Source organism: Electrona antarctica (genome assembly GCF_951216825.1).
Source record: "Electrona antarctica genome assembly, chromosome: 17".
Classification (NCBI taxonomy): domain Eukaryota; kingdom Metazoa; phylum Chordata; class Actinopteri; order Myctophiformes; family Myctophidae; genus Electrona; species Electrona antarctica.
In genome coordinates, this window is record NC_136798.1 from 23,162,473 (window position 1) to 23,287,206 (window position 124,734).

A 124,734-nucleotide genomic window follows, 5' to 3' on the forward strand; every position below is an offset into this window, starting at 1 on the left:
ACATAATTCTTTTGATACTCCGCTATCAGCCAGGATTTCAAACAGAAGCAGGACGCCTGTTTCTTCACTAAACAGATGTAAGTCCAGACACACACACACACACACACACACACACACACACACACACACACACACACACACACACACACACACACACACACACACACACACACACATACACATACAGACACATACTGTGTGGTATACATCATCCTGATACGGGCAGACATGTGTCAAACTTAAATGACGTTCCCCCACAGCCACTCACTGATGTCATGAGTAGGAACCTTTGTGAAAACCTAGTTGCTCTAAAAGTAGTAGTCTAGTCCTTCCATTCATATAGCGGTCCCCTGTGTACCTGCTGGTATGTATGGCCCACACAGGGTCAAACATTTTCCTTGGAATGGAATGATATCACTGATTATTATGTCGTTAATCAGTGCTCGCCTGTCTGGTGCTGTTTTAAAGCTAGAGGCTTCCAGAAACCTTGGCCTCCCCCATATCATCACCCCTTGTCCTCATGTGCCACCCCGCATGCCAGTCTGCTCCACTGCGCAATGAAGTCATGAGAGAGACTCGCTGTAGGAGGTCTGAGCTCTCGCAACACTGAAGCGAGCACTTGGCAAACTGTCAAAACAACAAGCTTGTGTTTGAAGAGGATCGACGACAGGCATGTTGTGTATCTGAGTCGGTGTGTGTCCATTCTAGTCAAAACAAATAAAAACATAAATATGTGTAAGTGAAAAATTCCTTTCACCCAAAGGCTAGACTTTGAACAAATATAGAAAACCATTGAACCAATCACATGTGAAAACCACTGTGAATATAATAAACACCATCAACAACAACAGCATTTTTTTCACAAGCTCACTGACTTGGTTAAACTTGCATTCTGTTATTCAATACCAGTGTTTATTAATGGTTAGATGAAGGCTCAGCGTGGGAGATGTCTGGGCTTGTGCAGAAGACATTAACAACAACTTTGTAGAGGATGACGCTGACCATTTAGCCATTTAGAGAGGAACCGCAGGGCTAGAATGGAGGACTTTATAGAGTGGCCTGAAAATGTGCCTACTGCAGTCAAATATGCACAACTTGATACAGACTGTGAACCAATTTCATTTATATTGCAAGATCGCCCACAGACTCGGCACACTGGACCCCTCCATAATACCTGACCAAAATGGCATTGTTGTGTGTCTGTGTAACGCCCGGGATTCGGACTCGGGTCTCCCACGTGAATGTCTCACATGCAGTTATTTCATCCTTGAGCCATTGGCATAGTGACTGGTTTGTGACATCTTAAATGAGCACATCATTCAGAAATGACTGTTGTGTTCTAGATCTGAAGTGGCCCATGTAGAGGCAGAACAACTAAATGACTGTTGTGTTCTAGATCTGAAGTGGCCCATGTAGAGGCAGAACAACTAAATGACTGTTGTGTTCTAGATCTGAAGTGGCCCATGTAGAGGCAGAACAATTAAAACATTCACAACTGTAGCCTCATTAACGAGGCATCCTTCCGGAACCATAAGCAGTGTAATAACCGGTGGGTTTCTGTTTTGAAGGAGGATTTCATTTCTGTCTCCAACTAACTCATCAAATGTGCAGCACTGAATGGAGAGTGCTTGCGGTAAGCAATACACATCCATACCACTCATGGTATGACCTAACCTGACTCCGCCAGATGGGGCAGCAGAGAGTACACTGGGTTCCCCCCTCCTGCTCCCATCTGGGAACTCTCAGGCAGACTTGATGCCCGGCCACAAAACGGCCTGGCCAATCAGCAGCAGCTATCCCGCCTCTAGCTGCTGCTGATTGGCCAGGCCGTTTTGTGGCCGGGCATCAAGTCTGCCTGAGAGTTCCCAGATGGGAGCAGGAGGGGGGACTCTCTGCTGCCCCATCTGGCGGAGTCAGGTTAGGTATGACCCATTCCTTTAGCAAACAACTTAACTAAACAACAATAAGACAATAAAGGCATGCTACCTGGGCCGTCCCTCCATTATCCAATGCACACCCTGGGACCCTACAGTAGTAAAGACTTGTTTTAGACTCTGGTATTGTGGACCATGGCCCACTGACCTGGCTATGAGGACACTGTGCCAGCAGCTAATCAGTCTTGGCCAGAACAGTCTTTAGCCACCACAGCCAGCACACCAACACCAATGGGAAGCGAGAAGTTTCCACCACACTTCATCTAAATGCTTTCAAATGAAAGGTACTCTTACATCGGCAGGCAGCTCTCTGACACGCACACATCAATTTCGAACACACGCACTGGTCTGAAATCGTTTTCCATCTTGCTGCAGCGGCCCAGTCTAATTATGACACAATAGTTTAATTCTTAGTTTTTTATTTGAGCCTTTCAGAAAATAAATTCCCACCCACAGTGGTGCTTGCCGAGTGTTTGGTTGACATGAAACAGAGCCTTTTTTTACCAACCGGGATGGGGATTTGTTTTTTTAACCCGGGAATCGGGATGGGTATGATGAAATTGTGAAAATTCCATGGCCCTTCACTTTCCATACACAAATCATGGTGAGTTATTGCTTTGTGCCACTCATGTGAAAGCCCTGCTTGTTTTCCTTTGACCCTTTAGTAAGCTCCATCGATATTAACCCCAGCTATGGCAGATTCTTGCATGAGTGTGGCAAGAAGTTTGAGACAGCTTGGACCGATTACCTGCATGCTTTCTCTGCATCAGCATTATGTTCATCGTCTTAATGATTCACACACATTGTCTGGTTTCTCAGGCATGCACAAAAAGTAAAAAATAAAATAAAAATGGAATGTTAATAATTAGCACTTAACATGGTATAAGTGGGGCAAGTGTTGTGTGGACACACTAGGATGTTTCAGCTGGCTCGAATTATGGGAAAAGACAAACTGAACTTGTTGGCAGTGTGTTAGTATCATACCCGGCCTCCGGTTAGGGGACAATAGGTTTTTGTCCGCCCGCTGTAGCTGGACAGTCACACTATGTTCCTCTGGCCACCTCCCGCAGCTTTGCTCTGTGAGCATTCCAGGCATTGTCCAAGACATTCTCCATTCTGACAAGAAGATAGCAGCATGGGCTCACACACGCACATGACACGACACGCATGCACAGTATAGGACACACACACACACACACACACACACACGCACACACACACACACACACACACACACACACACACACACACACACACACACACACACAGATCATGGCATGCAGTATTTGCTCTCTCTTGCACGCACGCACGCACGCACGCACGCACGCACGCACGCACGCACGCACGCACGCACGCACGCACGCACTGATGGCATGCAGTACTTGCTCTCTCTCTCTCTCACATACACACACACACACACACACACACACACACACACACACACACACACACACACACACACACACACACACACACACACACACACGCACGCGCGCAAACACCCACATACCCAGATAGAGCCATCACGTTGCCAAGTCATTATGTAATTGATGTCTTCCTCTCTGTTCTGCAGCCCGCCTCCAGTTTGATGCAACTAACGCTCTTCTCATACCACAGCCACCCCCCCACATCCTCCCCACCACCCCATCCCCTCCATATAAGGACAAGGCACACGGCCCTGCCAAAGAGAAGCTGTCGTTTCCCACGGAGGTCACTGAGCTGAGACGGCGTATACTCAGAGGACCTTGATCAAGGCCTGACATTCTCTCTCTCTCTCTCTCTCTCTCTCTCTCTCTCTCTCTCTCTCTCTCTCTCTCTCTCTCTCTCTCTCTCTCTCTCTCTCTCTCTCTCTCTCTCTCTACACCCTTCCAGTGAGGGGTCTCTCTAAGTCCTCGTCATTTCAGTCAAATCAAGCATTGCTTGACTACACCAAACACCCCCGCCTCTTCCTTCTAGCCTTCATTCATTTGTTTCTCTTTCTTGCGCTCTGCCTTGCTGTCTCTCCGCTGCTTTCTGTCTCTGCCTCTCTGCGTTTGATGAGGTCATCAAATAAAAATGTCTCATAAACAAGTTTTCATCAGTTCCCTTTGAAGACGTTGACTTGACTGATTACCATGAAAAATTATTAAATAAATTAAAGAGAGCTTCTTGATCTGGTACATCCCTGCCTCCCTTTTTCATCATCTTTCTGTTTGTGCTTTTCCAGGATCCTTCAAAAGAACCCAGCGATGCAGGCTCACATGCACATTCATTCACGCTGTCCTCTAGTCCACTTGCTCCATCTCTGTGTCCGCTGTGGCACTTCCAATAACTCAGTGTCTAACCATTAACCTGAGTCTCTTGGCGTTTCTGTTATTGTCGCCATGTTTGAGATGGAAATGGCGGTGTCTTCGATGGAAACTTATTTCACCTGTGATTGACATGTAAGAGCATTTTGTTTAGGTCAGGGGTTTTCAACTGATTGTGAACCAGGGACCACCACCCTGACTAAGAATCAACCTGGGGACCACTGTTGTGTTGGGAGGGGATATGGGCTAAGATTAGTGCTTTTAGCCCTATGTTATTAAACTTAAGTTAACTGGTATATTGATTTGTATCTTCTGTATGCGTAAGCAGACACGTCACGGCACATTTCCTAATAATGATGACCCAATGAGGCAATCTGGTACACTTCCCCTTCTTGAGATTCGATATCCCTTTTCTGTGGAATGTCTTGACCTCCAACTTTCCAGCAACTGACAACATTGACGCATCATCATAGTTCACCAGGCCATTAGTGCACTTTTCTGTGAAAGAAAATCTTCATTCCCTACATTACTAAATGCATGCATGGTCAGGGACTACATACCTTCACGGACCACCAGTGGTCCACGGACTACCTGGTGAAAACCCCTGGTTTAGGTCAATGGGCCTACAGTGATTTTTTTTGCCAAAGTCCTAACTAGATAAAGGTTAATAAAAATGTAATTTACACTACAGTGTAGAGGAGAGGAAACCACCTAAAGTTTGTGTAGTTGATCAGTCATAGTTAATAACTTAAGGTCTCACATTCCTGACAGTTGGTTCACAAACTATCAAGGACGTGGACAATTTACAATTTACAATTTACAATTTAGGCATTTAGCAGACGCTCTTAATCCAGAGCGACTTACATTAGGCAGGAACAAAAGTATGGGAATACATCACATATATAAAATGCATTTATCAAGAAACATGCGTAAGCTAAGAACGTAACTAGAACATATCTATATAATGACACTATACATATTAACTATACATATATACTATACTATGCTATACATATGTAGGCTACTATGATGTGCTATGACTATATACAATGCAATTATTGTGCTGTCTACATGACATGCTATAAGTCTGTTTCAAATGGGGTAGGATAAGTGCTATGGGCCATGATGGAGTCTGAAAAGGTGGGTCTTCAGACTACGGCGGAAGATTGGGAGTGATGCCGCAGTTCTGACTGCAACGGGGGGTGCATTCCACAGTTTTGGGGCCAGAAGGGAGAAGAGTTTGGGACGTGTGGAGCGTTGGCCCGGCGTTTTTAGTGAGGGTACTTCCAGGTTTCCTGCGTTGGCTGATCTGAGTGCGCGGGAGGGTTTGTAGGGTTCAATCATGCTTGCAAGATATGGGGGAGCCATACCTTTGGTTGCTTTGAATGCCAGCATCAGAGTTTTGTATTCTGTGCGGGCAGCGACTGGGAGCCAGTGCAGGGAGCGGAGCAGGGGGGAGACATGTGAGAATTTTGGCTGGTTGAAGACCAGACGAGCTGCGGCATTTTGGATCATTTGGAGAGGCTTAAGTGCACATGCCGGTAGGCCAGTAAGGAGCGAATTACAATAGTCAAGTTTTGACAAGACTGTTGTCTGGATTAGGAGCTGGGCTGATTCCTGGGTGGACGCATAGCAGTGGTCCCCACACTGGCAACATTATAACATAGACTATTTTGGCATCTGCAGTATTTTCAACAATCAAACAATGCTATAGCCTCAGGCATATCTGTCACATCTGGTGAGAAATTTAACTCTTGATAGTTTCCATGGAAACATTTTTTTGGGCGGACAATGTTTTTGCTTTGATTTCTCTGAAAGTTAATAAGCCAAGTGAGGCATAACAATGATAGCATCTAAATCCACCCACTTACATGCCTGGAGAGAGGGAACAAATTCAATATATAACCAAATCCAATGTAAACCCTCACGACACAGTTTAAATTTGTGAATCGTGTGTGTGTGTGTGTGTGCGTGCGTGCGTGCGTGCGTGCGTGCGTGCGTGCGTGAGTGCCCACACACGTGTGCCTGAGTACATTTCTCTGCATTTCTTCTAGGTACCTGGAAGAAATGCACTTGGTACTGTGGTCATGCAGTCATATTACACACATTTCATATATCAAATCCAATTTGCTCTCCAATAAAACGTTTGTATGATTTATTAAGATTTTGACAAGAAAATGTTGAAACATATGTCACAGTAGCGGCTCTTATTAGTATTAATGCCTATAGAAAAACAGGAAGTATTTCCTGTATAAATGGCTCACAACTTGAGCCACGAACCCTCTACAGTAAATGAATACTTAGTGTAGTTTTTCAATTCTTTGATGAATTGAAAATGGTGGGCCCTATTGTAAACAAGTGTAATGCTTGATGGTGTCGTCCACTCACAGTTAACAGTTTTTTGTATTGAGTTGTACTTGAAATGTACTGTAATTCTGCAAACTGTTAATCAATCAATCAATCAAAGTTGACCGGGGTCAGCTCCCCATCTTGATCCAGGTGTTTTTCCCCTCTACACCAAAGCTCTTCACAGGCGATTTCTGACCTAAGCTCACAAGGTGTTGTAATTTGATCCATTGTGAGCTTGTAGATCGACTGTTCCCCCCAAAAGTTGTTGAGGAAAAAACGAGGTACTGCATGATCCAACATTCTCCCATACTGTTGGTTAGAAGATCATACTGTATGTTGTTTACAGTCATCCTGATGCTGTCACAGGGCCAGTGGACGCCCCAGAGTTCCTTCTACTGCAGGTACATTCCACGAACTGAGAGCCTCTAGCTCCATATCGTTTTTTTAAATTATTATCAGTAAAGCCTTTACAGTTCTCCGAGAGACAACCGTGCTTCAGCAGGAGTCTCTCTACTTTAATCAAGAAATAAAACATTAGCCTGGCAACAGGGATATGGGGTGTGTGTTCGTCGTTATATGCCATAATCGACATCAGTGAGGAGGTTGAGGGGTTCATAAAGGAGTCTGAGCTGGCACAATACTGATCTGTCCTGTAGTTGTAGGATATACAGTACAGTATACTGTATCAGATTATGCAGACATCCGGACAAATACACTATATTACATGCCTATGCGATGTAATTATGCTCATTAGTAATAATAAGCAATCTTCCCTATGTGACCTTATTTTGAATGATGTCAGAAACGTTTAAATTATATGAATTATGATTTTAAAAAGTGGTTTTGGGTTGCCTTGGAAAGGCATTGACTTGCTGGAGAGGAACAGCCAGGCTTTTTAAATTTGTCATAAATACCACAATGTACCACCGGACCTGTTACGTCGCATGCCAACTGCATGGCTTGGTAACCTTAATGGTACCTCACTAAATGTGCACGTTTTATTCGAGGCTGAATGGGGAACCAGTTGGCCACGACTAGGTTCAAGCCTGTGATCATTACACTCCACGGGCCTCGGATCAGCAGTTTCAGCCTGGCATTCTGAGAAGTGTCTCACCACTCCTAAGTAGTTCCTCCACTTTTATAAGTCAAAGCCTGTGTTTTGGCCATCAAGGGACACACTGTGCTGTGTGAGTGCCTGCCCTCGCTTGGCTCAATCTGCTCTCTAACACCTTTTTTCCCTCCCTGTGAGGGAAGGGTCACCTACAGTGCCTCTCGTGTTCCTTTGCCCTTTGATGCACCACTATTTTGACGAGGAGACTTCAGGAGGAATGGTTCTTTCCGCATGTTAAGAACATTTCAAAGCGAGGGCGGCAAGGGAGTGATCAAAGTGAGTTTGTGGGCACATCACGGACCCCGCCGCACCCTGTGTCCTCCCCTCCCCTCCCTGGCCCCTCCCAGCACTATAAACCAGAGAGGAAGAAAGATGTTTTGGTGGTTCTTTCTCTTTTAGAACTTTCTCTCCTCTGTTTTGTTTTTCAGTGGCCCATGCCTCCTGCACTTCAACGACGCAGCACCGTCACCGTGTGACCATCTTCACACAATGGACATTTTGCTTTGGTTTTATCTTAGTCACACACTGAAAATAGCCAACCTACAAGCTCACAACATGCGTATAAATCAGAGATTACATCATACTCTGAGGATGGCTAAGATTAAGAGCAAAATGGCCGCTGTGTTAACATGGTCATTTATGACACCTGCTCACTGCCCTGGCTCCTCTCTATTGATAATAAAGTCAGGGGGCTTTCCTTGGGAATCTGCCCAGGATCGCTCTCCAACCCTGCCTTTTGAACACACAGCAGGATTCCATTAGGAAGCCTGCAACATTATGAAGCCCCCCCACCCCATTCCTATTGTCTTAAGAGGAAAATGAAGAGGGAGCAGGGGCTGTTATCCAGGAGCTGTAGAGTAGGACAGAACAGATGCATGGGAATCCTCTGGCCTAAAGATGTTTGAACTCTGACACGTGGGGAAGCTTGGAGATGATGGGAAGAATTTAGGAACGTTAAAGCCAGAGAGATTGCTTGAGAGCGGTTAGAGACGGTTGCGCCGATAGTCATGCAAAGCTTTTCCCTTGGATAATATTAGACTTGTCTACGTTTCAAACTTTGGCTGGCCTGATGATGGAAACCATTCATCTCCATCTTAAGTACTTGAACCCCATATACTTTGTTGTATGTCAAACTGCGAAAATAGCCTATGATCTGCACTTTTCGCTGAATGTTCATCTGTTTTTGCCAAATGTTCAATTGTTCATTTATTATGACATGCCAAGAATGGCAATGGTGGGGTTTCATGTGGTTAGGGTAGAAGTGGGCTTTTCTGTCTGGGTCCCACACTTCAAGTGAATGATTCATTCATTTGCCCAATGAATTTCAAGGTCACACTATAGGGCTAAAGTTGTGTATAGCGAAATGCATGAACGGTTCTATATAACTTTTTTGACAATTGTAACATTCAGCCTTCTCATTATGCTATATTATTAGCTTTAACATAATATTGGGTGTGACAGCTGTACAGGTCAGTTTCCTGTAGCCTATAACAAGTAACAACTACTACAGGGAGTTTTGTGATTTTGGAGCAAACTATGATTTATAACCCACCCATGCCGAATGGTTTCCTTTTCCTAAAGCTACATGTTCATGTTACCTAGTTTTTCTTCAAATCCATTCACTCTTATTATAGGTTGCTTATTATTCTTCCCAGTTTGCACATTACCTTTTGACTTTCAGACTTTCAGATCAAATGATTAAAGACAAGATAAGTGCTAATAAGACCTTTATTGATCCCAGTGTAGATTCAGAACAGAGTGTAAAACACAGGATAGCTACAGGTAATAAAAGAGAGATAAGAATAAGATGTAATGCACACGCAGATTAGACACACCAACAAACCGACATGCGGAAACAACGGTCGGACATGCACTGCTCCGTGCTTGCAGTTAGGGTTAGGTTAGGAACTTAAAATATAATAATATAAATAGACTTAGCAGACTCAATGGCCAAGTCCAGTCAGTAGCCAAGTCAATGGCAAATGCCGTAAGTGTGCCCCTCGGGACTTCCTCATCATACATGTTCATCATGATAAAAGGTGCCCCTCACTTCACATGAGTGTGATTTTTATTTAATAGTAAAGGTATCAAGTACATGATGTTTCAGTGTCACTGCAGGGATGATTGATTTTGGCATAAATCCACACAAATCTTTGTGACCACCAGGTTTGAGATCCACAGTGCTATACATATACAGTATTGGCTCGATGATGCCCTCTTCCAGTAGGAAAGAAAAAGCGACACAAAAGTAGGACCCGGAAGTATCTCTGGAGGGGGCGCTCACGTCACAGCTAAAATACTGAATAGGGCCTGGGCTATCAAACAGGGCCGGCCACATTATAGCCCTTCCACTACTGTTCCTTATATAGAAAAGCCTTGCAGGTCCTCATCTATAGGAAGATGCCTCCCTGCCGTGGCCCATTAAAGGGGAAGGAGGCTAGGTATCAGACAGGCATTTAGAAGTTGGCATATACCCCCGCAGGCTTGTGGAAGGAGGTCTTAATGGCGAAATCATTTCTTGTATGTGGCCAGATTGAGGAGTGATGCTGCAGCTGCAGTATTCATGGTGAGTGGCATACTAACCTCCTCCCACTGTACCGTGCATGTTTTAAATGATACTTGTGTGGAGCGAACATTACTAATTTATGTGCTGTCAGAACTGGATTGGGGGAGCCGTGTTGTGGAGGTGTGGAGGCACATTGGTTGGGGATGAATGGCATAATTTAGCAAAATGATTCAAATTAGTATTGAAGTATTGTACCTTTTTTCAGTTTCAGATCATCCGTAGTTGCAGGCCGGAGTAAGCTTGTACAGATCGGCCACAAACCCGTAGCAGGACTCGTTGTTTGCCCAAGAAATAGTCCGTCAGCAACGTGACTGCAGCATCGAACATCCATGTGCACATGTGGCACATATGGAGCTAGTAATCCATGGACAGAACATATGGGGACTTGGTTGTAGAGCCTGATGGCTACTGGCACAAAGGACTGTCCAAGTTGCTTTCTGGTGTGCAAAGCACGGATGAGTCTGTGGCTGAATGTGCTCCTCATCCCCGCTAGCTCATCATAGAGAGGATGAGAGGGATTCATCAGGATAATGTCCAGCTTCCTCCTCATCCTCCCCCCTGGAACCACCTCCAGATTGTCCAGTTTAACTGTAAAAGTTTTTTTTAAAGATACTAAAAGTACATTCCTTTCCCTATAGGCCAGTCTATTTAACATCTTTCACCAACAAGAATCCCTCCAAAGTGGATCAATTCAAGAATGTATTTCAGTAAATAGCCTTTGCTTTTACCAGGGGATGAAAGAAAACACACTGGTGACAACGGCATGTGTTGTGTTAGCCTGGCTGCATGTGATAAAGGTTAGCCATTGTTCCCCCAACAGCAATAATTACCATCAATAAGAAATTGATGAACAGATTCCAGATGTTGAATTAAACACTCCCAGCCTTTCCGTGCTGTTTGATTCACATGTTGGGTCTGCCATTTTGCAACACCACATTGTCATCCCTGCTCAGCATCTCCTGCGCACAGGGGACCGTGGCATTCCTGCACAGACATAACAGGGGATGTGTGTACATTCGACTGATAACAGATGCTCAGATGTGGAAGGGCTGAGAGAGTCTCAAGATTTCAGAAATTAGATGCTGCGATGAAATGTACAGTACACGTCGTTCCCGCTTGCTTCCGTCTGAATTGCCTCAGCTGCATAAGTAGCGGGTGGGAAGGAAATGCCTAGCAATTTTGGCACATTTCTAAGGTACTTGTGTCAGAACGTATAAACGCTCATCGTGTCTGATTCTACGTGGCACCCTTAACCCTATGTGTCTGTGGTGTCCTTGTGTTGACTCCTCGCTGAACATTTGGCATCGAGGGCTGTCATCATTAAACATCAGCGCCCTGTCAGTTCAGTCAGACACGCTCGTCAAGATTGGAATAATTTATTGCCATGACATTGCATTGTCTTTGGTGCAGGGCTCTGCTCCTGTGTTGCTCCAGAACAATCTGTGCAAGCATGACACAGAACAAGCAGAGGCCTTTTTGCGGCGGTTCTGGAAAACCGCGGGTCCGACCGACTCGACACCGTGCACTGCATGTAAATTAATTGGAAATTGTCTTCCGGGGCGCTCTTCGTCATGAAAGGGGGCAGGACTGCAACGTTCTATTCTTCTTCCCATCTACATATATTTATTCACTCCTTTTGTTTCTTCTCTTCTTCCCCTTTTTCTCTGATATTCACTTCTTTGTGTACACCCAGTGTGTGCACTCTCTCTGCAAGAACTGCATTCTGTGTACTGCTGTCGGTATGAACGATATATATATATATATATATATATATATATATATATATATATATATATAGCCTATCTTTTTTTAACTTTTTTTTTTTACAAATTTAGCATTTGTTACTATACTATAATAACCTTGCTTGCCGCACCCAAGCCGCCCGCACTACTTTATGCTGAGGTGATGGTGCCCGGGATCGAACCCATGACCTTGTGGACCAAAAGCGATAGCTCTACCGACGGAGCTGTACCATAAGTTGTGTGGAACTCTCCATTAAAGGTAGTGTAAGTGCATTTTCAGAAACTGAAACTGAAACGTGGATACCAATTTATTTTATCCAATCAGGACAGAGAACACAGTCAGGACACAGATTAACCAAGTGGAATTGTAAGTGATGACACAAAGAAATGAGCCGACTATAAATTAGAACTGGAACACTATGAAAATTAAGCTCATAAATAGCTACTTTCTCCTGATTGGCTGGAAAGTTGTCACCTACCTGAATATGTATTTTCTGTTTATTAACATATCTCTATCCAATAAGTGTGTTTATGGACATACCCTATGGAACACATATCTCTGTGTGTACATCTGTACGTCTGTAATCCACGTAACTCGAGAACCGTTAGCCCCACACCCCCACAGGGAGTGCAGTGCCCAGTCCCACGGTTGCCCGGGCTCTGGACCGGGCCCCTGCCCAGGGTCCATATATGGAGCTGGCCTGTTCTGACCTCACAACACTCCATATTTGGGCATGCCTGACACAGAACTCCATATGCTGGCCTGTTCTGACATCCCAACACTCCATATTTGGGCATGGCTGACACAGAACTCCATAGGAATAAAGGGACACAGACACATACAGAAATGAGAAATCTCATCATCAGTATGATGTCGGGCATAAAAGGGACACAGACATAATATCTGGGTGGGGCATTCATTTCCAACTTGCATCATTCCATATAGGCCAGTGCCCAACGGGCACCGTCGTAGAGGCCCCGGACCCACGGGCACCTCTCTAGTATTACAAATGTGCAGAGAGTGTGCTTTCCACAAGATTATACAAACCGTTGTGGGAATACGTTGAGTACTTCAACAGAGTACTTTCTCAATATACTGAATATTTTCTGGCAGTAGCCCCTCCTACAGGTTTAATGTTTGTTTTTCCTTAAACAAACATTAAAAACGCCATTGACATGGACAGAGTTTAATGTTTGTTTTGTCTGATAATTACGTCTTAAAAGATGTATATAGCACCCCTCACTTCACACGGGGGTGTTTTTTACGCTTCACAGCTGGCTCCCATGAAGTTGAAATCACCTGTGCCCACACCATCTATACTGCATTTACATTTACATTTACAGTAGGCCTACCGGCCCTGAGATGGGGCCCTCAACACACACAGCAAAGTGGATACCCTGTATCCACTTTGCTTACATATTTTCATTCAGCTGCACCGGTCCAGACAGGCCATATACAGTTTAATTGCTCCCGAGCACCTGAGTGAAATCTACTAGTCTGAAATGTGGCTTTACTTTATTTAGCATCCCGTCGATAAGGACAGAGCGATCATTGTGAGAGTGAAATCCTGCTTTGCAATCTCGACTGGAAATAGGTGTTTACTTAAAATAGTTGCAGAAGGTTAGCAAAATACCTTCCATGACCAGCAAAGGGAGGGCCTGTGCAATCTGGCTGGAAAAGCTGCTGAGTCTGTGAGAGAGAGTTTAACCACGTACTGTAGCATTAGACAGAGCTGATAGTGTATGATTCCTGCTGAAAAACATCTCTCTATGCCGGCGTTGGGTTTGGGTGACCCTAGCCATACTGGGACATAGTCATAAAATCTGTGCAACAAACTTGGTTTGTAACTTCAAGGGTCTTGAAATTACTTAAACATATAAACCATGAATATTAAATGATGACATCTTTTCAAGGCCAAGCTACCATGAATGTGCTCAGAGTGATGCTACAGTAAATGCTATAATGTACAGGGCTAAACTGGGCGTTGGTGTAACTCGATTATGGCATTTTCCCCATGGATTCAATGCATGGCACTGACTAAACTGGACTGAGGTGAGCTGAAGAGACCATTTAAACCATGGATTAAATTATTCTTTAATACAGTACAACCTTCCACAAATCCACACCTTTTCACACACTTGAGATGACACCCCTTTTATTTGTATCTGCCACATTATCCACTCTCAATCTATCCCCAGGCACATTATCCTCGTTATAATTAGACTCTTTCAACCTTTCATCCCCAATTTGGGCATGTCCTTAATGTATCATTCATCATGTCATGTCCTTACTGGGGGGTGAGGGGGTGGGGGGGCTAGAGGTACAGGCAGGGAGGGGGGATTGGGGGCGAGGTTAAAGAAGGGTGGATGTAGGGATGGAGACTGCCGGCTTCCTGGTGTTAACTGGGGTTCCCTGTGCAGTCACGCAAGAGCAGCCCTTTCTCACACGTGAGCCACTCCCCCTCTGTCACAAGATTGCAGATCATTACATTCTCTATTCAGAGAAGGGGTGTACAGAGAGAGAGAGAGAAAAACCAAGAGAAATAATTTGTTACACAGCAAGAAGAGGTGAATAGACAGTTATAAATAGGCTGTGTGGCCATATTTGAGAAATAAACCTTGAAAGGGTGATTAGACTGTGTGGGATTGCCCGTGCAACGCAGTGGTATATTCGTATCGCAACGCAAGGCTAGATAATAGACCCTGACATGAAGTGGAGGTGTCTGGTGATAGTTCACCCCCCAAATTACTTTTTTTCTATTGATTACTTACCCACATGATGACCAGCAGTGGTTTCCTATGAAGACACAAAGAGTCTCCTTTGTGTCTCCATAGGGAACCACTGCTGGTCATCAAATTATTGGCTTAGGAATGCGACCAAAAAAAAGAAGTGAACTATCCCTTTAAGGCCTGGCAGATAGATAGATAGATATTCGCTCAGAGAAGCACATTTTTCTAGTTTGATCCCTGTAGCTAATAATGCAGTAGCCTTATTTCTAACCTATAATGTTTTCAGATACATATTTTAGCGTTCTGATTAAGTTTAAAATGAGTAATAAACAGCTTTGTTTGGAGGAACATGCAAATGGTGCAGCAATGGGACCGGGCCGCTGCACGCTTTCATTCAAAGGAAGAAATTAAAATTGGACTTTTATGGACTTTTGATATAAAGTATAAAAGATATAAAGAAATTGTCCTATTGTTTTGGCATCTATTGTTAGGTATGGCCATATGATGACCATGGGTATGCTCTAAAAGTGTGAAAAACATATTTTTCATTTCACTAGACCTTTAAGATCGCTCAGTGTCGTATCCAACTCTCGGTCAAGTGTCCTGTGAGGACTTTCTGTTAACCCAACACGCCCTTCATGCTACCTCAACGCAGTGTGTTTTGGCTACATAGTCTTGACTCGTTGCCCACATCCGGTGCAGGCAGTTCCTACAGTGTGGTGCCAACATCCAATGGTCAGAGCTGTGATCCGAATGGAGGTCCGGACCTCCGGTTCCAGCCTAAGTAGACTTGGCCCTGCCAGGTATGGCTTGATAGAAATGGGTGACTGTGTCTTTCAGAACCTGGTCAGAATCTCCAGTATTTTCTCCATCCTGGATATTGAAAACAAGTTACCTGTGGGCGGTCTGCCTGGGTTTGGATCCAGCACTGGGAAAAGCAAAGTATGAATTGAGTTTCCACACAGATGTGTGGAGTTTTTGACGGTTTGATATGTAAAACAGGAAAACATTTTCTTAACCACTTTTACAATGTAAAAAAATCACACCCGTGTGAACTGAGTGGTGTAAGGTCTTATATAGACTGATCAGCTGTGGTCTGACGTATTGTCTGACGTAATGAAATCACACCTGTGTGAACTGGGTGACCATAGCAACCGTGCTCATTTTTTGAGAACAGACAGACAGACTAACAAAGCCAGTTGTAGGAGTGGTTTACACCACTCAAAAAGGGGAAAATAACCGATCCACAAGCATGCTATCTGCATGCTATTTACATTTTGATAACACATTTGAAAGATTTTCCCCAAATAGTGGTTAACATGTATTTTAATGAAATGGTCAAACATACCAGTCTTCATTTCCCAATGAAATGCATGTATTTGAGTCTGACTAGAAACGGGGTATATCAAAAGCAGAGGCATATTGATCCCCATCATGCCCTGAGAAAATCAAACCCTGGCTGCATATACCTCCGGCTGGGAAGCTATTATTCAGTGTTGTGTAAGCTTCATGTGATGTCACACTGTTGTAAACAAACCTTTGCCTGACACAAACAGAGCCATTCGACAAGACTTATTCCTTCTTGTGTCTCCTCCAGCCATTATCACGCCGACAAAATTCCCAGTATCCCATTGGCGTTTTTATTGGTTGCGATGTCTTTTACTGTCTGCTACGTTTAGAGACACTGCCAGTCGTCTCCATTGAGCGTCGTATTTTTCCTTTCTCTACTTTCTCCCTTCCTGTCTTCTCCTCTTAACTCCCTTTGCCTTTTTCTTTTAGGGGTAGCAATCACTTGTTGGCCAGCTTTTTATTTATATTTCACCACCATGAAAGCAAGGGCTAAATTCATAGATAAGGGATACGTTCTGTGTTCACAGCTGCACCATGCTGAAGCTATTGTCTTAAGTACTTTTCCTGTCAGGAAAATGGGTAAAAGATGATAATGTAACAGCAGTACTATTGATGCAGCCTTGAAGAGACAGTCACATGCTGTGACACGTTGAGGGGTATGCAGACTTTTACCTTTACTAGAGGTTCAGCCTGCCACATGCCCTCACACCTACTTCACACTTCGCACCACCGATCCGACTGATATGCACACTCCATATTTGGGCGTAGGTGCATTGGGAACTCCTTATATGGTTATGGCTGAGTCATGGTGACATGAGTGGGACGGCATGCAGATGCCTGCCCACCCTTCCTTAAACCAATTTTAATATAGGATAGTCACAAATCAACTCAATTCAATTGTTAACAAATATACAATATATCATGAACTGCATGAAACATATTCTCTCAGAGACATGGGTTGAATGAGTTAACTTCCTATTGTATTCCTGAAAAGATTGTATACAATGTAAGGAGGAATCCAGCAACATTTGAGAAGATATGGGGTTCCTTTATGTCTTTATTACCATCATTGTGCCCATGGTAACTAAATTGGATGTTGTATCATGTTTTAATTCATGCAAATGTAAATATGGAACTTGTACTGTAGGGTGGGTGGGGTGTTTTTGTTTTTGTTTTGTTTTTTGCTTTTGTTGTTATCCTGTCTTTGTTTTTTGTATCATTGTGGAAAAAAAGAAAAGATGTATGACACATTTGCCTAAATTAAAATATATTTGAATAGATATGTATGAGTGCAAAATACATGCAAAGTTACAAAAGGTACATCAGCACTGTATTGTGTGTCGATTCAAAAATAAATATAGCAGAGGTGAATAGATGAGAGTAAATTGACATGATCAATAGGCATTGCTGTGATAGATCATCACTCATAGTACTAACTTCAACCCTTTATGAAATCCCAGTTTGAGTTAGTAAATTCAGATTGAAGTACTACCTTCTTTAAAATATTTGTGCAATTTATGTATGTTTAGACCGATTTATTTTTCTTTCTGACCATCCACCAACAACAACATAAATATGATTTGTAGACATTCAAAATCGCTGGCATAAGTGTTGGAAGTGGGGCATTGTCAGTTCAAATAAGTCATGATTCTCTCATATTTGTTCTTTTGACATTGCTCAGCAGATGGAGATGCATTGATCTCTAGTGTCTAATTCTGGGAAGAAAGACAGATCTGTCTCTTCGCTGATGAAAGATTTTCTGACACTCAGGGAGGATCTTCATTTGGCCAAATTACTGAAAATAACAACTTGTATTGGCAGTCCATTTCGGCACAAACAATGGACTAAATTAATTTCGCTCCTATGCCACCAAAATGTGGAACGCCCTACCAACAGTCATTAAGACATGCAAATCCCTTGACTCCTTCAAAACTGCTCTCAAAGGGCACCTACGGGCGTCTGCAATTTGAAACTGGCTCCCGTAAAATCTGAATCCCCCACCCACCCCTTATCCCCCTCACTGTATATGTTTCTTTTCCCTTTTTACCTCCTCAAAGATGATTTCCTGTTTTGACTATATAGAAGTGTATATTCGTACTTCTCTAAATGTTTTGATGAATTGAAAATGGTGGGCCCTATTGTAAACAAGTGTAATGCTTTATGGTGTCGTCCACTCACAGTTAACAGTTTTATATTGAGTTGTACTTGAAATGTACTGTAATTCTGTACTGTTAATCAATCAATCAATCAATCAATCATTGGTGTTATTTTTATTTACTTATTCTCTAGCTATTTAACAAATTCCCCTCATGAACTGGTTGAGTGTTCTCCAGCAACTGAGTGGCAACTAACCCTATACATTACATAGTTGGCCCTATGTGCTGCAGTCTGGGGAATACAGGTCCACTGTAGCAAGCTGTTGACCCCGCGGTCTCTCTCCTTCCCCCTGACGGACAGTGCGGCTCCCCTGCAGGTGTGCATCAGCCTCATAAAGGGATGTCTGTACGGACGTCATGTTTGCCCTCTGCCCGTTTCATCATTAAGGGCCTCGGGATGAGAAAATAAGCGATGTGGGGGAAAGCGGCCAGGCTTCTAGGTTTACCAAATTATGAAGCACCTTTCATGATTGAGGGATACCCACCCCCTCCTCCTCTCTCTCCCTCCCTCTCCATTTCCTGCCAAACACACACCTATCTGTTTGAGACAGAGAGCACTCGTGGTCGCTGCCCGCCCTGGCTCACTGCCCTGTGTCCGTGCACTCCTCCTGGACATCCTGATATGTGCCACTAACGGTAAACATACTCGTTTTCTGTCTTCAACACCTCCCCATACACATGGCTTGGCATCCCTTTAACAGTCAGTCTTAACCCCCCCCCCCCCCTGGAATGTTTTTCCACTGGGCTTGGTTCAGAGGCAAAATAAACCATCTACCAGTGCACAGTGCCCACTTCCTCTTCCGTTTTGGGTATGATTCCCGGGGAGCGAGAGTGAGGAAGAGGAGGGGACCCGAGGAAGAGTGCCGTGCCCCCTCTACGAGCGATTTTAAGCCAAAGGAAATGCCGTGGAGACAGTTTTTTTTCTTTTCTGTTCAGATGTCTCATACCTTTCCTTCGGTGTTGCTGTTCCCCTCCCTGCACTCACAGAATGGTGTCTTTGTCAGGGAGGGTTAACTCTCCTTGAGCGAGAAACGCTTCAGCTGGGAATCAGTCAAATGGCTTTTTGCTTTTTGGTCACCTCAACCGCTGTTTTGCTGTTTTGCTTTTGAACATCCTACTAATTATCCCCTCCATGCATGTGTTTTCCTATGTTAAACAGAAAGGAAGTCTATGTCGATTGCATTTACCTGCTCAGATCACTCTTGCTGATTTCAAACTCAAAGGGAATTCATTTTTGAGATATCTTTGTAGAAATTGTAATAACACACAAAGAGGTGAAAGAATGGTTAGAAATGTATTTACTTGAAGACCCAGATGTTTCCAGAGGTTTTTTCAGTATTTCTTTGGTTACTGGATACATCTCACCTCTGTTCTTTCTCCAGGCTTGGAGCAGGTTCACTGCAGTGTATGAAAAAAGGGGTTCACAATTTCCATTTTATTTCTATTGCTGCCATTATCAAAATTAGTTTTTATAAATGTATTTATGCCTTCATGGTTCAGGTAGAGGACATGACAAACTATATAGAGACACTGCGTGGGGGGTTTTCCTCTGATAACTTTTTGTTGTTTACCTTTCCCCCAGTGCTGGGAAAACATTTTTACAAGCAGCATCAGTTTGGTTTTACACCAGTGTCCAAACAAAATAGGAAAGAGACGCTGCTGTGTGAAATGTTGAGCGATCAAATGAAATGTGTTTTCTGCTAGTACTAGTTGCTTAAAGGACCACTTCACCACTTTTCAACTTATTATCATATAATTGGTCCTCACTAATGTTCATGATAAAATACCACAGTTTTTTTTCTACTCAGTCTGTGTCTCATGTGGGAGGGCTCTGGGCACTTCAGAAACCCGTCCACCAGTGACATCATCATTAGCCAGATTTTTTTTTTGAAACAAGATTTCTTTTCAAAAGATATTTGGATTTTCATTATGGTGAAAAAGATGGCTTCCATTATCGCATTTTCAGGAATAGAAAGCCTGCAGTTTCTATTCGCTTTGTGGACGGGTTTCTGAACTGCCCACAGCTCTCCCATGAGACACAGACCGAGTAGAAAAAAATTGTGGCGTTTTATCATGAAGTGATCCTTTAACAACTCTTTCCTGAGCGGAACATGTGCATTAAAAGAATATTATTGGTAATGTTTTGGATATATATCTTTTCTACAAGTACCTACTATAACGTACAGTAAGGATCTACATTGTAAACTCCTGAGAAGGATATACACTGACACCACGGCGCGTAATCTGGCCCCCGTAAAATCTGAATCCCCCCCCCCCTTTTCCCCTCACTGTATATGTTTCTTTTCCCTTTTTACCTCCATTATGATGAATTCCTGTACTGTTCTTTGTCTATATAGAAGTGTCTATTTGTACGTCTCTAAATGTTTTGATGAATTGAACATGGTGGACCCTGTTGTAAACAAGTGTAATGCTTAATTGGGTCGTCCACTCACAGTTAACAGCCTTTGTATTGAGTTTGTGCTTGAAATCTACTGTAATTCTGCAAACTGTTAATACAATTTTCAATCAATCAATCAATCAATCAGCGCCTCAAACTGTGACTCCGCCCACCCCCGGGGGAAGTTGTGATTTGCGCTCGTTCACTGCAATGCAATTTGCGGCATTTTCAAAACAATATTGAGCAGAGTAGCGATTATCAAACGTATTTGCAATGCCATACGTTGAAAGATCTGTTGCCCGTGGACAAGGCACGCTACCTCCGCAAGTTAGATAGCATCGGCATAGATGTTTGTCCGTATGTGATTAAGGATTGGACCAAGTTGCATTGGCAGCCATAGAAAATTCTTACCCCAGGCTAAAACCGGATGTGACGTTGTTGGGCGTTCCTGTCTAGCGTGGTGTCAGTGTATAAGGTTCTACATAAGGAATTGTAAACTGCTCAGAAAGTGTACAAATGAAAAACATGTAGAACCTGTGTAGAGCCAAGCTTATCTTATCTGTGTCCACTGTATCCCTAAGGAATATTGGCCATATGAAAAATGCCATCTTCAGTTTAGTTGTTTTCCCAACGGCTTATGTTCAGTAAATGTGCTTTCTATTTGGTGAATGCCCCAAACTGGTTTAAATGACCTGCAATCAATAACATAGCTGCGGTCCTTTCTTACTTAGCTGCACCAATTAAATGCACAGCAAGGATAATTCATTAGCATGTAGGCTAATATCTGCTGACAGGCTTTACGGCTGACTTTCCAGCAGGGCTGCATCTAGCACTCCTGCACTCCTGAAAGCCTTCCCAGCAGACAGGGTTCACATGGACAGGTGGGAATGCTGTGTGAATCATTACGTTTCTAGACGTCCCGAGATAGTCATCAAAAAAGCTATGACGCTGGGGCCACAAGCCTTGGGGCCTGGGTGTCTCAGAGGGCCTCAAGGGGCACATCATATCCCTGAACTACGGCTAGCTGGGGTCAATTTACCAGCCAGTATAGTACTACAGTATAGACGAGAGCCCATCAGATAAGATGTCCCAGGACATTCCTGAGTTGCTGCCCCTCTCCTCCAGGGCTTCTGTGAGGATTCATCCGTAACGTCGGGGAAACGTCTCCTTCGGAATTCAATTTTCAATGCGATCCGGATCATCCAGGACACTGGCTAAACCTGGAAGAGTTCAGGTGGTTATGAGAAGGTTCCCAGGTTGATCCCTGCATGGCTACCCATGGCTTTATGTCGAAGTGTCCTTGAGCAAGACACACCAAACCCATAACTGCTCTCGGGTTGGTGCCTTACATGGTTTCTTCCTCCATGGCGTCTGAATGTGTGTGTCGTCAACAAGTAGAAACCCTGTGAATTTGGATTTACATATCAAGCGCAAAATTAGTTGTTTGAAACAACTTACCAAAAGAGCTGTGCTATAACCCCTTTCCCTTTTTTCCTTTATCGTTTTCCTGTAACACTCTTGGATGTAAGTGGCACGTTGGCAGGAGTCTTCCTCCGCGTCTGGATCAGCGGGTTCATGGCATGTCTGCTGTCTGGCCTCTCCCCGTCCCCTGAGCCCCACCGCTACGGGCTGCATAAGAGTATCTTTGTGATATGTGCATGCACGGAACAGGCTGATACTGTGCTGCACTAACAGCTCACGTCTAGTCTGGTACCCATCTCTCAACCCTGTGTGGGTGCGTGGGTGCGTGCGTGCATGCATACTTGCATGAGGGTATGTGTCTGTCTGTCTGTCTGTCTGTCTGTCTGTCTGTCTGTCTGTCTGTCTGTCTGTCTGTCTCACTCTTCCTCTCCTCCTGGAGGAGAGAAGGGAGAGGACATTCTTGAAAAAAAATCCTCTGCACTGATGATGAGTCATATACTGGAAACTGGACAGTCTTATTTAGAATTAATTTCACAAAGTGGACAAATGTCAACATTTGTGCTCCAACCGGGCAATGCCATGTGCTTTCATCTCGGTTCCAGCTGTCCACTGCGTGTCAGTGGCTCAGCATCTGCCAAGCACCAGCGTTTGCTGTCTGTTATTCCCCAACACACAGAAAAAGAAAGCTCTGTAACAGCTGCATTCCAGTGTTGGTTGAAAACAAAGGGGCGCAGATGTCTGAACAGATCTTGGTCATTTTCGCCTTTTCTGCGGTTCAATCCCCAGACAATGGTTCCGGGGGTTCCAGGGGTTGCAGGGGCATGGTCTGTGGTTGGTGTCAGAAATTGGTCTTGAAGTGATTTGTTTTCAGAGCTATATCCTGCGTTTTGTGTTCTGGACGTCATTAACGAACTTCCTGTCAGTGACAGATTATGTTAATGGATTGAGATATTGAGTGTTGTCTGGAAAAAGTAGACGGAGATCAGAGACACATTCCATTTCATCACCCCTTTGTCCAAAGGCTAGGGAATGTCACTCGTAATTAAGGCAGCACTCACATTTCTGAAGAGAAGTTGACAGTCAAAATAAGTTGGTTGTACTGTGTGTGTTCCTGGGACTACTGTAACACAACTATTCTTTGCGGTGTAACGTAACTAGTTACCTTTTCTCAGAACGCGTTATAGTTACTGACATTTTAATGACCACGTTACTACTTTTACTAGTCGGAAGAAACTCACCATGAGAAAGTTTAAGGTATTGTATTGACATGAATTAATTAAAGAAATGGGGGGGGGTTTGACCCTGAAGTCTTTGGGGAGTAGGTGGTATGACGGTCGTCTTGCGGTGCACATGGACTGTCACCCCCAGCAGGAACCTGGCAAATGAGATAGAGTAGGAGAGAAAATAGTGTTTTGTTTGATTGCTTTGTTCTGCTTTAGCGATGTATACGTTTTCTCCTGCCGATACGGCTCCTTTGAGGGGAGCAGGGAAATCAAGCTAAGTCAGGGCTTGCAATCATGGTAATTGTTCACGTGATAGTGGCACTGCTTGCACAAAACATAACTAGGATGGCCAGCATGTCCAGGTTATGAAAGAATGACTGGCATGTTCTTTCCTGATGAGAAGTCGATTGATGTAGAATTCCTTTTGATGCCTGCGTTAGGAATGTTGTCTTTTAGTGAAGCTGTAAGGACAAAGGACTTATTTCTACATTCCGACACAGAACTTGTATCTCAGTGCACAAGGTCATACTTAATGCCACACGTGGGTCTTTGAAAACCGTGGTGAATTGTTCCATCTGTCCATCACCATGCCTAAAAGAGATGTTGAAATATCACTTCAATCTTTGTGTGTGAGGATTTAAATGCTTACAGGAGGCAGCCTTTTTCAATACCAAATTATTTTAAAAGTGGTATTGTTTAGTTGTTCAACAGAGATATTACAGATGCTTGTAATATTTTTGTCAGAGGAGCACACTAAACCGAAACAGCCCTGATCAGCTTGCTGAAAAGCAATGGTTTAAGATGGGAAGCTTGAATAAGCGAATGCCTCACCACCACATATGAACTTTAACATGGAATTTCAATCATACCCGCATAGGCACATCTAAGGCCTAACGTTTACACAAACATACTGTACAACAACATAAACTAAACTTTCCTCACAATCGCCCCCTTAGTGATATTGTTCATTGACTACAAATGTATGAGACCAAATGTCTGCTACCTGTTCTGTTACACAGTAGGTAAACCCTTCTTGTCCCCTCTCTATGCCCTTCATTTGCACATATGTCCCTTCAGTTCTCTCCCCCTCTGGCATTCAGGCATGGCCTCAACCCGTGAGTGTCAGGCCATGTGTTCATCAGCAACTCCTGGAAGCGAGGAGACTGATCCCTGTTGACACGTGAGGTAGTCAGCGGATGAGAGACGGCCGTCTAATGTGTTGCTGAGACACGGGTTGCAGGCCCTGGCTGATATTCACTCCTTCCGGTGCCACGCTACCCGGCGAGAGCTGTGCCATGGACTGTGTTTGAAGGTTTAGGTCGGACAACAAAGGTAGTACAGGGGTGGATCCTGGGTGCTACGAAGAGCCAGGATCCTTTGTGTTGTAAGCAGATTAACGCATTGTCATGTCATTGCTATGCTATACGGCATACGCTTCCATCCAGCTGAGGATTTAAGCAGGTGTTTCTTAAGGCGCAGGTCAGCTATACTGTGAGTGACACATAACAGATTAGATATCTTTTAGTTTTTCAATCATATTACTTGTAATATCACCATGATTTCCCAATCATGATTTTCTATCCTATGTGTTACAGTGGACAGACAAATACATCTTCACACAAATGTCACTATGGTTCATATTCAGTCTAATTTCCATGAATAATTGCTCAGTGGATAATGGATATACTGTAGGTAAGTCCTATGCAAACTCAAAATGACTGGATCAGTCAATTGATTGGGTCAATGCCCAAAATAGCTTCCGAAATGAAAGAAATTTGCATTAGTATCCCAGGAGGGGAACTTCTCACACTTTGCTCCTTGGCTGAAAACGCAGCAGAATCCCTGCCCATAAAGGCAGCAGCTGTGTGAGGGAAAGTATGATCTTCTTTGTGACCTGAACTGAAATGATCCTATGTTTAACGCATAAAACAAGATGGAATGGATTATGAAACACTGTGCCCTCCAACACCGTCTCAAGTCCATTCAAATATGATGAGAACAAAGTATAAAGTGCCAAAGCATGGATGTAGCCAAGAAGCTTCTATGTCATCACAGGGTCTCCTATACTCCTCCTATGTGTTGGATCAGTATTTTTTTTGATCTAATTCACCGAAAGTAAAAAAAGAAAAAAGGAAAAAAATAAGAAAAAAAACAACATTATCCAATAGGGTTGTGGGAAAGTAGTCATGCATTGCAGGCAATTATTTTGATGGAGCGACTGCGTTTTCCACAGTAAGTCCAACGATACAGTGACTCGGTAATGTAATCTGAACACAGAGACCTTTCACTTTCTCTTTTGGATGCCTCTGAAAGAACACATATATATATATTTTACCCCAGCACCTGGAAAGCCCTACAGTAAAATATGAATGTATAAGTCAAAGAAATTGGAGAAACAGAGCTCAGCTCTCTTCAGGCCAAACCCCTGCTTCCATTTGCCAATGGTCTGGGCCCCCGACAACGCATCAACAGCATCTTTGTAGGAGAGCAATGCAGTTGAATCAACTCTTTGATTTGGCCCATTTCATGTGCAGCATGTTGTACGTACGGTATGCTAGGTGTTCCTACCGTACACGTCGGTGCTCGGCCGTCCTGCATATAACAGGAGGACCTCACGAGCTGTCTGCGAGGTCAGAGTGCCTGTGAACAAGTTGAGCCACTGTCAAACGTGGCGACTCCTTGCCTCGTGTTGCATCGTGACACGCCAGCATTCCGACTAGGCCAAGTATTAGAGGGGGCCAGATATTTCTGGGGGGGGGGGGGGGGGGGGGGGGGGGGGGTTGGGGCATTCAGAATGGTTCAGAAGAGGGAGCTCGGATGGGCTTGCATAGGAGTGTGTCTCAGCCAAGTGAACCATCCCCTCCAAAAACAATATTGAACAAGAAGGTCAGGTTTGACATGCTACTGGCCTGGGTACAGACTGGGGGAGCAGCTCGGACCCAGGCAGGGAGCACAAGTTTAATGTAATTAAAATTAACCTTTGCTAAGAGACGCCAGGGCTCTCCAACTCCCACTCCTGGTTAAATCATCAGCTAAGTGTTACCAGATTGTTAAAGAATAAAGAGTGTTAGTGTAATACACTATACAGTGTACTCTCACTTAGACAGGTTGTGTGTGTGGACCTCTTTGTGATGTAATCTCTCGCCCCAAATCAACCAGCATTAAATAATAACACATGACAAGGCACACTTGAGCAGTGGTTCGAGGCACGCTGGTGTGCTGTGATACAGTATATGTCCAGATGTGGCTTAGGATTTTATGACAACCACACATTACATATGAATGTATACTGTATGTGTCTTGTTCAAAATCAGGTTTTACTATGAGTTACCTTGGCTGGGTACTGGTAATTCCTGATAATCCCATGTGGGACGGAAATGAAATATTTATTCATTGATTCATTCATTCACTATAGCAATATCCAACTGTACAAGAAGTTATGAATGATGTTTTAATTTACTTTATCAGTACTTTGTGCCCCCCCCCCCCCCCCCCCCCACCCCTTTTGGTTATGTTATTATTGATAGATTTTAGAAAGCCACTAGGGACACGTAGAGGAACTCCCTGCGTGCTTGGCCAAATACGTATACATTTAGTCAGTGGTTTCACAAATTAAATATTTATAGCATTATGTCAGCATGCCTCCTGTTTGTGAAGGTTGGTGGTTGGTGGCCATTGCTATGTGTTGTTGCATTTATTTAGTTATTTCAACCACATCTTTGAGATCCCTGTGAAACTGAGAGAAAGGAAAATAGTCAGAGGAGACAGGCACAGAAAGGTTTCCTTTTAATCTGTAACTGGGTGCACTCATGTATTTATGAGGCTGATGACAATTTGTGAGGGGCCCCTCCTATGTCCAGCTTGGATGAATGAATTGAATGAATGGACAATTTTGAGTGTTTGTGTAAACACAAACATTGCGTAACACAAACATTGAAGACGAAGGTGAGGACTCAAATTCTGATTGGCCGGAATGAGATCATGTATGATGATGTACGAAGATAAGAGCGCCCCTCACTTCACACGGGTGTGATTTTTGTTTGAGTACATGTTATTGCAATTGCAGCCAATGTTATAGGGATGATGCCATCATCAGCTTACACATTATGATCTTTATTGTTATTAAGGGGGGCTAGCCCCTTCTATAAACAGCTTTTGGCCCCACATGTCTCAAGATTTGCCATTGACCACGGTAAGAGAATTCCAGTCAAATGTCCACAAAATGTTGTCCCTGCCCGTCTCAGGTTTTGCCATTGATGTTGAACGGAGAAATTACGTCAGAATTCCACTAAATATGACGTCAATTAAACATCAAAACATTAAACGCCATTGACGTTGAAGGGAAAATTTACGTCATATGTAAGCGAGCAAATCAGCTAACTAATCACAGGCAACAGGCATTCTGATTGGCCAATGGCCAGTATGAGATGATGCATGATGATGTATGATGATAAGAGCTGATAATTCCGTTAAATACTTATGTTATGTTATATGTATACGAGCAAGAGTACGATGACATGTAAATATACTTTAAATATAATTTATATAATATAAATATATTGAATGTTTTTTTCAAAACATTGTATCATGGTTAAATGATAATAACATAAATTGATGTACGATAACAAGAGCGCCCCTCATTTCACACGGGTGTGATTTTTATAACTACTGATAACTGGATATTGAGTCTGAATATTGAGTCCAGGGGGAACGTGCCGTGTTCATGGTTGTCTGTTATGTGTTCTATGGTGGGAGATCGCTCGTATAATCTTCTTTGGAGGACAGAATCGCATTTGAAGTTCTTGAGGCTACCTGTACATCTTAGACTTAAGTCGGCTATGCAAGCAAGCAGTTAGTCACTCCATATATGGGCATAAAAGTGACAAAGACACACAAACGGGTACAACAGGTATTGCATAAACCGGGTGGGTCTTGCATTTCCAATTAGCATCGTCCCGACTATTTTATTTTACAAATAGATTTGTTCAGAATGGTACAGATCAAAAATACTTGCGTATTCATAATGTGCAGGAGGGGTAGGAAAACAAAATGGGTTCACTGAAAAGTGATACAAAATTATGAGAATCGCACTTTTCAATGACACATTTCCAGATAATTTATATTTACAGTAAACCCCCAAATTAATATTATATATTATTCTAATCAGTGTTGGCATCTTGTTACCCTAGTCCAGAGAGAATGAAGATTAAAATGAAATAGAATTCCACGACCAGGTGGTTTACCAGGCTCGCAGAGTCCCAGTCCTTCACAGTTCACTTCCTGCTAACGCCATGAACATCACATACAGTTTTTCAACACGTACTGTACAGCACATGAGGCCTTGCAGTCTTCAGATCTGGGTCAGTGCTGTCTGCAGGGGCTCGTCATATCTCACTCTCACATATTTACTAACTGCTGTAAAACGCTGTGGCACGTGTGGGTCTGCGAGCACACACTGCCACACTGCCCTCCTCTACAGAGGTCGTTGTGATGTCTGGACGGGCCGTTGAGAGGAAATGCCTCCAAAACTGGCCTCTTTTCCTTGCTGGCATCTGCCAAAGATCACCTGGGTCTGTTTGGGTCTTCTGTTATCGAGGCCGGGGGGGTGGGGGGGGGGTCACCGGTTGAGTGAGGGAGTGCGCAGCCTCCGCCTCCAATACACTCATACAATAACAAAAGGACCTGATGTCTGCTCCACAGTCACACAACCACACTCACTCACGTCCTCGCTTGCACGCTCAGTTGTAGCAGCTTGGCAAGGGCCCCGTTTTGCCCTACCTGACAATCACGGGCCTGTCTTACAGTAGCCACAGCCTCCATATGGGTCATTCTACGAAAACGTGCCATTTTCCATTTTCAGTGTTTGATTTTAAAAATACAAATTTTAAAGCAGTAGATTGGTACCTATCAGAAACATGAGGCGTGCCATCTCAGGCTATTTTATTTTTTGTATTTTCTTTTCACACATTTAATGAGCATGCATGTGCATTTTGTCAACCCTGTTACCAACATTTAAATTACTTTTTGAAAATGTTTTAAAAACATATTTTGAACAAATGTCATACTATATGAAAGATTAATTCCTCTTGTTACACCCAGTGTATTTGTCAAGTGAAAATATTGATGAGTTTTACTGTTTTCACGCAGATCAACCTGCATTTTTGCAATTAATAACCCTACAGCACCTTATCTTTTAAGAAAAAGTTGTCAAAACAAAATGTTTTATATTACAAAAAATTGTGTGGATAACTGGTCACTTTGAATTAACATATGAGATGAATTGATTTTACATTTGCTTTTTAATGTATTAAATTATATTAGAATACAAGTTATAACAGTAACAGGGTTGACATCTCAGTAACAGGGTTGACACCAGGATAGTAACAGGGTTGACAGTAACATGGTTGACTTAACATAGGATTGTCAGCCCTGTTACTCCTTAGTATACACTGACACCACATAAGACAGGAACGCCCAAAAACGTCACATCCGGTTTTAGCCTGGGGTAAGAATTTTCTATGGCTGCCAATGCAACTTGGTCCAATCCTTAATCACATACGGACAAACATCTATGCCGATGCTATCTAACTTGCGGAGGTAGCGTGCCTTGTCCACGGGCAACAGATCTTTCAACGTATGGCATTGCAAATACGTTTGATAATCGCTACTCTGCTCAATATTGTTTTGAAAATGCCGCAAATTGCATTGCAGTGAACGAGCGCAAATCACAACTTCCCCCGGTGGTGGGCGGAGTCACAGTTTGAGGCGCTGTTTACGCGGTGTATCAGGGTGTGTCAGTGTATCAGGGCTGACAACAGGATTGTCAGTAACATGGTTGACAAAAAAAAGTTTGCCATTGCTAGCTATGTGGTGCACTGGACGTAAACAGGGGGACACAACTAAAATATAGCTTTTAACTCAAACAAATTAAAAATAACATTCCAGGAGTCTTGAAAAGACACTTGAGGGATTATATGAGATATTGATTATCATGAACATTTCTTGGGATCAATATCTAGTCAAAGTTGAACAATCATGCAGAGACCTAGCAGAACATGTCTGTGTGTGTGTCTGTCTGTCTGTCTGTGTGTGTCACGCTGTAACACCACCCGCCCGCCACCAGAGGGCGCAGCTGTATCACACACAAAAAAACACACACACGCACACACACACACGCACACACACACACACACACACACACACACACACACACACACACACACACACACACATACACACATACACACAAAGCTTAACTTAAAAAAAACTTTAAAAAAAAACTTAAAAAAAAAAAACACACACACACACACACGCACGCACACATACACACACTAAAAAAAAAATTTAAACTTAAAAATAAATCTTAAAAAAACACTTAAAAAATAAAATAATACTTAGAACTTAAAAAACCCTTAAAAAACGACGTAATTTATTCTAATTGTTGTTATTGCAATTTACGAGCTGCGTTCGCTTCCCGCGTTCGCGCGTCTTACTTGTATAAATAGAATCATGTTCAGGTGAATTTTTGTTTTTTGCAAGCTCTGGTGATTGTCTCTATTCTGTCTCTATTCAAACATTCAGTGAAAATATCAGCCAGGATATTTGGGTGAAGAGATATGGTGTTGAGGGAAAAAAGGATTGGACCAAGTACAAACCCCTGGGAGACCTGGGTCAATGACGTATAATAGGGTTTAAGTTATTTTAATTGTTATAGATTCATGCCAGTTCAGCTGTCCAGATCCTAAACAGTCCAGAATGGAAAGTAATTATATACTTGAACAATGTTGGTGGTTCAGTAATTCAGCCATGAGTCCTTCAGTATTTCCAGGATCAACCCCTGATTGTGTACAGGTTTGTTTATGAATATCTTGTATGCCCCCAGATGGCTCCCATACTGTCCTCACTTGGCACCTCCCTGCATGTTCTGTTCTCACTCTCACTCCCTGCTCTGTTTTTATGGAGGTGTAAATGAGGAGAGTAGTGAGACTGTGGGTGTCTATAAGGGACCAGCTGGCATTTGTTTTTTTGGGGGGGATGGAGGGGTTTGTGTGTGGAACCTCATTCGGCAGCTTACCACACACTGGTGTGAGTTATTCCTGTACGTGATCGACCGCAGATGTAAACAATGAACATGCGTGATTCCTGCCCACACACTTTCAGCACACCGACATAAGCATGCACCACCACAGTGAGGGGCATGATCCTACACCGGCACACGTCACTTACAGCCTCTTCCTGCAAAAGTATGTCACATTTCACACGTTCTTGAGATCTGAAAGCCCCCGTCATGTGTTTATATGTTGACCAAGAAAGCTTTCAGTCATTATTTTTTATTTTGTTATTTCCTGTTATTTTGCACCACATACCAATAAAACAGCAGGGAAACCAATTGTATCTTGTGATCTCTGTGGCAGTAGTAGTTTTCTTTTTTTAATCAGGAAAATCCCAGCCCTCTGAATTGATAAATGTGGAACTATACAGTGGATTTTGAATTGTTTTTCATTTTTCATTTGGAGTCACACCATTAACAAAAAATGTTATGCATCATTCATCCCAGTGTTTTTTCTTAGAATTGTCAACACCTTCTGGGTCTTTCTTTGACTTTGTCATGGATTCTCTCACACTGTCAGCTACTCATGTGCTTTTACCAGTCACTATCTTAGACATGTGGAGTTGGGGGTCTCCTCCTGTGACATCCAGCGATGACAGAACCCCATGGATCAGACATGGCGTTATTAGTCCCTCTCTATGGACCACACTGTCCTCAACAGGACTTTCAACAGGACTAATCTGTCAACATGAGAGAACAGAGATGGGTGGGGAGGACAGGACAGCAGAGGAAGAAGTGATAAAAGTGAGCACTTTGTACAGTAAGAGAGAGAGCATGTAGCATATAGCCATTGTTTATGTTACAGCAGCCTATCTTGTTATGATTCAGTTGTCCTTGGAGCAGCCATAGTATATCTATGATTTTTGCCCTGCGCTTTTGGCAGAATTACCATACCACCGAATGAGTGTTGTATTTGTCCCCATGATGTTACATAAGCATAACCATCACCACCTAGAATATTGCCTCGACTCCTATTTGCCTCATCGATTGCTGATTGATCCAGAATTCCACGACAGTTGCTATATGATGAGACCGATCCTCGCACACAATGACCAACTGCGACGAGGTCAGGTAATGGTTGTGGCCTGGCTGGAGGAACGGGAGGAGCTCTCGCAGAGCTGTAGTTTCAGTTAGGCTTCTGGAACTCTGCTCCACCTTGTTTGACCAAGATACGCCAGTTGGAGAAGACGGCATCCCAGGTCTCTGTATCCGGACCACAGATTTTGATAGTGGCCTTTACAGTGTCCTTATTAGTGTGGTTGCCCAACGGGTATTATACAATTATACAACTGCTAATAACCATTAAAGAATGTTGCCACTTTACTTAAAGGTCTCAAAGTCCTGCTATAGCATATTATTGATGTTTATAAGACATTATTCCATTTAATACAGATTGGTTATAATGCATTATGACACAGACATTACAGCAGTTCTCTATGTGCCTTTATAACCACCTAAGTTATTATAGTTATAATGTGCTGTTCCACTGAGCATAATAATGCATTATGACCAGCACTTATAATATGTTATAAACGTGTGTGTTGTGTGTGTTGCGTTCAACACAGAAAGAGCTAGATGAAGTGAACGTGTCAACAGACAGACAGGCAGCCAGTACAGTTCCTCGGCATTCCTCCCGTAGCTCTCGGCACAGCACTGTTCTGTCAGAAGCCAGACTCCAAACCACAGCCTCATTAAATCTTATATAACGGCTCAACAGATGCTCCACTGTGACAGTCCCTGGAGCTGCTGGTTCAGAAGATACCAATAGGTGCTGCTGCACCCATTTGTACACTCAAATGAACACTCAGGGGGACGATCACGTGCTCAGCGGACCGATCACATGTACACCTGAAGCCTTCCTTCAGCACATGTGTGGATCTCATGCAGATCTGGTCCCAGCCTACTTTGACCACCTCATGTTTCCCCGCCCTGCTGTCTTTAATGGAGCAGAACTAAAGAATCAATGGCTTCGGGCGCCTTGAAAACGAGATAGTCTTTATTTGTTCATGCTGTGCTAGACAGGGTTTCGTTACCTGATACTGAGAGAGTATAGCCATGGCAGCTTCAGGCTTTGCCATAATGAGGCAAATTAGGAGCCTTAAAAAGCAGGCTGGTGGCTTTAGTCACTTAAACCATACAGTATTGACCAGGATCCCCCCCAGGCGTCTACAGTTGGCCCCCCAAATTATTTTTCTAAAATAGCCGATCTGTCACGGAATATAGTCAATCTACATGCGTTTTCACAGAATGTTCGCCTATTATGACAGAATAGGGGCGGGAGGGTTCAGATGGTTAAGTGAAATCCTGAGGCATAGCTAGTTTAGCTACAATAACATTGTGACTGTTACAGTATAGGGTCCATGGTGGTGTGTGCGTAAGTGTGCGTGCGCGTGTGTGTCGTTCTGTGCAGGTGGATAATGTTCACGCTGGGAAGGACATACATTCTAATTTGTCAGAACAAATTAGAATGTACTCTATAGCAAGGTCACCAGGCATATCTCTCTCTCTCTCTCTCTCTCTCTCTAACCTCTCTCTCTCTTTATTTCCCTTTCTCTGTCTCTGAAGAAGCTGAGTTTGGTGGATTCAAAGAGAAATATACATTGGCCCCGGTCCCCCCCGTTCCTCTGGCCCCGGAGCGTATCTTGTGGTAAGAGGGGAGGTACAGTAAGTGAGGGAGTATCGGACCATAGTTAGCCCGAACCAGGCAGACAGAGAGGGGCATTGTGTGGGGCCCTTGCTGTGGAATCACACAGACACACACCACCCGACACTCAAACACCCCCCATCCCCCTCTCACCTCCACGTCTGGCTCGCCCTCATTACCCAAGATAACATTAATTCAATATAAAATAAACTTTGAAAGGGGCCTCTTTTGAAGTGCTTTTTCACTCTCTCCAATGTCGTACCGTACGTGTTCCCCCTGTCTGAACATTTCTGTCTCACTTTTCAGTATGCAGTCCGTCTTGTCTTTACGTTTCCTACTTCTGTCTCATTCCTGCCAACAGAGCTGTGCTGTGTGTCCTTTTCCCTCAGCTCACCTTTCTCCCATCGATAAAAACAAACGGTAATGTTCCTGAGACTGCCCACCTGGGTGACAATTTCCCTGTAACTGATACTGACACCTTTTTTTTTATCAGTCTTGAGAATACTTCCGTTCCTGTTTTGGAACACCTGAGCAGAGAGTAAAAGAGTGGACCATTTTAATCGCACTTCAGTTGGGTTCGTATTCACAGGCCAGTGGAAGGAAACCAAAGACTGTTACCGTTTGTTCACTTTAACCACATAGACAAACATTCCGTGAAAATAGCAGATCTACGGCTTCACAATGAGTCGCAAGCTTGAAGATTGGCTATATTTTTGCTACTTTACGTACCATAACGTATAAGTAGGAAAAGCGTTGCTCCTTAAAATTGTGAGTGTTAACATTGTGATTCTTTGAATTTCAACTTTGACAATCAATGCGGCCCTTGAGGACACTTAAGTTGAGAAGAGCCGGGCGGGAAGCTTGAGGCCTGCTGTTATTTTATGTTGTTTTTTTATAGAAGCACAGTTGCCAGATGATGCAACTATGGCGGACAGAGCTCAGCATCTGGCCGCTTTCAACAGAATTACATCATGTTGGCTGGTGACCTCCAAACCAGCTTCAGGAGATGAGGGACTCAAAAAGGCAACTACGGCACCATGAACAATCTCATCGCAAAGCTCTGAGGCATTGCCTTGGCTTGTGTGTGTGGATGAACAGTCATTTAATTCGACCAATATTGCAATTATCACTTGATGTTGGCCTGTCACTGTCTGTTTAAAACAAGAACAGCTGTTAGTTAAAAATCCATCACTACTCGCTCTGTGGATTGAATGAACTCTGTCTAGCCTCATGATTTAAAAAAATTACATCAAATTAAAAGAACATTAGCTTGCACACAAAGGATTTGCATCTGCCTGCACGTTTCAATGTCTTCAACATCTCAGAGCAAATCTACAAACTGTGCCAAGCTTCTGGCTTACGTGCCTGGCCGACCTCGACCTGAAAGATTTGTGTTGGTCAAAGGGCATTAGGCTAATGACATGGCTTTCACCTTAGAAACGATGAATGATCCTTTTAACTCTTCCCCCAAATTACTCAACTGTCTCCATCTCTCTCGTTCATTCTCTGTCAGTCCCTTTGCTGTAAAACAATCTTAATTCCATCTCTCTCTTGCTGTGCCTCTCTCCGTGTCTCGCTCTGTGTCTCTCTTGTGGCCAGTCGTAAATTACGTCAGTCATCCATGACATATCTCTGAGGTATGACTACACATTTGTGCAAGATGTCAGTCCGATAAGGGCCCTGTTAAACTTTGATTACTACATAGCAGGGCCGGATTTAGCCAGCCCCACTCAGGGGCAGACAGAATTGTAAGGGGGGGGCGACTCCTCCGGCGCGGGTGGCCCTGCTACATAGAATGTTTTATATATTTTTTTATATTTAATTTTCATTTTATGTGACCTGACCATTGCATTTCTTGTGCAAAAGAAATGTGGAACTGATCAGTCCAGCACACATGCAAACATACACACATGCATGCACGCACACTTGTATCTCCTTTTCTGTCTCTCTCTTTCTTCCCCCCGATACGGTTCGAAGCAGATGGTCACCCACCCTAGAGTCTGAGTCTGCTTGACGTTTATTCCGTTACCACTGTCGCAAAATTGCTTGCTCAGGGTTGGACTTTCGGGTTTCGAGACAACTTATTGTCATTTGACACTTTAATGAAGCCGGTGCTGATCCATTGTGAAGATCAACTATTACACTCTCCTAAGCACGCTTTTATAACCTTTCTAATAATAACATAATGACAATAATTATGATAATTTGTCCTTTACCCATCCTAACTACCGGTATTAGGAGCAGAGAGTGCTATTAGTACAGCTCTCAGGGGTTAAAATGCCTTGCTCAGGTACACTTCAACACATACTGTATGGTGTGGGCGCAAACCGTGGACATTCTGTGTGGGGGCGAAAACCAAGGACCGCCCCAGTGAGTTTTGAGTTGTGCCATTAACATTTTGTGCAAAGACACATGCTCAATTTAGGGTCTGAATTGTTTTCAGGCTAATCCTTCCTGTGATCACAGAACAGAACATTTAAAAGTTTGAATTGTACTGATTTCAAATTCAATTTCATACCCCTGCCCCTGCTGAGTCCCTATACTGGGCATGTCATATAGTCAAACATTCGCCAAAAATTGCCATTGTACACACTCATAACATGTTGTTGCGATGCGTTGTGATGTGAACTTTACTATTTTGGGGCAAAGGCATTTTGGTGTAAATGGGGAAAAATATAAGCCCTTGGGGAACCCTGATCAACAAAGTGTATATTTCTGTGGTCAATTACACATTCAGGTCACACTGACTATGTATAGCACTGATAATCCATATTCATATTTTTTGGGGTATGTATGTGAGAGTGATCTTGTAAACATTGCGGCCTAACCAACATTACTCAGCCTGGATGGCAACCACTTGCATTTTCTCATAAATAAACTTTAAATACCTCTCTCAACTTTGGAGTGGTTTGTGTCAGCACATTTGGAATAGACATATTTAAGTTTTTCCAACATATTTTCTATCACAGTCTTGTCTCGTATGGTATCGGTGTAGATGTATTCATAAAATAAACTTTCGATTAAAATAAGAGTGAATGATCAATGAAACATTGTAAATTCACAATAAAATATCTTCAAAAGAGATTTTGACTTAGTTATGAACCACTGGCTTTTCCATTTTTCATTTTATTTGGGAATTGGCTTAACGACTATAAGGGTCATCCACATCAACCACTGTAACTATAAAAACTAAAAGGCATGGGCACCGAGGCTACTGTCTATAAATATAAAGATATTTTATTTAAATCGACCTCAAGTGGATGGCAGAGTCCACACCACAACTATAACGACAAACAATATAGTATAGTGCTTGGTGTGGACGGCACTTAAACTGGGATAAAAAATACAAAAAATATGGCTGCATATACAGGGGCCAAGCTATAAAAAGGGGGGGGGGGGGGGGGGGGAGAAAAAAGGCCATGCCACACTATGTAGTCCAACGTAAAAAAACCCATTAAAACACACAATGCTACACTATGTAGTCCAATGTAAAAACAGACAAAAGACATGCTATGCTAGTATACACTATAGTGTCGTTGGTGTCCAATGTAAACACCAACTAGATAAAGTGCCCCTCGGTTGCACAGGTCTCCACCAGGGCAGGTCAGGTTGTGGCCTCCTGGTGGTGCTATAATAGGCCAATGTGAAAAGGGTGCCATTTCTTCTTACGCCTTGGATGGCAATTGGATGATTTGAGCCATTTTGAATACATGAATACAATACAACTCATAAACAGATGATGGCGCCTACTATCACATCATGCATTCATCTAATTCGCTTTATCAAACCATTCAAACCATTACGCTATATTTCTGGCACATTTGAAGTTTACTGTACACAGAACGCCTCTGTGCTAAAATGCTTAGCCTAGAAGATAAAACTAGATCATACTTGCAAATGTGCATGATGTTTGAAGTGAATTCACCGCTGCACACCTAGAAGCTTAAAGTGGCCCTTTGTACAATATCTGACCTTTGAGCATTGATTCTGTGAGCTGATATGGGCTTATGGGACGGTCAGTAAACAGCACAAGAAGCCAAATAAGCAAGGCTTTGAGTTAAGACGGGCACAGACAGAGAAGATTAGACCTGCAGACAGTGAAAGGCTTCTTTGCTCAGACCATTTTAGAACCATTGACCTACCTTTTCTAGACTGCAGAACATCAACTGACTTTTTTTTACATAATACGTAGTTAAACAACTAGTCGACTAGTAAACTAGTCAACTAGTCAACTAGTCAACTAGTAAAAATTACTAGGAGTGAATGCCCTAGTTCACACCACAACTATGGTATAACGAAAAAAATCGTGATATGTTGTGAGGTTGTAGATCGGCTTGTAGCCGTAGTTAACAAACATAAGTTTAAGTATACAAAATGTAATCAAGTGGACCGGTAACCATAAGTGTCCATTTGATTACATTTCTCTGAATTCAAATTTGATAAATTAACATTTTAACATCACGATTTCACTGTCAGGATTTCACTGTGCCAGACTGTCATCATTGTCACTTACATCATTATTTAATCATCAAAAAAGGTCGACCTTTCAACAGCTCCTGGGCAGGAGTTGATAACTTGTATATGCCACATTCCTCTGGGCCTTACCTGGGTAATGTGATCCCCGACCCCAAAGGTCCAAAGCTCCCTGAATATCACTGATTAAGTCATGTGTGTGTTTTCACCACAAACCCGTGGCGGAGTGCAACATGAGATCTGTCTCGCTGATCGATGCAGCGATAACATGCTCACAGAGTCCATTTCACTGTCCATTTCACCGGAGTATCCCTGAGGGTGTGTGTGTGTGTGTGTGTGTGTGTGTGTGTGTGTGTGTGTGTGTGTGTGTGTGTGTGTGTGTGCGTGTGCGTGTGCGTGTGCGTGTGCGTGCGCGTGCGTGTGTGCCCGGGAAAATATAAGCCTAGAGTAGTGCAATCGGCAGAGCGCAAAATTGGGAGGCTAGCTCCCAGTGCTCCAGGCACTGTACAAAAAGCGGTGTGTAGTCAAAGCTAGATCAGCGCATCATCAAGGACAAGCACCACCCAAGTCACAAACTGTTTAACCCCCTACATTACAACAACCGCGGCCGGGCAAGGAGGCCTACCACTAGTACCACAGTATCAAGAGCTGCACCAGGTTCATGAACAGCTGTCACCCGGCTGCCATCAGACTGCTGACAGGCGGTGTCGTCAGACTGTTCTCAGACCTTTGCTCTTCCTTGGACCTACCTGTGGATTATACCAGGCAGAGTAATCTAGTAAGAGAATGGCGACACGCTTTGATCTCGCCACAAAGCGGGGTGCTATGGGCTATAGTTCCAAACATTGGAACTATCCCATTGAGATAGAATGAGCACTTCCGCATTCCAGTGTTACAATGGGAGTCAATGTCGCCACTCTCTTAAGGTGCGTTCAGACTTGGATGGTTAGAGTGGCGTGATTACATACAAAGTCAATGCAAAGATGAGAAGTTGCGCGGGCGAAGCGAACGGGCGCGGCGCGACCTGGCGCAGCACAAACGGGTCGAACCGAGGCGAATATTTAAATTCACGTCTGAACGCACCTTTACTAGATTACTCTGATACCAGGGACAAGGGACTTGACTTTTCTTTCTTTGCTCTATCTCATGGACCTTTACCAGTGTTAGTCTATTATGCGGTTGACACGCACTAACACCTTAATAACTTTTATTTTTTTGTTAATAACTAACATGTAACTTCCATTAGTATATCATGCACAGTATACATCTGCTGCTATGCTCACACAGCTTTATATCTTATCTCAGGTGCGTGTAAATAATCATGTAGACATTTTTGTTTTCCTGTTTGATCAGGACAGATAGTAGAGTAGAGAGATGCAGCTAAGCTTCTAGACTAGTAACTGGAAATTATGTGGATGTCAGGATCAATATACAGTCATTTAGAAGCGGCATGGCTCCAATGTGGATCTCGGAATTCACGTGGCCAGTCTGTGACATCAGTCATCTGTAATCTTGGACAAGGTTTCAGCATGATCACAGATTCACAGCCCCTTGATTTCCATTATAAGTCAAATATTTCAAAAAGTATAAAAAAGGCCAACTGGCAGTGTGCCTACAAAGTTTGATGCTGATCAAGTCCAATGCTATAAGCTTTGGACACAGAGACGTGTGCGCACACACACACACACACACACACACACACACACACACACACACACACACACACACACACACACACACACACACACACACACACACACACACACACACACACACACACGCACACACACACACACACATCCACATGCAAATACACATACAGCTAGGCCATGCTGTCAAACAATTATCAAAATAATGAAATACAGCAGCCATGTCATGGGACCGTATCCTTTAATGAACTCAAGTGAAATCAAGGTTTTTAGATGTAATGTAACTGTAAAACTCTATCATAGAATGTCACTCATCGCAATCCCCATGTGCTATGTTTAAACACAGTAGAGCATGTTTCCACGATAGCATTTCATGGGAAACTGTAAAAAGAACTTTATGTGGATATTTGATACACATACATGCATTTTACTCCATGTAATATTGCTGACAGTTATGAGACACAGCATGAGACCTTCTTTTTACAGACCCAACCTGTCAACTGTACAGTACTTTGAATCCCTACTCGCTGGGAACTTATACTGTAGCTTGAACCTACCAGAAAGCCATATTTGTTTGTTTGCCTATGATACACTTACTACTTATACTTTCAAAATATTTCTAAATTCAAAAATAGACAATCTACAAGCTTACAACATGTCTCATTGTGAGTTTGTAGATTGTCTATTTATTTTTTTATTTTTTTACATTTTTGCCTATAATGATGTGACCAAAATAGGTTTATAGTGGTTAAGAGCAGTGCATAGTGGGATTTGGTTGTTTCATCAATCATTGGTCTGAACGTCGATAGGTCCATTCCACTCGTGCTTGGGATGACTCAGTAATTTACAGCATTAACAGACAGAACTTAAGAGGGGACCGGGGTCCAGAGGGCAGGAATTTGCTAGTGTTTAAGTCTCATGACCTGAGGTAGTCTTACAATAATAACAGAGCCCATGTCTTAGGGACTAACCAGGGTACGAAGGAGGAGAGGAGAGGAGAGGAGAGGGGAGAGGAGAGGAGAGGAGAGGAGAGGAGAGGAGAGGAGAGGAGAGGAGAGGAGAGGAGAGGAGAGGAGAGGAGAGGAGAGGATTGAAATATTTATTAACAGTTTGCAGAATTACAGTACAATTCAAGCACAACTCAATACAAAGACTGTTAACTGTGAGTGGACGACCCAATAAAGCATTACACTTCTTTACAAGAGGGTCTTGTTCAATTCATCAAAACATTTAGAGACGTACAAATATACACTTCTATAAAGCCAAAGAGCAGAACGGGAATTCATCATAAGGGAAGTAAAAAGGGAAAAGAAACATATACAGTGAGGGTGGGTGGGTTGGGGCAATTCTGATTTTTCGGGGGCCAGTTTCGAATTGCAGCCTTCTGTAAGTGCCCTTTGAGAGCGGATTTGAAGGAATCAAGGGATTTGCATGTCTTAATGACTGTTGGTAGGGCGTTCCACATTTTGGTGGCATAGGAGTGAAAATAATTGAGTCCCTTGTTTGTGCCGAATCTGCGTTGCAAATGGTTTGTTGCACTCCCTCTGGTGTTGTGCGTGTGGACTTCGTTAACATTAAGGAAGTATTTGGACAGGTACATGGGTATCTTGGTGGTGTATCGAATCTTGTGGACCAGACCCATTGCAAGATGCTGTATTCTGTCTTCGACCCTAAGCCATTCCAGCCTGTCAAAGTGGGCAGGGGTGAGGTGGGTTCGGGGGGTGAGGCCAAGTAGGAGCATGACAAGTTCGTTTTGGGAAGTTTGGAGCCTTGTTTTAAGGGCCTTTGAGGTGCTGTGGTACCAAGAGAGGAGAGGAGAGGAGAGGAGAGGAGAGGAGAGGAGAGGAGAGGAGAGGAGAGGAGAGGAGAGGATCTTATAAGTTATAAACCAAATCAACTTCAAGGTTGAGACATCAATGATGAGCAAATGCATCTCATTTTCCTATGCTTCAGCAGTCAAAGAGGCAAGGCAACCCCTCTGAATGGCTTATAAACAGTTTTCTAAGCAATGCGATTGGTTCTCCAGATGTGACATCTGGATTGTCAGTTTAGCTGATTGAGACAGAAGTACATTATGTATAGGTATGATTTGTGTAATCAACTGATTACAGTGGCCACTGAGCCCCTATACATTGGTTAGTGGGAGGAAGCACAGGACTACGTTGTTTTTGGTATGTCTGGACCGGAGGTTTCTCTGTGTCCACTAACCAGCATTACCCTCCAAGTGCATGTGGTCCGCTCCTCAGGTTTCTGACGTTGAAAGGAACTGCGACTGCAATTTACAGAGTCACATGTTTGCCACTCTATATTGGGTCCCAGGTGGACAGGAAAACGTGTTCCAGGAACTCAGACACAAGCTACTGCGCTGTCAGGACTCAGGAGTTCGGTTTGGCAACAGTATGAAAGCAAAAGAGAGAGAAGACGTGTGAATGAAATAGCTCGACTGTGAACATAGAACTAATTTGGTGTAATTATATTAAAAGAAAAACGTCTGGCATAAGTTATGGCCAGCTAGAGTCAGTTAATTCATACAAAGTAATGAGAATTTCACTGGCCAGATGGCCCTCATCTCTGTCTATTATGCCTTGCTCTGCACCCAGAATAGTATTGTATTGTAGAAGTAATACAAGCTGTCTTCTAGTCACCTGTCAGAGGACCCAACATTGACAAACACTGGGTCCATGTGTTTCACAACCCCAGTGCTGTGCTGCACAGCCAGTATTGTAAATCATTTTGCCTTTGAAGGATGACGTGGTAAACGGCAGCACAGACACACGGCAATCAAAATCCAATCTTATTCATTATAGACCTCTGTGAGTCTGTGTGATGAACGGCAGGGCAATCAATCACAGTCCTGTCATCACTGCGTGTAAGAGTTTTTTGAGCAGCGTGGTGTTTTCATCACTCAGCCCCCCCCCCCCCCCCCCCCCCCCCTCGTTCTCTGTCAAGAGGCCTTTCAGGAGCTTGGCAGCATGGTGTGGAGAAGAACGTGACCACTCGGTTCCATTTTCTCACATTGTTCAGTGTTGAGTCTTCGGTTGTATATGTATGCTCCCAGAGAGCATCTGGATGTGTGTCTATAATCGCCTCTGTGTGATGTTCTGTTGCTGCGATCTGACAATATACTTAATTGGTTCAATTATACAATTATACAAGGACTGAAACACCAAAGTCAGGAGTCACGTTTACAAGGTGCAAAACCAGGGGAAATTTATTAACAGACAATTAAATACAGACAGTCTTTTTTCTTTGCAGGGGAAGCAGTTCAAAAGCTAGGTCAACATAAACTTATTTTACAGGGTTCGAGGACCGGCTGGAGTCGTCGCTGAGAATGGATCGTCGCTGGACATCACTTCAACTTAAATCTTCAGGTAGGTTATTAACTGAAAAGGATCCAGTCCACAGCTGAGTAAAGGATAACTTGCATAGGCTTGCTTCTAGTTCTTCAGATAAGGCAGTTCAACACAGGTAAGCATGACTGTCAGTATTCAAGATAATAGGATAGGATTTCACCTTGGTAAGTATTTCTACTCAGCCTGATACTCGAGTAGAGTATTTGTACTCTTTTCCGTAGGCCACGTACGAAGGTAGGTATTTCACTCCGTTTCCGTATCCATGTACTGAGGCAGGTTGTCCCTCCGTTTCCAATCCTGTATTTACTCTATATGTGGTTTGTTAGCGCTATTTGCAGGCTATAGCGCGTCCCCTCGTCGGTGCCTGTGTTTAGCAGAGAGAGAGATACACACGGTCAGAATTCATATTATCACTTAGAATGGCATTTGAATTACAGTGGTTAAACTCGCTCACCGCCCAACATCGCCCACGTCTTCCACCCACTAGTCGTCGTGAAACGAGTCAGAGAGACCTGGCTTTTATAGGGGTCCACACACAGGTGCGGCATAATCAAGCTGATGCAGCAGATGGACCGGTCCCAGTCCGGTATGTATCTTCCTTCAATATGACACGCCCAAGGTTGTGACACTGTCTTCTTTCTCTTTGCCTCGTTTGCTCTCCGGGGGGAATCTTACCTGTTGGGCGGTGCTTAATTTCCGAGCAAGACACCACAACAAACATAAGCATGCACACACACGCTCACACGTGTAACCAAGCAAAAGACATGTGCATTTACAGGATGCACACAATCAAACACACAAAGTGCATGCAAACAACAGAACAAACAGCCTGGTCCTAATATCTCTGTGTGGCTCATTGACATAAGCGTTCAGTTTCTTGCACAGGAAACTGTAGCGTGCTCAGCTTGTTTGTGAGCACGAGTGCTCAATGAGCACACTAATAGTATCCTAATTCCCTTCCACTCTGCTGTTCTTTACCGCTGTCAGATATTTTGGTCAGGTGGGCCTGTGAATCATTATTTCCCCACTGAGGATTGAAGGGTGAGTGAGGGAGCAGTGGAAACGTTGCTGTAGTCCAACTGTAGTAGTTGGGATACATTGGTGAGAAAGGAGAGCAAGAGAGATGCAGGACCTTGGAACGTGTGTGGTTCATTATCCATTATTTGAACTCTTAAAGGGCAGAGCCAAATTAGAGTGCTCGTGTCTCACAGACGTTATCCAGGGCTTTGTTTTTAGATGATGGCGGGCTCGGTGTCAGAAATTTGTTCAGTTTGTGCATCCAGGAAAAACAGCACCCATTAGTCATTCATTTTGATCATTTTGATCATGATTGATTGTTTGCAGCTCAACCAACTGAGGAGGCTGGCTGTCTGTGTGTATTATGATTGTTAATATTATGAAACTCTGTCCACCAGAGGGTGCTGAAACCACCAAAACAAACTTGAAAGGCAACAGGCTACCACAGCTCAGATAACTGAAACACACACCTCTAGGTTGCTTGGTTATAGACAAATTCAGAAATGGATCTCTGTACTTTATACCTCATACTTAAATGCTTAGTATGAGGTATAAAGTACAGCAGCCTTGTGTAAGAAAGATTGGGTATTGTGTAAGACTGACGTTAGGCTATATATCTTTTGTGGTGACTGGTACACAAAACCCAGGAGTCAGAGGAACAGTTGCCTATTTCAAGGCGTTTTTATTTAGAAAAGGTAGAGGGACACTGATAGGGTTTCTCCAGCGATGATGATCTAGTCTCTACACCTAGGTGGGGCGGTTGGACAGTCAGTCGCGGGACCTAGTCTCTGGACTGTACTGGGGAGAGGGGACGGTCAGTACCGAATAGCTGACGCGGTCAGTAACTATTAGATCCAACAAGGTCTCTCTCAAGGCTGGGGTACTCGGGCAGCGATCCTGTCACTCCTTTTCTCCTCGGTCCGTATCAGTTTAGGTTCTCCTCTTCATATTCCTTCGGGTTTTTGTAGTTGCGCTATAAGTGACAGGCGCGCTCCCAATGCGCGTGTAGCGTGCGCTCCGTATTAGCCTGGGGGGAATAAGACAGAGGTGTCAGCATGACAATTCACATAGTGGCATAGAATGACAGGTGAATTAGTGGTTCTCGACTCACCGCCCTAGCAGTCTCGTAACGTGCTTCCTCACCCCCCGGAGTGTGATCTGTTCTGAGGCAGAGAGGACTCAGTTTTGTACTTGCGGTCTCCCTAATGGGCGAACACTGGTGACGCGCATCTCAGCTGGTCCAACAGGTGACGGGGAATATACCTGGCTTCCACAACCACTCCCAGTGTCCCTCTCCTGTCTCTCTGCCTCTGCTGGCCTCCGGGGGTATTCTTACCTGGGCGGTGATTTACCATCGAGACACCACATATCCCTCCCCCTAAGCGTTTGCTCGGCGTGGGCGGCTCTTCCTCCTCCTCGTACCGCCTGGATAGAGCGTCTGCGTGGGGGATGCTTCGTCCCGGCCTGTGCTCCACTTTGAACCTGTAGTCCTGCAGCTCCAGGAACCAGCGCGTGACGCGAGCATTCTTGTCCTTGTTAGTGGACATCCATTTGAGGGGGGCGTGATCCGTGATGAGTGTGAATGACCTGCCCCAGAGGTAGTAGCGTAAGTGGTGCACGGCCCACTTTATGGCCAGACACTCCTTTTCCACGGTCGCATAGTTCTTTTCATGATCCAGTAACTTGCGACTAATGAACGTGATCGGGTGTTCTTCTTCTCCGAAGGTTTGCGAGAGGACCGCTCCAAGCCCCGTCCCTGATGCGTCCGTGTGCAGCAGGAAGGGCTTAGAGAAGTCCGGCGCCTTTAAGACGGGTTCCGCGCACAGAGCGGCTTTGAGCTGTTGGAATGCCCCCTCCGCCTCGGGGTTCCACCTCACTGTGTGTGGGAGGCTCTTTCGCGTCAGCTCAAAGAGTGGGGCTGCAACAGTAGCGAAATTGTTAATACATTTTTGATAATATGCCATTAAACCTAAGAACGATTTCACCTGCTTTTTGTTGACGGGGCGGGGCCAGTCCCGTATCCTCTCCACCTTTTGTGGTGACTGGTACACAAAACCCAGGAGTCAGAGGAACAGTTGCCTATTTCAAGGCGTTTTTATTTAGAAAAGGTAGAGGGACACTGATAGGGTTTCTCCAGCGATGATGATCTAGTCTCTACCCCTAGGTGGGGCGGTTGGACAGTCAGTCGCGGGACCTAGTCTCTGGACTGTACTGGGGAGAGGGGACGGTCAGTACCGAATAGCTGACACGGTCAGTAACTATTAGATCCAACAAGGTCTCTCTCAAGGCAGCGATCCTGTCACTCCTTTTCTCCTCGGTCCGTATCAGTTTAGGTTCTCCTCTTCATATTCCTTCGGGTTTTTGTAGTTGCGCTATAAGTGACAGGCGCGCTCCCAATGCGCGTGTAGCGTGCGCTCCGTATTAGCCTGGGGGGAATAAGACAGAGGTGTCAGCATGACAATTCACATAGTGGCATAGAATGACAGGTGAATTAGTGGTTCTCGACTCACCGCCCTAGCAGTCTCGTAACGTGCTTCCTCACCCCCCGGAGTGTGATCTGTTCTGAGGCAGAGAGGACTCAGTTTTGTACTTGCGGTCTCCCTAATGGGCGAACACTGGTGACGCGCATCTCAGCTGGTCCAACAGGTGACGGGGAATATACCTGGCTTCCACAACCACTCCCAGTGTCCCTCTCCTGTCTCTCTGCCTCTGCTGGCCTCCGGGGGTATTCTTACCTGGGCGGTGATTTACCATCGAGACACCACACTTTCAGGACCTTTCACTGCTTCGTCTCAACCATTACTCTATGGCTCTGGTCTCAGACACCGCGGTGTATTTTTTTACATTCCGTTTCTCTCCAAAGTTGAATGTTGCCACTACTGTTGGAGCAGCCATAAACTACACAGGTTCACCCCAATGTTCTGAGCATATTTGTAAAGTTAGTGTTAGTAAAAAGCAGGTAAAAGAGTAACGTTTGAGCAGACTAACATCAGTCACTTTACAATTCAATGTAGTAGAAGAGCTGGCTGTTTACACCACAGATATGTCATCTCCGCCTAAAGGAAATACGTTTGTTGCGACCATGAGACCCGAATTCTGAATTAGTCTATAAAATACTCAAAAAGGAGGGATCGAGAACCCATTTTATAAGAGTGAGGCAGCTTTGGTTGAATCTCACTTCACTGTGCATTCTATAGAGGGTATGCGCATGCATAAAGTGAGTGGCACTGGCAAATCGAGTGGCAAAGTGAGTTTAACATAATTTAATGCATAAAGTAGTTTTTTGCCACTCAGTAGGCGTACCCGCATGCAACTAGGGCACTAGATTTTGGCAAATCTAAGCTAGCAAATATAAGACTAAAGTGGACGCTGGACAAAAATCCCTGCTATGTATCGACTAGTGTGACATACGCACATGTCCGGGGAGACCTCCTCTACAACACCACACCATCCGCTAAGCAGCAGAGGTGTAAAAAAAAATTGGCACGCCATACAGCGAGGTGAAAGGTCACTGTGTTTTTTTGGCAAATCTAAGCTAGCAAATATAAGACTAAAGTGGACGCTGGACAAAAATCCCTGCTATGTATCGACTAGTGTGACATACGTACGACATACGTACAACATACGTACGACATACGTACGACATACATAACTAGCCTGGTATGATGATTATGTCATGCGCATACCCTATTACCCTCTATAGAGCGCCGAAGTCCTGACGCCACTCGCTCGTCCCCTCAATTCCCCTGGTTCACGGAAGTAATTTCTCTATGGAGAATAACATGGGCTCATCTTAAAATCGTTTCATATAAGTGTTGTGGTCCAAAAATAAACAAGCTGTCTCGGCATTATTGTCAGGGACGTGTCTCTGTATTGTTTGCGACAGTCATTCACTCATATATGTTTCTAGCGAAAATGTAACTAATTCAGTAGCAGTAACAATAGCTTTTTCTCTCAGTCAGTTGATTCTTCATATCCATATGAGTGAAGGCTGGATGATTTGTTTATTTTTCAAACACAGTTCTTATATGAGGCGATCTAAACTCCCCCTATGGGGATTACAATGCAAATAAAAAGTACATAAACTCGTGGGTTTGCGCCCTCTACCGATATTGACGCCAGACTTCGGTGCTCTATTATACTCCCCTCCTTCTGTACATTCCCCATTTCACATTCCACCTTACTAAGAGGGTTTTAAAGAGGGTTAAATCAGTATGTCCTAATATATATATTTTTTTATCTCATTGTATTTTTCGTATTTCATTTATTTGATACAGTCCAGTGTTCTTATTATCTTGTACATTGTAGGGCTGTTGTTGCACAGTCTTATGGACCATGTCAGTAACGTCACACCAACATTTACTACGGAGTGACAAATAAACCCCTCTTGATTCTTGATTATGCTGCAGGTTTGAATCCCTTCTCTAGTCTAAAGTCTACCGGTAGGTAGGTGATGATCAATACAGCAGTTGATCATCAAAGTTGATCATTCAACTTTCTCCAAATAGTTGTTAGATATCTGTTTGGGGTTTATGGGTCAGTTAAAAAAATCACACTCATGTGACATGATCGGGCGCTCTTATCATCATACATCATCATACAACACATTCCGTGCTCACTGCTCAGCCAATCAAATCATCACATTCCGTGCTACAAACACATTCCGTGCCTAAACGGACATACACACAAAGCTGTGCATAGGAGGGGCTAGCACCCCTCAAAAAGTCATGAGGATGATTAAAAGGACAACAATGATGATGGTGGTGATGATGATGGCAGCGACATAAAACAGCGCCTTAAGTCTTGTCGGTGATAATGATGTGCGTGCGTGCATGCGTGCGTGCGTGAGTAAGGGAGAGAACGACAGAGAGAGAGACTCACAGACAACTGAGGCAGCAATAGAGGCTGTGGAAATGTGGGTTTATATGGCTCTCAATGACAGCTCAAAGATTTAGCATCATAACTTAAGACAAGAAACAATATATGCATTAGCACATGTTGGTAATCCTTGCAGACACTGTCTGGACACCCAAACAGCGTCTTGATCCTATACAGTGAGGTAACACATCTGTGTGTTTCTTGAGCTGAGTTTGTTGTTTGTTTTTCTCAACAAAGGTAGTATTATCTTCCCTCACCTTTGACCCAGAGTGAGGGCCTTTTGGACGCCCAGAGCGGTGATGCAATTTGAGACTTAACTCAGCCAATGTGATTAGCACCTGAAAACCCAGATGGTACCTCCCTCCACAGGCCCAGTGGTGCTGTCAGACCTGGCACGTGCCACTTGGACGAAGAGGGAGGCAGAATGTAGACAAATGGAAACTATTTCCCTCCCTGAAATTGTAGGGCTCGCAATGTGTTGTCTCTTGGTGACACCTTTCTGGGCAAAGCATTATAATCCAGACAGGTGAATCTTTACTGTTTTCTACATTACTACCTTAGATCAGTGGTTCTCAAACATTGTATGATGAATTGAAAACATAAGACCACAATTGGAAACAAGCCCTCAGGGCTTTTTGTGCTATCCTTTTAGCATCAGTGTAAATCGTACCACTGTACTATTTGCAAACTGTTAATATAGTAATCAATCAATCAATCAATCAATCAATCAATCAATCAATCAATCAATCAAATTAATCTCAAGTACTCCCATACACTCTGAGAATAAATGGAAACAAATAGCCCCGTCCATCTGCTTCCATTTTACACACTCACTATAGGAGATCTGCAAGGGTCGTTTTGTGACCCCCTCCAGGACTCCGATTGTCCCTGGGACCCACTTTGAGAACCACTGCCTTAGAAAATATTATACACAGAGACAAATATGGTTATTTAAAGTGAAGAATCGCTTATTCATCATTATGCTGCAGAAAGATTAAAATAATAATGTATAGTAAGTAAGTAATCCCATCCTGTCTGTACTTCTTGGGTCCCAGTGGCAAGCCATAGTTAAACTCTTTGTTTGAGGATAATGTTGCGGATATTGTGAAATGTCTACATGGGAGCCTGCCTCCATGTTTAGACAATCACAGATTAAAGCTGTTGTATATTTTTCCCTCATTAACAACTCATGTGGCCCTGCTGGGACAAATTTCACCCATCCGGCGCTTAAAAACAAACGGCAACAAATATCTGTGACAGCGCTTTGGTCCAGGCCTGGTTGGTAGGTACCAGTGTGCACACATATGAATGCTTATGTACTGCATGTGAGTGCATGAATTAGTGCACCTGTAGCAGGACACCAGGATCTAGGCATATGGGATCATCCAAGGCATACAACACTGCCACTCGTGATCAACACTGACTGCCAAAGCAACAACTACCAGATGTGTGTTGTGTGCCACATGGTTAACAGCTTGTTGTAGTTCTCACAATTAGAAATGAAATTCAGTTGGTCAGGAAAACGGCAAGGTTTATTCACCCATACATACAGTAGGTTGTATATGACGGCAAAACATTCACCTCATCCACCGGATGTTGGTTGGCAGTGGGACAAGTCACCTCCTGTATTAGACCACTGTTGCATATCTCTAACTGGCCTATAGAGTGTGGAGGGTGTCCCCCCACCACAGAAGACCACAGCAGAAAGAGAGGAACTGGGTTTTAAGAGGAGATCGGTCTCATTTTCAGTTGCCAAAGAGCCTGAGGTGATTTGTTCACCCCAAGTTACCTCTCCAAACAAACTGTGTGTGGTAAGAAAAAATAAACAATGTACACAAGAATATTCCTTAATAGACTGATGGCATCACTGACTCTTAAGTGGTCTATGGTTAATCTGGAGGCCCCTAGGGTTGTTTGGTCTTAGTGGTGTGGAACCTCCAGACAAATGACAGAGAGGTCAAAGTGGAGGTCAATGGGCAGAGAGGCTGTGGTGGCATGGTGACATCTATACCATTGATTCTCAACCTTAAAAATGTAAGGATATTAATAAGGTGTGATATGGACCCCCTTAATACAATGTTTTATCTTTCGAACCACAATCTACACTATAACATTGTCAGTGATAATTTAACTCCCAGGGCTACAGGCAGAGTTAAGGGTCTATTTGGACCCCTGGTGGTCCCCAGACCCAGCATTGAGAACCAGTTTTAACATTGGACACTGAAAAAGAGGCAGAGGTGATCTGCACGCTTTCACGTGGATTAAAAGAAAGTCGTCACACTGGGTTGAACAGGTTTGCTGGGTGACATTTTCAACATTTTTCAACATTTTTCAACATTTAAAAATAAATCAAATTTTTTCAACATTTTTCATCATTTTTTCAACATTTTCATCATTTTTCAGTCAGAGGAATGCATTAGAGACAGTCCTGACCTTGCAGACACAATAGACGTTGAAGAATCTGAGCTGCTGGGTGACATTTTCAAAAAATTCAACATTTTTCAACATTTTTTCAACATTTTCATCATTTTTCAGTCAGAGGAATGCATTAGAGACAGTCCTGACATTGCAGACACAATAGACGTTGCAGAATTTGAGCTGCTGGGTGACATTTTCAACATTTTTCAACATTTCTCAACATTTTTTCAACATTTTTCATAATTTTTCATCATTTTTCATCATTTTTTCAACATTTTCATCATTTTTCAGTCAGAGGAATGCATTAGAGACAGTCCTGACATTGCAGACACAATAGACATTGCAGAACCTGAGCTGCTGGGTGACATTTTCATCATTTTTCATCATTTTTCATCATTTTTCATCATTTTTCATCATTTTTCATCATTTTTCATCATTTTTCATAATTTTTCATAATTTTTCAGTCAGAGGAATGCATTAGAGACAGTCCTGACATTGCAGACACAATAGACGTTGCAGAATCAGTCAGAGGAATGCATTAGAAAAATGACGAAAAATGATGAAAAATTATGAAAAATGTTGAAAATGTCACCCAGCAGCTCAGACGTTGCAGAATCTGAGCTGCTGGGTGACATTTTCAAAAATGTTCAACATTCTTTCAACATTCTTTCAACATTTTTCAACATTTTTCATCATTCTTTCAACATTTTCATCATTTTTCAGTCAGAGGAATGCATTAGAGACAGTCCTGACATTGCAGACACAATAGACGTTGCAGAATCTGAGCTGCTGGGTGACATTTTCAAAATTTTTCAACATTTTCCAACATTCTTCAACATTTTTTCAAACATTTTCATCATTTTTCATCATTTCTTTCAACATTTTCATCATTTTTCAGTCAGAGGAATGCATTAGAGACAGTCCTGACATTGCAGACACAATAGACGTTGCAGAATCAGTCAGAGGAATGCATTAGAAAAATGACGAAAAATGATGAAAAATGATGAAAAATGTTGAAAATTTCACCCAGCAGCTCAGACGTTGCAGAATCTGAGCTGCTGGGTGACATTTTCAAAAATGTTCAACATTCTTTCAACATTCTTTCAACATTTTTCAACATTTTTCAACATTTTCATCATTTTTCAGTCAGAGGAATGCATTAGAGACAGTCCTGACATTGCAGACACAATAGACGTTGCAGAATCTGAGCTGCTGGGTGACATTTTCAACATTTTTCAAAAAAGATTCAAAATCTTTCATCATTTTTCATAATTTTTTCAACATTTTCATCATTTTTCAGCCAGAAGAATGCATTAGAGACAGTCCTGACATTGCAGACACAATAGACGTTGCAGAATCTGAGCTTCTGGGTGACATTTTCAACATTTTCCAACATTTTCCAACATTCTTCAACATTTTTTCAAACATTTTCATCATTTTTCATCATTTCTTTCAACATTTTCATCATTTTTCAGTCAGAGGAATGCATTAGAGACAGTCCTGACATTGCAGACACAATAGACGTTGCAGAATCAGTCAGAGGAATGCATTAGAGACAGTCCTGACATTGCAGACACAATAGACGTTGCAGAACCTGAGCTGCTGGGTGACATTTTCAACATTTTTCAAAAAGTTTCAACATTTTTCATCATTTTTCATCATTTTTCATCATTTTTCAGTCAGAGGAATGCATTAGAGACAGTCCTGACATTGCAGACACAATAGACGTTGCAGAATCTGAGCTGCTGGGTGACATTTTCAACATTTTTCAAAAAAGATTCAAAATCTTTCATCATTTTTCCAACATTTTCATCATTTTTCAGCCAGAAGAATGCATTAGAGACAGTCCTGACATTGCAGACACAATAGACGTTGCAGAATCTGAGCTTCTGGGTGACATTTTCAACATTTTCCAATATTTTCCAACATTCTTCAACATTTTTTCAAACATTTTCATCATTTTTCATCATTTCTTTCAACATTTTCATCATTTTTCAGTCAGAGGAATGCATTAGAGACAGTCCTGACATTGCAGACACAATAGACGTTGCAGAATCAGTCAGAGGAATGCATTAGAAAAATGACGAAAAATGATGAAAAATGATGAAAAATGTTGAAAATTTCACCCAGCAGCTCAGACGTTGCAGAATCTGAGCTGCTGGGTGACATTTTCAAAAATGTTCAACATTCTTTCAACATTCTTTCAACATTTTTCAACATTTTTCAACATTTTTCAACATTTTCATCATTTTTCAGTCAGAGGAATGCATTAGAGACAGTCCTGACATTGCAGACACAATAGACGTTGCAGAATCTGAGCTGCTGGGTGACATTTTCAACATTTTTCAAAAAAGATTCAAAATCTTTCATCATTTTTCATAATTTTTTCAACATTTTCATCATTTTTCAGCCAGAAGAATGCATTAGAGACAGTCCTGACATTGCAGACACAATAGACGTTGCAGAATCTGAGCTTCTGGGTGACATTTTCAACATTTTCCAACATTTTCCAACATTCTTCAACATTTTTTCAAACATTTTCATCATTTTTCATCATTTCTTTCAACATTTTCATCATTTTTCAGTCAGAGGAATGCATTAGAGACAGTCCTGACATTGCAGACACAATAGACGTTGCAGAATCAGTCAGAGGAATGCATTAGAGACAGTCCTGACATTGCAGACACAATAGACGTTGCAGAACCTGAGCTGCTGGGTGACATTTTCAACATTTTTCAAAAAGTTTCAACATTTTTCATCATTTTTCATCATTTTTCATCATTTTTCAGTCAGAGGAATGCATTAGAGACAGTCCTGACATTGCAGACACAATAGACGTTGCAGAATCTGAGCTGCTGGGTGACATTTTCAACATTTTTCAACATTTTTCAACATTTTTCAACATTTTTGCATTAGAGACAATAGACGTTGCAGAATCTGAGCTGCTGGGTTGTCTTTTCAACATTTTTCTACATTTTTCTACATTTTTCTACATTTTTCTACATTTTTCTACATTTTTCTACATTTTTCATAATTTTTCAGTCAGAGGAATGCATTAGAGACAGTCCTGACATTGCAGACACAATAGATGTTGCAGAATCTGAGCTGCTGGGTGACATTTTCAACATTTTTTCAACATTTTTTCAACATTTTTCAACATTTTTCATCATTTTCATCATTTGTCAGTCAGAGGAATGCATTAGAGACAGTCCTGACATTGCAGACACAATAGACGTTGCAGAATCTGAGCTGCTGGGTGACATTTTCAACATTTTTCAACATTTTTCAACATTTTTCAACATTTTTCATCATTTTTCATCATTTTTCATCATTTTCATCATTTTTCAGTCAGAAGAATGCATTAGAGACATTTTTGCATTAGAGACAATAGACGTTGCAGAATCTGAGCTGCTGGGTTGTCTTTTCAACATTTTTCTACATATTTCAACATTTTTCAACATTTTGTATCATTTTTCATCATTTTTCATCATTTTCATCATTTTTCAGTCAGAAGAATGCATTAGAGACAGTCCTGACATTGCAGACACAATAGACGTTGCAGAATCTGAGCTGCTGGGTGACATTTTTCATCATTTTTCATCATTTTTCATCATTTTTCATCATTTTTCATCATTTTTCATCATTTTCATCATTTTTCAGTCAGAAGAATGCATTAGAGACAGTCCTGACATTGCAGACACAATAGACGTTGCAGAATCTGAGCTGCTGGGTGACATTTTCAAAAACAATCAACATTTTTCAACATTTTTCAACATTTTTCAACATTTTTCAACATTTTTCATAATTTTTTCAACATTTTCATAATTTTTTATCATTTTTCATCATTTTCATCATTTTTCAGTCAGAGGAATGCATTAGAGATAGTCCTGACATTGCAGACACAATAGACGTTGCAGAATCTGAGCTGCTGGGTGACATTTTCAAAAATCTTCAACATTTCTTCAACATATTTCATCATTTTTCATCATTTTTCATCATTTTTCAATCAGAGGAATGCATTAGAGACAGTCCTGACATTGCAGACACAATAGACGTTGCAGAATCTGAGCTGCTGGGTGACATTTTTCAACATTTTTTCAACATTTTTTCAACATTTTCATCATTTATCAGTCAAAGGAATGCATTAGAGACAGTCCTGACATTGCAGACACAATAAACGTTGCAGAATCTGAGCTGCTGGGTTGTCTTTTCAACATTTCTCAACATTTTTCAACATTTTTCATCATTTTTCATCATTTTTCAGTCAGAAGAATGCATTAGAGACAGTCCTGACATTGCAGACACAATAGACGTTGCAGAATCTGATCTGCTGGGTGACATTCTCAAAACATTTCAACATTTTTCAACATTTTTCAACATTTTTCATCATTCTTTCAACATTTTCATCATTTTTCAGTCAGAGGAATGCATTAGAGACAGTCCTGACATTGCCGACACAATAGACGTTGCAGAATCTGAGCTGCTGGTCAGGTTACCTGTCACACTAGTATATTATTCTATATTCCACTGTGACCAGCAGCACTTTGACATCACGTTCCACCACCACGTTTTCCCCTCGCCTGACTTTGTGAGGTACAGAGGCAACGTGCACACATGTGCACACACTAAAACACACTTGATGGAAACTCAAATCTGCTCCCGAGGTGAGTTGTGGGTCTACTTAATGCCTTAATGCAGGACCCATATGGGCAGCTTCAAACTGAGACCCCTCTGCTGTGCACATTGGAGAACCTGTCTTAACAGTGCCGCATACCACCTGAAATCTAAACATGGCCACCTTCTTTCTAGACAGTGCGTAAGAGACTCCCACCACAGTTAAGATCAAAAACTTGACTCCATCACTGAGATGTGCGGAGGGAGGGACAGAGGAGTGCTCGTTTTGGTTCACGTGATAACCTATTAACATGTGGGCCGTGGCTTGCCAACTCTGATGGCGTGCACAAGGCCATCGGCTGCTCTGTGCGTGCACTCGTGTGCCTCGCGGTCTGCTTGGGCATGCCTCACACAAGCCTCAAGGCCTCGCTGTCTGTGTGCCTGCCTTGTTGTCAAGTGATTTAAAAATAATCATGCATTGGCTCTAAAACCTTGCACATACGCAGGATGTTGAGTGCACCAAAACGAGTGCTCCCGAGCTCAACTGTGTGCGGTGGGAATCACTTACACGCCTCCAGACAGGATGAGAGGTAACGCACACTGAGCCGCTATTTTCTGTCAATAACATGCCCTTGAGTTATGGCCGACCAAAGTACAATTTTGGCAAGACTGAGCAGCCCAGGAAATATAATATAGAATCCTCAGATGAAAAACATATGAATTAAACAGAAACTCAACCTTTAGTTCCATGCCTGCTTTTTCGATATTTGGTCAATACACGTGCCGTGAGAGTGCATCAGTACATTTTCATTGGCTAGGGTCTGTGTTTATGCTGTGGTTTGCTTATAACCACTTTCAACCATGTTACTATTAACCTTGTTACTATAACCCACAGGTATGCTTTTGATTATGTTATTTTCCCCTGTTGCTATGAAAGTGGTCAATGGGTGTCCAAAATGAGGTGTATATTAAGCAGTGTTTAGTCACTCAGTAGTGGGGTTTCCCGAAAAAGACAAATCACACTGATGTGAAGCTCTTATCATAGTACATCATCATGACGTGAAATAGACAGTCTATTAGCTCAGACACTATGACGTAAAATTCTCCATTCATTGTCAATGGGAATTTAATGTTTGTGTAGGACAAAGTTTGTGGACACACACCAAAAGCTGGACATAGGAGGAGCTAGCGCCCCTCAAAAAACATGGAACCAAGGCTTGAGTGACAACCTGAGGTCAAAGGTGAAGTGGTCAGCTAAAGTTCAGGGTTACAGAGTAAGATAGTAAGAGCATGCTCGTGAAAGAGATGCTGTGTTGCTGTTATTAGATTACAGACACCTTTGCCCCTTTGTCATGCTACTGTAGAAAGGCCATGGCAGACGTTCCCATCAGACACAGCATATCGCAAACAGGTCAATTTCACAGCTTCTCATTCCTTCCAAGAAGATCAGCACAGATGTAGCCATAAAATCATGCTTTACATGTGCAATACAAGTTTTTGCAATAGCTTTTTCAAGGTGATGTGTAACATGTCACATGTAACTTTGCTTGTTCCATTTTATAATTAGTAAGGTCCCAAAGGCACCAAAAAGATATGTTCAAACCCCATAAAGAATTGCAGTCTATAGAAGCACACATCATAAAAGTCACCAGCCAGGATCACATTCACAGAATGTCTGGTCAAACTATGGCCCATTCTCTTTTACTCTGTGAATTACCCTTCTCTGAGAAGAAGTTGTAGGGCCTCAGGGACAGAGACTTTGGCAGCTTCCTGACTGTATAAAATCCTCAGTAAGACTATCCAAGCCTGTCTGAATCCCACAGCCACTGGGCAAGAAAGACTCCCAAGGCCAGATGCCAAGCCATATGTGCACGACAGATGTAGAGTGCCATCTAGTGAGGCAAATAATAAACTTTCATGTACAAGGATGATGAAGAAGATGCATAGTTACCTTCCTTCAGCACCTGTTTGCTGTAAAAAGGCCACCTACATGGAACGATGTGTACGTGTGCTGAGTCTGACTCCATGCAACAAAATGGGATCTGCCGCTCAACTAACTACCTCCCACCCCACCCCCTATAAACTGGAGGCTCAAATAAATCAATTCTCCTTCATCCCGCACTTACAAACAAACTTGGCAGAAAAACGAAACCAGGCTGTCCAAGGGACATGCGACTCTCTCGCTGAAGAAACAGAAGGAAAAAAAATACATCCTGTGCTTTATGGCATTTTCACATAGGATTGACTGCATGATTGGAGTCAGATACACATCTAAACAGGCGCCCAAATCTAAACCGCTTCAACAGAGCAACTGCCTTTAAAGTCTCTGATCATTTGACAAAGGCTAAACGTTCTCACAGTCAGATGCCTTATATGTGCTGGACAACATCGCCTCAAAACAATTATTACAGCATAATTGTGTGTAGAAGGTGTCTGTGACATAACCTCACAAGAATTCTAAACTGATTACATTTTTACACTGTAGACTAGACAGAGCATGGACATATTGAAACTGAGTGGTGTCTTTATAAAATACATATAATATAATATACAAATAGACTATTTATTGGTTATGAATGGTGGACCTTTCCCTGGGTAACCGTTCTGCCATTGCGATCCCTGCATCCCTCTGATCACTGCTCAGTGGGAAACTCCATTCTGGGATTCTGCTCCTGACTCCAATGGCAGGAATAAGATCTCCGCCACCTAGCTTCCCCTCTGCAAGGTCTCTTTGCCAACCTTTTGATTTCAGTAGCCCATAGAGGCCTGGAGAGAGAGAGAGAGTGTGTGTGTGTGTGTGTGTGTGTGTGTGTGTGTGTGTGTGTGTGTGTGTGTGTGTGTGTGTGTGTGTGTGTGTGGGTGTGGGTGTGGGTGTGACGTGTGTGTGTGTGTGTGTGTGTGTGTGTGTGTGTGTGTGTGTGTGTGTGGGTGTGTGTGTGACGTGTGTGTGTGTGTGTGTGTGTGTGTGTGTGTGTGTGTGTGTGTGTGTGTGTGTGTGTGTGTGTGTGTGTGTGTTCAGTTTAGTTTCAGTTCAAATGGGGCAACGTTTTGATTGCAGGTCGGCTTTCTCCATATTTTGTCAATACACATGCCGTGAGTGTGCATCAGTACATTTTCATTGGCCTGGACCTTTCTGTGACTAAAAGGACATGCATGACAATATTGCAAAGTTTGTTTTGAAAAGTTTCACTGCAAATTGTGCTGCTTAGTAGTAATCACATCCTGCTTACAAAGTCTTAGCCTTGCCTAAATATGGAGGGCATTTACCACGACTTCAGAAAAGAACATCCAGCTCTATTTTCAACACTCTTTGTTGTTTTGTTTTTTAATCTGGCTGTTGATCAATATCTCCTAATTCAAACTTCCTGGGTGGCTGTCTTTGTGTGAGAAAATCTAATGTAACAATGTGTGTTTGATTCTCAGAAATGGCATGCATTTTGTATTGTTGAACTCAACAAAGCAATCTGGTAATTGCTACTGAATGTGTGAAATCCCACAGGAATCAATATCACTATACTGCACTACAATGTAGGCTACTATGGTAATAGACATCGATATGTTTAAATTACATAAAAACTGCAGTTTGTGCATTTCCATTATTGGTTATTTTTAAGTATCTGTGGCAATGGGGTGCTAAAATTGTCGAGCTGTCCATCCTCCCAGTCACTACTATTATCCCCCGAAATAAACTACACACTTTCTGTGTGCCTTCATCATCATCAACACCTGAGCATGGCCCCCAATAATTTTGGTGACCCAATGGCTCACCAAAATGGTAAGGGTAATGGTAATAGTAAGGGTGGCATTTGGCTTGACTTTCCTGTCAAGCCAAATGCCACCCTTAGCCAGCATTTCGAAAGATATCCGTCTAAATCTAACAGATTGCCATGGAATGTAATGCAGTTTAAGGATGAACCCTACTGGTTTTGCTGACCTTATGATATGAGGGCAGATTTGAGGAAACTACATTTTGTTGATCCCGTGTTTTTTTCCCCCCAAGAATACAAGCGGCCGAAATGAGTTTTCTCCGACGGGTGGCTTGAATCTCCATTAGAGATAGGGTGAGAAGTTCAGTCACGCGAGAGAGACTCGGAGTAGAGTTGCTGCTTCTTCACCTGGAAAAGAGCGTCTCCCTAGGGAGGTCGTTGATGCACATCCCACTGGGAGACCCCGGGGCATACCAAGGCGCAGTTGGAGGGATCATATCAACTCACTGGCCTTGGAATGCCTCGGGATCCCCCAGAAGGAAGTTACTAATGCTGCTCTAGAGAAGGAAGTCTGGAACTCTCTGGTGGAGCTGTTGCACCCGCAACCCGACTACGGATAAGCGGTTGAAGATGGATGGATGGATGGATGGATTCATATCATAGCAAGAGTGATATCTGATATGTAATTTTTTGTAAAATAAAATGTCCCATGTCTTCAGCCACATAAATTCTATTGCAATACTTACAGACTTCCTGACACATGATTGAATTTCATGTTTTGGAAGTCAGTGATTTGAGCAGGGACATAATGGAAGTGATGACTCTGGACGAGAATGGAGCACACTCTGGCAGTGAAGCAAATAATTGAATGCATGCATCTGTCTTCTGATTCACAGAAGCTGTGAATCACTATGTAACTTTCCTGACATTTTCTTTCTTTCTTTTTCTTTTTCTTACCACACTGAGCTAATAGAGCCTGCCTGCTTGCCCTGGTCTTCAGGTCAGAATTTGTGTCAAACCAGAAACAGGATCGAGTCAAAAGTCATGCAACTTAGACACTAGGATCTAAATGTCTCAATAGAAGAGCAGGGAGACCAAATACAATCACCTTTGTAAAAGTTATATTGTATTAATATAATACCATACAGATTGGACAAATACATTGTATTCACAAATATTACATAATAGAGTTTTAGGTTTGCACAAATAGGCCTACCAGTGAAAATAAACAGCAGAATGGTATATTTAGCATTATTTCACACAATTACAAACAGATTTGAACATAAGAAAATAGACGGGAATAGATGGGAATATACATTTATTTACAAAATAACAAATTTAAACTACTATGGCTATGGTCAAAATCCAGAACAAAATGGCTATGGGTAACCATACCCATACCCAAAACCCAAACCCATGGGTAAAACTCATAGCCATTTTGTTCTGTTGTGTCCCACTTAAAGGGACACTTCTCACCCTTTTTGCAAAAAAAATACATGTTAATGAGGTTTAGAAGATTTAGAACACTTTCCTGTGGTCTTTATGTGTGTAATATGTGGTTTTAGATATTTTAGATTTTAGCAGTGAGCCCTGCAGTGTCTCTGATGTCATCGACACTGGGCTCACTTCCTTCCTGGACTACAATTCCCATAATGCTTTGGTGCACTGCTCCTCCTTGTGGATTGGGGGAGGGCTGTCTTACTGAGACTGCAACTGTTCGCAGATGACTCAGCACTGCTGGTCTCGGACAGGAACAAACTGCAGGTTGAAAAGACCCTCAGCTCCCTCAGCTCTGAACTCGGTAGAATCTGCACCTGGCTCGCTGATAACAAACTATCCTTACACCTGGGAAAAACTGAATCCATTCTCTTCGGATCAAATAGTAATCTCAGCAAGGCAGATGGCTTCTTGGTTAGAGTGGGTGACAATATTATCACACGAAAAGATGAAATTACCTACCTAGGTTCCATCCTGGAGGCTAATCTTTCCGGTGATAAAATGGCCACCAACGTAATCAAAAAAGTCAATCAAAGAACAAGATTCCTTTACAGGATCTCCTCACTGGTCAACAAAAACACATTGAAGACCTTAACATGAGCCTTTGTACAAGGTTTCTTTGACTATGCATGCACCTCTTGGTACCACAGCACCTCAAAGGCCCTTAAAACAAGGCTCCATACCTCCCAAAACAAACGGGTCAGGCTACTACTTGGCCCCACCCCCCAAACCCACCTCACCCCTGCCCACTTTGACAGGCTGGAATGGCTTAGGGTCGACGACAGAGTACAGCATCTTGCAATGGGTCTGGTCCACAAGATTCGATACACCACCAAGATACCCATGTACCTGTCTAAATATTTCCTTAATGTTAACAAAGTCCATGCACCCACAACACCAGAGGGAGTGTACAACCCAGATTCGGCACAAACAAGGGACTACATTCTTTTCGCTCCTATGCCACCAAAATGTGGAACGCCCTACCAACAGTCATTAAGACATGTGAATCCCTTGACTCCTTCAAAACCGCTCTCAAAGGGCACCTACGGACGGCTGCAATTCGAAACTGGCCCCCGTAAAATCGGAATCCCCCCCCCCCCTTTGTTTTCCCCCTCACTGTATATGTTTCTTTTCCCTTTTTACCTCCTTTATGATGAACTCCTGTTCTGTTCTGTTCTGTTCTGTTCTTTGGCTATATAGAAGTGTCTATTTGTACGTCTCTAAATGTTTTGATGAATTGAACAAGGTGGACCCTCTTGTAAACAAGTGTAATGCTTTATTGGGTCGTCCACTCACAGTTAACAGTCTTTGTATTGAGTTGTGCTTGTAATGTACTGTAATTCTGCAAACTGTTAATAAATATTTCAATCAATCAATCAATTATTCAGACAACATGTAGTCCAGGAAGTAAGTGAGCCCAGTGTCCATGACATCAGAGACACTGGGCTCACTGCTAAAATATAAAACCACATATTTATTGTACACATAAAGACCCCCAGGAAAGTGTTCTAAATCTTCTAAACGTCATAGGGTAAGGGTGAAGTTTCCCTTTAAGAAGACAATTTGGTTTTTCACGATGTCACAGGGTCAGAAGATAGACCTTTTCATTTTGATTCTTCCTCATTTGTGATATTAAAATAACCCTGCCTTGGCTTGTGTTGATTTGTATTACTGTTAAAGAAACAGTCAATATAGTGTTTTGTCAATTACCATAGAAGACCGCTAGATGTCACTAGAACTCTATACCTCACATCGCCGTCATCAATCCCACAATTCCTGCACACTGCTGTGCTGTTGTGTATTCATTTGAATGGCAAAAAGTCGGAAAGGGGCCAACCTGAACCTACTAGCATAGAGGAGATAGTATTTACCGTTGTTCACTCCCTTTTTGGATTACATACACCATACGAGACTGTACGGCATTTCACAAAATGAGACGGTTAGTATTTAGTCAACAGTATTACCTAAAAAATGCTAACCGTTGGTCTAAAACGGCATTGTTTGTTGAAACCATATGTTTCCTGGCTCGGATGGCTAAGTGGCTAGCCCGCACCAGAGGCCTCCTGTGTTTATCCTTCATAGTTACAGCCAGTTTTGGGGATTTAAAGTTCCACCAGATCTAGCTTCGAACACAAGGCTATCGGATGTCGCACAGTGCAGCGTTAAACTTGGTTACACCTAACAAATAAACAAACGAATCAATAGACCGTGGAGTGACATTAGGTGTAGCTCTGGGGCTAATACAGGTCTAGCAGCAATAGCCAACGCCTCCTGTGCTTTTAAGTATTTATTTATTTGCTTTGTTTACAAATAATGTTTTATGAGGCAATGTTTGCTTTTAGTATTTTAAGCGATTCTGACGGCACCTTTTCACCCTGGCTTGCAAGTGACATAAAGCAACGTTAGGCCAGATCTCAAGACTTAAAGTATCACTTTTGGGTTCAGTGCTAACTTGAGATTTTCCTGTGACTTGTCTGTCCTACAAAGCGTCCCCTATTATGGCCGCAGGAAAGTATGATGGGCTACAGAGGAAATCCCTTGGTCCCAACCAGGACAAATCCCATGCCTTTCTGCATCTTGCTGCGGAGAAGAACATGAAGGAGGTGGGCTAATCTGAATAGAAAACATTAATTTGTGTTAACTATTGTTATGCCAAAAACCTTGGTGACTATAAAGTGGAATAGAGACTGTAGTGTCTTTATCCCTTATCCTTTTGTTTTAGGTGGATAAGTTAAATAAGGAAGAATTAGATACAGACAGGTGAGTCTGATCCACACCTGTGGGGCTCATCTAATCATAACATTCATAATCACTGTCTGTGTCCCACAGATAATCACTGTCAGTCACTGGTCCACCAAGGCACTTTTCCATAAGCATATGCACCATGGCACTGGCTCTGAATCTTCAGATATATTTATTATGTTGCCTTTAATTTCAGCTTCTCATTCAGTACATCTTGACTTCCATCTTGATAGGTTTGGAGAGGCTTACAGAGTACACGGACCAGGCAAAGTGAAACGAAAGACATTGAGCAAGAGAAAAGGGCGTACATCGGCGGTGGCGAGTACAGGGCTTCGCCGCCGATCGATTCATACAGGCCTTACCTCTGACACCGGCATGGCCAACAAAGAAAATGAGCTGACCTGCTCCGAGGACGTTCGGGCCGTACACTACAATGACAACTGCGCCTTCCCTGTGATCTCTGCCGACAGTGCTGAGACTCCCAAAATGGCAGGGCCTGGCTCTAAATATGGTGACTACTTTGCAGAGGTGAGATAAATTTGACTAAATATTAGAACGTGCTGCATTGGAGATATTGTTTTAAGGTTTTTATATTGTTTATTATTTTTTCAAGGTGTTTTCAGTTTGACCTTTTTTATGTAGTATCATAAATCAGCAGAATATACATTTTGAAGGTATTTTCAAGAAATGATCGAATAACAAATTGCATCTTTAATGTGTCTCGAGGGCAGACAAATCTCAATTTTGAGCCATGATCTTGTTCGTTTTACTTCCAAAGATATCAAAGGACCATGAAGCTATGAATCATGCTCTTTTTGAAAGGAAACTTCGGCTAAACGTTGCTCAGACGTTATGGCGACGAAACGCCAGTGAATTAGTTGCTTATCTAATCAGGTAAAACTAATTCATTATCATTTATTTATTTTTGTTGTGATGTTTATCCTTTAGAAACTTGCTTCATATTCTGTTTTTGTTTCCTTTTTACAGAATTCAAGATGCAGGTGTGCTGCTCGATTGCCTACCTGTCTTAACAAAAAAGTTAGTCTGAGCTCACTGGGATTTTGTGGGAATGGAATTACATACCTAGCCTACCACACAAAGGCCCCTTTTCCACCAAAAGAATATTGGTTCTAGAACTGGTTCCGCTCTAGATTCTTGGAACCATGGTGCATTCATGGAACCAGCCGAGAACCGGCTTGCTTTTGCCATCATTTATCACACCTGCATCCTCCAACCTGTAGAATACTAATAACATGCCCAACTTAAGTATTTTTTGGTTCCAGTTCCGAAACAACTTTTAGAGTCCTGAACCAATTCATTTTCAGTGGAAAAGGGGCCAAAGAGTGAGCGTAATGTTCATCTCAGCACATTTTTTGTGATATTGTGCACGTTTGCCTCTCCCTGCATCTCAGCAGTCTGAAGCACAATAGTGAAAAATGTATTAGAAACCACATTAACCCATTTTGACCTGATATCAGATTCTAAAAATGTCTTCTACATCCTGACAGTTTTCTGAAAAAGCTATGTTTCTATGTCAGTCGTTCTTCGATTTAAAAAAAATAGCAGACCTACAAGCTTGTAGCGCGCCACTCGGTGGCGCACTATGTAGATCTGCTATTTTTCAATAGCTAAAGCATAACATAATGCTTACACCAATGGGTCCAGAATGGGTTAAAGCAATGTTGAATCTATGGTTATATAGCTACATGGACAATTGGACATCATGTATGTCCAAATGTTGTTACTTGCACGAGCAGAGCACAAGTACTGTTTTCGGCTGCGTATGTCCGTGACTCCTTCGGCCAATCGGGGATTGTGAATTTTCTGTGACACGCTCAGTCAATCAGGGATTGTGTATTGTCTTTGGTGGCGTCGCTCGGCCAATCCAATCAGGTATTGTGCGTTTTTGGGGATTGAGGCCATGTGTTGGTGTCGTCGCTCGACCAATCAGGGATTGGCTCTAAAAACGGACATATGTGGATGACGTAACAAATTTGAGTTTCAAAGTTATATATAGGGAGCTTAAAATATAACTTAAAAAGTCCATGGATGCTGACAGTGTCCATTTCTATTTATGCATTTGCCAAAGAAGCTTATATTTACCCATTTGCCAAAGAAGATTGCATTGGGAAAGAGAACATACATAGGCAAGACATCCTCATACGTTGGGTGGTCTAAAATAGACCTGGGGTGTCAAACTGGTGGCAGAAGGGGCCCACAGAATCATTACAGAGACTCATTGACACCTGTTACCAGACAGAGAACAGGTGATCGATTGGGGAAAAGGAGGAGATACGACAGACATGTTCAACAGGAGGGGCCTACATCTATCTGTACATGTTGCCACAGACCTTTATACAAACCTAGTCAGAGATAAGTTGCACACTCTGCTCGCGCACAAGTAGGCCATTCATGGCCAACTTGAATGGCCTACTTGTGCGAGAAGCGCAAGTTGGCAGCTCGACATTTCTAGTTACTTCTGTGATCGACAAACTGGAAGTTGCGATTCCACTCAATCACTCTTGGCAAAACAGCTCAAGATCATACTTTTAGCTCATAAACCCAGACAATTATGATGCGGTCAATATGATATATATATTAAAATTTTAACCCAATCTTCCACATCACTTTAAGGTGTAATATACAAACCATTATCTGCTGTATGCACTTCTTATTTCATTGATTTGTTCTCTAGGACACTTGGTAGATATCTGTAACTAACATTAAAGGACAACTTCACCTTATCAATGGATAATCCAAGCTATTAGAAAGTAGAAACTGTTCTCGCGTTGATTAAAATTAATCTCTACAAAACCTGTCTGATGATGATGTCACTGGTAGGCGGGTTTATGAAGTGTACTCAGACTAGTATTACCATAATATTCTAACATGAGACTTTCTGTTGTTGACTCTCCAGCCTTCAAGATGAAGCACCATGTTTATCACTTGGCTGCTGTATTGACCTTCTGCCACAACTGAAAGTGATTCTTGGCAGTAAATATGAAGAGTGAGTCTGTGTGTTTTTAACATGTTTCATCAGAGATTTCCTATAGTTTCGAATTTAGAGTATGTTTTGCTGAGTTTCTTTATCGGTTTTTTTATTTGTTTGTTTCTGACAGACATATAATTGTTGGTTTACACTGGGTCCAGTCCATCATAAGGAAATGGTGGCCTGAACTTTCCACAAATGGCAAAAGCCTGCAGGACAGATGTGCAGAAGACAGGTAGGTTGTTCAAATATAACCAAAAGGTAATTTCAGTATTTCTCTAAGAAGTTAAAGGATCCTAGTATTGACTGCAACTCGCAGTAGGTTTTTGAGGTGACCATTGATTTCCATTCATTTGATTTCCATTCATTTAGGCATAGTATGATAATTACATTGCATAGGTAAAAGCCATTTAAAAAGGTAAAGGTACACTAAATGTTATTCCTTTGTTTCCTTTTTTCAAAGGTCTTTATCGTTGCAATTTAACCAATCCTAGCATCCTACTTTCTACTTTTGTATATTCACGAACAATTAAGATTTACATTACAGTAGAGCTCACAAAGCAGTCACAATTTGAAGAGACTAGTCAGAAACAATCTGGAGATGAATGATTTTATGAATTAAAGATTCCACATGTCTATGACTTATTAACAGTGCAGTGTTATTCAGCAAACATTGACTCAATTATTCAGTTAAAGATGGAGTGCCGTGATTTTTTTTCTCCCCTAAAACATGATTATCAGCTACTATGATTATACTAAGAGGAAGATTTCTTTCAAAAAAGTGTGCAGAAAGTGTTAAAATTATGTTTGTATGTGGCCACACCCACCAGTTCATTAAGTATGCCTGGTTTTCACCTTAGCACCACCCACCTGAACTTAAGCCTCTCCCACAGCTGTTGTATGATAATGTGGGAGGGGTTAGGGTTATGATGTCACTAAAATGGTGTTATTTCAATTGGGCCTTTTGACTCAAAGGCTTTCAGCTTTCAGGAAGAAACCAAAAATACACAAGGAAGACATATTTGAATATTATAACCACACTTAGGGGTCTATTAGAGTAATGTTAATTTCACAGACACATGCAAAACAGAAAAAGTACAAAAATCACGGCACTCCATCTTTAACATTTTACATTTCTGTTTGAAGAAATCTTGAAGTCATGAAGCAGCGACTGAAGGACTTGTGGACCGAGGAATCCCAATTATGTTTAGTTCCAGGAACTACAGGAGACATAGCCAAGGTGAGAGTGTTACTCCTCTGTCATGTAACATTATTTATGAAAGCTGTATCAAAACATTATTCATACAAATTTCACATAGTCACCACATAAGCTTTTTACCTGGGACCAAGCGGATAGAAGTCATTCCTGTCAGTTCAAAACACTCAAGCGCTACCATAATGCAAAAGAAAACCATTGATGGACATCCCTGTGCTGTGTCCTGAATGGCTGAGAGGGCATGATGCAACACATCATATTTTAACATGAATCTAGATGTAAAAGACATGGAACATTTGTATTTATTAGAGATGCACGATATAATCGGTAGTGTAATCGGAATCGGCCATACAAATACCGTATCGGTATCGGATTAGTCTAAAAATAATCCTGATTATGTTCACCGATATTGATAATAATAATAATGTGACCATCAATGGCTAAATTCTACATTTAATTTGTGTGCTCGTCTCATTCAGGGAAAATAGTGTATTTATTGATTGATTGAATACTCTAAGGGACTTGGCCTATAGGGACTTGGCCCTAGGCTTGTTTCCATTGTTCCATTCCCTCTGTATAATATCATAATCGGTCAGAATCGGCATTGGCAGATATGACCGTGCTAATAATCGGAGATCAGATATCGGTCATAATTTCATAATCGTGCACCCCTAGTACTATTTATCAAATATAGTGTATGGTCTCTCTACTCTGTACGTACAGTTCATCCTAACACCACACATCTCGACAAACTGTGTGTGTGTGTGTGTGTGTGTGTGTGTGTGTGTGTGTGTGTGTGTGTGTGTGTGTGTGTGTGTGTGTGTGTGTGTGTGTGTGTGTGTGTGTGTGTGTGTGTGTGTGAGACACACGCGCATAGGGATATTTTACTGGCTGTAAAAAGATAACATTTGTTTCCATCTTATTAGGCTATTGAGTCTTGCCTATCACAACTGTGCTGACAACGTAGTCAACGTAGCACTGAGGACGTCACCACTACTGCTTGAAGACGGCTGTTTTTATTTTAGCTGAAATGGACTGGTTCACTCTTCCACTCAAACCTCTTGCTAATGGGATTGATGAACTGATAAAAATCAGACAACTCCCTCAGTTGGAGAGGGAAACGATGAAGAAGCAGACCCAGCAAGCCTTTCTGCAAAAAACAAGAAATCATTTTGCACAGTTTTGCACCTTGGTTCTTCTGAATCATGAACATGAAACTGCACCAGTCTTAAGGTTTCTTTTTGTTTTGTTAATGTTGTTTTTGTTTTTCTTTATCTTTATTTTTTAATAAATCATTGATGAAAATCATTCATCAAACAAATCTTCAGGTGTGTTGATCGTATTGTTGTGATAAGTGGTGGTTAGACAAAGATATTATGCAATGACAGGACACACAACTACTGTGCAAAATGTTGATGAATGTAAAAGTCTTATGCAGTAATAGAGCCTAGGCAGTATAATGTACTGTACAGGGCTGGATCCTGCCTAATATTTGAAATGGGAATAGACTGAAAAAGGTAGATGCACAGTACACTTATTTATTTTTATTATAGTCACACAATCATCTCAACAAACTTGGCATTTGGCACCTTTGCTCAGTTGTTAGCAATCCATAGGTAACTTGTCAATTAGCAGGAATGCTGCTCAGTGATCTGTGTATGACCTCATGCATTATATAAATGCATTACAATAAAATCAGTTATATATATTTTTTCATATGTGACCAATATACAGTATGTGTGGCCTACTTTCAAAGTTTTTCATTTATCAGGAGGAATGAAACCTACAACTACCTTGTAAAATGGTAAAGGTGTAAACCGCTTTTATAATTCCAGTAATGAGATGAGAGACTCATCACACTATTTTAGCTTGTATCAACCAAAAAGATTGTGATTGTGACATTGCTAAAACAGTCAAATTAAATAACACTAACACAAAAGGACCTTTTCACTTTGGCTTACACAGTGCAAAAAAAAGTACAGGGCCAGGGGGTCTTCACAACAGACATCTGTACATCAGGCCGTACAGTAGTGACCTGCCGTGTGTCAAAACAACCAGTTCTAGGTTGCCATGGGCAACCAGAAAGGTCAAACTAAATATGTGGCCTGACCTCAAATCAGCCCATGGGGCCCCTTATTGCTCTAGTCTGGACCCCAGGTACTTTTGCCTGAAATTAAGGTTATAGTTCTCTGGAACAGTACCGGTATGTCTCAGTTAGTCCAATATAAGGATTGAGGATAATACAAGTAACTACATTGATTGATAGGGCTATAAACACATTTCGTTATTATCTTTATTTGAATTATCTAAACATATTTTAACAATTCTGGAGTAACTGGGATTCTGGACATGAACATTAACTGGTTGTGTTTCTGTCCCCGGATTTATTGTCAATAAAGCCTTTTTTTTTTTGGTCAGTGACGTCATTATTTTCGACAGCTCCAGCCCCCAGCCTCCTCCAGCTGATGCAGAAACGCTGCTGCTAGTCGGGTCGGTATTCGGGAACTCGGAAGGAAACCAAACCAACGGCCTGGCGTCGCAGTCTGCCCTAGAGAACACATACAGGCCTAGATGTTTACCAGCATATAGACACACGTACGGTTCTTTGTAATAAAAAAACAGCGAAGATGTTGCACGGAGCCAGAATAGCGCCATTATGTATTTTAGTACAGTCTCTGTTCGTTTTCGCGTGCTGTTTCTCTGATTTGGAACCGGGGCCTAGCAGCACAGGTGTCTCAACACAGACCAACGGAGGAGGGGATCGCTTCAAGATCGAGGGAAGGGCCATCGTTCCAGGCGTGAAGACGCAGGACTGGGTCTCTACAGCCCGGATCCTTGTAGAGGGTGAAGATTATGTGGGCTTTCTGAGGTAAGAACCGGAGCAACAGATCACTGTCGTCGTACAGGGAACTATAACCACCAGGCTAATCTAGCATTAGCTTTGTTAGCATTGTGCTTGCGGACTGCCTGTTTCATACAGTCATTCTAAAATCCCTTTTAATTTAAGGGCCACCACTGCCAGTTTGAAACTAATCGGGCCACAGAATGTTTGATAAGATGTATACCTCGGGGACCCCCGTCTCCACTGTCTTGTTTTCCTGTTTTTGGCTATATAGAAGTGTATAATTGTACGTCTCTAAATGTTTTGATGAATTGAAAATGGTGGGCCCTATTGTAAACGAGTATAATGCTTTATGGTGTCGTCCACTCCGTTAACAGTTTTTGTATTGAGTTGTACTTGTGCAAACTGTTAATAAATCAATCGATCAATGTTAATGTGTTAATTTAAGTCAAGCCATTTAAGATAACTTGGTGTGAGGTGGTGCAACTGCCTCCTGTAGTGTCATTCTGGTTAAGCTTTGTAGAATTGTTAGCCCCATATGTGCCCTCTCCCTACGCTCATTGGGAGAGGGCACATATGGGGCTATAGAATTGTCTGCCTCTTGTCTTTACTTGGTCAGTTCACACTTGAAAAAGATACTTGGTCTCAAAGTGATTTTTACTGCTTAATAAACCTTTTAATAAGTGTACAAATGAATTCTCAAGGGTCCATTTTGTTGTTAAAAAAAGATATACGTCATGCTTAGATAATGTTTACTCAGTGATGAATCGTGACAAATTGACTATGAAACTTTTACCTTTTTTTGTTTTTGCAGAACTGATGGGAGTTTTGCTGTGAATGATGTCCCTTCAGGATCTTACGTTGTGGAGGTGGTGACACCTGCATATAAATTTGAACCAGTACGTGTGGACATAACCTCCAAAGGGAAAATGAGGTAAGGGTGACTCATTTTCAAACGCAGACAATCTGGTGTGTAATTTTAAACTTTTCTGCTGTATACTTCCATGCAACTTGTCTCTAAACTGCAAGCCATTTCATAGGGCACGTATTGTGAACTACATCAAGACCTCTGAAGTGATCCGCCAGCCATACCCCCTCCAGGTAAGGGCTAATGGACCACACACCTACTTCATGAAGAGGGAAACCTGGGGCTGGACAGATTTCCTCATGAATCCCATGGTAAATATTCACATTCTATTACTATCCGTATCCATGAACTTACTGTGTAGTTTGTATTGTTCATCAGTGGTATAGAAACAATTATATGCTCACACGTGCACATACATATTCATGTTGGCAGAAGGCTGTACTCATCTTTGTCAAGACCAATTGCGATTACGCAATTTCATTTTCCACTGTGGTCTTGTAGAATACCAACCCACTGATGTTGCTGTTATACTGACTTCACCTAAAGGTTGTTTTTGTGCCCTTTGGTTGATTCCATAGCTGTAAGCCCTCATTATTTTTTAAGATGTGTCATACAATACATTTCCGCACTATTATATATGGTACAAGAACAGCAACAAGATGGCAAGGTCAGAGACGGGGAATAACCTTTAACACAGTTCTTGAACAGAATTGGTTGAGCAGGGTGCCAGGTTCCTTTTAAATGTAATTATAATTTGGCATACTCGGAATCACTGTTTCTGAGCTGTGATTGGTGTTGCAGTGTACGCTCAGCTGTGTAGTGGACTATAATAGGTCTTGTTTTTGGGGGACCGTGATTGGTATAGTAGCAGTGACGTAGAGTCTGTGGGGGCCGGTTCGTCCCGTTTGTGCCGCATCAGGTCGCACCCGTTCGCGCAAGTCTCGTCTTGCATTGACTTTGTATGTAATCGCGCCGCTCTAACCATCAAAGTCTGGCACCTTAACACGTCTGTTTTCCTCACTGTCCGGGGTGGGGGGTGGTGGGGGGTGGACCGCGTTGCCTGTCCCACATGCAGATCAGGCATTGAAATGCTAATCTGGGTGCTAAACCTGCCAGGTAGGTAAGGGTATATGCATGCATACAGTACTGTACTCTGCTTCTTAGGCTACTTGTTCAATGAAACCACCACCAGCAAGAACACCCTGGCTGCCAGCCTGCCGTTGAAACCTTCCGCCGGCTCTGTGACAAAACACAGAACCTGCCGAGGCGGACAGGACTATAGCCTGCAATCATGGCATTTAAACATGCTCTTCGGCACGGGCCCCCATGAGGATTATGAAAACTATTCGTCCCTGTATAGTAGTGTCAGCTGAGCTGTGTAGTTTCCTGTGTTTGGACTGTTTTGGACTACTTTTGTAGGGACATGCATGCTTAGACTGTGGGCCCCCTTACTAAGTTAAAATAAATTGAATTCCCAGTTCCCACTGTTAAACAATATTATCATAATTCTGGGTAAATAATTAACATTGTGGGTAGACGGAAAGTATAATCTAAAATAGTGGGCCAGATTTGGATGGAAACGGAATATATAAAATTCTGGTTGAGCAAGATTAGCCTGGAAACCAGACAAAAACCCATTGCAAAAAAATGTTTGCCCTCGGTAGATTTGGTCTGGCACCGCTCAGTTGTGATTGGATTTCACTCCCTCAGAAGTTACAAGTAGTAAGGGACCAATCAGGGCCCGGTATGCACATATGGGGCTGGTTTATGAATTAATGGTTTATTTCGATCTTATGCCATTGGAACATTACAAGAAGAATCATGTATTAAACTCATTTGACATGATCGTAAAGGTATAGGCGGAAGCTGGTAGCTTATTAATGCCTATCCTTATCACCAGATGCATTTTTTTTAAATCCACCCCTTGAAAATGCAGGTCCCACACAGAGCTCCCAGACTAATATCTACGCAGTTTAGTCTGGCAATGACGGGTAGAGCAAGATCTATTGTATTACATTTTCTGGCGCTTGGGGCCAATTTCCAACTTTTCCTTTTTAGGGACTTGATAAATACAGTTTTGGCTCTGCAAAGCCTAAAATCAAAAATAGATAAAAAGTCTGACTGTACTGTAATATGATTCATGTAGTTAAATTTGTGTTAATTCGTGTCTATGAGATTGGTGTACCCGTAATGTTTCCATGCTATTGGCAGACTTCACATTGATGCTCACAGTCATGTTAATGTTTCCGTGCTATTGGCAGACTTCACGAGAAAGGCATGCGTCTCCTGTTCGTCTAATTACTTGTTTCCATTTCATCTACAGGTTATGATGATGGTTCTTCCACTGCTGATCATTGTCCTGCTTCCCAAGGTTGTCAACACCAATGACCCAGAGATGAGAAAGGTATAAGACCAGATCTCACTGACTCAGTTATAGACACAGAGCAAGAGATGAGGAAAGAGAAGGGCGAGAAGGAGACTTCTCTGTAGAAACAGATGTACAAGGTTCATGCATATCAGCTGATGAAAGACCTACATAAATGAGAGGCAAATTATACATTGATTAAGAAAATGAGAGAAAATGAGAAAGTTAACTTTAAATTATGATAAACGGTGTGTGCTTGCTATGTATTTGGGGGTTGTTTACTAGCAAAACTGCCTTTATTTTGAATAAATCAGCCCAGCTGCAGTGTTCCCCCTAACGTGCGCCTGTGTGCAGGAACGTCCAGCGCATAACAAATCTGTCACTAGCGCACAGTCATGATTGAACAACACCAGAGATAGCTTGTGTATTGTAGTTGGGTTGTCAAGTGGTTTGATTCTGTAACTAGCAAAGCCCCTTTGCATCATCATTCATTAGGCTACACAAAGTCACACGCACACACATGCCTCCTCCAGTCTTCCTCCTCCCTCCTCCGCACGCACGCACACTACTAGTGTGTAGCTATCGGGCTCAGATGCAGCGTGCTGCAAGAATCACTCACAATATGTTTTATAGTACCGTCGGGTCCGTCGCAACTTGTGGACAGTTGAAAATGCGGGTCCTACGTGCATTTAGCCATTAACGTTGGTCCGGCTGGTTTCGTTTTGTCCTAACGCGATTACGTGAATCGGCATGACTGCGCCTGCAGTAGGCTATTACCAAAACAAACACATGGTACTTTTGTGTCGACCATGGATATAAAGACTGCTGCACAGCGGAGGTAATGCCCAACTCCAGGTACGAACTAAAACACTGACTGAAGCTGATCATTCACGACTAACTATCTCCAGAGTCCTGCAGTCCCGCAATGGAGAGGCAATCTCGTCTCTCACTATAGTCCACTTCTCTACAATGCCATTCTAGCCTTAAAACCTACATTTGTTATTCAATATATTACTTCATTAGCGCAAAATATAGGCTTTTCTAAACCAAGCCCTGTTTCAAAAATGGTTATGTGCCATGTTATTGTATTTTGTGAATTAACTATAGTCTACATTACATTAAGGCATTTGTAGAATCGCCTCAGGTCTTGACATTTAACACTCCCATCGCCCAGGGCGAAGTACTTTGTCCTTTCTATTAGTAACGCCCGACGCCCAGGACGAAGTATTGTCCAAAAGACGAAGATTATTGATATGAGAACGGATCGCATGGCTCTATAGCCCAGGCGCGCCTCCTGGGCAATCCTCGGTGACGCGCAAGAGTGAGACGTCATCGAAAAACTCCCTCTCCTGTTTAGCTGATAAACGAAAATCTTAAAACGTTCATAACTCGCGATCTAAATCATCCCGTCTTTTTATGAAAAAAGATCCTGTGTTAGACGGCGCTCCGCGGTCCAGTCGCTAGTCTCGATAGATTTATTCTTGTCTCCCGTTGTTGTCGATCGACTCGAGTGGTGTGGTTTTATGTAGTCTCTGTACTAGTGCTGTACAATTATTTGAAAAAAGATTGAGATCTAGATTCACCTGTGCTCATTTCTAAATTTGAGCAAGAATTGTGCAGCACTAGTTGGCTGTCCAATTAATTTTATTTACGCTTATGTCTACAAGAGAGACTTTAAGAGAGGTTTAAGTCAAACACTTTGATGTTTAAAGCCACAGTAGTTGCTTCCAGGTGCCACATTTTCTTTTCTTTTTTAAAATATTTTTATTTGGGGACATCCACAATCATATTATACAACCATTTTTCAAATAGTGTTTCTTTGTCCACGGGGTTTTTTTTTGTTGCAGGAACAAAAATAAATAAAAATTAAATAAAGCATATGGTAGAGACGGATGCCACATTTTCAATGTAGTAATGTTCAACTAAAGACATTAAATGTTTTCATGGTAAAAATGAGAATCGTGATCTCAATTCTTCAAATCGAGATTCACATTTGAGCAAGAATCGTGCAGCACTACTCTGTACTTCAGAATCATACATTGCAAGCATTTAAGTAATTTCTTTCTTTACACCCTTCTAGGAAATGGAACAGTCCATGAACATGCTGAACCCCAATCCCGAGCTGCCAGATGTCTCAGAGTTCATGACCAAGCTATTCTCTGGCTCAAAGGGCTCTAGCAAGCCAGCAAGCACCAAGGGAACCAGGCCAGCTGTGAAACGGAGGTAGTACTGTACCACCTCCTAGATCTTCGTAAAGAAGCACTGGTCTTGCCATGGAAGAATTCTGAAGATTCTTTTTTTTTTTTTTCCTTCTTTTTTTGCTTGGGTCTATTGTACAGTTTTGTTTTCATTTTATTTTTAAAAGGGTCTTTTTCTTTTTTCCCCATTAGACTGGGTATCTAATATTAAAAAAAGAAAATTACTGAGCGAAGCTGTAAGATGTTTTTGCACTGCACTGTAAACAATCTCCATGCAAAAGATACACAGAAAAATCCTGAATATTTAACTTTTTGAGAGTGTAGAAGTGGAACCATGAAGGTCAATTTTTACACTCATCGTTCATTTGATGTACATACGTTTGTAACTTTGACTCTCGTCCATGTGGTTTAACCTTCATCTCTGGATGGACAACTCCAAGCAAACCTTTGGTATGCATTCTCTGCTGCTGCCTGTCAGATTCATATTGTCGCTTCTACTTCAGCTAGTTGAAAGAGAATTTACGGTATATCAATATTCAGATTTTTTCTTCCCTTTTTCCGAGTTTATTAATATGACTGTGAATGAAAATAAATTGAATTTTAACTATAGCTAAAAAGACTTATTTAAATGAGAGAAATAAATTGTGATGCTATTACAGATGTGTTTTCTTTATTGACTAAGGTTAGGGTATGGATTTGATTTGTTCAAAGTATAATATAATATAATTAATAATTATTGGGAGTTAAATAAGGGGCAAATTAAAAAACTTCACAAATGTGTGTGGCCTTGGCAATATATTTATATATTGATATGAGTCCAGCTATTGTCTGGGATGTATATGTCATAAGTGGTCTATTTTAATGCTTTTAAAGGCTGTATTATAGTAAAGTGTAATTTGTTAGCTGGTATATTATTTAATGTGCCTACATATTAATCATAATTGCTGTTCATCAAAAACATTTTGTAAATATTTTGTGAACCCACTAATCATTCCCCATATCTCTCTCATATATATATATATATATATATATATATATATATATATATATATATATATATGAGAGAGAGAAAGAGTCGTGCTGATGTAATGCAGACCAACTGTGTAAGATAGAATGGAGCCTAGGGTTAGCTGCTGTAGCTCTCTCTGAACCCACTTGAGGATTCTCGTACAGGGAATTCTGAGCTCTGCTGTGATCTGCAACCTGGTTTCCATGTACAGTACAGTAAGGGGGCACCACACTTAAGTCTGAATTACACTTGGTTGCGCACAGTACAAATTGATCTACGAGCTCAGAGCATTATGAGCTTGTAGATCGGCTACTTAAAGTGTATCAGGATACATGGGAGCTGTGTGATTCCAATGTGGATGCTGAACTTAATGTGGCCAGACTGTCATCTATGATTTATGACTCCATATTTTACGTTGCATATTTAAAATAAATTAAAATCTGAAAAAAGTTTGTGGTATTACTTCTGTGGCCTACTATGCTGCCAGTGCGTACAAGAATTTGCCATTGATCGGTCCAGTGGCATGTGAGATAATTTGTGGCCACAGACACACAGACCCTCATATAGACTCCTGCAGAGCCATGCAAAAAAGCATGGAATGCCTTTCAACTTTTGAATATAGTCATGTTGATCAACATTTTTCTTTACTGAATTCCTTTTTAAAATATTACAGTGTCACACAATACTTGAAGATTAACAAGAAATCACAAAGCAATTCTTAAACACTGAGTAAAAACAGGTAGAGCTCAGCAAGGTACATTCTAAGGTTCTAAACCAAAGGACAGTGCAATAATTTACAATGGCTTCAATAATCTCTGAATTCCAAATGTGTCATGGTGTGTGTTACTGCCACATGATTACAGTTCTGAAATATTCCCAAAAGATCAAGTGATCAACAAAGAATCATTGTTTCCACGGTGAAACAGTAAACAGTGGACAGATAAGCGTTTAGCCCTTGAATCAAACATCAAATGGAGTAGCTCAGGTTTTAAATTGTATCACTGAAGACAGAAAATATTCACAAAACACTGATATACACATGGCAATGTTCATACATTTGAAACATAATTAGAAACTGAAAGGCTTTCTTTCATATGGACACCACCACATCACTTGTGCCATGGTGGTGTCACTGTCAGTATGAAAGAAAACTGCAAGTAAGGAATGAGGAATCCATGCCTCTGCTATTGATGTCCCCCTCTGGTCATTCATTTTCATCACCATCTATCAATGTTTTATGATCCTGGCTTCTGGACAGAACAAAAATATTAGGAAATAAATCAATTATCAAAAAAGGTACAAGCTCAACGCATAACATATAACGTGTTGTGAGCTTGTAGATGGGCTATTTTTGTTTGTGGTATAGTAGGGCTTTAGTGGTCAACGCCTTTTTTCACAGATGGAACCCTGCATACAACGGTGAAAATTGAAAATGAGAAGTGGTTAAAAATCACTAGGGGATTTAAAAAAAAAAAATCTTATTCCAGTTCCATATCATTTAATTCTACTGTTGATGTTGGGGTTTTGTCCACACCAGACCAGCTTGTCCTCTCCCCTCTTCCTGCTCCACTGGCAGAGCAGTAGCATGCGGAAGGTCTTCTGGAAGGTCTTGTTGCACAGGGCGTAGCACATGGGGTTGATGGTGCTGTTGACGTAGCACAGCCAGTAGCCCAGGTGCCAGAGGGACGTCGGGATGCACTCCGAGCAGAAGGTGGAGATGAGCACCATGATGTTGTAGGGTGTCCACGTTAAGATGAACGCCAGCAGGATGGCGCTGAGGGTCTGGGCCGCCTTCTTCTCTTTTATCAGCACCATTCTCTTCCTCTTGGTGATCTGGCTCTTTAGGACTGGGTCCATGGGCTTGGGTGTGGCGGTACTGGAAGGGGAGGAGTTCTTGACCATGTGCTCTGTTTCAGTGGGACATGGATGTGTGGCGGCTGGGTCTGTGTCCTTGCCTTTTGGTGCAGGCTTGAACTTATAAGAGATGCCCTTCTTACTGCTCTTTGGGGGACCGGCAAAATGCCCATCTTGTTCATATTCTGTTGCCTGGCCGTTCTTATTACTCTGCCCTTTAGCTTGATCTGTGAATGACCCCTGTGTGGTTTCTATGGAAACATGATGCTCTTCCTCAGATGAGGTGTAGCTGTTGAAGGAAGTGGCCTGGTCTGCCTTGACCCACGACTCGTTTGACCTTGTGGTGGTCTTGGTGGCGTTGCTCTGGTTAGAGGATGACCAGGAAGCCTGGTTCCTGTCCCTCCTCTCATTGGTGAAATCAAAGCATGACCTGAGTTTCTGTGGTTTATCCCCCTCGGAGACATCAGACAGTGCAAACCCCTGGAGCTCCGCCAGGTCCTTTGCACGTCTCTCCGTCTCCTTGTAGATCCGGCAGTAAAGGATGGTCATGACAGAAACCGGGATGTAGAAAGCAGCAATGGCTGTGCCAAATGTAATCACGGGTTCAGAGAAGAACTGAATCTGACACTGGTCCGGGGGGACTTGTCTTTCACCCACAATGTACTGCCAGCACAGAATTGGTGGTGCCCACAACACAAATGACACCAGCCATGCCAGGCCAATCATGATAGCGGCTCGTTTTGGAGTCCTTTTGGCTCTGTATGTTAGTGGCCTTGTGATGGAGAAATACCTGTCAAAGCTGATAACTAACAAGTTCATAACTGAAGCATTGCTGGCCACGTAGTCCAGCGCCAACCAAAGGTCACATGCAAGGTTTCCCAAGGACCAGTATCCCATTAATATATATGTGGTGTATAAGTTCATGGACAACAGTCCTATGATTAGGTCAGCAAAGGCCAAGCTCAGCAGGTAATAGTTGTTCACAGTCTTCAGTTGGCTATTGACCTTGAAGGACAACATCACCAACACATTACCGACAATAGTTATCAAGCTGACAATTGCAGACAATGTAGCTATGGTGATAACCTCCCATAGGCTGTGAGTGAGAGGCTGGGTGTTTGATGTGTTGCCACCCAACGTGGTGTTTAGCAGACGATTGGCAACCATGATGGTGGGTTATTTTGTATACTGTTATGTGCAGGTATGTGAAACGTTTTCTTCTGGATCCATGAAGAATTTTCCCAGGTCTCCCTGAAATAGAGAAAAAAAAAACAATGAAGATGATTGAAAGTGCCACGCACGCACGCACGCACGCACGCACACACACACACACACACACACACACACACACACACACACACACCCACACACACCCACACCCCCTTCGGTCGCAATCATAGGGTCGCAATCATAGATATATATATATATATCTATGGCAATAATACCAAATGGCATGCGGAACTTAATAGGGTGCTAGCGTTTTTAGCAGGACGTTATTCAAAGTAACACTCATTCACAGTAGCATTGGCGTTACAGTCTAAACAGTCCCCTTCCATCAGTTGCACGCAATGGAGGGACGGCCGGCCACGGCGGCTAGAGGTAGAGGTACACAAAGTTGGAGAAGGGGAGGTGGTGGTGGGAGTGAGGGAAACGAGGGTTCAGGTGGAGGCCGTGGCAGAGGTGGAGGCCACCACCGTGGCCGTGGGAAAAGGGACCATTACCGTGGGCGTGGACGCGGAGGAGGACCTCATGCAGGCTTCCAACACCGGGTGAGAGGGACTTATGTTCTAGTTTTGATTGATTGAAAATGGTATTAAGTTTGCAGAATGGATACAGTTCAAGACAAATCTGCTAAGAGTATAAAACCAGTTTACATAAGGGTCCTCCATTTTCAATTCATCAAAAAAAGTTACTAGTAGACGTAGTTCTGCGGCAGTTGTGGCAGAACTCACAACTTCAATTATGTGAGTGGTGTGGACTGTGGAGTAGTGTGGACCAAAGCATTGTGCATACACTACTCAGTAGAGGCCGGGTATGCGCGTGACATCATTATCATACCCGGAAGTTATGCGGGAATGCCCATAGGGAATGCCTACTGTGTGGCAAAAACAAAAAATACCTTTCTGGTCTTGATAGCCCATGCATCCAAACAGAAAAGTCCTATCTGATTGTAAATTACGTTAAACGACATCAAACTCACTTTGCCAAGTCACATTGCCACTCGCTTTGACACTACTTGGCTGTCTACTCCTTGTTTTGATTCTTGTTTATTGTTTTCATTATTGTTGTGTTATGTGTAGGAATTCTGATAGTGTTCTATAATAAAATGTTGCCTTGACTGTCTGATTATTTTACCATTTGCATACTGACCACATCAATAAAAATCATATTTTTACTGGAATCAATTGCATGACCTGTTTTGAATTGGGGTTATATTTTGTGGATGACCTATTCTGTTCTTGTTTTATGAGAAATCGTGCCCGGAGTGTAAAAGTGCTTTTAGAATGAAGTCAGTGATTCAAAAATGAATTGATCACAACATGCAGCTATTGATTAAGAGAACCATCTTCCCTGGAGCTTTTTACACTGCAGGGCAGGTTTTGTTTTTCCATCTAGCCCAGGGCTAATTGTGTCATTAATCATAGGAAATTGGCTCATTGTTGTCTTAGCTGAGACTTGAGCCCATGGCTAGTTGTCCTCGCTATATAATTCTATCAGGGCTTTTCCAAGAATTCCAGAGTTTAGCCCTGGCAGAGGCAACTTGTAAATGAGTCCAATTAGCACTGGGCCCTTAATATGTGTGGTTGGAGAAATAACACCTATTTAAACATGAACGTTTAGACTCCTATTTCTGCCTTGTTAACCACATGAACCCATTTAAAGCTCCTATAAGCACTAATATGTGAACATTTGAATGACACTTTTTTGGGGGTATTCAAACAGCCAGCAATGGGTAAAATCATAGATATTAAAATAAAAATCACACCCGTGTGAACTGAGTGGTGTAAGGTGTAAGCCTGTGTAAGCCTGTCTGACGTAATGAAATCATAAGGTAAGGTATTATATAGCCTGATCAGCTCTGATCTGACGTAATGAAATCACACCCGGATGTGATTTCACAACTGGCTTTTTTTGTGCAGAAAAAATGAGCATGGTTGCTACGGTCATCCAGTTCACCCGGGTGTGATTTAATTACGTCAGAAATTATTTTGAACATAGCAACCATGTTCATTTTTTCTGCACAAAAAAGCCAGTTGTAGGAGTGGTTTACACCACTCAACAAAAAAGCCAGTTGTAGGAGTGGTTTACACCACTCAAAAATAGATGCCTCATTGGCCGCTGCAGTTTGTTGGAGCGATTGGAGTTTGTGTTGAAGGAAGGGCGGAATAATTTACACTGGGGAAGGAAGTACGCCGGAAGTGAGGAAGGCACGTTACGTCACGCTGCCACTCAAGTGATTACTGGCCAATCACAGCACATCTTTTCCGGGACTTTCCGACTTACAGACCTGAACATGCGCTCTGTGACGCACATTCATGCTTCCGCGGTGCTTCACAAGGAATCTCGGGAAAGTTTTGCCCTCCCTTGAGCACATACGCTCCAGAGCTGGAAAGGGTGTCTACGTTTATATGTCTATGGGTAAAATGCTCCCAAAATAAATTAGTCTCTGTGACACATTTAGGGGCCGCAATCTGCATTCAAAGATTTTCCTAGAAGCCTTGTCATTAGTCAATTTGCCTGTCTACTTCCTGATTGGTTAGTCATTTCGCCCAGATTTTTTTTGAGTGGTGTAAACCACTCCTACAACTGGCTTTGTTAGTTTACGTGTCTGTCCGTTTACGTGTCTGTCCGTACCAAAAAAATAAAATCACACCCGTGTGAACTGAGTGGTAAATGGTAAATGGTAAATGGTGCATTTATATTGCGCCTTTATCCAAGGCGCTTTACATAGATTGTGCATTACATTCACCCATTCACACACACATTCATACACCGATTGTGGCGGAAGCCATGCAAGGTACCAACCAGCACATCGGGAGCAATTTGGGGTTCAGTGTCTTGCCCAAGGACACTTCGACATGTAGCCAGGAGGAGTCGGGATTCGAACCGCCGACCCATGGATCATTGGACGACCTGCTCTACCTCTTGAGTCACAGTCGGTGTAAGGTCTTATATAGACTGATCAGCTGTGGTCTGACGTAATGTCTGACGTAATGAAATCACACCCGTGTGAACTGGGTGACCATAGCAACCATGCTCATTTTTTGGTACGAACAGACAGACAGACAAACAGACAGACACGTAAACTAACAAAGCCAGTTGTAGGAGTGGTTTACACAACTCAAAAATGAGCATGGTTGCTATGGTCATCCAGTTCACCCGGGTGTGATTTCAGCTTTGTTAGTTTACGTGTCTGTTCGTACCAAAAAATGAGCATGGTTGCTATGGTCACCCAGTTCACACGGGTGTGATTTAATTACGTCAGACATTACGTCAGACCACAGTTGATCAGTCTATATAAGACCTTACACCACTCAGTTCACACGGGTGTGATTTTTTTCCGACCAATGACAAAGCTTATGCTTATGCTTCATTCATTGCTGGCTGTCTGAATACCAAAAAAGAAAGAGGGGAATTTCTTTTGACGTATTCTTTATTGACGATATGCACACAGCTGCCATCTTGTCAGCAAGGTGCTAACTAGGTGCAACTTCCCATAAACAGCCCATTCATCCAAACAGAAAAGTCCAGGACATCTGATTGTATTGAATAACGTCAAACTCACCAACATTGCAGCTGTACTGAATTATCGTCTTACTATCTGCAAAGTGTTTGTTTAATACAAATCCACCGTAGACATGTTATGAGCTACTTCCTGTCAAGAAATTCCTTGCAGATGATTATTTTCTAAGTGTCAGAGTTTGGAAGCACTATCAGTAAAGCAACCTCCTGCTGCCTCCTGCATTATGTGCAAATTCAAAACGGGTGGTACCTGGTACGCATGTGCTGTTGAGTGATAGTCACGAGCACTTCCAAACTCCAGCATTTAGAAAATAGTTGTTCTGCAAGGAATTTCTTGACAGGGAGTAGCTCATAACATGTCTACACAGTGGATTTTTATTAAACACATTGCAGATAGAGGACAATTCAAGCTTTCCGTACAGTTGCAATGTTGGTGACTTTGACGTTATTTAATACAATTAGATAGGACTTTTTTGTTTATGGGAAGTTGCACCTAGTTAGCACCTTGCTGGCAAGAGGGCAGCCGTGTGCATATCGTCAACAGCTACTTTAATGGGTGAACATCTTCAGCTTATAGATTGGCTATTTTCGGTGAAGAAACTTGTTGTAGCGGGAAAAAAGCAGGGGAGCCAAGGATTGACCTGTCGGCAGACTCCGGTCAACAGAGTGTGTATAGGGTTTAAGTATTTTTAAGTTTGTTTTGTACTCTGTTCTCCGTTAGGGCCCGGATGATGGAAACGGCGAGGAGCTGGAGGATGATGGTATCGAGGAGACATTTTCCAAGAGGAAACTGGAGTCCAACTGGGCTCGATATGCAGAGTCTGAGAGGGAGGAAGCTGCTGATGATGACACTCCCACACAGAGAGGAACAGACTATCATGTGCTGCTGGAGTCAGCAGGTAAGGCGTTAGATGTTTTGTTTGTTATGTCAACCACTCTTCTACACAGTCAAATCCTGAGTGTTCATTTAACTTGGAGAAGGTGCAAAGGTACAAATGTAAACAAAATGGACCTATACGGCATACAGGTCCGTTGGTTACATTTGTACACGCTCTGATTAATTAACACTGAGGATTTTACTGTGTACTAGCTGTGTCTGTCTTTCCAAAATAGAAAATACAATCCACAATATTGAGCTAGGAAACACATGCAAGTGTTAAGTGTTACACACTGTGTAACCCAAGGAAAGGGTTGAATTGAAGTGAAACGCAAGAAGAAGAATAGGTCAGAGGCAGCACTCATTTTTATTTATATATAATATTTGAGTTATCGATGTCAGTTCCAAATGTTTTCATTTGAACTGGCCCAGAGAGCTCAGTTCATAATAACTCACAAGTTGGTCAGGTCATATTTACCAATATTCATCATAGGATTAAGATATGAATACATTTGACACATACAAAATCTGTCACTCAATTGTCTCAACTGCCTATGACTCATCCATTGAATTTATTTAGGGTTGTGGGTTGACCAATCGATTTTACGTTTTATTGACCACGAATTGACCTTTGGCAAATGCAGGGACTGACCAAGCTGATTTTATTGGCATATTTGCCACAGGGTAAGGGATCTGTAGTCACATAGCAAAATCAAGGAGATGGGTCGCACACACCAAGACTGTGGTTCAAAAGTTTTATTTCAAACCAAGGACAAACCTTTCGGCTATCCAGCCTTCATCAGTGTGTTCATGTACATGCATCTAGTCAATAAGGTGCAAAAGCTTTAATTAAACAGGGACATTTACCATATACTTAGTGGGATGGTTGATTTGAAATTTCATATGGGCATATGTGACCAGCTGATTTTTCACTTTTCTTAAATGTGAGATGTTATATTAGCATTTTTTTAAAATACTACTTTTAAAATATTTAAAAGTAGCTGTGCACTGCTCGGTTGCAATAATTATGACATTTATAACGGTTCCTTTTTAGGAGGGGTTTACTTTGTACCATTCAATTACAGCCGATGGCAGATTTCCGGCTGGTTTGTCAGCCTGACACAACCTATGGATAGTCTTTAGGGTGGAGAAGGTCACATGACATGATGATGGCAGTGAGAGGTGTTGGTGCTGATCACAGCAGGCAGATATTACATAACAGACTCTATATAGGCCGAGGGGATAGTCGTGAGATATTAAAATGTATCCAGAAGGGAAGAGAGAGACCAGTAAGAATAATTGTGTATTACGATCTCACAATATATATTTTTTTATAATCCCACCATGCGATACCATTACAATGTTGACACCCTTCCCTAGCACAAACCCCTGTGGTTCTCAAGTCAGTAGCTGCCCTCTTTAATTTACATCAATCACACTTCACACTGCACTAACCCTCTCTCCTACATCATGGCATTGGATTGTCAGTATTTAGGCCATCTGATTTGTGTTCGATCATCTGAAGGTTGTACGATTTGATTTGACAGAGGTTTGAAAAATGCCCATGTCTAAAATACTGTATTGTTCTCACAGGCACAAAAACAATGCAAACTACAAAGATGCTATTCTGGAAAAATTGCAGTGTGGTTGCCGCAATCACTAATATAGACCCCTCCCTGTAATTTTGCTAGCCAATTACAATTTCAAGTCACCCCTGTGATCATGTGGAAGTAATCCGGAGGGGATTTATCCGTTCATGTTTTTGCAACAAACGGTTACATTTTTGGCTTTTGGCTCTGTGTTGATGCCATCACCCACGACATGTGATTCAATTGGGATGGAAGCCGATTATATGCATATGCGAACGATATTCATTATCAAAATCCTGTGGTTTTAATCAGATAGGTCTGGTGATCATGTGTGCCGATTTCTGTGAGATTTGGACAAAATCTGTAGGAGGAGCAAAATGTGTGTTTTAAAGAAAATTCTAAATGGCGGAAAATCTATCCTGACGGGGATTTTACGACCTACGGTTCAAGAGTTATAGGCCAAAACGTGAAGTGGGCTGTTATAGCGCCACCATGAGGCCGACCAATATAATTATGTTAATTATTTTTTGTAATTATTATGAACCTCCCCTCCAAGTTTTGTAACTATAGCCCTTACGGTCTCAGAGAAAATAAATACATGAATGTGAGTTTTCGCATTTTCCCATTCAAGTCAATGGGAAAAAATAATTGACCAATAAATTAATCCAGCCAGCGTTTATTGCAGCTGTTTGTACCGCAAACAGACCCACTTCTTGTGCATATTGCACGTAGTCTTTTTCTTATTGCTGCATTCCTTGGACCCTCTTATCGCTGCTTGCAGCTATATATTGACAGATGTAAACAAGTTTCATACATAAGTTCCATGGCCTTTGAGCAAACAAGGCAAGAGTTAGGCCTGTTCAAAGTGCCCTGTATTGCTGCTTGCAGCTATATTTATTTTACAAATTGTTATGTAGAATTGCGTAGAACGTTTCACGCAAATTCCTAAAAAAAAATCACATTTTGTGCCAGGAAACGAGGCATGAGTTATGCCTGTTCAAAAGTTTCATTTTCAAACGATTGCTATAGCGCCCCCCTTTGGCCAATTGGAGTAAGACTGGTTTCAGTGCTATTTGGCATGAACCTCTACCATACTGTAAAGTTTCATAAACATGATGTGACTCTGCATGTATTTTTAGGGGCAGAAGAAGAATTTTCATAAAACTGCTATTTTCATTGGCTCATAAAAGCTTAATTTCTTTCACTTACAAACTTCTCTTATACTGGTATATTGATTCGAGATTCGAGTTTCGAGCAAATTGCGCAAAAATCCCAGGAGTAGATTCGATGTAACTGTTTTTCATATAATTCAAAATGGTGGATGATCTAAAGGTCAGAGGTCAAAAGTCAGAACACGAAAGTTATTCGGCATGGGAAGATGCATAATGTGTATCGAAGTTTTATTGCTGATGGCCAAATGGTTCATGAGCTATGCCTGTTCAAAAGTTACCCTTTGGCCAATGGTCGTGGGCTTTGCGTCCTCACTGTTTGGCATAGCGCTCTACCATATTGCCATAGAACTGCTATTTTTGGCAGGAGAAGGAGAAGAAGAAAAAAACTGACAAAATACAATCATCATCAATAAGGGACCAAAGTCCCTTTGGTCTTACCCCTTAATGAATTGAGCAATATTCCAAAAACGAGTCTAGACTATTGTGTTGCAAGTTTCATACAGCTAATTAACAAATTAATTAGGGCATTCTGAAAAGGCAAATTTGGAATGAGGCCAGCAGGTAGAGATGTGCAGGTCGATGCATAACCCGCAGGTTGGGTGGGTTCAGGTAAGCTTCGGACGCAATTATTGGGGGTTCGGGTGGGCGGATCAACCTCACCCAGGAAAAACAAATGGTTCAGATTGGGTTCGGGTTGTGTTTGGGTTTCCGATTGACATACCGTATACATTTTTTCAGGTTTAAAAAAAAAAGTAGTGACCCTAAGTGTGATCTTTCTTTCTTGTCATGGTTTGTTGTGTTTGTGTTTCAGTTTTGTACTTTTATCACATGATTTGACGTGCCTGCCAGTAACTGCTATAATGTGCTAGGACAATATCTTGTATTGTATCACTTTTGTAGGGCCTCCTCTTTTTATTTCAGTTCACTTGTCTTGAACCTCCTGTTGTGTGGGGAAGGTATTGCATAACAAATACAATCTCTCACCCATCAAATGAGAGTGGTGTAGTCACTGGTTTAAACACAAATCCAGGGCATCATTGTGCCTTCTTTACAGACAACTGCATGATGCAGACAGTTTTTATTTTTGAAACATTTTTGAGTTTTTCTTCTACTCAGGACGAGTGGTTAAGCAATTACATGTTTTTAGAGGTAGCGTCAAATGTGTAATTAGTTTGACTCATATCTATCATCCTTCAGTTTTGCCCACTTGTTAGATTAGTCATGCTGTACAGCGTGTGTCGGCGCTCTCCCAAGGGCACTTAATTGTATGTGGGAGGGAGATACTCAAGTGGCGTTTGTTTTCCTGGCCACTTACAGCCATGAAATCAGGAATTGTCCACTGAGCCTATATCAGCTTGTATGGTTGTATACAGTACTATACCAGGCCCTTGCTAGTGTTTGAATAGCTTTTGTTCAGTTTGGCAACATGCAGTAGCTCAGACAGGTCAGAGAGTGCGTAGTTTATTCTGCCAGGATTCGTTGGGCTCAGCTGTCTGTTTTTTTTCAGGACCGGGGGAGCGCCAGGAAGCATCTGGAGGGCCAATTGGAAAGGAGAGTGAGAAAAAAAGAAAAAAAACTTGTTGGTGTAATTAAGAGAATCGCAGAGAGGGAAAAAGACTAGTCTTGCATGATTTTAGACACCTGTTACTTTTAGACACCTTTCATACATTCATTCAAACCTTTATTTATTCTCGAAAGACATGAGGTCGCCCTCATTTGCAGTGTCGTCGAGATACAACAAAATACAACATTTTCAGAGCAATAAACACAAACGGAACAGAACGGCAACATTTCCTCATCGCCTGAGGCTGTGATGGATATTCTTTTTTATCAAGCAATGTTACGAATTCCATGTGAGATGGGAGCCTTAGGAGGTTGTTGCTTAGTAACACGTACTTGCTTTGGCCCAACCAGGCTAAGGCCCATTTTATCGTCCATCACACGATGGTGCATGCCGAAATCAGCAGACCTACAAGCTCATAACACATCTGTGATGTGCTGTTATCTTGTAGGTCGGCTAAGTATGAATTGGAATTTAGACACTCAGTCCTGTAGTGTAGCTCATCGTCCTATGGCTCCTAATTATTAATCCATTGAGACCTGAGACAGTTTTCTGAAAAACCTCTTTCTATATCAGTGGTTCTCAGACTATTTCATGTCAAGGACCACACAATGTATATGTAATTGGCTGCCGATCCCCATCTGAAAATATGTTGTTCCAGGGACCTCCCAGAAGCAAAGATTTGAGTTAAAAACGTTTGCTGTGAAAGAATAAAGTATATGTAATTGGCCGCCGACCCCCATCTGAAAATATGTTGTTCCAGGGACCTCCCTGAAGCAAAGATTTGAGTTAAAAAGGTTTGCTGTTAAAGAATAAAGATTTGCACACATTTTCACGATAAAGCAGATCTACAAGCTTGTAAACCGGCACTCGGTGTTGCGCTATGAGCTTGTAGATCTGCTATTTTTCAATAGCTAAAGTTTAAAATAATGGTTAAAGTGGTTAAAAGATAAGGTGACAGATGTGTTCCAATGGGTTAATTGCTTCACAATGTCACATAAAGTGACTAGGCCAGTGATGGATCCTATCATGGGTCCAGTAAATTGTACAGTCTCAGAGTTAAATTAAGGCTTGAGTATGGTGGTGGTGGTGGTGGTGGTGGTGGTGGTGGTGATGATGATGGTGGTGGTGATGAAAGAGGAAGGGCAGTTGAGATTACATTACGTTTCCTTCCCCATCCATCTTTCCTCTTCGATGTCTCCCTTTTGACTGATACCTGTCCATTTAAACTCTATACTAGACGGGAAATTAATAGTGCAGCCGCGCCCGGCTGTGTATATATACACAGCTCCTTCTCAAAAAATTAGAATATCATGGAAAAGTAAAGTTTCCTCTGTAATATAAATAAAAAAGTGAAACTTTTATATATTCTACGCCCCAAGAGGTGATAAGCCTGTGGCACTATTGAGGTGTTATGGAAGCCCAGGTTTGCTTTGATAACAGCCGTAAGTTAATTTGTATTGTTGAATCTAGTGTCTCACACCTTCCTCTTGACAATACAACATACATTCTCTGTGGGGTTCAGGTCAGGCCAGTTGGCTAGTCAGTTAAAGGGACACTTCACCCTTTTTGCAAAAAAAGAAAAAAAAAGTTAAATGTTAATGACGTTTAGAAGATTTAGAACACTTTCCTGGGGTCTTTATGTGGTTTTAGATATATTCAATTTTAGCAGTGTCCATGATGTCACAGACACTGGGCTCACTTCTTTCCTGTACTACAATTCCCATAATGCTTTGGTGCACTGCTCCTCCTTGTGGATAGGGGGCAGGCTGTCTTACTGAGACAACATGTAGTCCAGGAACTAAATGAGCCCAGTGTCTGTGACATCATGGACACTGCTAAAAAAAGTGTTCTAAATCTTCTAAACGTCATTAACATGTATTTTTTTTGCAAAAACAGTGAAGTGTCCCTTTAAGCACAGTAATGCCATGGCCAGTACACTATTACTAGTAGTTTCGGCGCTGTGGGCAGGTGCCAAGTGCTGCTGGAAAAGGAAATCAGTATATCCATAAAACTTGTCAACGTATGAAAAGCACACAGTGCCGTAAAATATCTTAATCTCTGGATCTCGGTCTTGGCTACAAAGGAGTTAATAGATGGTTGTGTTGACTCTGGAATTGATAAACACTGTGACATTTCATTGTTCACTGACAGTGAACAAAGGAAATGGCTCATATAAAAGCTCAGAACGTATCACAAGGTGTGAGATTGTAGATGAGATAGTGCTATTATTGATATCAATCTAATATTGATATATTGCCCAGCCCTAACTCCAATCCTGTGTTTAATGAAAAAATAAACCCTTAATGGTCAAATAATGAAAAAACTTGAACTGAAGGCTATGTTGATTTCTATTGTTTGGTAGTCACTGAATGACTGTTGTGTAACTAACCCTAGTGCTAATCCAAACACTCCACCAAGTGCTTCCAGCCGGTGACTCTTGCATGCCCATTCTATTATATAAGCCTTTCATATCAAGCCAGACCGGATATATTTATTTAGTATGTTTTAGTTTGCACTGACTGAACTTCAGTTATTTAACCACATGGAAGCTAGAGTCTATACTCATAACCTGTTGAGTTTTGATCTTGTAAATCTGCTATTTTCCTCAAAGGGATTTGATCGAGAGGGAAATAATTAGGCAAACATGTGACAACCATGTTCAGTATAAAACCCTGGGAGACCCCCAGTCAATGAAGCACAGTACTGTAAAAATCCTTTACTGCCATCAAAAGGGTGTTTTGAAGATGTCATGTGACATGTGCTTTAGAGACAAAAGGTTGTCGCAGACTTGAGAACTTTGAGAAAACTTGAGATGTGGAATTTTAATTGACCATGACTGTATTGGTTCCCTTAAGCCTTAAGGCAACTCTCTTGTGTTGCCTTCGAGCTTTTGTGTCAAGTCTTGTCTGTCCATCAGCTGGGTGTTGATCGTGCTGGTGTTGCTAGTAACGCACGCACGCACTGCATTTGCCCTCGTCTCTGCATGCGGATGTGGCCGCATGTGTGATTGTTGTTCCGGCTGGGCAGTTGTTGAAGAACCAACATCATGTTACACACATTAGCACAAGGATCAATCCACCTCCCCCGCAGCCGTAGTTTACCAGGGCCACTAATGGGCACCTATCAGGACTAATTCCTAATGAGACTAAAGGAAATTACATTAAAACGTTCAGTGATTCACCTAACTAGATTGACAAGTACAAGGGATGTTTCCCCCCCTAACAAACCGAGATGAATAGTCTCAATCACAGCATTCATTTTTAAGTTCTAGCCTTGTCACGGATACTTGATTGTTGGCCATTCCAGAGTGGAAGAAGGAATTCATAACCAAAGCACAGCATGTGTTCTTATAGGTTTACACTTACACTTGTACTGTAGGTTCGTTGGGGATGGGGATGAAATACACTTCTAAGTAAGGTCTCTTTACCATTTCTACTTTGATAACAGTCATGGTTGTTAACCACTTAAGTTAAGCCTTATTTTCTACTGTATGGTGGTGTTGCGGGGTGCATACTTAGTTTAGACTAGTCATTGGTTAGACATAAGGTTGGTGAGGGGTGCGTTAAAACGACCGGATTAAGGTTGGTGAGGGGTGCGTTAAGTGTGTGTGATATATTTATAATATTACAGTAAAATATTAAAATCTAATAATGACAAATCTAGGTACATTAGTTAAATTAAAACATTGCCTTTGTAATTGCCTGGTATAAGAGTTGAGTCAAATAGAGAAGTCACTTACCCTATATGGCTCCAAAAGCGTGAGTATAGAACAGGATCCTACAGCAGCAGAGGGATGTGATCTTTCTTTCACTGTTTTCCTTTACCTCTGATTCAGTTCAGTACTGTGGCTTTCAGTGCTTTCTGTGACTCTCTCTCCTTCGCTCCACACTTCGTTTCTGTCCTTCTCTTATTCTCTCTCTTTGTCTGTCTGTGTGTGTGTGTGCCTCTCTCTGTCACTGAATCATTTCCCATCAAACAATGCTGGAATCCACAAGTGTCCGTTCAGGTAGGTTATATATCACACAGGATGGTGTGATCACCCTTCCCAGACATCAAGTATTTCCCATCCTTAGGTGAAGCTGCTTTCATCATTTGCACCAAAAACCAGAAGAAGGAGAAGGAGTTCTTCGTCCCCGGGGTCCGGCACTGCTCTGATACATTGTCTTCCCAGCAGAGTGGGTTAACCACAATAGCAGTATCAATGTCCTCAGTGCGATGGCAGTGTAACTGTAAGCGCATGCATAATCTCATCTCATCACCATCTTCTCTGAAGAATCAGAAGGAGCAGGGAGCAGTTCGAGTCGGTTAAGCTTACATTTCATTTATATATATTTTTAAAGTTTGCGCCGGTGCTCCATACATGGGTCAGATGACGTCTTCTACCTGACTTCTGTGGCATCTGGCTTTGCTGCCTCGGTGCACACTGCACATCACACTTTTGGACTCACTACAGCATGTCACAAATAGATGGAGCTGTGAAGAGAAACTCCCACAGGGCCTGAAGGCTCGTCATGTATCAGGAGGCACTGAGCAACATGCGAGAGGAAGCATAGAAGAAGAGGAGGGCTAGAGGTGGATAAAAAAAAAATGCTAGGAGGAGGGGGGAGGGGTGTGTGTGTGTGTGTGTGTGTGTGTGTGTGTGTGTGTGTGTGTGTGTGTGTGTGTGTGTGTGTGTGTGTGTGTGTGTGTGTGTGTGTGTGTGTGTGTGTGTGTGTGTGTGTGTGTGTGTGTGTGTGTGTGTGTGTGTGTGTGTGTGTGTGTGTGTGTGTGTGTGTGTGTGTGTGAAGTCAGGAGTGGCAGTGAAAACGATGGCTTATAATTACACGCTCCTAATATTTGAACAGCATTTGGTTTGCCAAGCAAATTGGGTAGACTGAAACCGGCCAGTCATATCAGTCTACTCCAAGCTATGTATCTACCACAATAACTGCAATAGACGCACAACTAAATGACAACGGCAATGGGTTCACAGTGTGACACTGGACTGCGGGTTTAGACAATGAAAAAAACTCTAATGATTATATTATGTGCCCTCAAAAATACTCAATTGCTATATAAAAGAAACGTAAACACCACTCGAGCACCTCAATTTTGTTAAAAAATATTGCTTTGTGTGTGTGTGAACCCCATGGGTTGTGGCTTATTACAAGCTCGATTGACTGATTGCTTTATTAGTCAGAAATGTAAACGGCACATGGTACAGTAAGATATTAAAGGCATAACATAAAACATACCTGGGGACTAGTATTTGAAGCTCTGGGGGGGAGGTCTATGGCACAGCATTCAAAACCGGAAGTCGTTGGTATTCCCCCTCCATTATAACGGACGGGAGGCAAAATCTTCTAACGCTGATTTCTCTGAATCTAAATCACAGATTAAGATTCTAATCAAAACACACATTTTCCCATCGCTAGTCGCGGTAAAATAATTCATGCCACGGGTGGTCGGCGATGAATTTGATCATCCCGCGAAGGTTTTGGTTAGCCGTTTACTAATGCCAGGTCAAGCAAAATATGTGCCGCATATATTAGTAAGCAAGTTTATGCAGAGAGCTGTCACATTGCCAGTGTAGACTAAATATTATTCTCTCTGTTACATACAGACCGTTAGGATCCAGTCACAGTGTTATTGTGCGAGTGTGATTTGTTGACTACCAGGGTTCCGATTGTTCTTTTTGAGACCTAGCTTGACTAAAAGCTGTTGTAAAGTAAAGTCCCTTCTGCTATTTATTGGCGTTTCTTTTGACCACTTAAACCCTACATAATTGACCATGGTCCCCCAGGGCTCTATCCTTGGCCCTCTGCTTTTACACCAAGGGCACACGGGCACAGTGTTACCTTGAAAAGGGCTCTGAAGCAATAAATAGCTCGGCAAGGTCTATTTACTGGTTCCAACTGACACCGGGCAGTATAAGTGTTAAGACATTAAAGACAAACATTAAAAGTCCATAGACTTGGCTGCCACATGACGTCATGAGTGGAAGCCAGACCCCTCAAAAATTCTAAAATAGCAGGTGTACAAGCTTGCAGCGCAGCACAAAGTGACACGCTGCACTGTTCACTGTTCTTTAGCAAAGCTAAAATCTAAAATTACACTTTCCTGGTTTTAATGAGTTAAGGTGTAGATGTGATCTATATTTTGTGATGGCAGAACCATACTTTCCCCTCCAGTTCCATTTAGCCTCAATGAGTGTGCAATAACATCATTATAGGAATGAGGATTAACATGGAATAGATCAATACCTAGGGAGTGATCAATATTGATATTGACAGTGTTTGGTCAAAGATAATGGCTCATTTGTGTACGTGCACGTGCTTACGGCTACATCCATTTCAACGTAATAATGTTATTAGTGGGTGCTTTTTTTATTCAGTTGCTATTTCGCCTTTCAGACAACGAAGCAATGTCCACTGTGGTTTACATTAACAGCTGGACAAATGCTCCTGACACAATGAGACTATCCCAGGGTCACATGTTACAACATGCCATCAACCTCACATAGAGTTGTTCAGGTAAGCGCAAGGGCCAGTGTTATGTTGGCTCATCTTACCTACTCTGAAAGATGTAGAAGTTTGTAATTATTCCTGCCTAGAGATAGGCTGTAGTGCTGATGTGAATGAGCGTTCTGTGAAGCAGTCCCAGTGTTTCCAGCATTCCCAATTAGTGATGTTAATAGTTCATCGTTAATCGATTAATCACCGTTGAGAAATTCTTCAATTAAACAGTTAACGACTAGAATATATTGTTCCTAAAGAAACAATGTGGGGTCGCTGCAAGCCAAAAAATAAAGTAGTATAAATAGTACAAATGTAGTGAAGGTCCCAGGAGTGCACTCTTTGACTTTGTATGTATGGGGAAGGGGGGATGTACAAAAGTATAGAGCTCCGAAGTCTGACGTCACTTTCAGTAGAGGGCGTCAATCTCCAGGTTCATGTATTTGTTTATTTGCATTGAGATCCCCAAACGGCGATTTTGTGTTTGAAAAATAAACCGACCACCTCGGCGTTTCTGTCAGGGGAGTGGCTGTGCGTCGTTAATGATGTCCATTCATATTTGATACAGCCAGTTTCTAGAGAAAATGGAATTAATGTGACCGCAAAAGCCTTGAAACTACATATGAATGCAAGGTCGCTGAGTATATACGTCACGCCCAGCTGTCAACATATTGCGTTCCTGAGATTCCACGTTGACGTAAGCTCAGCTGGTGGTGACTCGACTCGTACTAACCACGATACATTATATATCAATAAAATAAAAATAAAAATAAACGTAATTAACGTTCAGTTTCTGTTGTGCGACGGGCTGCGGGCAGAAGCAGCCTACCCGGAAATGTAGTCTCTGGGTTGTTTGGCTCGTTTCTAACGCTTATTTTGTTACTCTTTGGGTATATTTGTACATTTCCACCTTCAGTCGATGCTTCATATCCATATGAGTGAAAAGGCCGGGGTGATCGGTTTATTTTTCAAACACAGTTCTTATATGAGGCGATCTAAAATCCCCCTATGGAGAGTACAATGCTTATAAAAACATACATGAACCATGGCGCTCACTGCCCTCTACTGGTAGTAGAGGGCAGTGACGTCAGGACTTCGGTGCTCTATTGGCATCACTACTACATACTTTAAGTACCTAAGTTGTTATGACTGAGTTGTGTTTGAACCCAAATGCAACCACTCAGGTGACAGCATCCAAAGCGGATGGCGGCGGAAACCATGCAAGGCACCAACCTGCACATTGGGAGCAATTAGGGGTTCAGTGTCTTGCTCAAGGACACTTCAACACTAACTATGGGGGAGCCCGGGATCCAACTGGGAACCTCATGGTTCTGGCTGCTCTCCTGGCCACTCTACCCCTGAGCCACTCCCGCCCCTGAGTAGAAGTAGCAAAAATGGAAAGCAAAGTAAAAGAACTTCAATATGCATTGTAAGCGCTTGTATAGTACAGTATAGTACTTGAGTAAATGTACTTATATGTCCTTAATTGTGAATTGAGTTTCTCTGTGAAAGTATGAAGGAATGGGGAGGGCCCAAGGTTTAAAAGATTTAAAAGTTAAATGTATATAAAAAAAAACACAAACATTTAAAATATTCATGTACACCTGCACGATTCCACAGTAAGCTGAAAATGTCAAAATTTGAATGGAGTTTCTAAGTGAGAGTGTGTAGGAGTAGTTAGGTGCCAAACTTTTGGTCTTAAGATATTACAGTGGTGTCGCTTATAGCGACCCCACAAAATTCAGCGGTTATATAATTCGGTGGTTTTCTATGAATGTAATGCTGTATGCGCGCGCACGTGGGCCGAGGAACGCACATGTGGGACGGTAAAAAAAGTCCCGCCCCCCACCTTGGTAGCAACAGAAACGTCTCTGCTTTTGCATGACGCTTTTGCAAAGATGCCATTTCCTGGCTCTGTATTCTCAAATGGTCAAATAAATATTTGATTAAGGAATATAATATGCCTTTTGTCTTTCTGTATATCAGCAAAATGTAGATTTTTGTTAGACATTATTGAGGGAAATTAAGGTCTCAATAATAAATAACAAAACGCAGCTTATCAACTAACCGGTAAATTGATCGATAAGGTTATCAATTAATGAGTGAATCGATAATTTGAATCCCTACTCCTAATGTTTCCAACATGCGAAGGTCGAAGTGTTCAGTATAGTCATGATTGCTACTGAGTTATTACAGCAGTATAATGGAAGTATATAATGTAGTCAGCATCAGTCTGTTTGATTGAATTGATTGAGAAGGCACTGCATGTTTGTGTGAAAGTCTTTCTTTCATGTGCTCATGTCTTTGTGATGGTGTTCTGTGACGAGACTTGGAGGCAAGAAGTCCGCCTGGAATGGACCACCAGGCCAGCGAAGCGCAGTATTGATCATCAGGAGAATGCAGTGGCGGGGATGTGATGCATGCACTATGGACCCCTAAGGAAGCTAGAGTAAAGAGATGTGTAAGATAAATGTCCACGGCTCCATTTCTTTTTTTTTAATGTTTTTTTGTGGCTTTCGCCTTTTATTTTAATTTTTTTTATGGAGGGACAGACAGTAGGCTGACAGGAAATGGGGAGAGAGATGGGGGAGTGACATGCAGTACAGGCCGTCAGGATCGGGAGTCGAACCCGCGGCACACTGCCAGACTGGATTACCAGCCAAGGTGCCTGGACCATTGAGCTATGGCCCAGGCCCACGGCTCCATTTCTGTCTAGTGGGAAAATTGCAGGCCAACACCTACACACGCCTCTGTGACACTATCCTGGTCCAATTAACTGTCAGATTAAATACATAAATAATCCACCCACTGATAGCCATAAGGGTCCTTTTGGTTAATTTTATGGTATGGTTCTTTGCTTCAATTAAAGATAATTGGGGATGTGTGCTTTAAACCTCCCACACTGCCACACTTGTCTTGTGGTGAATAACAAGCCATACTTGATAATGATGGCCCATTATCTCTATATGCATGGTTCTAAAAAGCCTTTTTGATTAATCACAACTGTTGTTCACCTGCAGCTTTATCACTGTGCAATGGTGTTGATCTCAAACTGCTCATAATAGCTGTGGCCACTGATCATTATAGCTGTGGCCACAGGCCACCCAAATGTAACATTTTTCAATAATCCAGTTGCCCATGGCAAAACTCTGTGCCCATGCCAAAACTCTGTGGATTAATTACCCAGGTCATATAACGTTAAATCGATCCCTCTGGTTATTCCTCTAGACATACTATACAGCTTGACCATGTCAAGCTGTAAAGTATGGCATTTCCTGAACTGGCCCAATTAGAGGGTATGTCTCGCATTCGATAAGCCCCAGGTGACCTAGATTCACAAAGGAACTTGACCTTAGACTTAGAATCAAGATTGATGACAGTTATTAAATGCTTAGAATTGGACGGGAGGATTTAGATCAAGAGTTATTAACGTTTTAAGATTTTCGGTCTCGTTTTAACATTTTCGACGACGTCCCACTGTTGCGCAACATTGAATGTTGCGCAACAGACGCTCCCAGCCTGTGGAGCGATGCGATCGGTTTTGATATCAATAATCTCCGTCCTTTTGATCAATCTTCGTCCTGGGCGTTACTAATTGAAAAGACAGTGAACTTTGTCCTGTGCGCTCGGGGTGTTAACTCCAAGCCATTTCTACCCGACATCTTCACAACAACACAAGACAGCCCCACTAAAATTGCTCCCAGCTAGTGGAACACGGCAGCCATTCAAATGTATTCAACCCTTGTTTGCATCCCCCTTGATAGCCCTGCATAGCTCATTCACTGTATAAACAGTCACCCAACACGTCACTCACAAAGAAATAGGGAGGTAGCAGTGTGTAATGTGTATAGAATTGGACAAAGAGTTGGATTCATTTTATAATTGCTGTTTACTTGGTCATACAATTCAAGGCCTTTCTGTGCCTTCAAGCCAGCTATTTTTCACTCGGCGGCTGTCGCCTTGACCTACTGTACGCTAGCCACAGGGAACGGCGGCACTATGGGTCATTCATCCTTCAGATCTACATTTCATAGTATACTGCATGGTTAGGGTTTATGGCTTTAGTTAGGTGTTCAAACTGGGGGGCCGCTAGGGGGGGGCAAAGGATAAGAAAACACAAAACGTGAGCTTATTGATTTTCACTATTTTCTTTTATTATTATTTTTTTAAGCCATTTCACAACAGGGGGCTGCAGCCAGAGGCTATGGATATTTGAGGGTCCTTGGCATGGTAAAATGTGTGAACCCCATCTAGATAATGTTGTAAAAGGATGGCAATATACAGGGTGGTTGCTTGGGTTTGCCTTAACGGAGAACAATGTTGGTAAATTGTTGTCTCCCTGTAGCTTATTGGTTTTCTTGGTGCAGCCTTCTTTGTGCATGTTTAAAAGACAGATTCTGGATCTGCACTCTATCTCCCATAATTTCTCCTTCATTAATCATGTTTTGCAGACAGAGTAAAAATTCACAGATAGTAACATTTTCTTTGAGTTTTCAAGCAAAATATGTGCCACATATATTAGTAAGCTAGTTTATGCCGAGAGCTGTCACATTGCCAGTGTAGACTAAATATTATTCTCTATGTTACATTCTGCAGACAGTTAGGATCCAGTGTTATTGTATGAGTGTGAACCCCCTATCAGGGTTCAGATTATTATTGTTTTATTTTTGAGACCTAATCGTACTGTAACTAGGTCTGACATTAGTAAACTAGTGGACTGTAAACTTGACTACAAGCTGTTGTAAAGTGAAGTCCCTTCTGCTATTTATTGGCTCTTCTTTTGACCACTTAAACCCTACATACTTGACCATGGTCCCCCAGGGCTCTATCCTTGGCCCTCTGCTTTTACACCAAGGGGCCAGTGCTATACCCCTTATCCCTAAACGTCTTTTTTACTATTTTGAAAAACATTTTTGAATAGTTCAAACAGCCAATCTACAAGCTCACAACGTGATGATGTAGATCGGTTAGTTGAACGATTTTAAAATGTTTTCAAAATAGAAAAGAAAAAAAGGAAAATATGTTTAGGTATAAGGGGTATAGCATGGTGAAAATAAGCCCCCAAACCTCTTCACCTAATATAGCAGCTTTCAGAATCTAAAAGCTGCTATATTAGGTGAAATGATTTGGGGCCCTATATGAAGGAAAGCCGCCCAGAATTACATGACCATCTAAAATGTAGATGGTCATGTCATTCTGGGCGGCTTTCCTTCATGGATAAACTAACTAGGGCTGCAACTATCGATTACTTTCTTAGCCAATCTATAGATAACTTTTTGGATTGAGTAATCTTCCCATTGTAGGGGACAGACTCAAGTCACCACTAAAAATAGAATTTAGAAAAGTGTACACATTTGGAATGGTTATTGTGAGAATGAATTACATAAGTGAAAAAGTATACAAAAACATAAGTGTGTGTGTGCGTGCGCAGTAACACTAATGTGTTACTAGAGAGACAGAGGAGTGTGTGTGTGTGTGTAGTAACACTTGTGAATCGATGTGGGAGAAACCGCTGCCTGTTATATCCAGGGTTCCTCCTTGAAAAGTATTTTGCTGTCAATTTTGTTTGTCTACCTGCTTTGCCTCGTCCAACCGGTCTTTGCTTCAGGGAGCATTCCAAATCTGAGTTAATTCCATGCACCGCAGCTCCATTCCCTCAGGCTTACACAGCTGGCAGCCTGCCAGCATGGGAGCTTTGCTACTGTTGGTTAGTTTGTCCCTATCGCCAGTGAAGTGTACACTTTAAAGGCATGGTCACGTCAACGTGTGTGTGTGCGTGTGTGCGTGTGCGTGCGTGCGCGCGTGCGTGCGACAACAATGACACACTGTCACAAACAGGATGTCAGTGTTTCTGCTGGGCACACAGGTTACCAAGGTTGACGTGCTTGTCTGCATCTGTGTGTTTCACATGATGTTGCACATGCAAGGGCTTCCTCCAATGTGCAGTAGTATGCTTCATTGACCACTCAACCCTGATGTGTGTCTGGGTAGCTCGTTGGTAGAGCACTCGCCTTTGGACCTGCACAGGGTCTTCTGTGTTCGATCCTGGCCAACTCAGTGTATGAGTAGCACAGCTTACTAGGTAACAATGTAGTGGGATAAGATCCAATCCATCTTCCAGGGGTCTAGTCAGCGCAATGTACAGTCAAACATCTGCATATGTGCTGAATCTGCGGATGTGTAGTAGCTTTGCCCTTGGTATAGGCCTCCATATTTATTGTTGCTGTTCATGTTGTACTTGGTGTATTATCTCTCTGACTTAAAGAGTATCACTTTGGATATGTTTTGTATTATATTTTATAGGTACTTTATGGGGTATCATGGATGTATTATTGGCTGTTATGTAATTAACATGTACGATGTAGCTTTGAAGTTGTAATTTTATTTCTGCCTCTTGGCCAGTTCCCACTTGAAAAAGACTCTGTCTCAAATTCTCTCAATGTGTTTTTACAGGCAACGGTGAGGTGAAACTTGTGTTAATTCAGGCTTCCACGTTTGCTCAGGGAGAAGAAAAGAATTAGCAGTAAACAAGATGAACACTGAGAAAGCAGCATGTTAAAATCGGTATCTTATTATTATAAGAGGTACTAAATCACATGTAGTGCAAATGGGATAGACCTCCTCATTCCTGGACAATATGTTCTTCAAGTGCCTCAGTTTAAGGAGCAGCCCAGCCTTTAGGGCCTGCTTTTATATGTTTAATCTTGTTGTAATGACTTTACTGTAATCTTGTCACAACTCACAACACACGCATTTTGTGAACCCAATCCTGTTCAAGGACGGCTAGATTGCAGTAATCTCTACCTTCCTTCTGTGTGTACCAGGCTAGCTCTAGTACACAGTAGCTCTCAAAGCAGAACAAGGGCCTCTCAATAGGCCAGAGTTGGAGATGAATGATGATTGGGTGCGAACACGGTGGTGTGCAGCAGGAAAATAGCAGTGTGGAACAGAAGGTCAGGGAGCGAGGCGAGTGAAGATGGGAGAATGGATCCGAATATAAATGCTGAGAGGATAGTGCAATGTTGCAGAGCCACAGAACGCTTCCAGACTGCTGGTGGTGAAACCAAATCTGTCAACGTGGGTGTCTGCCCGCAATATGTCAAGAGATGGGACACTTCACTGGAGTTACACAATGCTAACGTACTGTAGCCACTTGGCCTGACTAAACATGACTAATGGTATTTACCCACAGTATGAATAGTTACCATTAACCAGAGGTGGACACATACATTTACTTAAGTAAAAGTACTGTACATAAGTACAGAATTTCTACTTAAGAAACTGACTTGAGTACAAAATTTGTACTTAAGAACAGATTTACTTAATGTCCACCTCTGCCATTAACTCATTTTTACAATAATACCATTTCATAAGAGACAGACTACAAAACAGGCCTTCATGGCGACTGGCGAGGTAGTTTCTAGTTTTGTACTGTGGTGATATATTTTTGTGTGTGCTGAAATAACATGGGACACACTTTATGATGCATTTAGGCTCACATGAACTATTTGATGTCATGTGATACTTAATCTGGTGTTGCATGCAAAGCTTGCTACAGCTTATATTTCTACACTACACATCTGAAAACATGTTTATGTGGCCTTTACTTGAGGCCTGACATAAGATGACAGGTTTTAGCCTAGATCAGACAGAGGATTTAAAGGTCCCGGCAGACTGCTGCGTTTTTCGGATTTTTAGCAGTGTTTTTCCGCCAGTTTTCAGAAAAACGCATCCAGTCTGCAAGGACCTTAAGTCACTGAAGTCTGCTTGGACCCACATGCACAAGTCACACCTTTCATCTCTCTCTCTATGCCCTCTTCCACGGAGCGTTAACAGAGGCTTCTCTTCATTCTTTCTGGCAGTGGTTGGCATGCTGGTGTCGGTTCCTCTAAACCACATGCATGGTATTTGCATGAGCACAGATCAAGTTGACAGACACTGGACTTTAGCAGCTCGCCATCGTCAGCAATTTTGTGCCGTTGCTCTCGTCATGCCGGTGAAGGTGGGCTGAGGGGTGAAGGTGGGCCAAGGTTGGGCCAGATCTTATATGGAGAGAACAGGAGTGGGAGAGAGAAAGATGCCAACGGAACGGGAGAGAGAATAAGAACAACACGTTTGCAATAGATTCCTATGAACTTGATGAACAGATAACTCGGTGTGAGTTTAATTATGGGATTTAATTATTACTGTGTACGTTTGTAACCAATAGTCCAAAGTCCACCAAATCTAGAAATGAGAGACTTCCAATGAGGCAAATAAAGAGTGCTGGAAAACCTTAACAAGATGGGGTCAATATTTGGGCACGGTTTCAGCCCAATCATTGAATTCTAAAATGTAATTTATTTAAATATTTCACAATAAAACAATACAAAATACTGTATGTGGAAAATCATTGGTAGTGTTTCTTTGGCCTTCTGGTTGTGCACACAAGATTCGGTGGTGATCGGTCCAGTGGTGTGAGATTAGCCCCAGACTAGACTGGAACCCCCCTATGCTTTCTATGGCATAGGCAGCTGCCGGCAGGATCCACCCGGATAATCTAGACGCAGCTGCACAACATGAGACTAATTAATTAGAGAGACGTGTGTGTGTCAATTTAACAAAGGTGCAGACGATCAGAAATCAGCAGAGAGTGAGCGACGTTTGCGCTTCTGTATGCTGAATTGAAGTAGACTTTTGTTTTTCTCCCTGGAAATAAAAACATCTGGGTTTCCGAGGCTAGCCCAAGACAGACAGTTGACTGTTCTTCTAAACGGCTCCTACCTAGAATACCTAGAAGTTTACTTCTATGCAGATTTCTGCTTTACAAGTATCAGCCTTACAATGAAAGAAATGTTATTTTGAATGGAAAATGTCCACAAAGCCCATCTCCCAATTTATTTCAGTATTACGTTAAGTAATTAAGTTAAAATTCTTAATTCTAGTTTGGAAGAAAAGTTGTTCATAGTATTGTGGTGAAAACACAGATTTGACCCACTTGTGAAATAAATGAAGAACATGATTTGGATTCTAGGGTGTATTTTCACTGTAACATTTCTTTCCCAACTCATTCATCGCCACCAGGGGGCGCCAAAAGGCCCAGACCGCCACCATATATTTTTTATTTTATTTTATATATATTTTTTTTTTTTACCATGTTATAAAACACGAAAGACACGTCCTTGGCGCTCCAGGACATCATGTAAAAGAAGTTAAATAAGTCCTTGGCGACCATTGAGTTAAGGGGAAAAAACAGCCGCTGATCACACCAGAGCAGAACACCTGATAGCGTACCTTTTCATTCCACACCTGCAAAGGCCATTGTTCCCACAACCAACAGACAAATGTCATATTCCCATTCACTGTCTTATCTGTCTGCCTGCAGTCATTGTGTGGCCTCGTTATCGCCTTCATCCATACATCTTCCGCCATGTGCTGGATTGACAGCAGGAACACGGCCTGCAGACAAAAAGCCTCCCGACCCGTGGCATTTCCCCTCTGACCTCCTCCTTGCTCTAGTGCAGTGGTTCTGAAACTTTTACATTTCAAGGACCCCCCCCCCCTACCATAACCAAATGGACCCTGGAACGGGTCCATTTGATTCCATTTTGTATACTGTCAAAGTTAGACTTCTAAGGGTTATTTTACCCCCTCAAAGAACCCTGAGAGTCCCTGGACCCCACTTGCTCTAGTCTAGTGACTGTTGGCACAAAGCCAGCGCGTCCATGATGTTTTGGATGTAGTGCCAGAGCAGACTAACAAAGCAGCAGTGTTTATTCATACTGCGTAATATTTCTTAATTCTAATCAATTTGCTCTTCTCATCTGGTGGTTTTTGACGAAAGACCACACAGACACACACCACCCTTCCTTCAGTAGCATCCATATTCTGGGCATGTAAATATATATAGGTACAGGTAAACATTTGTTGAAAGTATCAGATCTACAAGCCAGCAACCCGTCACAAGTTCGGGATGTGTTGTGAGCTTGTAGATCATCAAAGAGATTTGGTATAGAGGGGGAAAAAGGAGGGGGCCAAGTTTAGACTCTCGGGGGACACCGGTCAACAAAGCAATAGATTTTAAGGGATAATTGGTGTCTTTCTTCATGTATGGCACCCATGCGTTTTGAAGTCTTATTGATGACATAACCCACTGCTTTTGTTGAAAAGGCTCTCATTTAATTGGTGTCTAGAAACCATGTAGTATAATAACCTTTATCTTCCGTATTGATCGGCAATTTGTCCACACTTATTGACGGCTTTTCCGTTACCAGAGAAACAGTCATTTGTGGTTTTAGACATGTTGGAGAACCCATTAATTGCCTCACGGAGCATTAGAATTGGGTTGATCAAACAGGCTTGAATGCAAAGTTAACAAACTTGGACCCGGGGCCCACAGGTGGGCCGTTGGGGTATTGCAAGTGGGCCATCAAATAATTGCCAAAACACAAGAGTTTAACAATATTATATTATATTATATTATATTATATTTATAATATTAAAAAGTGATACCAATAAATAAATAAGAATTTAAAAGGTAGCTTTTTGGTTCAATTCAATTCAATTCAATTGAATTAGCCTTTATTGTCTCCGAGGAGAAATTTGTCTTGGGCACCAAGAGACAGCGTTGTACATTACATACATACATACATACATACATACATACATACATACATACATACATACATACATACATACATACATACACATTTCATAGTACAAAAAATACAGTTCATAGTAAAAATAAATAAATAATAATAATTATTATTATTATCCTACCCACACTGTGCAAATATATCAAGGTTCAAGTATTGCAGTATTGCACTCTCCCATCATAAGGTCTTCCCCGTTCCCCCCAGTAGTTCGTTATCTGTTATTGAGTGCTTTGATTGACAGTGGAATAAAAGAGAATTTATATCTGTTGAGCTTACAGTATGGTGATCTGTACCGTCTGCCAGACGGCATTAACGGTTAAAACAAAACATTTTGTTAAAAGGTTAAAGCACCGCTGATAGATTACTTGCCCAGGGATCTATTTACTGTGATTTACAAAGGAAGTGATTCATTGGATTGGAGAGCCCCAGCTGTACTCTTGCAATTTGCCTTCTGATGTGCCCACGTGTGTTGTGTATGTATATATATATGTGTATATATTTGTATTTATATATTTTTCCCTAATGAATAACTGACTGTATTGTGTATGTGCTGCTCGCCATTGCTTTTGTTTGTTTGTTTTGTTTTGTTTCTGTGCTTTTTGTTTTTCTTGTCTGTTTTATTGTATTGTGCTTATAATTTATACCTTTCATTCATCTTTATGTGAAAACATAAAAATTCAATAAAAAGTTAAAAAAAGAAAAGAAAAAAAGCACTTTGTTGTGGTAATCTTTGTTATAGTGTGTTTATTAGGTGACAGAAGTCTCCCTGTCTCTCCAGCTCTTTAATAATCAGAAAATACATTTTCAGGTTGGTTTCAGGAGAGAGTAGTCATTTATCAGCTTCATTTTTATAGTGTTCCAATGTTCACTTCAAGGCGTGTGCTGGGTGCAGATTCAAAGAGAACATATAGAAAGAGAATAAAATCCGCACTCTCAGTAGTAAGAGTCTTATTTAATAATGATGAGGATCCGCAACAGCAGTCAATCCAGACAAACGCGTTTCGGCGCGCAGGCCTTTGTCTGTGTCAGAATTTGCATAGCAACGGAAATTACATGGTTATATAAAACCCTGTTTTACTCCCAAGCATTTGATTGCCTGTGACCTTGTTTATGTTTTTTTTAATAGTATATTGTTTGATTATTTTTTGATAGTTTGCTTATAATCATGCTTTCATTGTCTGTAATTTTCTTCTGCTGTCTATCTGTGGTGTTGATGAAATGTCTGTACAGCACTTTGGTACAATGGAAATTGTTTTTAAATGTGCTTTATAAATAAAGGTGATTTGATTTGATTTGATATAGAATTTCTGTTCAATTAAAAGGGGACTATACAGCCGTGTCATTATTAAAAAGGCATACATAGTAGTAAACATACATATTAGAAGAAATCATTATTGTCTCATTTCAACTCACAGAATCCACATTACAAAAAGGATAATCATAGAAAACAGTTTAACACCAATTCTTCATTTAGACCTTTAGGAAATACAGTGTTTAAGAAATGGATCCAAAATGCTTCACGTTGCAATAATAACCGGTCTCTGTCCCCACCTCTCTTTAAGGGGTTAAACCTCAGGGTACATATCATGTCCAGTACTATTAAAGTTTCTGGCTATGGGGGATTTTTGTGTGTGTGTCCGTCCTTCCGTCCGTCTGTTACCAGCTAATCTCCGGCACCGCTAACCCGGTCGATGCCAAACTTTGCACACAAAGGCGTATGAAGAAATGGCACCCTTTTCACATTGGCCTATTATAGCGCCACCAGGAGGCCACAACCTGGAGACCTGTGCCCCGAGGGGCACTTTTTCTATTTTTTTGTGTTTTAGTTAGCAATTAGACTGCTGAAATAAGAGTTAAGCCAGTTGAAGCCTGACTGAACTAGTGTGTTCTGTTTTAATGAATACATTGATTGATCATCACAATAAATCCCATCTACATCCATCTGACCACTTAACACGGCAGCTGTGTTACGCTTTTGAGTGGGCCCCGATCCAGAAAAGGTTGAGAACCACCGGTATAAGGATGTGTATGTAATTGAGTATAGATGACAATAAAGAGTGAGATTGCGGTCACCAGTACATTAACAGTGATAACCAGCCGTTTGTCTCTCTTTTACAGGGGATTCTTTCACCCAGTTCCGTTTTTCAGAGGAGAAGGATTGGGAAATGGACTCCTTGGTGGCCAGTCAGGTAAATGTATAATACTGTAAACTGATTCTTTGGGATTATTTCTATTATTATTATAATAATTATATATATTATTTTTGAGGGGGGCTAGTTTATTATTAATAATTGTTTGTGACAGCCCTCCTATGAGACAAACTGAGTAGAAACATATTGTGCTATTTTATCATGATCATTAGTGAGGACTAAGAGGACTGAGTCACAGACCTACAAGCTCACAATGGATCCCAGACATAACGATGAAGCATAAATCACACTTAAAACATATGCATATCTTTGGTCTGAACTAGGCTTAAAAGAGTAGATGGAAAAGTTGTATTGGCCACATAATAAGAGATCTTCTGTATCAGTATTAGGATTCTGTAATATGCTCAGGATTCTGTAATATGCCGTAAACACGGAGGCCAGTTATTGAGTTACCCTTTTCTGTTTTCATACCACTGTGCATCTTTCTGCAGATGTCAGCTGTGTTTGTGGACCTTCCAGCACTAGCACAGTCTCTCCAGGAAATGCCTCTCCATCAGAGACTGAACCTGGAGGCTGAGCTGGTACAGGTATGCAAACCAATTAGAACTGCATATAATACTACAGTTCAGAAGGTCAAATGTTTTGTCCATGTGCTGTTGGAATTGAGAGAGTTTCTACCAGAGCTCGACCAATATATTGACATTGGCGACATCAGTATTGGCAGTTAATGTGGCCGATTGTGTCCTGATTTTAACCTGGGTAAAAACAACCTCACATGCTTTTAGATTTGGTATTTTTTTTGAAGGATTCATTTTTAATGTTTTGAAGTCTAAAGTGGTTAAATAATATAAAGTTATTTGTATCAGTATCGCACCAGACCCAAAATCTGACATTTGTTGGGCCTACATCTAGCTTCTACATCTACTCTTGATGATATTCTGCCAATATCTGCATTGTTCTGCCATTGAGATAAAACTCACTGCTTATTCTGTTGCAACTGTAGCACTGTCATTTACGCAAGCCTTTGTCCTTCAGGTATCGACACCAGTAGAGCTGCCTATTTTGACAATGCCACCAAAACAGGACCTGGGGGGTATGGCTGCCTCGTTCGCTCCACCTGCCTCGGCTTTCAAAAGACTAAACACGAGCCAGGGAGTTTCCCAGGTTACAAGTCCTGTGTCGGGCCCTTCCCCTCAGGATTCTTGTAAAGCAGCTGAGCCACCCGTGGATGATGGGGATGAGGAGCTAGACCAGTTACTTGGTTTAGAGAAGCCACTGTCAGCCTCCTCGGGAGCTCAGCCTGTCAGCATTGTGGACGAAGAGACCTCTGCTCCAGAGCAAGTCAATACGGAAATGCATGAATCGCCATTGTCCCACAGTCAACAGTGTGCAGGTACATCATGTTTCACTAGCTGACTTCTTCAATTCAAAGCAAGTGACTGACAGAATGCAGTTATGCTTTTATAATATTAGACAAAAGGACTCCAGAATGCAGCCTTTTTTCATTTAAGAAGATGCGGGATAGCATACTGTATAGTGTATACTATTATGTATAGTACCAACCAACCACTTTCATGTTATTTAAATATTGTCCCATGACAGATGGTTTACAAAGCTTAGCCAATAATGAACCCACGACACACACGTGTTGCCAACCATATAAACATTATGACCTTTTCCATCTTTAAATTAGGCCTCTTCCCTAATGTCACGCAAAGCCCCCGGTAGCTCCTCCCCAGACCCACATTTTGAATCCTGTGCCTCCAACCTGACCTTTTTTTCCTGTATCCATAAGCATTGTTATTTGGCAGGTTCCATCAAGCAGTCCAGATCTGGGACCATTTGGTCTTAGACTCCCTGACCTGAGTTATGCCCCGGACAGAGCTTCTGCAGACAGATTTGGTGGCTTATAGAATGATGATGATGGAATATCTTTAATTACTTGCGCAAGCACAGCGCGCAAGTACTAGTTTCGCCCAGGACGATGCGTATGCACCGTCCCAGCAAATTACGTAATGACTACTTGTGCCTGATACGGCAGTGGTGCCAGACTACATACATGTATACATAGGAGCATTACCTCTAATCCTCCCGACACTAAAACTATCGTCATTACAAAACCAATTACACTCAGCATTGGGACCTTTAATCCACATCTTTATTACGTCATCATTGAGAGCTAGTCATCATTGAGAGCTAGCATATGACGCCAGTTATACCCTGACGTCATATGCTGGGACGGTGCATACGCATCAAAAGTAACCACAGTATACCACTAATCAACTTACAAATTACATATACATAGAGGCATTTCCTGTAATCCACCCGACATTGATCGAGATATACGTCACCATCGAAGGCATTGGGTCCTTTAATCCACATCTTTATTACGTCATCATTGAGAGCTAGTCATCATTGAGAGCTAGCTATACCAGTTATACCCTGACGTCATATGCTGGGACGGTGCATACGCATCAAAAGTAACCACAGTATACCGCTAATCAACTTACAAATTACATATACATATACACATAGAGGCATTTCCTTTAATCCACCCGACACTGATCGAGATATACGTCACCATCGAAGGCATTGGGTCCTTTAATCCACATCTTTATTACGATATACTTCATAATACTACTTTTTTACGTGCAAAAAGTAGGTACGTAGCAAATAGCTAAACCTAATAATTCAATATTTCAATCGTTCTTTCAAAGAGAAGCTGAGATTTGACAGTTTGTAGCGGTCAACAGTACTTGCGCGCTCTGCTTGCGCACTAGTAGGCCACTCGACAGAGTGCAGTTCTAGTTATATACTCTTTTTGAATAGTATTTTTAATGCACACATTCATGCACTAATGAGACCTCATTGATTCTCGAAAAGGCCTGTGTCCTGAACCCTTATCTATAATTCATACATTATGGATAATTAGTGTGGACTTAGACTGTTATCCGTCTCAACTGCTCATCAGTGGTTTTGCTTTTCTTCATCAGCAGCAGAGCCTGAGGAAGTGGTGGAGACTGTTCCAGAGGATGTGGCTCCACCCTCCAAGGCTGCCCCAGTCAAACGGGAGGAGGATGTGGCTCCACCCTCCAAGGCTGCCCCAGTCAAACGGGAGAAGGACGTGGCTCCACCCTCCAAGGCTGCCCCAGTCAAAAGGGAGGAGGATGTGGTTCCACCCTCCAAGGCTGCCCCAGTCAAACAGGAGGAGGTGGCGGCTCCACCCTCCGAGGCTGCTCCAGTCAAACAGGAGATGACAGAGGATGACCTGGAAGACTGGCTTGACAGCATGATCTCCTGACCCTCAGCATCAGAGTTCATTCACAGAGAAAACACTTCATCAAGATAATTCTAAGTAACTTTTGCCTGTGGATAGTTTTGTGGCCCTATATTTTTTGAGGGGCGATAGCCCCTCCTATGTCCAGCTTTTGGTGTGTGCGTGTAAACACAAACTTTGTCCTACACAAACATTAAATCCCATTGACAATTAATGGACAATTTTGAGTGTAAATACAAAACATTGCATAACACAAACATTGAAGACGAAGGTGAGAACGCAAATTCTGATTGGCCGGAATGAGATGATGATGTACGTTATGATAAGATCAGCCTTCACTTGATTTGACACAACCACTATTGTGCAGCCTAACTAACACACACACACACACACACACACACACACACACACACACACACACACACACACACACACACACACACACACACACACACACTAACTGTATATGATGATTTGAGGTGGTACAGTACAGTAGAGGGACCCCCTGGGGACCCACACAAGGTAACTGTCATTTCTCAACCGTTTCGAACGCGGGGCGGCTCGCCGGAACCGGGCCGGCACCCTGGCCACGTTCCTGTGGGTCTGGAACATCCAGGGCCCCCCGGGGATCCCCACACGGAGTTGCACCACTCACTTCACATGGGTGTGATTTTATTATTTAATTAATGCATACAAAGATGGGACTGGAGGATCAGAACTTTCTAAAACAACCCACAGTACAATTCCCCATTCGGCTCTACACACCATTCCTGGATTTCTGCTGTTGTATGGTTGAATGAGTACCATGCTCCAGCAAACACTCTTGGCTGTGTTAGTGGGTGGGAAGCCGGTTGTGGAGGGCGATCACTGTACTAGTGACTCCTACAGGGTGGTCGGGGTAACTGTGCATTATCGAAAAATAGATTTTCACTATATCTCAGCCAATATTGCACTTAACACGATGGACGCCAAAACGCCTCGCAACCCGTCAGATGACGGGTTAAGATTTAACCCCGGAGGTCGCCGAACCCGTCAGATGGTGGGTTGTAAGGGTTATATCAATACCGAGGACGAGACGCGAAGGCCACCGTAGACCGTACGGGCGACGCCATGTTGCTCCATGGTGCTCCATGGAAGGAAAGAAACATGCGCAGTTGAGACCAAGGAAGCTGAACGCGGAAGTGTTGGCTGCATATAGCCCATTGCGCATGTTTCTTTCCTTCCATGGAGCACCATGGAGCAACATGGCGTCGCCCGTACGGTCTTCGCGTCTCGTCCTCTTCAGACAGTCCTTGATCAATACCAAGCAGCCGAAGCTCAACACTAACCTTCCGTGCTGCCCAGGCTGCTAGACAGCGCCTACATTCTTCCCATCGTGAGGAACAATGCACGCATAACCTCCCATCAGAGTTGGGGTCCGTTACTCAAAAAAGTTATACATTACACATTACTTTTGAAAAAAGTAATGCCTTACATTACTTGATTACTCCCTGGATAAAGTAACTAGTTACACTACTCGTTACATTACTTTTGCGTTACTCCATAAAATCGCCTGAGATGCAGTCACATAATTTGCCCCTTAACAAATCTTTATAATCCTAATAAGGAGGACATACACAAGATCTTTCTTTATGCTCTTTAATACCAGGTTGTTGAACAAGTGAAGGAATACAACAAACAATCAAACTCCTCTCGCGACAGGGGCCGCTGAAAGCAGCAGCAGGACACAAGTAACTAGTAACTAGTAACTAAAGCGACCAGTAACTGTAATGTGATTACTCAATTTGGAGGAGTAGTGTCGTTACTTACTCATTGTTGTTTCTTTGCATGTTTTCTCTGAAAAATACTTCTGATTTCTGAGCCATGTTACCGCTTGTTGTGAAACCTAACGCATGTCGGCTGCTGCTCGAAAAAGTTTTTGCCCCTCCTCTCGTTGTATTGGGCTGTATTGACGGTAATAGAATGGTGCCTATATAGGGGATATAGCTGGCTGCCTGCGGTCATTTCAAATGAACAGCAGGGGGTGCTGAAAGTGTTAAATTAACAAATACGGTGTCTAGACCTATTTTTTGAGGGTCAAGGATCTCAGTGAAACTATTCTTAAAGTGACCATATATCTACACACTCGGAGGCAAACAGTGACCACCCTGACCCTATACACTAGCCTGCACCATGCAAAACAAAATGCACATTAATCAGTCATCGTGTTCATAGAACTCGCTTCTTCTTCGTCAACCAGATCAAGGTTAGTAGGACTGGACTGCAGGACCACACTGGATTCTAAACCCCTTTGGTTTTCAACCATCCCTGCCCTTCATCATAGGGGGTTGTTTTTTCCAGAATTCATCAGCTCGCTTGTATAAGTTAAAACAGTGGTTCTCTTCAGAGCAGAGTAGCATGGAGGAAGGCGAGCCAGGTCCATTTTAGATTTAGAAGTGAGTTTGTCATTTGTCAGTGAGTTTGTCATGACACCCTTTGCACGCAGTAACTTGGCATGGATGATGTCCACTGAAGACTTGCGACTGTCCATACAGCAGACAGATGAATTGCTCCTCTATAATAATTACGGATCTGTTCCATATACCGGTAGTGTAGCACAGTGGTTCTAAAGTGTTTTTATTTCAAGGACCCCCATAACCCTTACGGGTCCATTTGGTTCCATTTTGTACACTCAGAGTTGCACACCCATAAGGGGCCAGCAACAGCTCAGTTGCCTTGTAGTCGGAGTGTCCGCCCTGAGACTGGAAGATTGGGGATTTGATCCCCCAGCCGGGTAATACCAAAGGGTTGGATGCCCAGGGAGTGTACTTGTACATCAGGCTGATGTACAGCAACAGGAGACAGGCTCAGAATATAGAGAAGATTCCTGGCCGATTACAGGGTGGAGGAAACTATCCCTCAACAAGAGTATCTGTGTCAATCACTTCCGGGTAGCTATGGACTTAGCAGTAGCAACAGTAGCGGTTGGTCCAGTCCTACCAACCTCACTGGTTGATCTCCTTGTCACTGGAGAGCATGGACAAGAAGACGAAGATGTCTGACTCTAGTTCTATGAACACGATGACTGATTAATGTGACTGTGCATTTTGTTCTGCATGGTGCAGGTTAGTGTTGTATAGGGTGGTCACTGTTTGTACACTGTTGCTTACATACAGGGCGGAATACTGTAATGGATTGTGTTAGTGTGTGTATTTTGTTCTGCATAGTGCAGCCCATTCTGTAATGTGTATACTGCCGTATACTATTGTTCATTACCCAGGATGTTTTTTGAGTGGTGCAACCAGTCCCTTACGGAGCTATGTGTGTGGGTGGCTGGGTGGGTGGCTGGCTGGCTGGCTGGCTGGGTCTGAGCACGAAAACAGCATGGTTGTTTTTCACTACCTGTGTGCAACCTAACCACATATATGATGATTTTGGCTGTGCCAGTACAGTACAGTACAGGGTACAGTAGAGGGACCCCCACATGGTAACTGTCATTTCTCAACCGTTTCGGACGTGGGGCGGCACGCCGGAACCGGCCCGGCCCCATGGCCGCGTTCCTGGGGGTCTGGATGATGTTCCAGGGACCCCCACATGGTAACTCTGTCATTTCTCTACCGTTTCGGACGCAGGGCGGCTTGCCGGAACCGGGCCGGCACCCTGGGTGCGTTCCTGTGGAACTTCCGGGGACCCCCACACGGAGTTGCACCACTCACTTCACACAGGTGTGATTTTTTGTGCAAGATGTTATGCTATATGCAATAAAGCTTGCTTAAAAACCAGGATCTGTCTAGATACCTTATTTGTAACAGTCTGTTTTCTGTTTTTGATTTGATTTCTGATTTTTTTATCGATGCTCATCATTATATGAGTACTATGATGCATTATGTGCCTTATTCTCTGGATGTTTAGGTGGGGTGGGAGCGGCCAGTTTGGGAGAGCTTTCTGTTTTGTTTTGTAATATATGCATGGATGTATTTGTTGTAATGTTTTTGTCTACTGTATTGTTCTCTCCTGGACCTTCTCGAAAACAAGATACATCGCAAGGGGGTATCCTTTCAATAAAGGTTCATATATTGTAAAGTTATTATGCAATATAGCTCAGTGGCCTTGTGGTTAGAGTGTCTGCCCTGAGACTGGGAGTTCTGGTTTTGATCCCTGGCTGGGTCATACCAGACCCTGGAAAATGGGACCCATTCCCACTTTTTAAAAGTAGCTCCTTGCCACTCCCCCTACACACTTCCACTCGGTTTGAGCATAGATAAATAAATAATAGTGATGGCATTGGATGGGAGGGGAATCCTGGTGCAGTCTCTATTATTTATATATCTATACTCAAACCGAGTGGAAGTGTGTAGGGCGAGTGGCGAGGAGCTAGTTTCAAAAAGGGCCAGTGCCTCCCTGCTTGGCACTCGGCATCTAGGGTTTGACATAATAGTTTGTGCCATTTACAATGCATTGGGCGTTTAAATTAAATAACTCAAAAACTACAAAACCTTTCAGAGTAAAAAGTTCCAGCATGTATGTCCACAGTAAGCTGAATTATAACTAGAAAAAGTGCCCCTCTGGGCACAGGTCTCCACCAGGATATGATCGTTTGTGACGTAACAGTATATTCATAATGCTTAGTAATGTTATAAAGATGAATGCTTGTGTTTTCAATAAATGGCTGGCATACATTACATGACAGATCCAGTGTGATAACATGACTATAAAGATCACATATATTTTGATCAAATCTGAAGGACTAATGATGAAATGCCCCAACCTTCCTTATTGTAATAATTAGATCTATTTATAGCATCACTATGTTTGTATGTTTGCTTACTTGTTTAAAGGAGAATTCCATGCTAGAAGGCTTTCTTACCTTTATTTGTAGTTGTTACGCCCCCACCAAAGAGGTCCAGGTGTTATTTTGTGCAAAAGTGCATTATTGGCTATTTCCCCTACCATAAGCCCTCAATGGGGGTTGGGTTTTTGTGCTAATTCGCTTATTTCCATCGAAATAAGTAGTAAAGTGTGCCGCTTAGGATACTATTTACATTATGAAGAGAGGATATATTTTTTTTAAAATATGATTTTTGAGCGATGGAAATTAGCGAATTAGCACAACACCCCATAGCCCCATTCCATTCAATGCAATTCATTGAGGGCTTATGCCAGGGGAAATAGCCAATATTGTGCTTTTGCACAAAATAACACCTGGACCTCTTTGGTGGGGACGTAACAACTACAAATAAAGGTAAGAAAGCCTTCTAGTATGGAATTCTCCTTTAACGAAAGCAATAACGACTATCCATAAATGTATAAACACAGGGGGGGTGTCTTGACTGTATTACTTTGACTGCGCATGCATAAAGTGAATGGCAAAATCGAGTTTAGCATTGTGTAATGCAATTATATATGACTTTTCTGTGTGGATATAGGGGCTGTTGAGGCCAGAAAGTAGTTTTTCGCCACTCAGTAGGCATTCCTGCATAACTTCCTGGTTTGATGATGTCACGCGCATACCCTCTATTAAACTGTCTCTCCTATACAAAGACTGTAGGATTGCTCTCTGAGAATCACCACAGCTTCCCATTGTTCTTCTCCAAAATGTGGTCAACAGTGAAGAGTAGAAAGAACTCAGCTAGACTTGAACCCACAACCTGTGGCTCACATAGACAGCAGCTTATCACAGAGAGCCACCATGCTCTCTGAGAATCTCTTCAGCTTTCCATCTCTTTCCAGTGTTTTTCTGGATGTTAGTCTCCGAAACAGTGCAGAGTGAAAGTATAGGAGGAACTCAGCTGGATTTGAACTCATAACCTCTGGCTCACATGCATGTACATCGTCTTAACAAGGGTTCCACCAAGCTCTCTGTGATCTTAAGTTTTAAGTCGTTCTTCTTTGTGTTACTTTTCAAATGGGGCCTTGGGATCATGTACAGAGCATTTCAATGGTGTTAGCTGTGCACCAAATGTGTCTTTAGTGCTTTTAAGTGTTATCAAGCATGGTAATCAGATAATACAGAGGAGAAACCATGACAGGACACAGACAGCCTCCCCATTGGTGGATGTGATCCTGGCAGCCAGCCCAGGTGTGTTCTGGTCCTGTTGATTGAGCTGAGAAAAACTATAAACCTTCAGTTTATAGTTCACACTTTTTAAAATTCAGCTTACTGTGGAGACACATGCTGGAACTTTTTACTTTGAAATGTTTTGTAGTTTCCGAGTTATTTAACTTAAACGCCCAATGCATTCTCAATGGCAATAGCACAAACTTTGGCATGCTACTAGTCCTACATACTTACACCTAGAAACCCCATTCAAACCTATTTAGGTTCATCTTACGGTGGACATGTTTTCATAATTTTTTACCATGGGCTATAGCATGCCGTTTTTCATCATTTTTGAGGATTTGAAAAAAAGACGGAAATCACTCTGAGACTAGCCCATGGTCTCTAACGGCATACTATAGCATGCCGTTTTCCATAATTTTTGAGGATTTGAAAAAAATACAAAAATGACTCCGAGACCATGGGCTATAGCCCATGGTCTCGGAGTGATTTTCGTCTTTTTTTCAAATCTTCAAAAATGATGGAAATACGGAAATACGAAAATGACTCCGAGACCATGGGCTATAGCCCATGGTCTCGGAGTGATTTTCGTCTTTTTTTCAAATCCTCAAAAATGAAGAAATGCTCTGCTCAATCAACAGGACCAGAACACACACTCGTTACTTTTCTTCCAGTTTATTATACTCGTCGTCACGCTACTAGTCCTACATACTTACACCTAGAAACCCCATTCAAACCTACTTAGGTTCATCTTACGGTGGACATGTTTGCCTGAAAAGGAATCTTTGAAATGTGTCATAGTTTTAGAAATATAGTGCTTTCAAATTTGAGAAATCTACAATGGGGCTCAATGGCAGATATTGGCACGTCAAAAAAGCATTTTCACCTAGAAACTCCATTCACACTTTTTATAATTCAGCTTACTGTGGAGACACATGCTGGAACTTTTTACTTTGAAATGTTTTGTAGTTTCTGAGTTATTTAACTTTAACGCCCAATGCATTCTCAATGGCAATAGCACAAACTTTGGCATACTAGTCCTACATACTTACACCTAGAAACCCCATTCAAGCCTACTTAGGTTCATCTTACGGTGGACATGTTTGCCTGAAAAGGAATCTTTGAAATGTTTCATAGTTTTAGAAATATAGTGCTTTTAAATTTGAGAAATTCAGAATGGGGGTCAATGGCAGATTTTGGCAAGTAAAGATTTGAGTGGGGTTTGAACCCACTATCTCCGGCGCGCGGCCGTCGCGTATTGTTTAGCTAAACGGCCCTAAACGAGGTCCCGTTCATTCTCTACGGTAGTGAATTTTCACTACGGGCGCAGTACCGCTTCCGGCCGCAACGTGGGTGCGGACGGCGGCCGCGGCGCTGTCCTAAACTTCGGTACCGATGTAATATATGTCTGGCCACAGAGTGGGTGTGGATGGGCTGGCTGTGGCGCTGTCCTAATCTCACTGCCGATGTAATATACGTCTGGCCACAGAGTGGGTGTGGATGGGCTGGCTGTGGCGCTGTTCTGAATGTCATCTCCAAATGCCTCTGTTCTTCTTCTCTCGAGTTATGTTTATCCTCTCGTCTCGTTGTATTTTGTCTTGCTCATCATCATCATCACCTTTGTGTTACTTTATCACAGCGAACAATCACATCAAGGTCTGTGAAATATTTTGTAATGAATAGCTGACTCTCTCGCGATTTTGGCGTTTACGTTTTATATATTTTTGGACGAGATTAATGCCTGGATTCATATATGTCTCTCTGCCTGTTTAATGTTTACGTCATATACATGAAGTCCCGAGCAGCAGCAGAAACTGACAGGTCGGTACAATGCATTGTCTCGACCACAGAAACGCCGATAAAGACGTGTAACATAATGTGTATACATTGACAGATTTTTTTATTTTGCACGTCTTTGACAAAGGAAGGGCTGCTAATCGAATTAGCGTGTTAGCATTATCGTAAACAGACGTTGTATGATGGGGCACGAACAGATCACTTTCTGACTTGTCAAAGGAAACGTTTTAATGCTTATATGTCTTGGTGATTTGGTGAATGTAGTGGATTCGTTTTTAGATCGATCAGGGATCTGTTAATTATGTACTGTGCTGAGCTGTTACTGTACATGGAGCTGAACCCTATAGCAACCAGCAGACAAAATAATAACTCACTGTATCAGTGTTTACTCCTGCTTAGACCCTACAAAAGACCCGATGTTATATTTCATGATGTAACATTTATTTGACTGAGTTTAATGGTCTGATTTGTTGAAAATAGCTGATCAACAAGCTCGTAGATCGCCTAGTTTCAAATAGCCGAGGTGTATAGGCTTTATAGTGGCTTTAGCTGATGTTGATGCTATTTAAAAAACAAACAAAATCTGGGGGTCCCCGGACCCCTCACTGTGCTATTGGAAGCTATATTGTTATTATAGGTCAGTCAATAAACACTGAAGTTGGTGCTTTCATTTAAGTACATTGATTCACAATACCAGAATGCACTTTTAATTATAATACATGAAGCAGACAGCCCTGTGATTACATCGTTAGCATTACACTGCAACCACACTGTGGTTAATATGTTTTATTCACAATGCAAAGTTATTGTACTCCTATCATGGTGTCATCAATAATTCACATGCAAGTAAAGGCATGGTGTTGCAAAGCAAAAAAAAAACTGGTAGAGTACTATCCGAGCTTCTGCTGGATATAGGGTTCGAAGCCCTACAGCGCTGTGACCTGCTGACTGCCTCACCTTAGTCCTCTTTGTATGTTTACATTAAATATGAAATGCACTATTTCACTAGAGTGTAAAGACGCTGTGTTCAGATGACCACACTTGAAACCCAAATATATTGTCTACCATACAACAGTAATACAACATAATTTGTGTGATATAGCAATACAATTTTAATTGTCATATCAATATGTATAACACCCAGACAGCTAATGCAGTGTTTTCCAAACTGTGGGTCTCTCACTCAACAGTAAACAAGCCAACATACAGTTTAAGTGTACACTTGAGTTTTGGTGTTTAGTAAGAGTCATGACTGTACTTTTCAAGGTGTATAGCTTGCTGCAAGTCGTCTTCCCCCGTAAGCAAAGATTGGAGTTTAAAACGTTCGCTCTGAAAGAATATATATTCTAATATTTGCGCCACATTTTCAAGATTTTCCAAACATAGCAGATCTACAAGCTCGTAGTGCAGCACTGCGCTATGAGCTTGTAGATCTGCTATTTTTCAATAGCTAAAGTATAACATAATCCTTAAAACACCAGTCCCTGTGCCCCTTTGCCACACAGACTCAGGAACTGCTTCACACAACACCAGCTGACACCTCCAAGGCTTCCTGGGTGATGGCGAGATGGAGGGATCAGTGCAAGGCAGCAGAACATCCAGGCTTCACCACTACATCAAGGATCCCACAGATGTTCCTGGCCAGCCAGCACCTGCCCTGCATGGAGTGGACAACCCTCAATCGTCTGAGGACAGGTGTGACGTTTCAGTACAGCAATGCAGAAGTGGGGTCTGACAGATGTGTAGCCTGTATAGTACACACTGCCCACGCTTGATGAGTTGAATACATAGAACCAGAATGGAAACAAGGCCTGTGTTATCCTTTTAGCATTATCTGTATCTCTGTACTTCTTTGCAAGCTGTTATTAAAGTATTCAATCAATAAATCAAACAAACCATTAGAAGAATCCATTCTGTATCTCTACTCAGCCGACACGTTTTGTGATTTGATGCATGAGTTATAGGGACAATGCAGAACTTTCTAATCAAACTAACCGGTCATTTAAAAAACAATATGCTTTCCCTGCCTGTTTTAGGTGTTTTAGTTAACGAGTGAGTGAGCGGCAGACCTTGGCGACGCAGTGCAGGCGTTGGGCGCTGCCTTCATGGACGCACAGGTCAAAGTCTCCTTCTGGAGGAGAGGAGGAGGGCTGCCACATCACCTCACAGTCCAACTGTCTGTCTTTGATGAATTGAACATGGTGGACCCTGTTGTAAACAAGTGTAATGCTTAATTGGGTCGTCCACTCACAGTTAACAGCCTTTGTATTGAGTTTGTGCTTGAAATGTACTGTAATTCTGCAAACTGTTAATACAATTTTCAATCAATCAATCAAACGCCTCTACTGTGCCTGAGGAACACACACACGCATGCACACACGCACTCACACACATAGATATTAAGAAATAGATGCCTCATTTGCCGCTGCAGTTCATTGGAGCGACGTGTATCCCAATGAAGGCGGAAGTGCAGTGCTGAAGGCTTTTTTTAACAAATCTTTATAACAGTCATGACCGTATACATTACAATACAAAACAAGACAAACAAACAAACACAAACAACAAAGTTATTAACAATACAACATCAGAGCCAGGGGGATTAGATTACTAACAGAAAACATTAAAGAGTGAACACAAAGCAACAGTTCTCCGCAGCTTTATTATTTAGAAGTGCTGAAGGCATTTGCTGAAGGCGACTGCGTCGCTGCCCAATCACTCATGTGACTCCTCCATGTCTCTCGCTGTCACTCAAGTGACTACTGGCCAATCACAGCGCGTCTTTTCCGGGACTTATGTTACGCACGCGGAAGCTTGACAAGCTTCCGCTTTGCTTCCGCTATTCTTCGCAAGGAATGTCGGGAAAATAGTGCCTTCAATTTTGACACACGCCTCAGAGCCGGAAGGGGCGTCTATGTATATATGTCTATGCTCACACACATACAAGTGTTGATAAAAACAAATGACTAAAACTTTTTTCATAGAGAGAATGCACTCTGAAAAGAATGGAATGGAAGCACCTTAAGGAATACATATCATTGTGTGTACACTGTTTATACCCCTACACTGCTTACAGCAAATGACATCTGTATAAAGAAATTCTGTTACATAAACAGAGCAATACATTCAATACGTTTTATTTTTAGGATGGGATTTCAACTGCTGCTAGCCGATACATTTGCACTATATATTGTATCCCACAGTTTTTTGATATTTTATCTATTTTCTAATACTATTTATCTTTATCTTTGTATGTATATAAGAGTTGTGTAATTTCACAGAGTTCAACAGAAATGTTTTGTTGCTAATACAAAATAATAATAAAACTTTATTTGTATAGCACCTTTCATGACATGAAATGCAGCTCAAAGTGCTTTACACAAAAAAGAAAGAACGGCAGGGCATAAACAATACAGTGAGGACATGAATAACATTTTTTTTAAAAAGACAAATAAATCAATTAAAAGCAAGGGTGTAGAAGTGGGTCTTGAGCTGAGCTTTAAAAATGTCTACAGAGGCTGCATTCCATTTGCTGTGCTATGATTTATAACAGCCACTAGATGGCAATGATGATGAGTACTACTGCTATCTACCAATGGTTCCCAAACTTTTTCATGTCAAGGACCCCCAAATTGACACTAATTAGCCCGCAGACCCCCATTTGAAAACATATGCCAGGGACCCCCCATAAGAGATATTCTTTCCTTTTTTCCCCGGCTATAGCAGTGATTCTCAACCCGTTTAATTTCAAGGACCCCCCCCAGTTTGACATGCATTAGTCTACGGACCCCCATTTCTGGTATTTCTATCTCTGGGTCCCCCAATTTATGTTTTTAAATCAATGTTAATTTAACTATGAGTGTACAAATGGAACCATTTGGTTCCATTTGTACACTCTGAGTTACAGAACCATAACGGTCCATTTGGTTACTAACTATCATTTAGCTGCATGGGGACCCCCTGGAACTCCCTCAAGGACCCCTGAGGGTCCCCGGACCCAACTTGGTCATCTAGATGGAAAGATTTATCCAAATTCATCAATTCAATCATAACTACTGACAATGTAAATTTACAGCAGTATAGAAAATCAAGGGCAGAGAAATAAGTCACAGACACAGTGGTACAATTACAACTCAACATATTTTATTATTATTTTACATCCAGGTATGCAATTACCAGGCAGTTAACTGGTCAATAACTAACTTTAACTATGGATCTATCTTCCATGAGGGGGAATCGAACTCCAGTCTCCAAATCCCTACAAAGAAAAGTGGAAAATTCTGATTGGGTGAAAAAGATGGCAAAACTGCCTGGCAACAAAGGCAAGCCTTCGTTTCATTGGCTGTCCGGCTGTGCCGACTATACACGACCGGCCGGCGCGTGCAGCCAGTGTGCTAAGTCACTGATCTACTTGCTACCTGCCACAATGCAGTCTGCTGTTCCCTTTGAGTACAACATTGATACAAAAATAAAATACAAAAAATAAAGTAACAGGAGATTTGTCTATTGTTTCTTTTGCTGTTGTTTATCTCTAGACGCTCGAATGTTTATGAACCACAATGGAAACAAGTCTCTGGCTCTTCTGTCATTATCTATTCGGCCTTTTAAGAACAGCATGCACAGTGGCTCACTGGGTACAGAGCCTGCCTGGTAATCAGGAGGCTGCAGGTTCAAGTCCTGGCTCTGACATA

General features: G+C 42.2%; 4 protein-coding genes across 6 annotated transcripts; 3 read left to right on the top strand and 1 right to left on the bottom strand.

Moving 5' to 3' along the window:
- Positions 1-63,404: 63,404 nt before the first annotated feature.
- Positions 63,405-69,901, top strand: katnbl1 (katanin p80 subunit B-like 1). The gene is made up of 10 exons (XM_079526246.1): positions 63,405-63,568; positions 64,117-64,232; positions 64,352-64,389; positions 64,605-64,899; positions 65,150-65,265; positions 65,359-65,409; positions 67,289-67,378; positions 67,491-67,595; positions 68,507-68,600; positions 69,503-69,901. Exons 2-10 carry the CDS (start codon positions 64,128-64,130, stop codon positions 69,533-69,535), a joined length of 927 nt encoding a protein of 308 aa, XP_079382372.1. The 5' UTR covers positions 63,405-63,568; positions 64,117-64,127; the 3' UTR covers positions 69,536-69,901.
- Positions 69,902-71,004: 1,103 nt separating this feature from the next.
- On the top strand, positions 71,005-77,507 carry emc7b (ER membrane protein complex subunit 7b). Its single transcript, XM_079525421.1, has 5 exons — positions 71,005-71,445; positions 72,233-72,352; positions 72,459-72,597; positions 74,610-74,690; positions 76,732-77,507. Exons 1-5 carry the CDS (start codon positions 71,204-71,206, stop codon positions 76,876-76,878), a joined length of 729 nt encoding a protein of 242 aa, XP_079381547.1. The 5' UTR covers positions 71,005-71,203; the 3' UTR covers positions 76,879-77,507.
- Positions 77,043-81,679, bottom strand: chrm5b (cholinergic receptor, muscarinic 5b). 2 transcript variants are annotated; one of them, XM_079525413.1, is made up of 2 exons: positions 81,434-81,679; positions 77,043-80,963 (listed from the first exon to the last, which is right to left on the bottom strand). In XM_079525413.1, exon 2 carries the CDS (start codon positions 80,877-80,879, stop codon positions 79,353-79,355), a length of 1,527 nt encoding a protein of 508 aa, XP_079381539.1. In that variant the 5' UTR covers positions 80,880-80,963; positions 81,434-81,679; the 3' UTR covers positions 77,043-79,352. The 2 variants fall into 2 exon arrangements, with proteins under 2 accessions (XP_079381539.1, XP_079381540.1); XM_079525414.1 differs by lacking the exon at positions 81,434-81,679 and adding an exon at positions 81,247-81,352.
- aven (apoptosis, caspase activation inhibitor) lies at positions 81,261-113,355 on the top strand. 2 transcript variants are annotated; one of them, XM_079525416.1, is made up of 6 exons: positions 81,261-81,481; positions 85,177-85,354; positions 108,904-108,974; positions 109,427-109,522; positions 109,971-110,328; positions 111,932-113,355. In XM_079525416.1, the coding sequence occupies exons 1-6, from the start codon at positions 81,281-81,283 to the stop codon at positions 112,234-112,236; spliced, it is 1,209 nt and encodes a 402-aa protein (XP_079381542.1). In that variant the 5' UTR covers positions 81,261-81,280; the 3' UTR covers positions 112,237-113,355. The 2 variants fall into 2 exon arrangements, with proteins under 2 accessions (XP_079381542.1, XP_079381541.1); XM_079525415.1 differs by having other exon boundaries at positions 111,929-113,354.
- The last annotated feature ends 11,379 nt before the right edge of the window (positions 113,356-124,734 follow it).

What these genes read in the sequence shown, in the direction of transcription:
- aven (XM_079525415.1), top strand. Translation starts at nt 81,281, where the DNA reads ATGGAGGGACGGCCGGCCACGGCGGCTAGAGGTAGAGGTACACAAAGT. An exon ending in ACTCCTTGGTGGCCAGTCAG is followed by an intron (nt 108,975 to 109,426) that starts GTAAATGTATAA and finishes ATCTTTCTGCAG; the next exon opens with ATGTCAGCTGTGTTTGTGGA. An exon ending in TGGAGGCTGAGCTGGTACAG is followed by an intron (nt 109,523 to 109,970) that starts GTATGCAAACCA and finishes TTTGTCCTTCAG; the next exon opens with GTATCGACACCAGTAGAGCT.
- chrm5b (XM_079525413.1), bottom strand. Translation starts at nt 80,879, where the DNA reads ATGGTTGCCAATCGTCTGCTAAACACCACGTTGGGTGGCAACACATCA.
- katnbl1 (XM_079526246.1), top strand. Translation starts at nt 64,128, where the DNA reads ATGGCCGCAGGAAAGTATGATGGGCTACAGAGGAAATCCCTTGGTCCC. An exon ending in CGGAGAAGAACATGAAGGAG is followed by an intron (nt 64,233 to 64,351) that starts GTGGGCTAATCT and finishes CTTTTGTTTTAG; the next exon opens with GTGGATAAGTTAAATAAGGA. An exon ending in CTACAGGAGACATAGCCAAG is followed by an intron (nt 68,601 to 69,502) that starts GTGAGAGTGTTA and finishes CCATCTTATTAG; the next exon opens with GCTATTGAGTCTTGCCTATC.
- emc7b (XM_079525421.1), top strand. Translation starts at nt 71,204, where the DNA reads ATGTTGCACGGAGCCAGAATAGCGCCATTATGTATTTTAGTACAGTCT. An exon ending in ACCTCCAAAGGGAAAATGAG is followed by an intron (nt 72,353 to 72,458) that starts GTAAGGGTGACT and finishes GCCATTTCATAG; the next exon opens with GGCACGTATTGTGAACTACA. An exon ending in ATGACCCAGAGATGAGAAAG is followed by an intron (nt 74,691 to 76,731) that starts GTATAAGACCAG and finishes ACACCCTTCTAG; the next exon opens with GAAATGGAACAGTCCATGAA.